At 44.3% G+C, this 144,179-nt stretch overlaps 3 protein-coding genes and 1 pseudogene across 5 annotated transcripts in view; 2 read left to right on the top strand and 2 right to left on the bottom strand.

The window, feature by feature from the left end:
• Positions 1 to 2,600: 2,600 nt before the first annotated feature.
• Positions 2,601 to 40,435, bottom strand: tcaim (T cell activation inhibitor, mitochondrial). The gene is made up of 10 exons (XM_084336309.1): positions 40,355 to 40,435; positions 34,603 to 34,735; positions 32,130 to 32,268; positions 31,502 to 31,757; positions 28,946 to 29,068; positions 21,629 to 21,726; positions 16,816 to 16,907; positions 9,096 to 9,328; positions 5,706 to 5,837; positions 2,601 to 2,909 (listed from the first exon to the last, which is right to left on the bottom strand). Exons 1-10 carry the CDS (start codon positions 40,387 to 40,389, stop codon positions 2,684 to 2,686), a joined length of 1,467 nt encoding a protein of 488 aa, XP_084192435.1. The 5' UTR covers positions 40,390 to 40,435; the 3' UTR covers positions 2,601 to 2,683.
• An 814-nt stretch (positions 40,436 to 41,249) lies between these two features.
• LOC311246799 (beta-Ala-His dipeptidase-like) lies at positions 41,250 to 80,473 on the top strand. 2 transcript variants are annotated; one of them, XM_084337049.1, is made up of 12 exons: positions 41,250 to 41,493; positions 41,899 to 42,030; positions 46,603 to 46,746; positions 52,505 to 52,667; positions 62,604 to 62,692; positions 64,853 to 65,050; positions 65,308 to 65,392; positions 68,537 to 68,697; positions 71,521 to 71,685; positions 73,320 to 73,461; positions 74,863 to 75,010; positions 80,336 to 80,473. In XM_084337049.1, exons 1-12 carry the CDS (start codon positions 41,479 to 41,481, stop codon positions 80,400 to 80,402), a joined length of 1,509 nt encoding a protein of 502 aa, XP_084193175.1. In that variant the 5' UTR covers positions 41,250 to 41,478; the 3' UTR covers positions 80,403 to 80,473. The 2 variants fall into 2 exon arrangements, with proteins under 2 accessions (XP_084193175.1, XP_084193176.1); XM_084337050.1 differs by lacking the exon at positions 46,603 to 46,746.
• An 11,071-nt stretch (positions 80,474 to 91,544) lies between these two features.
• Positions 91,545 to 142,106, top strand: LOC311246422 (zinc finger protein 407-like; the record flags this gene model as incomplete). The annotated part of the gene is made up of 5 exons (XM_084336579.1): positions 91,545 to 92,184; positions 95,331 to 97,459; positions 97,577 to 98,288; positions 131,597 to 131,711; positions 142,073 to 142,106. The coding sequence occupies 5 exons, from the start codon at positions 91,545 to 91,547 to the stop codon at positions 142,104 to 142,106; spliced, it is 3,630 nt and encodes a 1,209-aa protein (XP_084192705.1).
• Positions 142,107 to 143,669: 1,563 nt separating this feature from the next.
• The window catches only part of LOC311246423 (zinc finger protein 516-like), a 91,468-nt pseudogene continuing 90,958 nt past the window's right edge, over positions 143,670 to 144,179 (bottom strand). The window contains exon 5 of the transcript in view: positions 143,670 to 144,179. This exon is cut by the window's right edge and continues 446 nt beyond it. The product of the transcript in view is annotated as a zinc finger protein 516-like (transcript).

Consider the following 144,179-nt stretch of genomic DNA (forward strand, 5'->3'; position numbering starts at 1 on the left):
ATGATAAATTAATTATAATATTAATAAAAGGCAATACTTTTATTCCGTACCTTTCTAAAAGCTCTCTGGATGCATTATAATATTTATTTTTTTAAATACTTTTCTTTTAAATCTATATCTATAGGACCTTTAATACTGGTATGAAAACATAACTTTCAACCATCTCAGACGATGTAATATGATAGTATCACCACACAACATTTTCCTTAGTTTGAGAGGTCATAATTCAAAACAATGAAAAGAAAACCATAGTAAATAAACAATTAAAAAACAATTATTGATGAATTAATTTATCATTTAAAATATTTTTGCAGGTCCAAAATGTATGTTGTTGTTTACATGTTACAGGTATGTATCCCCTCCCTACTCTAAATCTCCCCACGTGGAATGCACCTGAAATTAAAATGCCGGTGCTCTAGTGCGACATCTAGTGGCCGAATGTAATCTATAGCGCCTTTAAGTTCTAGACTCACCTAAATAACAACATTAAAATACCACTTCGGTGAAACCTTTAATAAACCTGAACAGATCTCAAAATGCTGTTAATCACTTTTGTCACCATGACGTACAAACAGAATGCATGTTGCTTTGGCGTGAACGGCACTCACTCATCGGGAAAAAAACAAGCTTTAGTGAAATCATCTTTGTAAATTGCCAAATTAGAGATTATAAAATAAATGAATAAACCTCATCTGTAAGCCTAGTCTTTTCATTTACAAGATATTCTGTTTTCATAATGATTATTATTGATTATTATTTAACCCTTTCACTGCCGCACTACCAAAACGGTTAACCCTTTCACTGCGACAATACACAGAAGGTTAACCCTTTCACTGCCACACAACGTCGATTGTGTGATAGTAAAGGGTTAACCGTCTGTCGTGTGGCAGTGAAAGGGTTAAGGTAGTTTTCTCTCCTCGGGGGTCTCCCTCAGGCAGCCTAACTGGAAATCCATTGGCACATAACCAAGACGTCCTTTTCTCACAGTAACTGTTTGGGGGACCTTGACACTTTGGACCGCTGTCCTCGGATGCTTTCCGTCTTGGAGATGGAAGGTTGAGACGAGGGCTGGGTGGGTATTGCTGGAATAATTTTTTAACCCTTTCACTGCCACACGACAGAAGGTTAACCCTTTACTATCACACAACCGACGAGTGAAAGGGTTAACCGGCTGTCGTGTGGCAGTGAAAGGGTTAACCTTCTGTGTATTGTCGCAGGGAAAGGGTTAACCGTTTTGGTAGTGCGGCAGTGAAAGGGTTAAAAAGAAATACCAATACCAGTTCTGTTACTTCAGATATGGTCCCGCCTCTAAAACTACGCCATGCCTTTCTTTGTTGAAAGACAGCACATTTCACTATAGTCATTATATATAGAATAAATTGTTTATACTTTTTGATGGCATAAAATCGGTATCGATATTATAAACCAGTACAGTATAATTTTTCAATACCCAGCCCTGTTTGAGACAACGTAATAGAAAAGACACAAACGTTGAATTGATAGAAAAGGCCATCTTCTGCAAATCTTCCATCCTGACCGGTAATTTAGCTGGTACACCTTAAGATGACCGACAGAGAACCTTTGATGACATCATGTTATGATGTCATGAATGAGCGTTGGTTCGGTACGTTAGTGTCAGAAAGCTGGTGTGTCACCAAGGCATCCTCTGACATCCTTGTGTGCAACAGTTAAGGCTCTTACAAAGACTGTTTAAACTCACTGCATCCTGTACAGCAAACAAGACATTCTTTCTACACCCCTGCCAAGTCTCTGTATATTCTATTTATTACACCCCTAATATGGTATATTCGATAGGGATGGGCACGGTTATTCGAATATTCAAATATTCGGGCAAGAAAATGCGGCAACCACACTTTTATTTTGAAGGCCAAAAAAAAACGCTCACGCATTAATTTTGAAGGCAAAAACCGCTATGCCGAAAGTGAAACCTGTGCAGTGCACAGTGCTGCTGCCCTGGTGGAGATTTGTGATTTGACAGGCCACACACTAATTTAGGGCAGGCATGTTTATTGGACTATTGATGGCGACATTTGATGAGCTCCTATAGAGGTGAAGACAGTGAAGCTAACACCTTTCTGTAGAGTACGTTAGCTTGCTTGCTAATTTTAGCCAAGGAGCTACTGGAGCTATGGAGCTTGGGGTACTTACGATATCCAGGTAACCGAATAGAATAATCTAATCTTGATATGCCTTAAAATTCCCATCCATAATTCGACTTACAATGACACTTCTCAGATTCTACTTCATTTGTACATGTCTCAGCATATACTCCACTTCTTCTATATATTTTATTCTCAAATCTATACATTTCATTTCTATATTTCCTTCCATATCATTCAATTTGTGTTGTTTTTGTCCTCTTTGTTCGAGCAAACGCCAGGACAAATTCATTGTATGTATGGCAAAAGTGTCAACAGGCAGATTCTGACGGAGCAAATTTGGTGGCGGTTGCGCTGAACATTCCTCATGTCAGACTCTCGTGCCCTTTCTACAAATCCCTGTTTCCATTATGGCGTTTGAAAGTTCTAAGGCGGTACATAAGGCTTGTACGTTTTATTCTGTACGAAAGGGGACCGACCGTAAGGAGCAGCTCTATACCCCGTTGCACCCCTGTGAGAAAAGACGTTGTGAGATTCAAACCCCTTTGGCAGCGTGTGGCTCTTTAACCCTTCCAGTCCCACGGGATGCAGAGGTCTCCGTCCTGCATGACGGAGTAGAAGTGGGAGACGCAGAGGTGGAGGCCCTGCATGAGGGGCGAGCGCTGCTCCAGCAGCCGCCTGCAGCAGTGGATCATCTGGCCCGAGGTGACGCTGGGCTCCTTGGAGAGGCTCCTCAGAGAGAGGCTCTGGAGACAGTCCTTCAGGGCCGCGGCCTCCTCCTTCTGCAGCCTGGGACCACGTGCCCAAAGGAACAGTGGAATAGTACCGTTTATCTTGGCCAAACATCATCTCCAGTTATGGTGTCATCTCAGTAATTATTCAAATAAGTTGAAAATGGTCAATAGTACTAAAACAATTAATCTATGAACTGACCGCTGGATGGGGGAAAATGTAGAATATCTTTTCCAATTTGGGCTTTTTGTAATATTTTATGAAAACAATGTCTGGGCTTACATTATCTGTGTCTTATTGCTATATTTACAATATAGATATAATTGTTTCACACAAAAAAAACACATATGAACAGAACACAGATGGTTTGATATGAGTAGAGAAATAATAACATGATTATTAGAAAACTGATATTAGGCGAGAAATAATCAGCGTTCTAATAGGCATGTTATTATGTTATTATGCCTCTATTCTCTACTGAAAGAATGCAGTGCACAGAAATATGTTTTGGCTACTGCTATTAGCATAATGATTCAAGCTCATTCTCATCGTTTAAGATTTTGAAACAAGAACCAAGCTGTGTGGCATCTGTAGTATGAATACATTTTTTTATTAATGCAAGAATCAAACAGTTAATTTAATTGTGACCAAAATCTAAATCTCAAAATCTATAATTGTATGATGTCTGAAATCGTTCCACCCCTACTAAATGTGTGTATCGTTCCACCCCTACTAAATGTGTGTATCGTTCCACCCCTCCTAAATGTGTGTATTGTTCCACCCCTACTAAATGTGTGTATCGTTCCACCCCTCCTAAATGTGTGTGTCGTTCCACCCCTACTAAATGTGTGTATTGTTCCACCCCTACTAAATGTGTGTATCGTTCCACCCCTACTAAATGTGTGTATCGTTCCACCCCTACTAAATGTGTGTATCGTTCCACCCCTCCTAAATGTGTGTGTCGTTCCACTCCTACTAAATGTGTGTGTCGTTCCACTCCTACTAAATGTGTGTATCGTTCCACCCCTACTAAATGTGTGTATCGTTCCACCCCTACTAAATGTGTGTATCGTTCCACCCCTACTAAATGTGTGTATCGTTCCACCCCTCCTAAATGTGTGTCGTTCCACCCCTACTAAATGTGTGTGTCGTTCCACTCCTACTAAATGTGTGTATCGTTCCACCCCTCCTAAATGTGTGTATCGTTCCACCCCTACTAAATGTGTGTGTCGTTCCACTCCTACTAAATGTGTGTATCGTTCCACCCCTACTAAATGTGTGTATCGTTCCACCCCTACTAAATGTGTGTATCGTTCCACCCCTCCTAAATGTGTGTATCTTTCCACCCCTACTAAATGTGTGTATCGTTCCACTCCTACTAAATGTGTGTATCGTTCCACCCCTACTAAATGTGTGTATCGTTCCACCCCTACTAAATGTGTGTCGTTCCACCCCTACTAAATGTGTGTATCGTTCCACCCCTACTAAATGTGTGTCTCGTTCCACCCCTCCTAAATGTGTGTATCATTCCACCCCTACTAAATGTGTGTATCGTTCCACCCCTACTAAATGTGTGTATCGTTCCACCCCTACTAAGTGTGTATCGTTCCACCCCTACTAAATGTGTGTATCGTTCCACACCTACAAAATGTGTGTATCATTCCACCCCTACTAAATGTGTGTGTCGTCCCACTCCTACTAAATGTGTGTATCGTTCCACCCCTACTAAATGTGTGTATCGTTCCACCCCTCCTAAATGTGTGTATCGTTCCACCCCTCCTAAATGTGTGTTGTTCCACCCCTCCTAAATGTGTGTATCGTTCCACCCCTACTAAATGTGTGTATCGTTCCACCCCTACTAAATGTGTGTATCGTTCCACCCCTCCTAAATGTGTGTATCGTTCCACCCCTACTAAATGTGTGTTGTTCCACCCCTCCTAAATGTGTGTATCGTTCCACCCCTACTAAATGCGTGTTCCACCCCTACTAAATGTGTGTGTCGTTCCACCCCTACTAAATGTGTGTGTCGTTCCACCCCTACTAAATGTTTGTGTCGTTCCACCCCTACTAGATGTGTGTATCGTTCCACCCCTACTAAATGTTTGTGTCGTTCCACCCCTACTAAATGTGTGTATCGTTCCACCCCTCCTAAATGTGTGTATCGTTCCACCCCTACTAAATGTGTGTGTCGTTCCACCCCTACTAAATGTGTGTATCGTTCCACCCCTACTAAATGTGTGTATCGTTCCACCCCTACTAAATGTGTGTATCGTTCCACCCCTACTAAATGTGTGTGTCGTTCCACCCCTACTAAATGTGTGTATCGTTCCACCCCTACTAAATGTGTGTTCCACCCCTACTAAATGTGTGTATCGTTCCACCCCTACTAAATGTGTGTTCCACCCCTACTAAATGTGTGTATCGTTCCACCCCTACTAAATGTGTGTGTCGTTCCATCCCTACTAAATGTGTGTGTCGTTCCACCCCTACTAAATGTGTGTGTCGTTCCACCCCTACTAAATGTGTGTATCGTTCCACCCCTACTAAATGTGTGTTCCACCCCTACTAAATGTGTGTATCGTTCCACCCCTACTAAATGTGTGTTCCACCCCTACTAAATGTGTGTATCGTTCCACCCCTACTAAATGTGTGTGTCGTTCCATCCCTACTAAATGTGTGTGTCGTTCCATCCCTACTAAATGTGTGTGTCGTTCCACCCCTACTAAATGTGTGTGTCGTTCCACCCCTATTTAAATGTGTGTATCGTTCCATCCCTACTAAATGTGTGTGTCGTTCCATCCCTACTAAATGTGTCTGTAAAAGGATGGACTATAAAGGCGATGTGCCACTCACTGGTTATCGCGGTTGAGGCGCTTCCTGGCTTCGCGGGCCTGGCTCTGGAGGAAGGCCTGTAGTTTAGGAGGGTCACAGTTGGTGGGGATACTGAAGTGGCCCATCTCATGGAGACGAGGGGTGTAGCAATCACTGGAATCAGCACACAACACAACACCATTTAATGCCTATAGGCAGCAGACTGAAATCTAAATCAAACAGTTAAGTCTGAATATTCTAAGGACACATGCATAATAAAATAGGGCCACTGCCAAAGGGGTTTGAATCTCACTAAAGAAATAATTAAAGGTCCCATCCACTCAAAAACTTGTTTTCTATGCTTAAATACACCTGGAGGCATAACTTTGACTCTACAGATTGTTACTCGTCGTCACCAGAGCGCCTGTTTCACATTCTACAGCTTCTCTGTACTTCCCTGAAATCTGAGTTGTATGTCAGTGATGTCATGTCAAGCCATTTTCAGTCGTTTATTGAACAATTTGGAGGACAAAAACACAATGAACAGTCAAAAGGATTTTCTGAAAAAAAAATTTAGGGAGTCTTGAGGGATGGGTTTTTAAAGAATCAATCAAGAATCAATCAAGAGGTTTATTTGTCACATACATACCAGGGCATACAGTGAAATGAGCGGGTGGTCATGCCCGCATTGATTGTGCAAAATACAATAATAAAAATAGGCATAGAAAATAAAAGAAAATAGGTAAGACACAAGATATGCATGGTAAAAAAAGACATGCTAAGTTCCTGAGAAACTGGTTCCTATATACGCTACTATACAATATACAATTGTAACTCTTAATGTATCTAAACTATACTATACAGTACCTCCTTCCTTTAAAATGACTATTTTTTTAAAGTGACATTTTGTTTAAAGTGATTGCTTTAGCGGTTGCCGCATGAGTGTTGTGTGTGTGTGTGTGTGTGTGTGTGTGTGTGTGTGTGTGTGTGTGTGTGTGTGCTCATGTGTACTTGTGAGTTGAGAGTTCAGTGTTCTGATGGCCTGGGGGAAGAAGCTGAGCCGGAGTCTGTCTGTTCTTGCAGCGTGTGACCGTAGGCGCTTGCCTGACCGCAGCATCTTGAACAGGCTGTTGTTGGGGTGGTGGGGGTCTTTCATTATTCTGCAGGTTCTGGATTTGCACCTCCTGTTATATAAGTCCTGCAGGGGTGGTAGTGCAATACCCGTAGTACGCTCTGCTGAGCGCACCACTCTCTGGAGGGCCTTCCTGTCCTGTGCCGTGCTGTTTCCAAACCAGGCAGTGATGTTTCCAGTCAGAATGCTCTCTACAGCCCCGGAATAGAAGGAGTGGAGTATCTTCCCCGATACTCTGAACTTCCTTAGCTGTCTCAGGTGATAGAGGCGCTGTTTCGCCTTTTTCACCACATAATCTATGTGTGTTGACCATGTCAGGTCCTCTGTGATGTGGACTCCCAGGTACTTGAAACTGCTCACCCTGTCCACGATAGCCCCGTTTATCCACAGTGGCGTGTGTGTCCCCTGCTGTATTCTCCTAAAATCCACGATCAGCTCTTTGGTTTGACCAATGTTCAGGAGTAGGCTGTTATCCCGAGATTCCCGGCACCAGCATGCCAGTTCATCAACCTCCTCCCGATAGGCCTTCTCGTCATCGTTAGAGATCAGCCCCACCACCACTGTGTCGTCCGCAAACTTCACTATGGAGTTGGAGCTGAACCTGGCCACACAGTCATGTGTGTACAGTGAATACAGCAGTGGGCTCAGAACGCAGCCCTGGGGGGACCCGATACTCAGGGTGATTTTGCTGGAGGTATGACCCCCCACCCTGACGCCTGGGGCCTGTCACTTAGAAAGTCCAGGATCCAGGCGCTCATGGCGGAGCTCAGACCCAGATCGATCAGCTTGTCAACCAGTCTGGTGGGGACTATGGTGTTGAAAGCTGAACTATAGTCAATGAACAGCAATCTCACATAGCCCCCCTTCTGTCTGTCAAGGTGAGATAGTGTGTTGTGTAGTACTTGGGAGACCGCATCGTCAGTAGACCGGTTTGTCCTATATGCGAACTGCAGTGGGCCCATGTTACTAGGGAGAGAGGCACAGATGTGGTCCTTGACCAGCCTCTCAAAGCATTTCATGACCACAGAAGTGAGTGCCACCGGTCTGTAGTCATTTAGGCCTGCTGGAGAGAAGTTTTTTGGCACAGGGATTATAGTGGACATTTTGAAGCAGGCAGGGACCACGGACTCAGCCAGGGATAGATTGAATATGGATGTAAATACTGGGGCCAGCTGATTTGCACAGGACTTAAGTATTCGTCCTGTTATCCCATCTGGGCCTGCAGCTTTCTGAGTATTTACTCCCATGAACGCTAATCTCACGCTGTGTTCCGTCAATGAGAGTGTGTTCCCCCCCCCGCGGATGAACCCCCCCTCCCCGCGGCAGCCGGCGCGTCAGTGGCGCCGTTAGCCGGTGAGCTAACGTCGCCACTGCTCGCCCCAAACCTGGCGTAAAAGGAGTGGAGTTCATCCGCGAGAGAGGCATCAGCACTCACTATTGAGGGGGGGCTGACTTTATAATCAGTTATCGTTCGTACTCCCCGCCATAAGCCTCTCGTGTCGTTCTGTGCCATCCGTGTCTCCATCTTGTTCGCATATCGCCGTTTTGCAGCCCGAACCTCTTTGCGTAGCATATAGGCTGCTACCTTGTACTCTTCCATACTTCCCGATGCTCAGGCCGAGTTGTAAGCAGCGTTACGAGCGAGCATTCTGGGCCACTCGGATGGAGTTGTCCACCCACGGTTTCTGGTTTGGGAAAAGCCGTACCTTCTTCGTGTGGAGAATGTTGTCAGCTAACGTTGTTATAAAACTGACTACAACATCCGCATATTCACTGACGTCACTGGAGCTCGACCGGAGCATGCCCCAGTTGACGTCATCCAGTGCGTCTTGTAGCGTGGCCTCTGAGCTCTCGGACCACTGCTTCACCTCTCACGACACAACAGCCTCTCGGGCTCTCAGTTTGTAGCCGGGCGAAAGGAAGATGGCGTCGTGGTCAGATTTACCTAGCGGTAAAACGTATTTCCCCCCCTAGTGGTGCATTTGATATGTTGGTAAAAGTTTGGCATAACTTTTTTTATATTAGCCTTATTGAAGTTGCCGACTACGATCTGGGTGTTTGTTTTGGTGCCGGTTCAAATAATCCTGTAGGTCTGCCAGAGCTCTGGCGGTATCGGCTTGCGGTGGGATGTATACTGCTGTTGTTATTAAAGGTGGAGGATATGGGGTAGATGGGTGGGATTTTAAAGGTGGAGGATATGGGGTAGAGGGATTTTAATGGTGGAGGATACGGGGTAGAGGGATGGAGCCTACGAGGTGCTATGTACGCAGGCGTGTCTGTGTGTGAGAACCACAGCTTACTTCTCCAGGGTCATGGTCAGCCCCTGCAGGCTCCTGGGGTGCAGGGGGAGGCGTCCAGGGAGCAGTCTCTTATGGAAGGTGTTGAGGGTGGTGTAGTGTTCCTCGATGGGCTGCACGGGGACCAGTCTCTCCACGTGGATCACCTGGATGCCTCCGAGAAGAACACTGATCCTCTCCTTCAGCCAGTCCGTCTGCTGCTGTAGACTACGGTAGCTAGGCAACCTCTCAAATAGCTGGCACACACACACACACAAATAAGGGTTAACAAACTACCCGTTAACTGCTACCACTGTAAAAAATAAATTATCATTAGAAGTTAGGCACAAAATCAGTGTCAGTTCACATCTGTATGTATATATTTTTTAAACACACAAAAAACAGACATCAGAAATGTAAGAAGAACATTTTAATATATATATATACACTGTTCCTTCTTGACTGCATTTATCAGTTGTTAGTGTCTTAGTCGACTAAGACTTCTTCAGTAATTTTTCATACAAAAAAAATGTATGAATGAATGAAATCGGGTCCTGCTCAATCTGAATTCTAAAGGTGTGCCCCAAGGTTCAGTGTTGGGTCCTGTTTGTTTTACTATTTATTAGGGGTGTAACGGACGGTACGTGTATTCGTCCCGCGAATTTACGGTACGGCCGTCACGGTGCGGTACGCGCGCCATACGATGAATACGCCCCACAGCGCAAACACACGAGTCGCACATGCAGGCACTCGTGAGGTCCGTGCGCGAACAGCGCGCGGCACACAAGAGTCCCCGACTTCAGTTCAGAGTGGGCGAATGTGCACGGAGAAAGGCACATTTACATTGGAACAGCTGCAGGCTCATTACAATTTTACAGTTTTCTTTCGTTTTCTTGTTCGCCCAATAACGTTAACCAAATGAAACCAATGGAAAGAAACACACACGCGTCGCCGACACACACACACACGCGCGCGCCAACAAACACATCAACATTCTGCCCCGCCGGACTCAGACACAATCAAATAAAAAAAATTAAAAAACATACTTTTCCGGACAGATCTTCTGAGCTCCACTGTGTTTAAATCCAAATAATCCTCTGCCATTGTTGTAATATGTCATCTGTTCTCTAGTATTCAGTCTCGTTGTGAAGTAAAATTCTCTCTAGAAGTGAAACTGAAACTTGTTTGTTTGTTTGTTTGTTTCTTTATTAACAAACAAACAAACAAGTTTCAGTACCAGAAACTTAGCAATGATACTGAGAGAAAATGGTGGTTTTTCAATGTATGTGATGTATAGATTGGGGAGAGATGACCACAGCTAAAAACGGTGGTAATGAAATGTGCATGGTTTGCTTTAGAAAACGGTGATAGAAGAAGAGGCAGTAGCCAGCACTGCAGAAGGTTTAGCAGCCAGCCGAATGTTTACATTCCTTGTAAGAACATAGATAAGAGAGTGTAGGCCCAGAGCAGGAGGAGAGGGGTGACCTCTTTAATGCAACAGTGGATGAAACGTTTAATGGTGTGAAAGGTTAGCAGTCGTCATGACAGCACGTCGCATGACAACCAGGAGAGGGGCGGGGGGCCGTCGTTGCTACGACGAAGACCTATAAGTCGAACGGTGTTTCCGGGTAGGGCGGACCAGAATCTGACCGAGAGCGAGTAGGACTGAGATCACACCGAGGACTCTCTCCTCTTATCACGAGAGGGGAGGGGGGGGGGGGGTTGAGGAAGAATGCCACGACATCATTAGCTTCGGCTAACACGAGGAGGGTTTCAGGCTAACGACTAGGCCTGACCACTATTGGACTGAATAACAAAGGACAATCTGAACACACCGAAAGATCATTAGAATAGACTCTCCAAGGACAATACAAGCTGTTAACATCTGAGCTGAGGTTTCTGTTTAGAGAAATAAAACCACGCTCCTCCTTGTAAGGTATTTCACGTTGTCGAAGTGTCGAATTCTTACGGATTTGAATATTTATGGTTTATGGATTGCACTAACGGGGGAGATAAGGATCTTATCTACCAGTATCGGAGACGTCAGGACCATTAAAAGTACACAACGCAGAGGAATTGGATGGAGGGCCAAACAGACGAAGACGTGATACTGGCCAGTTTGATCAGAATCTTACAGTTGATGCCGTTGGGACCCGGATTTGCAAGAGATTAAAACAACGGGAACAGTTGGTTGTTGATGACAGCCGGATTTGCAAGAGATAAGAACAACGGATAAAGACTTTTTCAATAATGGGGCGACAGTGGACAACAGTCATCAATGTGTGGGAGAATCATGATCGAAGCAAGGCCGGCCAGCCCTGGGAGAGAGCGGCGAGTCGAGCGGTCAGGAGGCGAACCAGCGCTGTAGGGGAAACAGCGCTCCGATCAAAAATGTGAGTTCACTGTGCACACGGTTGTTTTGATCTTTTAGAGCCAAATTAAAACGAACAGATAGTGAATCCGTAAACGTAAACATTTCTAGTTCGACAGAGAGAATGCCAGCTGTAATAATATGAGCAGAGAGCCATGGTGAAAATCGAGGGTGTTATCTACAGAGAATGAAAAGCAAACGGGGCAGGCTGCACGGTTTCTGGTGTTGAGAGTGTAAATGCAGGAGGAGAAAGGGGGGGGGGGGATGCTGAACCAGACTGAAATCTGTTATGGCGGGATTGTTATGACAAGACTGTCGCCTGAGACGGCCCACCTTAAACTGGTCGCTGTGGTCTCAAGACGGCCGGAATTTGTCGTAGCGGGAGGAAAGTCGATCGGGTGTTTACCTTAAACTGTGTATTATGTCCGATAAGCAAGAGTTTAGTCCGGGAGAAGCGTCCCCTGATATGGAGGAAAAACAGCAGTGTTTTTAGGCCTTGGAAGGTTTGTTTGAGAGTAGCCATTTGCACAGAGCCGCAAAGGGCCACGAGGAGGATGAGACAAGATGGCAGAGCCACGAGGAGATAACAAAGGATAAAGAACCAGGAAGTGACACGTCAACTAAACCACCATGGAGGAGGAGTAGGTCGCCACCCAGTGGCGGAGGGGGGTAGTGCTGGGGAGTTTCCATTACCCATAGGGGAATATTTAGAGTTTAATTCAATTAAGGAGTTTAATTGCGGAGGGGGGGGGGGGTAGTGCTGGGGAGTTTCCATTACCCATAGGGGAATATTTAGAGTTTAATTCAATTAAGGAGTTTAATTGCGGAGGGGGGGGGGGTAGTGCTGGGGAGTTTCCATTACCCATAGGGGAATATTTAGAGTTTAAGTTAATTAAGGAGTTTAATTTAAAAAACGTACCAACTGTTTGTGTGTATACACGGTGGTGTATGTGAGAACTTTGTAAAGGAACTCAAAGTGTGGTATAGAGCGACGGGACAGCTCCAGGGCGACGGTAGACAGCCCCGTAGGGTATATAGAGCGACGTGACAGCTCCAGGGCGACGGTAGACAGCCCCGTAGGGTATATAGAGCGACGGGACAGCTCCAGGGCGACGGTAGACAGCCCCGTAGGGTATATAGAGCGACGGGACAGCTCCAGGGCGACGGTAGACAGCCCCGTAGGGTATATAGAGCGACGTGACAGCTCCAGGGCGACGGTAGACAGCCCCGTAGGGTATAGAGCGACGGACAGCTCTGTTGTATGTTAGATGATAGTACGAGTACGTATGTGATGCGGTTTATTAAATGGGTTAATTATGGAATTAAAGAATTCCAGTGGGGCCTTCTCACACCTAATAAATAGGCAGAGTCTTGAGGGGACACGTCACCAGAAAGAACTGGCGCGCGCTGGGGGTCAACCGTGGGACAAACGTAGAGCGCCGAGTGGGTATCGTTTAGCTGCTGGTGTCACGCCGGAAGACAACAAAACAGGGAACAGCCCTGTAGGATTAGATATGGGTGTTGAGAAGGTGGGGGACTAATAGAAAACAAATAGCGCCATGGGCTGTAGGACACTCACACCGTCCAACAGTCTGAAAGGGCGTGGCCATGGCAGGGGCTTGCAGAGGAAAAAATATATAGAGAACGAGCTGCAGGCCCAAAGCCACGGTAGACTAATAGAAAACACAGGGTCGAGTGTACAGAAAGACTGCCGGTGTTGTGTTTCTGCTTTCAAGGGGGGAATGACACCGACAGCGATGGAGATGGCCAGGAGACAGACTGGAGGAGGAGGAAGCCGCAGGGGCCAGGCACGGCAGCCTGGTACACAGATCGTCCACGACGAGAGAGAGGGCCGACGGCGGTGGAGATGAGCCTCAACCAAGATGACCGACAGGGCGGAGATGACCGACGGGGCGGAGACGGCCGACGAGGCGGAGTCCAGCGGTCGCAGGCGGTGTTTGCCCAGGGGAGAACGAGGCGGACATCGGAGGGGGCTTCCCTGCGGAGACGCTGTTTAGAGAGCGTTTTGAAACAACAGAGCACGGGCGGTGAATCATGAACAAAACAGGGACTTCCTTTCAGAGTCAATCAGGAGATCGAGAGACGAGACAACAGCGAGAAGTCCTGTGTTCATTGATTAGGAGTATGAGATATAAATGGAGGATTCATATATAAGATATATGTATAGAAGGATATATATATATAGAAGGTAGATAAGAGGGAGAACAGTAAAACAACAGGATATAATTATTGGGAGCAGACAATGGTTATGAGTCGTTGGATGTTGTTGGTTTTGGTGGTCGGTTTCGGTTCCCTTTGTGCACGAAGGGGGGCGCAAACAGACATCAGGCAGCAAGATCACTGGGTTGACCGTGGGCCGTCTTCGTTTCTTGTGCACGAGAGACGAGGTTGGTTTGCTTCAACCACAGGCTATTTTTGGCATAATTAATTAAAAAACCAAATAATGATTTATGATTCTGAAGGGGTGATAAGAATCAAGGGGGGATTGAGAGAAAATGGTGGTTTTTCAATGTATGTGATGTATAGATTGGGGAGAGATGACCACAGCTAAAAACGGTGGTAATGAAATGTGCATGGTTTGCTTTAGAAAACGGTGATAGAAGAAGAGGCAGTAGCCAGCACTGCAGAAGGTTTAGCAGCCAGCCGAATGTTTACATTCCTTGTAAGAACATAGATAAGAGAGTGTAGGCCCAGAGCAGGAGGAGAGGGGTGACCTCTTTAATGCAACAGTGGATGAAACGTTTAATGGTGTGAAAGGTTAGCAGTCGTCATGACAGCACGTCGCATGACAACCAGGAGAGGGGCGGGGGGCCGTCGTTGCTACGACGAAGACCTATAAGTCGAACGGTGTTTCCGGGTAGGGCGGACCAGAATCACACCGAGGACTCTCTCCTCTTATCACGAGAGGGGAGGGGGGGGGGGTTGAGGAAGAATGCCACGACATCATTAGCTTCGGCTAACACGAGGAGGGTTTCAGGCTAACGACTAGGCCTGACCACTATTGGACTGAATAACAAAGGACAATCTGAACACACCGAAAGATCATTAGAATAGACTCTCCAAGGACAATACAATCTGTATTGTATTGTATTGTTTAGAGAAATAAAACCACGCTTCTCCTTGTAAGGTATTTCACGTTGTCGAAGTGTCGAATTCTTACGGATTTGAATATTTATGGTTTATGGATTGCACTAACGGGGGAGATAAGGATCTTATCTACCAGTATCGGAGACGTCAGGACCATTAAAAGTACACAACGCAGAGGAATTGGATGGAGGGCCAAACAGACGAAGACGTGATACTGGCCAGTTTGATCAGAATCTTACAATACGTAGGCAAGTGGATGCCTGAACACAGAATGACACCAGTATCATATATATATAGAATATATTGATGAATATATTATTCATTCATTCATATTCATTCATTTATTTGCATTTATTTAAAATGTGTTGGACCTTATGGTGTTCTTGTTTTGTTCTTGACTTATTGTTATGTTTCTTCTTGACTTGTTTAAAGAAGACGTGTCCGGCCCATGGGGACATTAACGTGTGTTGTCGGGCCTTACAAATAAATTTGATTTAATTTGATAATAATTATCATGAATATAATATATAAATAAAAATTTAATTTAATTTAGAAATTTAAATTTTTTTAAAATTATATTAATAATTATTATTATAAATATTTTTTTTCTGTTGTACCGAACTCATACCGAACCGTGACCCCAATACCGAGGTACGTACCGAACTGTGGCTTCTGTGTACCGTTACACCCCTACTATTTATATTAGTATTTGTATGCAGAGGATACTATTGTATACTGTATCCGACACTGACACTGTTCAGTTGGCCGAGAACTTGCACCTTTATTTTAATGTTCTTCAGGAAGCTTTTATCAATCTTAACCCTTTCAGTGCCACGGACGACATATCTCATTTTATCAGCCCCCCCATTGAGTGCCCACGACGACAAATAGTTTTATTTTTTTATTAGCGATCTGAATTCATATTTCATCAACCGAGTCTCCCGTTGGTACACCAGCCCCTACAGGAGCTCAGAATGGAAAAAAGCGCCCCCCTATCGTCTATCCCTGTGTAACTGCAGGTCAGTCGCTTAGACAGATCTGATCTGTAGATCTGTAGTGGCGGAGCCAACTGGCTCCTTGTGCTGGCAAGCCGTCTGATGAACATGGAAGTGATTGCGGGACGGAAAGCAGCCTGGATTATATATTCACAGCAGCCAATAATCAATCAATCAACGCGATCGATATTTGGAATGGCGATCAGGAATTGGAATAATCTTTTTGGAGAACATCTGATCTAAGGTAAGGAGTCTATGTTACCAGTCTTGGGGTAATCGGAGCTGTATTCGCTGAGATAACAGAGTGTCCCCTATGTGCCATGTGTGTGAGTGATCTTGCGGGAACGAGAGAATCGATTTTTCAGCTCGCGTCTATAGCGTGCATACGTACACATATACTATCGATAATCTAGCGTTTATTTGAAAACTATTCATAAATAGGCCGACAAATGACAACGTGTCTAGTGTATTCGAGAATATTCCAATAAATGCCGTTTATGAGGGAATCTTTCCATCTTCCCGGAAATTTTCGAGAGAACGATAGCTTTTCAAAATGCTATAAAAAGGATATGAACCGATTAAAAAACAATCCGTTTCGACAATGTTGACTGCAAAACGAGTCATTGATAAGCAAGGGGCAGATTAGACACAGCCATAATTTAAAACATAGATTAGGCGTTTTTAACGCTAACATTGAAGTGGATGGTGGCATTCAACAGGGTAAATCAACGTTAATCAAAGGCACTGAAAGTGTTAAATGAGTCCTCAATGCTAGTAAAAGAGAATTTATGCTGTTCTCCAGAGCCATAAATGTTTATTATGATGAAGTACATATATCTACTGTAAGTGGTTCTAACATTGAGAGAGTCACAGAGTATAAATATCTTGGCTTATGGCTTGATTAGCTATTTTTCATAATCACTATAATATTCACAAATATGTTTTGGTTTTTAATAACCACTGGATTTAAAGGGGTTCATTAAACAGACTCCTTGATTAGTCGACTATGAATGTCTTTAGCCGAGTACAAACACATTCACATACCTACACACAGAAAAACCCATGGGCAACATGGTCAAATATAAGAGTTTCCACCATTGTGGTGTCAGAGATAAAAATCCATTCCTTCCCTTGAAACGAATGTGATAAAGTAACAATATATACAGTTCATATGTGCATTTCAACACATTAACGTCAATCTGTCATCATATGTACACTCACATCATGACATGTACAGACATTTGCACCGCATATCTTACTGCAGTCTTACCTTTGTCCAGTGATGATGAACATCCATGGTCCCCAGCATGACGTGTCCTGAGGTGTTCATCCCTGATTGGTCGGTGAATACTATGGTGTGTCCTATAGGGAGTGAAAGAAGCGCATGGTCTTTAACTGATATTTACAGGTTTCTGTAACATTAATATTTTCCACTATCAGTTTAAGTGTTGGGGAAATTCTCAGAAACAGGTATCTCAGGTACTGTACGGATAGTGATCAAAAAACTCTTCCCAACTCTAGGCCCTGCCCTACTCAATATCTTCAACACCTCCCTGTCTACTGGCGTGGTGCCCCTGGCCTTTAAATCAGCAGTCATTAAACCACTACTTAAAAAACCGAACCTCGACCCTCTAATCTTAAAAAATTACAGACCCATCTCCAATCATCCGTTCCTATCCAAAATATTAGAACGGATTGTCGCAACGCAACTTACTGACCATCTATCAAACAATAATCTTAATGAATCTTTTCAATCTGGCTTTAGAGCCTTACACTCCACCGAAACTGCGGTTACCAAAGTCACAAATGACTTACTGCTCTCTCTTGACTCAAACCTAACTTCTGTGCTCTTATTGCTTGATCTCAGTGCAGCCTTTGATACTATCGATCATTCGATTCTTCTAGGTCGGCTTGAGAATCATGTTTTATTAATTAATTTATTAATATCAATCTTATTTAACTGATAGAACACACTGTGTGGTCTATAATGATTTAACATCCGAGACCCTCCCAGTGCAATGCGGGGTCCCACAAGGCTCTGTCCTGGGCCCTTTGCTATTTTCGATTGACATGCTACCCCTTAGCAATATTACACGCAAATTTGGCATAAACGTTCATTTTTACGCTGATGACACCCAATTATATATACCTATTAAGCCAAATGATTCCTCCCAATTACAAAATCTTGAGGCTTGCCGTAAGAAAATGGATGTCGCAAAACTTTCTACTCCTTAATGCAGATAAAATTGAGATGTTAATTGTTGGCCCCCCAAACCACAGAGGCCTGTTTCAGGACATCTCCCTCAAGAGGGCCTCAACTTTGATACTTGTCATGTATCCCAGAGCTCCACCATAAAAAACCTCAGTAATTTTTTATTCCTCCCTCTCATTTAATGCACATATAAAAAATGTCACCAAAATTGCCTTCTTCCATCTTCGTAATATCGCTAAAATTCACCCCATTTTAACTCTGGCTGATGCTGAAACCCTAATTCATGCTTTTGTCTCATCACGTCTAGACTACTGTAATGCACTTTATTCAGGCCTACCTAAGTCAAGCATCAAAAATCTTCAACTCGTGCAAAATGCGGCTGCATGAATACTAATTTTATCACATCACACCAGTTTTGTCCACCCTCCACTGGCTTCCTATTCAAGCCCGATCTGACTTTAAAGTGCTACTCCTCACCTACACAATTTTTAATGGGCTTGCACCGCTCTATCTATCCAATCTCATCTCTCGATACTCGCCCGCTCGTGCTCACAAAATGCAGGGCTTCTATCGATTCCTAGGGTTAAAAAGAAATCCGCCGGCCACAGAGCCTTTGTCTACCGCGCTCCCTACCTGTGGAACAAATTACCTGCCGTCGTCAGGGGCGCCTGCTGTCAAAGCTTTTAAATCCCTGCTTAAGACATCTTTTCTCTCTCTCCTTCAACCTACCCTGATCTCACCTGGTAGGGGCCTGACCCTTAGATTAATCCGTCTAGTTTAGTTAGGATGTCTATTTGCTCCCTTAGATTAATCCGTCTAGTTTAGTTAGGATGTCTATTTGCTCCCTTGTCTGCTTTTCTGCAGACATAGGAGAAAAAGCCCTCAGCTCGGAACTAGGCAAAATCTGCATATGGCTCGCCGACAACAAACTATCATTACACATGGGCAAAACAGAGTCCATTCTCTTCGGTTCAAATAACAAACTCAGCAAGACCGACGGCTTCTCAGTTACAGTGGGTGACAATATTGTCACAAGGAAAGATGAAATTACCTACCTGGGTTCCATCCTAGAGGCTAATCTTTCCTGTGACAAAATGGCATCCAATGTAATAAAAAAAAGTCAACCAACGAACTTGATTCTTGTACCGGATCTCCTCTCTGGTAAACAAGAATACCCTGAAGACTCTGGCAGGAGCACTCATTCAAGGGTACTACGACTATGCTTGCACCTCATGGTACCAAAGCACCTCAAAGGCACTAAAAAACTAATTACAAACATCTCAAAACAAACTAGTCAGACTACTGCTTGACCTGACTCCTAGAACCCACCTCACCCCTGCCCACTTTGACAACCTAGGATGGCTTAGAGTAGACGACAGAGTACAGCAACTTGCAATGGGCCTGGTCTACAAGATACACTACACGACCAAGGTACCCATGTACATGTCAAAATACTTCCCAAAGGTCAGTGAATACCACGATCACAACACCAGAGGGAGCTCCACAAATCATGTTAAACCCAGATTCGGCTCAAACAAGGGACTAAACACGTTTCGCAATTATGCCACATCAATGTGGAACGCCCTACCCAAAGCTGTAAAGGAATGTGAATCACTACCCACCTTCAAAAACACTCTCAAAAAACACCTACGGGAGACTGCAATTCGAAACTGGCCCCTACAAATGTCCTAACCCAGTTGTACAGTAAATTACCAAGTATGGCTTTGTCAGTATTCAAATGTACAGTGTCCCCCCCCCTACCCAACCACCCCCCCCCCCCACCTCCAATGTACAGCCCCCCACCCACCCAACCCCACCCCACCTACCCAGCCTCCTCCAATGTACAGTTTCTACGTCAAATGTATATACACTCTTTTTCTGGACACTTTTTGTATCACAAACAGTACTGTATTTGCAAATCTGGTATGTCATAAATGTATAGATGTAGCAGTACTGTCTATCTGTATGTTGTGTATGTCATATATGTTATGATGAATTGAAAATGGGGGACCCTGATGTAAACAAGACGAAAGTCTTTCTCTGGTCTGCATCCCCTTAACAATTGTATGTATTGAGCTGTACTGTACTGTACCCATTCTGCAATCTGTTAATAAACTTTTCAATCAATCAATCAATCAATCAACCTTTTAACCTCTGTCTCCGTCTTCACAATTTTCTTATATACTATGATTCTACTGTCACCATGTACATTGCATATGCTCACTACTTGTATTTATTGCTCCATCTCCGCCAACTACAAACATGGGAACTCTCTAACCCCCTCCTATTGCTAGGTATTAGTGAGTTTTTCCTTACCTTCGCATGGGGTATGTCTGGGAGTGTTGCATTTATTTTATTTTTTGCATTTATTTAAAAAAAATTGGACCTTATGTCTTATTGTGATGTTTCTTCTTGACTTGTTTAAAGAAGAAGTGTACGGCCCATGGGGACATTAACATGTGTTGTCGGGCCTTACAAATAAATTTGATTTGATTTGATGCGCTATATTGGCAGACAACCGGTATCGGTGGATATGGGCTTTAAAAAAAAACACAAATCGGTACAATTTAGTTTTTACAGATGATATTTGGCTGATTGTAGATTTGGCATTTTTGCAACATTTACACAGTTAAAGCTGCAATAGATTCTGACCACTAGAGGACAGCAAGTGCCATTTGTGAACACTCAGCCCGCTTCTCTAGCGTGCATAAGTACACATACTATCGATAATCTAGCGTTTATTTGAAAACGATTAATAAATCAGCCGAAAAATGACAACGTGTTTTGTGTATTCCACTAAAGAGCTATTATCGCGGAATTTCTCTGGAATTACTAGAACTCTCCAAAACTATACTCGGTATAAAACGGAAATGTACCAATGAAAAAACAATCCGTTTTGTACATGTTGACTGCAAGCAAGTCATTGATAAGCGAGGGGTGTTTTAGACCCATAGCCATAATTTAAGATATAGTTTAAGCCTTCGCAAATTTCCCCGACCTCCCATTGACTTCCTTATTGGCACTCTAGCCCATATATGGTCAAAGGGGCGTGGCACTGAATGTATTAAACAAGGTAGGTAAATACTACCTACAAACATAATACTGTTCTGACAACACAGGTCTTTTTTGTTTCGTCAACAAAGAAAATACATGATGAAATAACAACAGACTGGCTGCTGGTAGTGCAGGGTTGTTTGAGTAGGTCAGGACACCATGACTCAATGAGACCTTTCGATAGCAGGGTTGTTTGAGTAGGACACCATGACTCAATGAGACCTTTCGATAGCAGGGTTGTATGAGTAGGACACCATGACTCAATGAGACCTTTCGATAGCAGGGTTGTATGAGTAGGACACCATGACTCAATGAGACATTCTGATAGCAGGGTTCATTGACTACGACACCATGACTCAATGAGACCTTCTGATAGCAGGTTTGTTTGAGTAGGACACCACGACTCAATGAGACCTTCTGGCCATGTGTGTTGAAATTGAAGTGTTGAAAATGTCAGAAAATGATTATTTCAGCTTTAAAGTTTTGCTTAATGTACTTGCAGAGGGAACAACATTATTCGATTACCGGTAGTTATTATTATTATTATTATTATTATTATTATTATTATTATTATTATTATTATTATTATTATTATTATTATTATTATTATTATTATTATTATGTTCTACTCTATTATTAATCCATCTACCTGCCTGTACCTCCCCTCCCCCCACCTGAATTTCCCCAAGGGGATTAATAAAAGGAACACCTGACTTGACTCCATTCAAAGAGATATGGGTCGGGTCTCGTTAGTCCCCGTTATCAGGATGGCAGCAGAGTGAACCATCTTCTCTCTAGACAGACCTTTGGTCATTACCTCGTAGGTTGATCAAAGCCTCTGCGTTCTGCTGGGAGAGACGGCCGAGACTCTGCAGCTGACAGCAACGGTGAGCAACTCCCCAGCTACGCTGCCATCTGCAGGCCAGGAGGGGAATGGACAGGTGTCACAGGGCAGGGATCAGTCTGTGTTACCAATGTTCTAACAGAGTGAGGTTAGTGTGAGATTGTCATTATTATCAGTGAGATGGTCAGAGCAGCAATACCTGTGAAGAACTGACACGGTAAAATGCTCAGTTATTTGTGTATAACCAAAACGTGATTACGTTATAACTAGGGATGTCCGATATTATCGGCCGACCGATATTATCGGCCGATATCGGCAGTAAAATGTGATATCGGAAAATATCGGTATCGGTTTAAAAACAAACAAAACAATAACAATATTTGTTATATATATATCCATTGAAATGATTAGTTACCTGAAATTATTCAGTTTTTTGGATGGGGAAACCCTGCATATATCGGTATCGGTTGATATCGGTTGATATCGGTATCGGAAATTAAGAGTTGGACAATATCGGAATATCGGTATCGGTAAAAAAGCCAATATCGAGCATCCCTAGTTATAACACAAGGGACACTCTTCATTTCAGTTGTGTGTATTAAAAAAGGTACTATAGATAACATTCAGCCACTAATATCGCACTAGAGCACCATCATTTACATAATGTATGTGCAGTGGTAACAAAGAGAACGCTGCCAGAACGTAAAACGCTGGAAAAGCATGATGTTACGGTTCCACTATGACTCGTTTCCTAGATGCAGTAATAAGACACCACATTATTACATTTTTGTTGATACATTTCTCATATAACAACATACTGTATAGCCACTGTTGTTTCTGTTGTGTTGTTTCTTCCAACACAGAGGGGAAATGGTCATTCTAAGAGCCGATCCCAATACTGTAATGTAGGGTGTCCTGATTCTTTTGTGGTTCTAGGGGAAGTGGTCATCTAGGACTGACTGTGTTTTCAGATGCTGACTCTAAACGGAGGGGTAGAAGGGAGGTCATAAAGGACTTTCGGTTTCCCTTTGAGGAAATACGCTGAATCGTGTGTTGCTTTTTTCTATCTCACGCTGTTCCAAAGATGATTACAACTATTTCCACTGCTCCAAATCAAGAAAAAGGTATCTTTTGACAACGGACTTATGTCGTTATGTCAGTTAAACGATCAGATACGGTGAAACAGCTCAATCGGATGAACCGAGCGGTAAACATTTGTTTTCTCCGTGGCCAGTAATGTAGGAGAGACCTGTCTGGTTACAGGTGGTGTTTCGCAACTCACTGGTGTTACTGAAATATTGAGGAAAAACACAGAATTGTGTGGCTTTTTCTTTCTGGACACACATCGTTCCAAATATTTTAGTTCCACTACAGTACATTTCAGTTAACCTCTTGAGCCCTAGCCATATTTTCAGAAGATTTGCCTAAAAATACATGGAACATTGCTCCACTTCTACAAGGTTCATTTGCATGTCATTGGTATCTAGGGACCTCAGGAAATGTATTCCCAGTATCAGAAATATTGTGTCTGTTACTAGTCAAGTCAAGTCATTTATTTATAAAGCACGTTTAAAAACTCAAGAGCCAACCAAAGTGCTGTACAGTCAAAGCATAAAAATTCATAATACAAAAATACAAAAAGGCACAGCAGGACAAGACAGTACAATCAGAGAATAAGACAACAGTAAGCCAACACACGGATAGAGTAGCACAAAGTACAATATAGCACACAGGGGACAGAAGAACACAAGAACAGATATAAGGGGGAAGGGGCAAGATACAATTGCATGGGAGTGTGTGAGTTAGGGTGTGGGAAAATCAGGGTTTATTGAAGGCTAGGGAGTAAAAGTGAGTTTTTAGTCGAGACTTAAATGTCTCCAGCGAGGGAGCAGTTCTGATCTCCAGGGGTAGCTGGTTCCACAGCTTGGGGGCCACGGCCTTAAAAGAGCGATCGCCTCTTTTTGAGTCTGGTGCGGGGGGGACCAGCCGAGCCTGGTTGGAGGATCTTAGTGACCTGGGTGCTGAGTAGGGGGTTATAAGCTCTGTGATGTACACAGAGCCAGGAGGAGGATTTTGAATTATATTCTAAATGGGACTGGGAGCCAGTGTAGGGAGGCTTGAACTGGTGTAATGTGTTCTCTCTTTCTGGTAAGGAACCTAGCTGCAGAGTGATGGACCATTTGAAGGCGGGACATGTTGCTTGACTAATGCCGGTGTAATAATAATAATAATAATAATGCAGGACCTGCTCAGAGGTCTTTAATTGGCATTGGCTATTATCCACAACACACACACACCGGAACACACACGCATGCATTGTCTGTAGGATCGCTGATGCGATTCGTCTCTGCGATTAACCCATCCCGTCGTCCTTCCCCCCAAGGGCAGCCGGGAGCAGACAGGCGTCAACGTGAGCCGCGCCAGGGGACCAATCCAAGTGCTCCTGTCCGTCTTCGTCAAGGACGCCACAGCGTTAGCGATCTGTTGTTGTGCATGTTTTTCCATTGGGTTTATCTTATCGGGGGGGAAACCCTTGCGAGCACGGGGAGAACATGCAAACTCCACACAGAAAGGCCTGGGAGATACCCCACCTGGGTACCTGGCATCATGGAAACCTGGTCCCCAAGCGGGAATCGAACCCTGGACCTTCTTGCTGTGAGGCGACAGTGTTAACCACTACACCATCGTGCCGCGTAGAGGGCATTGCAGTAGTCAAGGCGTGATGTGATGAATGCATGGATTACTCTTTCCAGGTCAACGGGTGAAAGGATTGGTTTTATTTTTGTGATGTTGTAGAGTTGAAAAAAGCAGGATTTTACAACGAATTTGAGCTCTGGGTCGAAAATTATACCCAGGCTCTTGATGTGGGGCTTGAGGTGGGTGGAGAGTTGTCCTCGGCTATTGGAGAGTGTTTTGGTGGAGGAGGGGGGGGCAAACAAAATTATCTCCATTTTGTTTTCGTTGAGCTGAAGGAAGTTGTGGGCCATCCAGCTTTTTATGTCCCAGAGACTGTCTTTAAGGGAGTCTAGGTTAGCTGTGTCAGAGGGGTTGAGGGGAAGGTAGATTTGGGAGTCATCTGCATAAAACTTTTATGAAATAGTGTTTCTGGATGATTTCGGCCAGGGGGACCATGTAAATAGAAAAGAGTATGGGGGCCAGGATGGAACCTTGGTGGACCCCATACGGTAGACTAGCTGACTACCCAAACTGACCGAAAAGGAGCGGTCGCTCAAGTAGGATGTGAACCAGTTTAGGGCAGAACCACCAATACAGAGCCTGTGTTCGAGACGATCGACCAGGGTGGAATAGTCGACCGTGTCGAATGTGGCGGAGAGGTCCAGGAGGAGGAGCATGGCACAGCTACCCGAGTCGATGGTAAGAAACAGGTCATTGTATATTTTGACTAGCGCTGTCTCAGTGCTGTGGCCTGCCCTGAAACCTGACTGGAATTTTGTCTACTACAGTATGCATGAGTAAATTGTAATGAACCAAAGGAAAATATAGATGATTATTATTATAATATTTTTCATCTTTGACGGTGAATAACACCATGCTAACATTGACCAGACATGAAGACTTACCACTGAGCTCATTCAGCACCTTCTTGAGAGCAAGTGTACAAAAGATCTAAGCAAATTAATAAAGGGCAGATGATTTACAGGGGGTTTTGTAGATACAGTACTGAATTTTGCCATCCGGACACATGCAATATGAATATAGAATATAAGGCCTATAAATGATCTTATTATGGCCAAGTCATACATCTATGGATCGAGCCAAATCTCCGCTTTCCAATGGCAGAGTTAAATCTGGATTTAGTACCACCAGGCGCCAGTTACAAGCAGTGCATGCGAGAGGCGCGGCGCGTGAGCGGCGTGGGGAGCGGAGCGGGCGGTTTTGACGTGAGCGAGGAGTGGGTTTTAAAATGGGTCGGCGCGACGTCCGGAGCGAGAGTTCTCCTCCGCTCCAATCCACTCCGGGCCGCTCACAGTGGTTTAACACTGATGTAATATACATGTAGTACAATGCCAAAGCAACAGATGGCGATGTACAAACAATGAGAAGGGTGAACCGTCACTCATATCCCGTTAGAAAAAGTATATGACGCCATTGTTGTTGTCGTTGGCTTACATGCTAACGTTAATGGCAGCGACCATAGCATTGTGGCTAGGCTAGCTATCATCGCTTAGTAGAGCTAGTGAATGGATAAACAACGTTATTTAACATTGCAGAATGGGTACAATTACAATATGGCTCAATACAAACAATTGTTAAGGGGCCCAGGGGGTGTAGACTGTTGTAGTTTGAGCTCATTTACACCATGCTCCAAAAAGAAAAGAAAAAAATTTGTCGAGCGATGTGGAGCGGGGAGCGCTCTATTCAAGGTGAGCGGTGAGCGAGCGGAGAGCGACTTGGGGGCGGGGTCAACATGAACGATTAGCGGAGCGGAACAAGCCGTCTAGAGCGAAGAGCGGATTTCACGCCCGCGCCGATCCGCTCACGTGGCCTGGTTACAAGGCAGAAAAGCCTGTGAATGAAATCTACTCTAAGTATAGTACAGTTACTTTTGTATAATGTCCATAGCTCTGCCATTTTTCACCAGATTGCAATGCGTTTTTTTTTTATATAGACGTTCACAGAAAGGTAAAGAAACAATATACGTAGTATTTTATGGCAATAACGTTCAGGTTTGTTCGAGCAGTGAGATATAATCACGGAAATAACATCAATATTTTCTTTTCACGTCAGCTGGCTGCAGCTTTGACAGCGACTGCTGTGAGCTGGGTAGTGTTGTTTTATGAAATGTCTACGTCCATCGTAAGCCCTGGGTCTCCTCTTTCTTAAGACTACAACGATTTCATGACGGCGTCATTTCATGACGGTGTCATTTCATCACGTATAATCACCTGGTTTCCGATGCAATGCACAAAGATTTTTTATAAGCTCATATTTAGCTAATAACACTTAAAATCATTGGTAAACAAACATAGTGCTGAAAATATACACTTTGACTGCTGTTTTGATATAGTTAGGGTCTTTACTCTTGGCTACATTTGAAAAAGAAATGCAACAGACTGTATTTCTTTTTTTTTGTGGATCTTTTTCCCCCTCCTTTTTCCTCAGTTTTTCTCCCATCCCAATGATAGTCGTTATGCCAATTCCCAATCCCCTTCCTGGTCGCGTGAAGATTTTCCCTAAGCGGGTTGTACTTCCGCGTTCGGTTTGCGCAATCTGATTGGCCACTGACGTTTCTGGTCATGTGACATGTGCGCCAATCGTGTGACGCCTGTTTCTGCGCCTATTTCCGGGTCTAACAGCCTGCAAACTACCTAACGCCTAGTTTATCACAGGTTAAGCGAAGTTGGTTAAGGTTAGAGTAACTAAGCTTAACCGGTGGCAGAACTAGGCGTCACACGATTGGCGCACATGTCACATGACCAGAAACGTCAGTGGCCCATCAGATCGCGCAAACCGAACGCGGAAGTACAACCCGCTTAGGGAAAATATTCACGCGCCCCGACCGAACTGTAGGAGTCGCTGTTTACAACGACCAGGACCCACCCACCGGCTTTCCCACCCTCTAACACTGCCAATTGTGTTAGTACAACGGCAGGCCAAGCCGGAAGCAACGCCGAGAGCTGGGCTCGATACCAGTATCTCCTGCGTTGGTGGCGAGCATCTTGCCCACTGTGCCACCCAGCCGCCCTGCAACAGACTGTATTGATCGATTTATGAAGTGAAATAAATCTCGGCCCGGTACCGGGCTTAACCCTTTCACTGCCGCACTGCCAAACGGTTAACCCTTTTCACTGCAACAATACACAGGTTAACCCCTTCACTGCCACACGACAGCAGGTCGACCTTCGGTCGTGTGATAGTAAAGGGTTAACCTTCTGTAGTGTGGCAGTGAAAGGGTTAAAAATAGGGAAATTGGCTTTTTTACCGATATACCGATATTGTCCAACTCTTAATTTCCGATACCGATATCAACCGATACCGATATATTGGGGGTATAACGGAATAACATATCTCGTTGTGGAATTAACACAACATTCTTTTTAAAATTATTATTTTTTTATTTTTTTTATTTTTTTAAACCGATACCGATGATTTCCGATATTACATTTTAATGCCAATATCGGCCGATAATATCGGACATCCTAGTTAAAAAGAAAAAGTATTGTAGGCACACAATTAACATAATCAAAAAATACGCTGTGCTTGATGCATACAATAAATACATAGGCCTCTCATTATTATACTGTATGTAACTACGCTGTTCTAGGCCCTGCAAAAAACAAAATACGCAGATACATAGTATGTAGGTCCTTTACATTATTTTACTACTGATGACAAAACGAGGGGTGTCCCATTTCCTAGGTAAAGACTTCAACCCCTATCCCTTGTAGCTTCAGTTTGAAGGGCCACTACCCAGTCAAGGGCACTCCAAAACGAGGGGTAGGGCCAAGGGAAGGGAATTGGACCTAAACAGGCCTCCATTGCTGCTACTGAATTCTCCATGACACACACTATTCATATGCAATTAGTATGCAAGTATGGAAGGGATGGTTGCTAAGTGATAATTTCAATCCCCAAATTGTCTGTGCCAGGTCACTTGCCGTATTATTTCCAGTTCCAGGTCACTTAAAACGTCCCTAACAAATGTAAAAAAAAACATACTGGCCACTGAAGCATCATTTGTGTGTTTCTAAAAAAACATACTGGCATGAAGTAGTGGATGTATAGTCCAAGTGGGGGTCCTGAGGGGGGGGGGGGGGGGGGAGGGCGAGCAAGAGCCCATGTATTGTATTTATTATTTTTATGTCTTTTAATCTACTTTCATTCTGATTTAATTACTGGGCTGTCATTATTGTTATTATTATTTCTGTTATTGTCCTGTGATTTATCGTTGATTATTACTGTTACTGTATTGTTTGTCTCGTTTCATGTTCAAAAAAAAAATAAATAAAAATACTGGCCACTGAAACATCATTTGTGTGTTTCTTGGCAAAATGACAGCATATCCTCCTGACAGCTAGCAAGTGGAAACAGCTGTGATTGTTTTTCTTCTTCTGGTGTTACGAAACGGCCACTTCCAGCTGGGTGTGCAGGTCCTCCAAGTATGTTGTAGTTCCTGAATTTCCCCCCAAGGGCATTAATAAAGGAAACACTTGACTTGACTTGTCGCTCATACTGCAGTCCATGTACTGAACAGTGAGCTCCGACAGTATGTAATATGATACATACAGTACATACAAGGGATTGTGAAGCGGTCAGTGTCATGACTACCTGATATCTGCCAGGGCAAACTGTTGGCACAGTTCCGTCTTCAGCCTCTTCAGCTCCTCTCTCCTGGGGAGGCTGGCGCTGTGCTTCCTGGTCGCCTCCGGCTCATTGTTCCTTAACCACAAGCTGGGGAAGAGAAGAGACGAATCAGACGGAGCCAGTTTAAACACAGGAGTAACGCTACACCTCTCTGTTCAGACAGAGGAGACACGTCGGACAGAGACAGTTTAAACACAGGAGTAACGCTACACCCCTCTGTTCAGAGAGAGGAGACACGTCGGACAGAGACAGTTTAAACACAGGAGTAACGCTACACCCCTCTGTTCAGAGAGAGGAGACACGTCGGACAGAGACAGTTTAAACACAGGAGTAACGCTACACCCCTCTGTTCAGAGAGAGGAGACACGTCGGACAGAGACAGTTTAAACAGTTTAAACACAGGAGTAACGCTACACCCCTCTGTTCAGTCAGTAGGCTAAAGTATGTCAATGTATGGACAAAATATATGAAGATATTTTTGAAGGAATAACAAAATCGGATTATATTTTGCTATAGTCCTAGGGCAATGGAATGGGGGGGTGGATTAAAAAATATATATAAATAAAAATAAATGAATAACTGCTGACTGGATTTGACTGACTCAAGTCAACAGTTCAAAATCCATTTCAATAATACTCCTCATGCACGTCTCCTGAAGTGGCACTTTGCTTTCGTTTTCTTTGCTCTGCTCCAACAAAGCCAAATTGCACTGCTTTGACAGGCTCCACACCCGGGGGCATGGACTGCTGCCAGCAGCTGGAGAACCGACGGCAGCAGAACTTGAGAACTGTTAGGAATGTCTGACTCTTAACCACTAAAGCATGCATGGATTCTAGCGCAGTGTGTATTATGACTCACAACTACTAAACCCTGCAGACTCTAGAGCAGTGTGTATTATGATGACTCTTAACTACTAAACCCTGCACAGACTCTGCAGTGTGTGACATGTACATGCAGATAGTGCTGACATGCATGATCAGAAGAAGAGCCTGCACACTAAACTGTGTTTCAGCCATTTACTCAAGACAACTTTGATACGTTTTGATCAACAATTTTGATCTTTCAAGAATTGTCTGAGGTAAACCACTGAAACACTTTTCTTTGCAGAGTGACACTAACAGACTTTTCTACTCCACTCCACTCTACACTACTACAATACTTTCCTCTACTCTACAATACTCTACATTACAATACTCTACACTACAGTACTCTCCTCTACAATACACTACTCTACAATACTCTCCTCTACTCTACAATACTCTCCTCTACTCTACAATACACTACTCTACAATACTCTCCTCCTCTACTCTACAATACACTACTCTACAATACTCTCCTCCTCTACTCTACAATACTCTCCTCTACAATACTCTCCTCTACTCTAAAATACTCTACATTACAATACTCTACTCAATTGTTAAGAGCCAGAGGTGTGTCTTTGGGAGCTTAAAAGGAACACGCCAACATTATGGGTAATGTGCTTACAGTCTTCTCCTGAGTCAGACAAGAAGATGGATACCAATTTCCTCTCTGTGCGTTCAGTAGAAAGCTAGCCTAGCTTAGCACAAATGACTGGAAGAGGACACGGACCAGTAGCCTAGCTTAGGTATTTTTGACCAACAGCTAGGCTAGCTGGTCCATATCCGCTTCCATTAATTTGCTGCTAAGCTAGGCTAAAATTGTAGCCGGATACCTTTTCTACTGAACGCACAGATAGCCCTTTCACACCGGCAGGGCTCCGTCCGGCGCGCGCGCGCGCACGCACACGCACGCACGCACACACACACACACACACACACACACACACACACACACACACACACACACACACACACACACACACACACACACACACACACACACACACACACACACACACACACACACACACACACACACACACACACACACACACACACACACACACACACACACACACACACACACACACACACACACACACACACACACACACACACACACACACACACACACACACACACACACACACACACACACACACACACACACACACACACACACACACACACACACACACACACAGCTTCTTACACACACACAGCTTCTTCCCGACTGAACAATCACCCCCCCCCCCCCCTATTGCCACCACATCTACTGTACCTCACTATAATATATACTTGTATCTGCAATATGACAGATGTTGGGACATGTGCAATAATGCAATAATGGTATTCGTTAATATGCAATATTTTCCGCCGATGTGCAATGTTTTTTTTTTCTGCTGTGATGTTTTTGCAATGCTTTTTTAAAAACCTTTTTAATGTTCCTGTAAATGAGTGCATATGTAGCAGAGGGTATGAGTGGGTACATGCATGTGTGGCGTGTCAGTGAGTATGGGTACAACACATGTATGTATGGTAGTGTGTCTATCATGTACATCATGTACATCATGGATGTGTTGTGTGGTAAGTCTGTGACAATAAGTCTGTGTTGCTCCCCACTGTCAAGACCAGGTGTGCAGGTCATGAAGCTATTAACCTGAGTGTAGGTTCAACTCTCTTGGCCTGCTGCAGCTCCTGCTCGGGGTCTCTGAAGCCAGTGAACGTGTAGTAGGTCTTGTCCCATTTGATGGGTCTATAGAAGGGAATGCCAGCCTCCGGAGGACTCTTAGCCGTCTGCGAGTCGGCCTTAAGCCCTTTCATGTGCTCTAGGGGCAGGCTACAGGACGTCAGGACATTCAGCACGGTGCTCAGCACATCCTTGGTCTGGAGGGTGAAACTCACCGAACGGAACCCTGGGAAATGTAGGCAGAAGGACCGACATGTATTTGTTTTTTCTACAAACAATAATCTTTCGTTGTTGCAGACTCAAGACATTCCTACTTCACATTGTTGCCTTGCCAATGGATTTAATCACATTAACCAGCTAATAAACAAATCACCTAAAAACTAAAACTAACAGTTAATAAACTAATTGACTAAAAAATGTAACTGAAAATCTTTATCATGCTGTGATTACTTGTTTTATCTCGTTTTTATAATCTGATCTGATCTGATCTGCTAACCTCACTCATGCCACAGTGTTTCGGTTGAGTTATTTACTTTATTTTAATGCGTGGTCTCCCTCCTTTGTTGCGATCCAGAGGCAGGATGTAACCGATACGTACCAGGGGGCAGGATGTCACCGTTGTCTCGAGCCTCTCTGACGTAGAAGGTGAGCTTGGTGGGTTGAACAGAGCGAACGCCAGGCTTCTGAAGGTTCTCCAAGTAGCCATTGAGCCTCTTGAGTGAATTTTCATTCACGTCCTGTTAAAATAGCACATGTATTTGATTGGTAAGTAATAGAGGAATGTATACTATTATCACTATTATTACTGACTGATTGAATTCCGACATTCCACTATTATTACTTCTACTCTATTACTATTATTATCTTTTTTCCTGTACCTCCTCTACCCCCTCCCCCATGCTGCTATGACACTTGTGTCACTATTCAATACTACTACTGTTATCACTATCACTACCATCATTATTACTTTGCACTTTGTTCTATAATTATTACCTATCCTACCTGCCCCCTTCCCCCATGCTGCTATGACACTTGTCACTGCTGTTCACTATCAGTATTATCACTACCATCATTATTCCTTTGCACTTTGTTCTATTATTATTACCTATCCTACCAGCCCCCCTCCCCCATGCTGCTATGACACTTGTGTCACTGCTGTTCACTATCAGTATTATAAGTATCATCATTATTACTTTGCACTTTGTTCTATGCTCTATTATTATGACCTATCCTACGTGTACCTTCCCCATGCTGCTATGACACCTGAATTTCCCCAAGGGGATTAATAAAGGAACACTTGACTTTCACAGAATCTTTGGAGTCACTGATGCTATCTCTATGGACGGCCTTGATGCCCTGTTGCCTTTGCTTACCAGTTACTAATTTTCCTCATATTATGATTATTGTTTTTCTCCCCCCTTGTATTATCTTACCAATCATCACTTCCAACACATATCCTTATAGCCTGGTTATCCTTGTGAGGATCCGTCATTGAATTACCCTTCTGAGGTTTCTTCCCTTTTTTCCCTATTCAGGTTTTTGAAAATATTTCCTCATCTTCATAGAGGGTTAAAGGTCAGGATGTCATGGAGGGTTAAAGGTGCTTTTTTATGTAAAAATAAATAATAATACATCTACAGAGCTTTTAGAAAAGGTATGGAATAAAAGTATTGCTTTTCATCCCCAAACATTATTGATTTACGAATTTATCATTTAAATTGGCAGGTCCTAAATTAATGTTTACATGTTGCATGCACGTATCGCCTCCCTACTTCCTGTTTACCCGATTGAATAAACATGCTGCTAGTTGAGAGGTCCCCGTTTCTCTGATCCAGTTTTCAAAAAAAAAAATTGCGGCTTGCTCGCTCATCAACTTTCTCTTTTTCAACCTAAAGTTGAACCTAAAATATGTTAAGACAACTAGTATGAACTAGTTTGTATAAACTAGTTTGACAGTTTGAACTGACTTAATACAATAATTATAGTACCCTACGTAATCCTATGTAAGCACCCAATGTTTTAGTCTGACATGCTGGTGCTCTAGTGCAACATCTAGTAGTTGAATGTTATCTATAGCACCTTAAAGGTCAGGAGGTGTTGCTCTACTGAGACATGGATTATGGTTTATTGGCTTCTTATACAAATAAATTGGACGTGACTTGAGTTGACCAATAGTTACATGCTGCCATGTTGGAAGACTGATAAAAGAAATGAAATGCCTAATGTCTGTGCGGTGAAAGAGTGCTCAAAGTATTCTGTAACAGGTGAGAGAAGCTTGATATTACTGTGCCACTCAGACACTTGTTAATAAGATATAGTAATAATCTGTTGTTGATATATTGCTCTGTTGCCGTTAAGTGTCTCGGTGCACATAGCAACCAGTGTATCTTCCAATATGGCAACCGGTGGGAAACCGGGGATTAATAAAAGGAACACTTGACTGGATTCTAGGGCTGTCCCCGACTAAGGATTTGGATAGTCGACTTTGATTGGCCGAAATTAGCCGATAGTCGACTATTAGTCGACCAAAAAGAAAAAAAAATTGAAAAAGAAAAGTATAATTTTTTTTAACTTTTTTTTTTTTATCATTCCATTTGGGCTGTGGGGGTGCTTAATGTCTGACGGAAGGCTTCTTGTCCTCTGCAAAAGCATGCAATTGGTCCACTGATGGATACATCTTGATATTTGTCTATAGTCTAGTGTGTTCATTAGATGGGTGAAATCCTCTTTCAGTGCCTCTGTGCCTGTTTTCTTAGGCAGTTAGCCTCTGGTATGCGTGCCATTAGCGTTAGCCACGCTTCTAGGCCTCTTTTCTTTTGGAAAGAATGATAACAAATTGAAAATTATTATAATAATAATAATAATAATAATATTAAAAAAAAAAATTATAATTTTTTTTTTGTATATATTTTTTTTGTATTCGACTAAGAGGTTGGCAGTTGACTACGGCTCCTTTCGATCGATTAGTCGACTATTCGACTAATAGGGGTCAGCCCTACGGATTCCAATCATTCTACGGCCGTCCGCCTCCATGGAAGATATTCTCTGGACAGCGACAGAGATGCTCTCACCCGTTCTCTGGGATACTGGCCAAAAAAATCAGGATGGACCGCAAAGTAGAACGGTCGAAGTGCATTGATGGCTTCAGCCCCCGAGAGCGCCCTCTGCTGGATGCAATGTATGGCCACACGTTTACTCTCCACTCTGAGAACAGAGATTAGATTAGATTAGAATGTATTGTCATCATACAGCACAAATAGTACAACAAAAATTTATTTGGCATCCAACCAGAGTGCAAATGTAACAGTAAAGTGCAATAGTAATATACAGGTGATTAAACTGGATATCAAATATACAAATGGGCACTGCTGAGCAGTGATGCCACAGATTACTTGTAAAAGTAATCTGATTACTGATTACTGATTACTCCTTTAAAAAGTAATCCAAGTTACTTTACTGATTACTTGATTATCAGAGTAACTTAGTTACTTTGAAAGTAACTAGGTTACGAAGTCGTCGTCGTTCCCCCAACAGTTTTTTTTTAAACGCTTTATTGAAAGTGCATAAATTGTTTTTAACTTGTTTCTCTGCACATAACGTAAATTGTTAAACTAGTGCTTCAGCTTCTGTACCATCAAGTATGGTAAAGCAACAGTCTATGATGCTCACAGCATTAGAGCAGCCAGCCAGTGGTTTTACAAAACCAGTGTATCACATCTAACAAATGCAGGCTGAACTATTCAATTATATCAACTGTAACTATTAAATTGTTTTTATAAATGTCTCTCTATAAACATACAATCAGTCTCTCTTTAACATGTAAATTAACTGTAAATCTGGCAAATAAGAGCTTTTGCTCTGCCACCATCAAATATACATTAATCAGAAGGGAAAGAAACAATCTCTCTCTTTTGCTGTTTGGCTGGCCTCCGAGTCCTCCTGTACCTAGTCGAAGCGTCGGCTAGTGTTGTGATTCCAGATGCTTTCAATGCAATTGGATGTGCTGTTTTTAGCGGTAGACAGTATTTTGTTTCCTCCGCATATGAATGTTTTTTTCACCTGGCTTAGCTGACACAAACGTGAAGTAGTGACTGAGGCTACGTTTAGACGAGCGTTTTGGGGTGGAATTCTCCGTGCTGCAGACGAGGCTGTAACGACGGAGCCCTTCTGTCACACGATTGGCGCATATGTCACATGACGTGCTGTGAAGACCCGCCCTACTCTGCCTCTGATTCGCAGACTGTGGATGGGGAATGTGATTGGACCAAAGCAGAGTCACTCACAGACAGAGGGTCCAGTCACGCCGCGGGACACATTGTGTATTTAACCCTTTCACTGCCACACGACGTCACTCCCAAATAAGAAAAACAGCTCAAAATGTATTTTTGACTGTCGAAAACGAAATAAAATACTGCATTCCGCCTGCATTATGAATTTATGATGAGATAGTAACGAAATAGTAACGCACAGCCACTTGGACAAGTAACTGCAATCAGATTACTGGCTTTTAAAGATTAACGCGTTAGATTACTATTTTCGGGGAAAAGTAATCAGATTACAATAACGCGTTACTTAGTAACGCGTTACTGGCATCACTGCTGCTGAGTAATAGTGCTAATCAGATGTATGTACAGTGTTATAGTATTATTATGTACAGTGATACAAGAATTAAGACAGTATGGTAATTAAGTCATACTGGCCAGCGGTGTATAACTAATAAGAGTAGGTAGGGATATGTACAGATATAGATATAGCATCTACAGATATATATATATATATATATAGGGCCGCTCTAGTAGCACACCATGTATCGCACTGCATCGCGAAGCGGCCGACCCGGGTTCGATTCCCGGACCCGGCGTCCCTTGCCAAATGTCTCCCCCCCGCTCTGTCTCCCGTTCTTCCTCTCTCTCTCTCTCTCTACCGGACTGCCCGGTAGAACAAACAAACAAAAAACAAAAATCTACCAAAAACATAATAAAAATATATATATATATTCTTTTTTATTATGTTTTTGTATATGTATATATATACACACACTTATATTACACTGAGAACTTGATTGATTGATTGATTGGAAACTTTAATTAACAGATTGCAGAATGGGTACAGTACAGTACAGCTCAATACACACAATTGTTAAGGGGATGCAGACCAGGGCCCTGTTCCTCGTACCTGGCTAACCGGATAATTTTCCGGTTAACTAGACTCATGCTAGACCTTTCCGTGATTGTCTAAATCACTATGGCAACAGATCAGAAAGTTTGAACCTGGTCCAGCGAGAGTTTAGTTCAGTTAGCTCGATAAACTGGCCATGCCCTCGCAAAAAACTGCCAGCTCCCTTCCTGAAATAATCCTCACAGTCTAGATCCCATTATACCATTCTGAATTATGTTTTTGTGCTTCGTTTTTCTAGAGGGGGCGTTTGAAATGTAAAATAATATACCTAAAATGCTGATAATAAATCATATTCAGGGCGGCTAAGTGGCGCAGTGGGCAAGGCCCAGCTCTCGGCGTTGCTACCAGCTTGGCTGGTCGTTCATACTAACACAATTGGCAGTGTTAGGGGTGGGAAAGCTGGTGGGTGGGGATTGGACGTTGTGGACAGCGACTCCTACAGGTCGGTTGGTGCGCCTGTACAGCAGAATCAGGAAGTATCTGGGGCAGCGTGAGCCTCCCACGTGATGCAAGGCTTGGTCCTCACTACAGCCGACCAGTGGGAGGCATAGTCTAGCAACGTTCGAGACAGGGGAGGGGAGAATTGAAGGGAGAATTGGCGAGGCGAAATTGGGATGGGAGAAACATAGAAAAATAAGGAGAAAAAGTGGATACAAAAAAATTATATTCAGCCTATGGATTTACTTTGTCCTAAATAATGCACATCATATATACGGTGCTCGGAGTCGCGATACACACTATGTGGTTATTTTAATAACGGAGCATTGCAAATGTGAATCCCGCAGGGATGTTTTTAATGAATGAAACCTATCGGGTGTTTGGCTCTGATTACATTTACATTTAGTCATTTAGCTGATGCTTTTATCCAAAGCGACTTACAAGTTCTGTTTGACAAGTCATCAGGAACGGTACAACTCTATCAGCTGAGTAACAATGTTCATCAAAGTGTTGCGTGCTACAGTGTAGATTCGTTAATTAGGACAAGTGCATGACTGACAGTAAGGTTAGTTAGGGTTAGATTTATTTATTATAATTTTTTTCAGATAATGGTTGAAGAAGTGCGTCTTTAGTCGTGGGCGAAAGATTGGACGGGTTTCGGCTGTCCTAACTGGGGTGGGTAGTTCATTCCACCATTGTGGGGCAAGGACTGAGAATAGGCGACTTCTCTTTGATGACCCTCCAGGAGCTTGGATAGGAGTAGGTCTGAGGCGGCCAGAAGATGCAGAGCGTAGGGGTCTTGAGGGTGTGTAGTTAGAGACCATTGACCGGTTAGTTTCATATTCTCCGCTGTGGATGTATTTGCTTAACGGAGCGACCGGATTGTGTTTCATTCAAGCATAAATTTAAGCGTCTTTATGCGTGGATTGTGGATGCGATTTACAACGAATCTGAATATGTGGATTGTTGAATTGTATCACTGTCACTCACACGTTATTGTGATATTGTAACTGGGATTAAAATGTTTGAGGTGATGCGCTGTTTGACGGATTTGATGACGTGGACGTGACTTGAGAAAATCAATGAGCAATTGCAAGCCTTTGACGTTTTGATGAATGGGTTAGAAAATGCATTTATCTGTTCAAGCACTGTTAGTGTTATCTGATGATGAACAAGAAGGTGATTAACATGACTGGTGTCACTGGTATAAACCAAAGGTTTCAATTCAATGCATGTATGGATGATGTCCGAAACAGATTAAAACCTGATTAATAGTGAAACTGCAAGCCGCCAAGCCTCTCTGACACGTTATTTCGGGGGTCACGCGGCACGCCTTGCAAACTTTGGGAACCATGTATTTATATAGTACATGATACCTAAGCACATACAGTACAGATATCCTCATAAGTATCTATTAATTCGTATCAATTAGATACTCTTTGGGCTTGTTTTTATCTACTTATTCTGAAAGAGTTGAACTAATTATTTTCGCTAGCAAGATCTCATTTGATTATTCATTCCATTAAGCCTACTGCCAGCAGGCACATTTAAAGAAATATAATCTGATTAATTGGGGTAATGAGGGATTTAAAATTAGCCTATAGATTATGCATTTAACTTGTCTGCGAGGCTATTGAGCCGTACTGTATTGTACCCATTCTGCAATCTGTTAATAACGTTTTCAATCAATCAATCAATGCCGTTAGAAAATCTGGATTTCTGCTATCGACACCTGCTGTCTTTTCAGGTGAGGCGGCCGCGTGCAATTATCCTGAGTATCAAGTCTGGTTCGAATTAACGAGACTGAATCAGCGTTCGAGGAACAGGGAAAACCTGGATTCAAACATCGGGTTAATTGAATCTGGCTAATGGCCCTTTTGATCGACTTAGTTGAACCAGGTACGGGGAATATGGCCCAGAGAAAGACTTTCGTCTTGTTTACATCAGGGTCCCCCATTTTCAATTCATAATGACATTTATGACATACACATATACATATATAATAATCTAATCATCTAATCTAATCGTGACATTTATGACATACATACAGTACTGTTACATTTGTGACATACAAGATAGGATCCTAACAGTAAGTATATACATACGAGGGGGAGGGAACACATTAGGAGGGGGTGGGAGGGGGGTTCAGACATTTACGGGGGCCAGTTTCGAATGGCAGCCTCCCATAGGTGCTCTTTGAGAGCGGTTTTGAAGGTGGGTAGTGATTCACATTTTTTTACGGCTGTGGGTAGGGCATTCTACATTGATGTGGCATAATTGCGGAATGTGTTTAGTCCCTTGTTTGAGCCAAATCTGGGTTGGACATGATTTGTGGAACTCCCTCGGGTGTTGTGGTCGTGGTATTCACTGAGTATTTCACTGAGTATTTCGACATGTACATGGGTACCTTAGTGGTGTAGTGTATCTTGTAGATCAGACCCATTGCAAGTTGCTGTACTCTGTCGTCTACTCTAAGCTATCCTAGGTTGTTAATGGGCAGGGGTGAGGTGGGTTCTAGGAGTAAGGTCAAGCAGTAGTCTGACCACCAGTTTTGTTTTGTGATGTTTGTAATCTTGTTTTTAGTGCCTTTGAGGTGCTTTGGTACCATGAGGTGCAAGCATAGTCATAGTACCCTTGAACGAGTGCTCCTGCCAGAGTCTTCAGGGTATTCTTGTTTACCAGAGAGGAGATCCGGTACAAGAATCTAGTTCGTTGGTTGACTTTTTTTTATTACATTGTATGCCATCTTGTCACAGGAAAGATTTGCCTCTAGGATGGAACCCAGGTATGTAATTTCATCTTTCCTTGTGATAATATTGTCACCCACTGTAACTGAGAAGCCGTCGGTCTTGCTGAGTTTGTTATTTGAACCGAAGAGAATGGACTCTGTTTTACCCAGGTGTAATGATAGTTTGTTATCAGCGAGCCAGGTGCAGATTCTGCCGAGTTCTGAGCTGAGGGTTTGTTCAACCTGTAACTTGTTCTCGTCAGAGACCAGCAGGGCCGAGTCGTCCGCAAACAGGAACAAGTTGCAGTCACAAGCTGATGACATGTAATTTGCATAAATTAGGAACTTACACAACTATGGTATTTATTTAATATTCATTATTATTGCTGAGACAGGTAACGGCACTAGTAGTAGGGACCTGAATGTGTTGGAGGGGAAGCCACCCATATCACCACAAACACCCCAATCAGAGCTCTTACCTCATGGTGCAGCGCAGCAGGGAGGCCAGTGACATGATGTCCTGCAACAGCTGTCCACAGACCCTCAGATCATGGCGCCATTGTCCTGTGAATGTGATAACAACAAGTCACAGACTCATCTGACACAAAGAAACAGTAAACACCTGGTGGTCTCCCTGGGGTCCTCCATGCACGTCACTGTTTTGATGATTGTTATGGATAACGCCTGGATGTGGTTTCTCACATTTGCTAACTGTGAATGTCGTTTTAAAAAGGTGAATGGCCAAGGATTACGTAGCTTAATGTAGGCTAGTAATTACACGACCAGAAACACTGTGTGACAACCGTAGTATAGCGATTGCGAAGTTAGCTGGCTAACCTGAGCAACCTTTACAGTATGTAGGTCAAGTTTAGCTCAACTGGATCATTACACCGACACACACACAAACATCAGCGAGCCCGGCACGATACATTTAAATAATAGTTATGCATCACCCCTTAAGATCATTAAGCAATCTTGCTGTGTTGTAAATACAAAGTTGGCTAATAAGTAAATAGCTCAACAACAGTAATATGACTGGCTAACGTTAGACTGAAAATAAACCAAATGTGCATGAAATAAAATTAACAGTAAGAGAGAGCAAGCGGCCAAGTTAAAGAGCTAGTCACCTCTTCATCATGGTTGATCTGAACCGTTATCTAGTTAGCAGCACCGACAAGCTACAGTATACGACCCCATGTCCATTCATAAGACTATATCAGACCAAAGCAATCGCAAGCTGCTGCTGTCAAGTAATTTCCTGAACTCTGGCGACACCTAGAGGCGACCTACAAGTGAGACAGCGGTCTTTTTGTTTGATTTGTTGTTGCCAAAAAAGGCTCTGTTACAAGTACAACTAGATCTGCTTCATCACAAGCCGTGAGAAAGGATCTGTCGTTTTTGTATTTTCCTCCATACATCTGAAGTACTGATATATGTGCATCCCACATGTAAAACAGATGGTCAACAGGTCTGGGATTAATTAAGAAGCAGTTAGTGAAAATACCCACATCTGAATACCAGAGAGAACATTTGTAGAAGTACAACAGAAAAGTTGTGAGAGGAGAGGACAACGTTTTTCTTTTGGCTTTGCACAGGAACACAGATGCATTTCAAAATGGTGAGTGTTTGTTCAAGAAGCTTCTTTTGAAAACTATAAAATAAAGAATTATCAAGCTCAGGTGTTTAACCACTGTGTAGAAGCATTTCCATGTCAATGTGGTCAATACATGAAAACTAAATAACAGTTTTGAATGAAAGACTTATTTATTCCATTAGTCCATTTCTTCCTTTTTTTCTCCACACACAGAGGAACAATACAAGTTAATAAGTAAATTATCATCTTGAGGCAAATCTAAACCACTTATCATAATCTTTCCTCTCACAACAGTGATCTTTGATCTTTGAGCCTTGGGCTCCGATCCAAAAACACAAATGAGCCCCAGAATGACTTTACTAGCAGTCCGTGTGTGCGCTCCATAGCAGGCGAGCCACAACCTATAACATTCCTCTGGATTATCCTCAGGCTTCGTGTCTCGCTGCTTTGGTTGTAGTACTACTGGCCAGGCCAGCTTCCTCCTCCAGTCTCCCGGAGTCTCCAATCATGTCGGGACGTCTGTTCCAGTACATCGATGACCAGCAGGACCGCTTCGTCCAGGTGAGGAGACATTTGAAGCGGTTAGTAGAGACACTTTTATCCAGAGTCACTAATGAAGGGGCATTGCGCCTACCGTCTTCTCCTGAGTCAGACAAGAAGATTGATTCCACATGGGGAAATGGGAAGTAGGGAGGGGATACATGTAAACAACATTCATTTTGGACCGCACCTGCATTCCGCACCCGTCTAAAAGCTCTGTGGATGTATTCTTCTTCTTTTTGGAGTTTTACGGCGGACGGCCACCATAATTGGGGCATTTACCGCCACCTACCGACCCGGAAATCGGGCCAGTCTTCCATTCTCCCTTCTCTAACCCCTACTCTAACTACCTAACCTACAAAACAACTACCTACAACCACACCGTTCACCATCCCTGTCCATCTACATCATACTATATACCCCACTCTCTGAATCACGTATAATTCAACTTCTAACTAACTCCCAACCCTCACCTCCATGGAGTGCAGCTAATGCTGCTACTACCTGATTGAGCCCCCCTCTGCGAGACACTCCCTGCCCCCTTCTGGCTGACTGTGGAGTCCTTGGTCACCCTCAGCCCCCTTATTCAATTCCCTATCCACCTCCTCCCATGTCAGACCTACCATACCCAAATGTTGAACCGCTATCCTAACAATCATCCTTACTCTATCATTTCTACCCTCAATCTCTGCCGCAACATTAACCACCCCTGCCACGAAGGCCACAATACTCAATTTCTCCTCCCACACCCTCTCTCTATCCTCCTGCCCTACCTTTTCTGCCACATGCCCTTCTCCACACCCCTGCACCCTATCTTGACTTCCCTGTCCTACCCTCCTAGCCGCCTCCGCATACGATAACTTACCCTCCCTTCTAACACTCTGAACCACTACCTCCCTCTTCATCACCTCACACCCCCTAAACGCTACACTATGCTCTCCTCCACAACTACAACACCTCAGCTTCACTCCCGCCCCACACTTCCCATAGTCATGCTCCCCGCCACACCTAGCACACCTCTCTCCCTTCCTACATGAAACCGCTATATGACCAAATTCCTGGCATCTGTAACATCTCAGAGGACTCTGAACAAATTCCCTAACCCTAAACATCCTATACCCTACAAACAACACACTAGGGACAACCTCACCCTCAAACTTAACCACTACCGTATCCGTCTCTATCCTATCTGCTCCCCTCTTCATCCTTTCTGCACTCTTGACTATGCCATTACGCCCGTCCCTCCCTAATTCTTCCACCAGCTGCTCTACGCTAACCTCGACCGGTACCCCAGCTATCACCCCCTTACATCCCCCCTCCCTCTTCTCCCCTACTCTCACTACCTTACGTATACCCACTCCACCAATGCCCCTCATCTTCCTAGCCCTCTCCACCTGCTCCACACTAACACACCCTACGGCCAGATTCCCATCCCCAAAAACTCTCGCATACTTTACCTCACCTAATTGCTCAACAACAAGTTTGGGCAACTCGAACATCCCTAATTTCCGCACTCCCCCCTCCCCCTCAAACCTAACCACTATATGAATCACTTCTGCACTATCATTTCCTCTACCCTCGCCTTCTGACCCACTCGAGCTATCTCCCCTACCCTTCTTCCTCTTTATCCCCTTCCCACTGTCCCTGCTCCTCTTCTCCACCTTACTCCACCCTTCTCCCCCGCTCTCACCCCCCTCCATACTGTCACCATCTGACTCCCTTCCCCTGTCACGACCGTCCCCGTCCCTATCGACACCTCCCTCGCTCTCACTACCCGCCCCCGCTCCCGACGTCGAAAGCAGTTCATCACGGATCAGCAAGGCGGCCACATCCATCTCCTCGTCACCGTTATAGCCGTCAAACTCGACCCGGCACTTTTTACCTTCGATCAAGGAAACAACCCCCGGGTACCTCTTGCCGTCCCCCGAAAACACAGCACGACAACGGGATCCCACCCTCCACGCCGGTGCCGCCTCCACATCACCGCATAACTTTCTGTCATCAACTTCCAAACTCCGCGCCAGCACCCTCTCGTCCATCCGCCGACACACTTCCTCCCAATTCCCAGACCCTCCCCTGCCCCGCTTCGACTCCGCTTTCTCTCTCTCTCTCTCTCTCTCAGAGCGACCGGGTCCATCCCTCCTCCCGCAGCAACCTGCAATCTAGATTTCTGAAGACATGTCCAACCCTTCTGGTAACGCTGCTAGTCAACTTTTCACAACTATGTCCCATCGGATGTATTATTATTATCCTTTATAGCCTATATATAATTATTACTCTACATAAACATGTTATCTATAGCACCTTTAAGTTTATTTCTTTTTTTAAGAGCACTCATGCTCCTAAATAGTGTGTGTAAATTGACAATGAGGACTGAATAATAAAAAGTGGGCATACATGTGGGGGAGTTTCTGTTAGGGTTTGACATGGTGGTGTTGTAGGTAGGACCCAAACGCAGAACAGGGTAGTGAGGAAGCAGGCAGGACAAGGCGGGTAGTGATTCAAAGGAGATTTACTTAGACATATAACTGGGAGCACTACAAACCAAAACCTCCCAGCAAACGCTGGAAGAGGGAAAATGAAACAAGAGGTGATACAACAAAACACTAAACTCAAACACTTACTTAGTAAGACATGGCAGACCGGGTGAACAAACAAGGTATAGCAAACTGGAACAGAAACAACGACAGGAACAAATGCAGGAAACAAACAAACAGGAAACAGTACACACTAACAGCAAACAATGATCGCACACAGGGAACAGGGAAGACAGGATTAATATACACAGACTAATTGACAAACGAGACACATGAGGGCTGATTACAACGAGAGACACCTGGGATGGGAAAACAGACTGACAGACTAGAGAACCAATACAAGACAAGACTAAACACACTGGGAACATAACACTAACAAGACACCAATACTAAATATACATCAACCAGACAGTGGAACACACACAAAGGGCAACAGACAGACAGGGAGATTTAACAAGAGGGGAAGGACACATAGTAACATAGATAAGCCAATTATACATAATTGTTCAAGGAGTCCCAGAGGTGGTGAGGGGTATTGTCCAGCAGGTGGGGGAAGAAGTCCATGAATGAGTGGAGGAGGATGTGGATGAACAAGTGGAGGAAAAGGAGCAGGAACATGTGGGGGGAAGTGAAGTGGAGGGATAAAACCATGGATTGGAGGGGGGAAGTGAGGTGGAGGGATAAGACCATGCATAGGTGGGGGGAAGTGAGGTGGAGGGATAAGTCCAGGAATAGGAGGGGGGAGTGGGCAGGACCAGGTGGAACGTAACAGTTTCACATACATTCTCCAAGGGGTTGTTGATTTGTTGATGGAAAATAAGCCTTTTTGGATCTTAACCTGTTGTAAATCAGAATATATATAGGTGTGTTTTACTCCAATGCGTACGAACAATATCAATGTAAACAAACACAAAATACAGTACCCGCTCCCGGGCGCGTGCGCGCGCTCCCGCGCATGTGCATAAATGTTCCCTCGCATAAGCACAGACTAAAGACAGTGTCTAATTGCCTCTACGAATGGAATGTAACACATTTCATTCACAAGTTTTGTGTGAATGTATCTGAGAACGTATTTGAACACACCTGTCGACCGGCGCTATTGATATGCAAAGTAGCCAGGTGGGTACTTAACGAGTTGGTGCATCAGTCGAGTGCAGCGCATTCCTGTGTGCACGTGCGTGCACATCTGTGCATGTGCGTGCACGCGCTTCTGCTCACAAAAGCTGGTTGCACGTCGTGCAACCCCATCCCATGAGCAACGCATCCCTGCCCACATCCAAAAACACCACTACTAGAGTCTTGGTCTTAGAGCTCAGTCAGTTAAGTAGAGTAAAAACACCACCACTATGTGTCTTAGAGCTCAGTCAGTTAAGTAGAGTAAAAACACCACCACTATGTGTCTTAGAGCGCAGTCAGTTACGTAGAGTAAAACACCACTACTATGATTAGAGCTCAGTCAGTTACGTAGAGTAAAACACCACTACTATGAGTCTTAGTCTTAGAGCTCAATCAGTTAAGTATAGTAAAAACACCACTACTATGAGTCTTAGAGCTCAGCCAGTTAAGTAGAGTAAAAACACCACTACTATGAGTCTTAGTTTTAGAGCTCAGTCAGTTAAGTAGAGTAAAACACCACTACTATGAGTCTTAGAGCTCAGTCAGTTGAGTAGAGTAAAACACCACTACTATGAGTCTTAGAGCTCAGTCAGTTGAGTAGAGTAAAACACCACTACTATGAGTCTTAGTTTTAGAGCTCAGTCAGTTAAGTAGAGTAAAACACCACTACTACAGTATGAGTCTTAGTTTTAGAGCTCAGTCAGTTATGTAGAGTAAAAACATCACTACTATGAGTCTTAGAGCTCAGTCAGTTAAGTAGAGTAAAAACACCACTACTATGAGTCTTGGTCTTAGAGCTCAGTCAGTTAAGTAGAGAGTAAAAATACATCTCCATTACTGTTCCCCCCCCCCCTCTTTTTTTGGACCGGGGTTACGTTCTCTTTGCGTTTGATTTATGGATTGGATGTGATTCTGGATAATCCTGCCCTTCGTGGATCAGAGGCTGAGGGAGTGGGTGGCTGTTCAGAGTGACTCTGGAGATCCCGCCAAATGGGGAGAGATCGAGAAGATGATGAACATGACAGCAGAGATGATCCGTGAGCTGGGAGGCAGTGTGGAGTTTGCAGATGTCGGCACACATCAGGTACCAGAGGAGTCACAGAGTAATACACACCTAGGGGTGGATTAAACTGTGTCCCTCTTGTTTTTCAACATGACCCTGCTTAAAATGGTAATACACATGAACCATATTTGTCCATCATTTGGGGTCTAAATTCATAATTTTTGTCATTGGTCCAGTATTGAGAGAGGTTGCTTCAGCCGGCAATGTAGTGTAATCACATGGGGCAATTGTGCATGTCAAAGTATGTCCACTAAAAGAGCTAAAGACACTAAAAGTGTCAAGTTAGAGGAGACACTAAGCCCAGTTGATGGAGATGGTTCTTGGTCTCCTCTGTGTCGAGTCTTGGTTGGAGTGGATTGTGAGACTACGGTGAAATCTATTGCTCTTGGAGAAACATCACCACCGTCATGTCCCTAGAAAGTAAGTAGAAGAAGTAGGGTTTTCCCCACAGCAAAGAATGAACAACATTCCTATTCACAACTACAGCTAACATTTATTTTCCAAAACATTTATAAAACAGGTTAAGTACATATCTCCCTGTGACGGGACCCATCTTGCGGGTGATGAGGTATGGCCCTTGCCATTTCACCAAGAGCTTGCTGTTGGACGAAGGGAGGAGCAACAGGACTCATTGTCCAGCCTGTAGCTCACGGTGCCTGGCCTGTTGGTCATACCAGGCCTTCTGACCTTTCTGGGCCTCACACAGGTTGACCTCTGCCTCCCGCCGATCCCTCATCTCCAGCACAAACTGCACCACCCCTCTGTCACTCGAATGGGTGGAAGGACCCTCCCAGCCCTTTCGGAGCAGATCCAACGGACCTGTGTAACGGAGGTACCGCGAGTATATCCACAGTCACGATGGACTTCAAGTGTTGTGAAGTGACTGTGGCACGTAGCGGTACTGCAAGTAAAAAAAAAGGCATACAGACACGTTACCAAGAAGTGAATTCACCTCTTGGTATAGCGGTCTGTAATCGCGCCTGCGGTGTGGCCGACCCGGGTTCGACTCCCACTCAGGGCATGTCCAAATAAGACCTGTGACACCTGTACCTCCCAGCCATACAACAGTTCAAATGGGGAGAAACCTGTTGAGGCCTGTGAAGAACAGAAATGGGAGCCAGCGATCCCAGTCTTTGCCAGTGTCATCCACAAACTTCTGCAACATCCTCTTCAGCATCTGGTTGAACATTTCGACCAACCCATCAGTTTGCGGGTGGTCCAAATTGCTGAGATGCCCAGTTGTTTGTGGAAGAGGTGCATCAACCTAGAGATGAAGTTGGTCCCCTGGTCCGTCAAGATCTCCTCTGGTATCCCCACTCTGGAAAACAGCTGTACCAAAGCACGCAGAACCACGGGAGCGGTGATAGTGCGCAGGGGAAAGGCCTCTGGGAAACGGGTGGCGTAGTCACTCACAACCAGGATGTACTGGTGTCCACCGCTGCTTTTAACCAGAGGGCCCACAATGTCCATGGCAATTTGCGGGCAGGGCATGTTTTCTGACATGTGGGGCATGTGGTGCAATATTTCTGAATGTCTGTGTGTACATGCAGGGCCAATAAAAGCGTGCACTGACACGTAATTCTTTTGTATGGCGGCAAGATGGCCGACCCATGGGAGGGTGTGTGCTAGGTGCATGACCAGTGCTCTACAGCTAGCAGGCACCACAAGACGTCTGTGGTCATCGGTAACTTTATATAACACCTTATTGTCAACAATGAACATTCCCCCCCCCAAAAACGGTTACTATGGTAACGGTCACCATGGCAACCAAAAAAGCCGGTTGCTATGGTAACGGTCGCCATGGCAACCAAAAAACTGTTCCTATGGTAAAAAAAAATAAAATGCTATGGTAACGGTCGCCATGGCAAAAAAACATGGCAACAAAAAAAACTGTTGCTATGGTAACGGTCGCCATGGCAACAAAAAAAACAGTTGCTATGGTAACGGTTACCATGGCAACCAAAGAAACCCGGTTGCTATGGTAACGGTCGCCATGGCAACCAAAAAAAGGATGCTATGGTAATAGTCGCCATGGCAACCAAAAAACGGTTGCTATGGTAACGGTTGCTATGGTAATGGTCACGATGGCAACCAAAAAATAACTGTTGCTATGGTAACGGTTGCTATTGTAAGTAACTGTGTCCATGGTAACAGTCCAGAAGGAGATCCCCTGTGAGGTTTGGTCCGCTCCCCACCCACTCGCTCCGTTCCTTTAAGGTATTTTGTTAATTAATTGCATTCCCCCACCACACGCTCCGTTCCTGTAAGATGCCGTGTTGATTGGTGCTCTCCCCACCACACGCTTCTGGAGCAATGATCAATTTCATCCCGCAGCTGTCACAGCTTGTCATCAGTACCCTCTGGCTTTATATACCCTCATTCCCCTAATATCAATGTTGGATCGTTTTGAATATTCCCTGCATTTGCCTGTTCTTTCCCGTCGCTGTTCCCTGTCTGTTGCTCCCCACGACTTTCGTGAAGTATCCCTGTGGAGAGACCTGATTCCCCGTACGAAGCTGCGCCTCGTTTATCTGCCCGCTTTACGCGTTGCGCTCTGGTGAGTTTTTGGAAACAGTTCTTTTGGATCACCAGTTTTTTGTGTGTTAGTGAAACACCGAAGAGATCCCGTTTTTGTTATACTGTTCTCACCTATTTTTTGTTGTTGGATTTACACTTTGGATTACCGTATTGTTTTTTCTCTGGACTCTGCTAACTGTGTGTATCACACCGAAGATCAAGTCACTTGGATATTTATTTGGATCAGTCACCTCTCTGTTTCTGTGTGCGCTGGCTAACTGGGATTTCTCTCTCTCTTCCCGTTTCCACCTGGAGTGAGCTGGGAGAATCTGCAGAGCGGCTTCAGACGTCACAAGCTAATTCCCACCACCACCTACTGGGAGAATCTGCAGAGCCGCAACCCTCTTCACATGCCAGATTCCCCGTTTGTTCTGTTCTCCACCTAATTCAATCTTGTGACTCTGAGAATAAACACGCCCTTGTTTTTGGCTAACTCTGAAACAACTCTCTCTGTGCCGTTTCGCTTGTGGTCGGTTACAAACCCTAACATCCCCTTTCATTTGTCCACATTTGCCCGCCCTCTATGCTTAAGTCCCGCCCCTTTTTTGTATTTTTTGAACCGTTTGTCATAGAGACTTGCGGGTTCCACCATTGTACTCAGTAGGGAGATCCCCTTTCATTGGTCCATATTTGCCCCGCGCCCTATGCTTAAGTCCCACCTCTAAATAACGGGGCAGACCTGACGTCACAGGGGGGTTCCCCACCCAGCGGGTGGGCCACCGTGGAGCTGCTTACGAGCAGTCAGTCCCTCTAGCACCCCCTGTGGTTCACAGTCAAAGGAGCAACCCTCCTCTGGGGGTGGTTACGTCAGGGCTGGTTGTGCCGGACCGGATCAGCCTATTGGTTCCCCGTTCCAATCCAACGCCTAGTGGCTCAACCAGGGTCTATGCCCATGGTCTCAGGAGCCCTCTCTCGGCACACGGCGCAGTGTTTCAACCGCCTGGCCTAGACACCGTCTGATGGCCTGGTCGCTGGGAGGTTGAATTTGGAATAAATAGGTATTGACGTTGATACCATTAGCGGGGCGCGTGCGCTCCGCCCACGGCCGGGGTTCAAGCAGGCTGTGGTGTGTATTTTCAAGAGTGGTGGTGGGCTGAGTATTTGGACCTGAGGTCATGTCCTCTAGACTCGGTTCTATCCTTCCTTCAGTCTATCTTGGATAGGCCCTCGGCTCCGATAGTAGGGGTATATGCTGCTGCTATGTCCCCATGTCATAAGCTTCGAGGGCGCAACGTCTATTCTGCCGCCCTCTGGGAAAAGGTTTTTTGCTGGGCGCACAGCATCTCAAGCCTGTTAAAACGTGATTTGTACCCTAACCGGGACCTCCAATTAGCCCTGGTTAGGCGATTGGGTGTCTTTTAAACCTCTCGAGCGTTAGCTATTGGAGCAGCTGTCTTCCAAAGACTGCGTGTATCCTGGCCATTACCTCCGCTAGACGAGCGGGTGAGTTATACGATTGTTCGGGTCGACCAGAGTACCTGTGCCTGGAGGAGCCTCGGTGGAGGACGCGTATGCTGTGGCTTCGTGGTCCTCACCAGGTCCTTTGGGCAGGTTCTATCTCGTGGACCTGGCAGAGAGTTCTGTCTCTCATGCGGTCCTTAGGGCTGGGACCTCTTCTGCATCCTGCCTCTAGCGGGTTAGCATGCAGGGATGTGTGGTGATGTGGACAGTGGTTTGATTACACACGGTCCACTCACGTTGTGCGTTTTTAGGTAAGCTGCGCCTTATTACGCATAGTATCGGAGGCCTACCCTCCCGCTCCTCGTTAGGACGAGTGTGGGGATAGGACCCTCTCCGCTCTGATGGTCGTAAGGGACCTCAGGGGGTACATTTATCGGGGCTACGCGCTCTGCTCCGCCCATTTAGTCCAATAGGCGGTAGGAAGTATAACGGTGGTTATCCTATAACCCTAGTTATACGACTACTGACAGAGCGTCTCGCTTTTCGGCCCTGAGGACCCTTGGCTGTTTTCACGTGAAATTCAGACTCGGAAGGGTGAGCATGGCCACTACATCTGGTCTATATGTGACCGGAGGTAGCCGTGGCTATGGTAGATGTAAGGTGCATGATTGTTTTTTTCAGCAAGTGCAATAGACACACGAGTATAGTCCAAGCGAGACACTCTATAGGATAACCACCGTTTTGCGGCTGTCAGCTGATGTGTTTTTCGATCAATACTGGACTAATTACAAAAATCATTGTCCCTATTATTCATGTATAGCCCAAATGATTTAAAATATGGTCCAGTTTAAAAATACAGGAATTACCCTTAAAGGATAAGGCCAGTGCCATTTTATTTCTTTATTGTCAACATAGCCAGTGAAAAGACCAAAAGCTACAATGCATTTCTTCTCCTCTCGACACTCTTCCTGCTCTCCTGCCCTCAGGAGCTCTCAAAAAGGAAGCCACACGCTGCCATTGTATGCTATAATCATTAAATACAGCTCGCAAAAGCATATTGTTGTAAATATCATAATGTATTATCATGAAACACAGGGGCATTGTACAGTAGTTATTACAAAATGTGCTTCAAAAGGCAACAAGCTCTATGGATCTATGGATATACACTAGTGTAATCTAGTGGATTTGAACCAGGGACCATAGGATCGACAGGCGGCCACACTAACCAGCTGAGCTATAGGGTCAGACCCCTTAGCAGGTGCTGGTTGACTGTGACCGATTCGTTAGTAGTTTACAGTAGTAAACAGAACATCGTAGTCCTCAAGCATGCACACTGGTGGTATTACACTTGAGTCAGACAGAAGATGGATACCAATTTCCTCTCTGTGCTATCCGGCTGCAAGCTCACCTGGTTTAGCACCGATGAATGTAAGCAGATACAGACCACTAGCCTAGCCAAAAACAACTCGCCCCTAGTTTTAAGTTAGGCTAGTGGTTCATATCCACTTCCATTAATTTGTGCTAAGCTAGGCTAGCTTGCAGCCAGATAGCTTTCTATCTTCTTGTCTGACTCTGGAGAAAGACGGTAAGCGCATTTCCCATAATGTCGGCGTGTTCCTTTAAAACACATCACAGAGCCATACTGTTGCTTTGATCAGCATAGTGCAATGTGCATGTTGAGGACTACGGTGTTCTGTTTACTACTGTACATCCATAGATCCATAGAGCTTGTTGCCTTTTGAAGCACATTTTATAATAACTACATTTTGTAATAACGCCCTGTTGCCCTGTTGTGTTAAAGTTGCCCAGTGGGGAGACGGTTCCTGTGCCTCCGGTGTTGCTGGCTGAGTTTGCCAGAGACACAAAGAAAGCCACGCTCTGCATCTACGGCCACGTGGACGTCCAACCAGCCCGGAGACAAGATGGCTGGAGCACCGATCCTTTCAACCTGACTGAGATCAATGGTGCTGGTCCCATGTTGCCTGACGATTAGGTCCCATGTTGCATGACGATTAGGTCCCATGTTGCATGACGATTAGGTCCCATGTTGCATGACGATTAGGTCCCATGTTGCATGACGATTAGGTCCCATGTTGCATGACGATTAGGTCCCATGTTGCCTGACGATTAGGTCCCATGTTGCATGACGATTAGGTCCCATGTTGCATGACGATTAGGTCCCATGTTGCATGACGATTAGGTCCCATGTTGCCTGACGATTAGGTCCCATGTTGCATGACGATTAGGTCCCATGTTGCCTGACGATTAGGTCCCATGTTGCATGATGATTAGGTCCCATGTTGCCTGGCGATTAGGTCCCATGTTGCATGACGATTAGGTCCCATGTTGCATGACGATTAGGTCCCATGTTGCATGACGATTAGGTCCCATGTTGCATGACGATTAGGTCCCATGTTGCCTGCCTGATGATTAGGCTTTACTGTAGCTCCACCTCGACCACGTGAATGAATTAATGATATTTTATACAGCGCTTTTCTAGACACTCAAAGCGATTCACAATGTAGGGTGAAAATTGCCTCCTTCACCAATCAATCAATCAATCAGATTATTTATATAGCCCATTTAACATGACACATGTCAACCAAAGTGCTGTACAGAGGGTAGATACATAGATACATATAGACAACAATCACAACTCCGTTTTATGGGAGGGCACACAGGCAAGCACACAGGAAAACAGGGCATGAGTCAGTGAACGGGAAAAGCTAATAGGTAGAAGTGGGTTTTGAGCCTAGATTTGAAGGCATCTATCGAGGGGGCAAGCCTAATGGAGGTGGGGATGCTGTTCCACAGTTCAGGGGCTGTGACAGCAAAGGCACGGCCCCCCCCCTGAGCTTAAGGTTAGACCTCCGGACTGTCAGGAGCCTCTGATCGGCTGACCTGAGGGACCTGGTCTTGGAATAGGGGGATAGGAGGTCTGAGATGTAGGAGGGGGGCTGACCATTAAGGGCTTTAAAAACGAATAGGAGAACCTTAAAATCTATCCTGTAGCGTACTGGACGCCAATGAAGGGAGGCAAGGACAGGGGTGATGTGGTCTCTCTTACGGGTTCCGGTCAAGAGTCTGGCAGTGGCATTTTGTACTAGCTGTAGGCGGGACAGGGAAGACTGGTTGATGCCTATATAGAGGGAGTTGCAGTAGTCTAATCTAGATGAAATGAAAGCGTGGATAACCACCACTGTGTAGCACCCAACCTTGGGCTACGCAGGCTCAATGGCTGCCATACACTGGCACCAGGCACACATCACACTACACAATAGGGAGGTGTAGTCTGACGTCACATCAGTTTCCCGCGTGGTCCCCCCGTATAGGGATTTATCATTGGGAAAATGTATTATCGGCTATTGTAATAATTCTGCCTCATGATGAACATTGGCAAGCTTTCCATTTTGCACAAAATTAGTTCCCTTCTATCACCAACATTATTGTTTAAGCATTTTTGGTTGAAATAAAGTTAGATAAGGTTGTTTAATTTGTCGTTAAAAAATAACTACACTTACCAGTAGAACACCTGTCGTTCAGTGCTGTCATCTGTCAGCAGCGCCAGAGTGAAGTGTAGTTCCTCAGTGAACGAAAACATATTTGCTACCTTTACGATTAATTTTGAATTTTTTCATGTTGAGCTATAGATTGTGGGTGAATACACACAGAAAGGTACACCATGCCAATGTTCATGCTTTATTTGTTTTAAACGAGACGATTTATAAATGTGTCCATTGGAAATACATTGCGATTTCAAGAGGGGTGGACCGCGCGGGAAACAGCAATGATGTAAGCATTACACCTCCCTATGGCTGAAAGGCTCAGGAGACAAGGGATTGATACCAGCCAATTAAGGGGTGGCCTGCATAATTTAATAATATTCATTGGTTTTGAAAATGTATATACAATATTGTACCATATTGTCAGGGTCTTGTTAAAGGGGAATGCCACCCATTTGAAGAAGTCAGATGTTATTCCTGTGCCCTTCAGGTAGTTCACTCATAACTCACTCATCATAAACCTTTCAGCTAAACCATTTAGTTTATATATATATTTTTTTATCCACTTTTTCTCCTCTTTTTCAATTTTTCTCCCATCCCAATTCCGCTGTGCCAATTCTCCCCTCCCCTGTCTTGAACGTTGCTCGCATATGCCACCCACTGGCCGGTTGTAGGGAGGATAGAAGCCTTGCATCATGTGTCCCCTCCGATACACAAGGAGGCAGCCTGTCACATCTTTTCACCTGCCAGCGCGGACTCTCATTGGCGAGGTGTAACGTGTGGGAGGCTCACACTACCCCCGCCATTTCCTGTCTCTGCTGTGCAGGCGTCCTCAACCGACCTGTAGGAGTCGCTGTCCACAATGTCCAGATTACCACCCATCGACTTCCACCCGCTAACTGAGTTAGTATGACGGCACCCCTCTCGACATACTAATTGAGTTAGTATGACGGCTGGCCCAAGCCGGAGGCAACGCCGACAGCCCGAGTCAAACCCGGTGTCTCTTGCGTTGGTGACGAGCGCAATGTCCGCTGCGCCACCCAGCCGCCCTCCATTTAGTTTATCTTGATTGGGAGCGTTGCTTGTCTTTCATGCTGGCAAGGACAGAACCGACAGTTTGAAACTGGGTCGAGAACAGGTTTCAGCCTGAGAGAGGAAGCTAGCATGAATGACGCGAATGACTGCTACAGAAGCACCATTCAGCCTCTGCTTTAAAGCTGGAAAGCTGGGGCGACAGTGGCTCAGGAGGTAGAGCGGTCGTCTGGTAATCAGAAGGTTCCGGGTTCAATTCCCACTCCTCCCGGGTAGCATGTTGAAGTGTCCTTGAGCAAGACACTTAACCCCTAATTGCTCCAGATGAGCAAGTTGGCTCCTTGCATGGTTGCCTCCACCGTCGGGTGTGTGAGTGAATGGGTGAATGTGAGGCACAAAAAGTTGTAAAGCGCTTTGGATAAAATCGCTATATAAATGCACCACTTACCATTAACGTACGGTTATGTATATAACCATAGTTACATGAATGTAGTGACGCTCAGCGCCATATTGCACATACTTCACTCCAGTACTTGTGCACTGAATAAAAACTCACAAATGTACCTTTACCTACCAACATCCGTCTGGCCACACCCCTATCCGCCACCTATATAAGCAGGGGTGTGGCCATACACTCACCTCCTTCTCAATCTTTCACCACAAGGCAAGATCAGGGGCCGCAGTGGCGTCTTGGCGCTGAGCGTCACTACATTCATGTAACTATGGTTATATACATAACCGTACGTTACATGTCATGTAGCTCTGCTCAGCGCCATATTGCACCACAGGAGCTGAGCAGAGCTTACGCCAGACAAATGTACCCCACTGAGGCCCCCCACAATCATCAGAACCGGGGAGGACCTGAGCCCCCACGACCCTCCGTATTGGAGGACGGGAGGGAGACGGATCCGACCGTGTGAAGAGGAACTCGAGCAACTTAACGCACAGGGTGAGCAGATCGTGGGGCGCACCCACGACTACGCACACGCACAACCCGCATGCCACCAGGGAACGAACGGAAGGAACAAACGTTGTTACCACCCCCAAAATCACGGGGTCAAGAGCAAAGCACAACCCCGTGGCAAGGCCGTAGCAGCGGAGCGCGAAGGAGGACCCAGTCCCAGAAGGGACTGGATCCCCCCGGAAAAAAGGGGGCCCGGAGAGGCCAATGACGCCACAGCATCGAGACCTCACATTGCCAGCGTATTCGGACAGGGCCCATCCAAGAGCAGGCCCTTCCCCCCAACAGCACGCCGCCTGGCTCACTGCCCCTGGCATATCCAGGCAGTCACCAACCAAGCACAACCCAGGCCTGAACCTACACCGCCTCCGAAATCGAACAAAATCGGACGCGTTCAGGGCGGCATGGCTGTAACTCAAAGCACTCAAGAGGCTACACTACAGCGGGAGCAGGCAGCGCACCGGGGAGACGACCTCCAGAAGAGGCCGATTCCTCAATCCAGGCAGCAGGCACTTGACAGGCGCCAAAGGGGTCAACTGAAAACAGCACCCCGGCGGAAGCGGCGTATGCTGGCATTGTTGAGCACCATGTCAAAGCTTCCACAAAAAAAACCCTGACGCTCTAGAGGGGCCGAGGCAGAGAAGGCTGACACGATTGGCAGACGTCATGAACGTGCAGGGGCACACTCAAACGGGTAACCCGGGAGTTGACTCCGCTCCAACACACCAGGGAATCAACCACCCTTTTGGTTCAACATGAGGTGGTTGCTCCTATAACCCCTCAGGAAAAAACTCCAAAACACACCTGCGGGTATACACTGGCTATACCGCAGTACAAGTGTTTCAGTTTTCAAAAAGGGGTTATCCCAGGCCTACGGATCGACGAAACAACTTCAGACCGGGCCCGGCGGACCGGGACGTACACAGGGATGCCAGAGGAATTCCAAAGAATCACCTCAACAGCCCCCTCCCAGCCATGCTGAACAGGAGAAAAGAGGGGCGAAAAGAATGGAGAGAGACCAGGCCCCCTTAGCCTTAACAGTGAGGGGTAACACGCAGTAACACAACCACGAACATCTCCATAACGTCAAAACCCTGTGACACCCGGGCCGACCTGGCATTTTTTCCCCTGAAAAAAGCACAAGTCCCTCAGGGTACCAGAACAGCAGATCTGCCTCCCCGGCGGACAACGGGTTAACTGATCTGGACCGGCGTGACCAGAACGTCCCCTATGTACCGCGCTCAGTGGCCCACCCCAAGGGCGTGAGACCCCTCTACCTATGTTTTGATCTATTCCGTTAACATCCCCCAGATATGAACGAGAATTCGTCGAGACAACAGTGGTACTCGGAAGAGACAGACTCCATCCCAGTTGCCCTATAAAAATGCAGTTTTAATGATGAGCAACCAGGGCGCGCAGGCCCATGCGTGATTCCCATGAGAAGCACCCAGGGCCAGCACTATGTACACGTCGAGACCCAAACACATCAATGGATAGTCACAAGACACCAGACATTGTTCCTCCAAGCCGCCTGGGAGAACGACAAGAAACCATCGCGCTTTATTTCCTCTTTTTTATAAAAAAGAAAAAGCAGACTGACATGGATCCCATGTGACGCGGCTGAGGGAAAAAATCTTTTTATTTTTACACCCCGTCAACCTCTCCACAAGGGGGAGATGGGAATCCTCAGAGAGACTTCCCACGTGAGCCACAAATTGAAAAGTCAACGTAACATTGAGCCATGTGACCAAAAGGCTCAAGTTACACATATATCGAGCGTAGCAGAACACCAAGTTCCTACGCTCTGCCACGACAACTTGACAATAACAGAGAACCACACATGGGGCCTGTAAAGAACTCACGGAAGTCATCGTCCAATAGAAACGCGCCCAGTGACGTATTCTATGACCGGGGGAATCCCATGACTCAACTGCCCGTGATAGGTGCGGAGTCAGAGAAACCCTTCCCCCCCCCCCCCCCCCCCCGTGCCGAGCTGACCTATCAGCGTGGCCGGACCGAATGAAAAGCGGGGCAAACCCCCCGACCAATCAGAAGAGGGAAGGAGGGGTTTATTCGGTTACACCCTCACAAACCCAACCCTTGTATACGATAACAACAATAGCCATATGATACCTTAAGTAGCCAGCATGCTAACGAACAGCGTATATCCAAAGGATAAGCTAACCCAACGCACGCTAGCCACAGACGAAAGTCTGTGAACAGGGTTTATAACAAAGCCAAGGTTTATATGTGAACACGACACCCGTGTTTTATGTTACAAGAACACAGAAGTTAGAGAGAGAGCGGTCTAAAAGACTGTGGTACCATTACACACACGAGCACTTCTGCAGACCAACACTACAGTGTTGTGGCTCAATATCACCGTTTTAAGCAACAGAACACACAACTAACCTCTACCTTTATATGAAGAACATAAGTCTTCAGGCCGAGGAAGAAAAAACCCTTTCGACAGAGTGTTAGCCACAGGCCTTGCTAAGCACACATAGTGACCAAACAGACTAAAAGTCTAGCCCTCCTATCAAACCCACACTAGCGAAGGTTTACACATCGTATCCCCATCATATGTAGTGAATAAACACACAGTTTGTAACAAAATACAGTCCCTCCTAGGAGGGACTTTTTATTTGGACAAAATCATATGTGGGCCGGGTAAGGGAAACAGGGGAAACAATAGGGGAAAAAGTCACTGTTAGCGACGCCTGCCACGAGCCGCTCGTGGCTTGCCACCCCGGGGAGCCCCGGAGGGACGGTAAAGGGTTGCCTGGTCTCGACGATCCCTACCGTCACCTCCGAGTGTGGATGGGCCGGCTGTAGTGGACGAGGCGCCCTCTCTCCTCCTGGCCTTCTTTGCCGAAGGGCCAGCAGTGGCGGTGGTAGTGGCGGCGGCATCGGACGCGGATCCCCGACGACGAGCCTTCCGCCTGACTCCACCGGCGACATCGGGCGGGGGGAAGTGAGGCTGGAGCACGGACCGCTCCTCCTGCATATCCCTGCAGGTTGCAGTCATGAGCTGCAACGCCGACCCGAAGAGCCCAGCATCGGAGAGGGGTGCCGTCAGCAGGGGAAGCCTCTTCCTGTCCGGCACTCGCGCCTGCTCCAGCCAAAGATGGCGCTGAGCTAGAGTGGCCAGGGCGCGTACTTTCCCGGCGGCGATGGCCTGCAGCTGGCTCAGATGCAGGATGGCTCCGGCCGCCTGGGCGTGCTAAACATGTTGTTCCTCCGTCAGCACCGTACCGCCCGTCATCATCCCGGACATAAACCTCGCTAGCTGCGCGATGTTAGACGTAGCAGCCAGGGTTTGAGTACCGGCGATGAACGACTGGTCGCTCCAGTTGGCCAACCGCCTCGCCGATTTCCCGTGGGGAACCGGCTTCCGCAAAGGCTCCCACACCACCTCAGGACAAAGGAGAGACGCCATTGGCCTATCAAGCCAAGGCACCCCCTCCTTCATACCCTCGACCAGACCCACCACCCTCGTGACTTGCACGTAGGCGGGGGTGAGGCCCGTGATGTGGGAGACCACCTGTCCCTGACGGACGTAAGCCTCCATTGAGGGGAAAAATGGGCAGACAACGCCCGTCTCCCTCACAGGAAGACGTTGCCATAAGTGACCTATGAGATCATCAGGGACAGGAGCAGGCAGTGGCTGCGGCAGCGGCACGCCGTTTGCGACTGCCGCCGCCGCCATGAGCTCGGGGAACAAGGCACGTAGTTCCCCATGCGTACCTCCCCCCATCGAGCTTGCGTCCCTCACATACGACAGACTACTGCCCATTGCAGAGCCACTTTCCGATGTGGCTGATAGCAGGGCATCTCGTCGCTGAGTCGGAGGTTCTAACCCGACACCAGAATACGAGGGACCCCAAGGAGACATATCACCCCCTGCCATTTCATCCTGAACGGGAGGGGGACATGTCTCCACCGGAGCGTCGAACAAGAGTACATCTGCTTCTACCATGTAATCCTCCGTTTCCATCGGGCACGGAGAAACAGACGCACCGTCATCCGGCTCCAGCAACTCCCCGAAACCAGGCCGTTCGCGCCTGCAAGCCTCCATCCTACGACGGGAGCGAGCAGACGCAAAAAGCTTGCGTCTCAAATCCTCCGCCATGAGAAGAGCCGGCCGCCCATCGGCAGACGACTCCCCGGTGGCGGAGGAACCAGAGCAGGAACCAGGCCATCTCACAGGAGACGGCGCTGGTGCACCAGCTCCTCGGAGAGGCAAGCTACCCACCGGACGCCTACCGGGCGCGGATGACGTCCACGACAGTGGCGTCAAACCCGCCCCAAGACGCACGGCAGAGGAGGCAACGGAGAACAGCTGGTGAAGGGCGAGGTTGCTAGCGCGACCCCCCGAGGTAAACATTATAGCGTAGCTCTTTTCTTTTGAAGTTATGAGAGAAAGAAAAGAGCAAGAAATAATGTGAACGCTTTACTCAACTTCCTTCAGCTAATAAACCTCGTCAAAGTGATTGGTAGACAGGCACTTTCTTGTGGTGAAAGCAAAGAAGGAGGTGAGTGTATGGCCACAGCCCTGCTTATATATGACCTCCTAGACCCTAATCAGTCAGGCTTCAGGACTGGTCACTCCACAGAGACAGCCCTCATTGCGGTCACAGAGGCACTTCACTTAGCAAAAGCGAAAGGCCTCTCCTCTGTCCTGATTCTCCTAGATCTATCTGCAGCCTTCGACACAGTCAACCACCAGATCCTCCTCGCGGCCCTCGCAGGAATGGGAGTGGCTGGCTCTGCGCTGACATGGTTGTCATCATACCTCAATGACCGCTCCTACCAAGTGTCATGGAGAGGGACCCTGTCGGCCACCCGCCCCCTGCGGACGGGTGTCCCCCAGGGCTCGGTTTTAGGACCCCTTCTCTTCTCCCTCTACACTAAATCACTGGGTAACATTATCACGTCTCATGGCTTCTCCTACCACTGTTATGCCGACGATACTCAACTCTTCCTCTCCTTCCCTCCCTCAGATATCCACGTCTCTGAGCGGATCTCGGCCTGTCTGTCCGACATCTCCGCCTGGATGACGACCAACCACCTCAAACTGAACCTAAGCAAAACAGAATTGCTCCACCTGCCGGCCAAATCCTCCCCCCTGACCGACCTTTCCATCACAGTCGAGAATGCAGCTGTGACCGCGTCCCCGACCGCCAAGAACCTTGGTGTTGTCCTCGACGACCAGTTGAACTTCTCTGCTCACATCGCAGCGACAACCAGAACCTGCCGATTCCTCCTGAGCAACGTCAGAAGGATACGCCCCTTCCTGACAAAAGAAGCCACCCAACTCCTCGTCCAATCAACAGTCATCTCCCGCCTCGACTACTGCAACGCACTGCTCGCTGGCCTCCCGGCCACTGCCACTAAGCCTCTTCAACTCATTCAGAACGCAGCGGCCCGCCTGATCTCAAACCTACCGAAGTCGGCCCATGTCACCCCACTTCTTAGGGACCTGCACTGGCTCCCCATTGCTGCACGAATCCGCTTCAAGGCCCTTGACCTAGCATACCGTGCGGCAAAGGGAACTGCTCCCGCCTACCTCCGGTCAATGGTCTCTAACTACACACCCTCAAGACCCCTACGCTCTGCATCTTCTGGCCGCCTCAGACCTACTCCTATCCAAGCTCCGGGAGGGTCATCAAAGAGAAGTCGCCTATTCTCAGTCCTTGCCCCACAATGGTGGAATGAACTACCCACCCCAGTTAGGACAGCCGAAACACGTCCAATCTTTCGCCGTCGACTAAAGACTCACTTCTTCAACCATTATCTGAATTAAAAAAAAAAAAAAAGAAAAAAAAAATCTAACCCTAACTAACCATACTGTCATGCACTTGTCCTAATAAACTAACCTACACTGTAGCACTCAACACTTTGATGAACATTGTTACTCAGCTGATAGAGTTGTGCTCTTCCTGATGGCTTGTCGTACAGAACTTGTAAGTCGCTTTGGATAAAAGCGTCAGCTAAATGACTAAATGTAAATGTAAATGTATATAGGTGGCGGATAGGGGTGTGGCCAGACGGATGTTGGTAGGTAAAGGTACATTTGTGAGTTTTTATTCAGTGCACAAGTACTGGAGTGAAGTATGTGCAATATGGCGCTGAGCAGAGCTACATGACATGTAACATTTAAATCTGAAAGAGAACTCTGATGTCACCTGGATGTGACATCAGAGTCAAGGCAAAGTCAAGGCAACTGCAGATTCTTACATCCAGGTGACATCATAAATGTGAGGGTCCCCTTTCTGCTTTCTACGGTAGCTTCAGTAGTAGCAGTGCATGTCGTGTGGAACAGTAATGTAACATGTGAATTATTGAAAATGGGTGGCATTCCCCTTTAAACAACCTAATAGCTGAAACGTTCTCTTCTCCAGGGAATCTGTACGGACGTGGTGCCACGGATAACAAAGGTCCAGTTCTGGCCTGGCTTCACGCCCTGGAAACATATAGAGCCACGGAGAAGGTGATATGGATCTGATATCAACACGTTATTTAGATACTGTACAGTTCTACACCCACACTGCTGTCCCCTACACCCACACTGCTGTCCCCTACACACACACTGCTGTCCCCTACACCCACACTGTTGTCCCCTACACCCACACTGCTGCCTCCTACACCCACACTGATGTCCCCCTACACCCACACTGCTGTCACCTACACCCACACTGCTGTCCCCTACACCCACACTGCTGTCCCCTACACCCACACTGCTGTCCCCTACACCCACACTGCTGTCCCCCTACACCCACACTGCTGTCCCCTACACCCATACTGCTGTCCCCTACACCCACACTGCTGTCCCCTACACCCACACTGCTGTCCCCTACACCCACACTGCTGTCCCCTACACCCACACTGCTGTCCCCTACACCCACACTGCTGTCTCCCTACACCCACACTGCTGTCCCCTACACCCACACTGCTGTCCCCCTACACCCACACTGCTGTCCCCTACACCCACACTGCTGACCCCTGCCACACTGCTGTCCCCTACACCCACACTGCTGTCCCCTACACCCACACTGCTGTCCCCTACACCCACACTGCTGTCCCCTACACCCACACTGCTGTCCCCTACACCCACACTGCTGTCCCCTACACCCACACTGCTGACCCCTACACCCACACTGCTGTCCCCTACACCCACACTGCTGTCCCCTACACCCACACTGCTGTCCCCTACACACACACTGCTGTCACCTACACCAACACTGCTGTCCCCTACACCCACACTGCTGTCCCCTACACCCACACTGCTGTCCCCTACACCCACACTGCTGTCCCCTACACCCACACTGCTGTCCCCTACACACACACTGCTGTCCCCTACACACACACTGCTGTCCCCTACACCCACACTGCTGTTCCCTACACCCACACTGCTGTCTCCTACACCCACACTGCTGTCCCCTACACCCACACTGCTGTCCCCTACACCCACACTGCTGTCCCCTACACCCACACTGCTGACCCCTACACCCACACTGCTGTCCCCTACACCCACACTGCTGTCCCCTACACCCACACTGCTGTCCCCTACACCCACACTGCTGTCCCCTACACACACACTGCTGTCACCTACACCAACACTGCTGTCCCCTACACCCACACTGCTGTCCCCTACACCCACACTGCTGTCCCCTACACCCACACTGCTGTCCCCTACACACACACTGCTGTCCCCTACACCCACACTGCTGTCCCCTACACCCACACTGCTGTCTCCTACACCCACACTGCTGTCCCCTACACACACACTGCTGTCCCCTACACCCACACTGCTGTCCCCTACACCCACACTGCTGACCCCTACACCCACACTGCTGTCCCCTACACCCACACTGCTGTCCCCTACACCCACACTGCTGTCCCCTACTACACCCACACTGCTGTCCCCTACACCAACACTGCTGTCCCCTACACCCAGACTGCTGTCCCCTACCTCAATATTGATTTCAATGGACAATTGGTGGAAATTAATTCAAATAAAACACTTGTTGTTGACTGATTTGAAATATATTTGAGAATGGCCCGCTGTCAATCTATGTGCAAATCAGAACAGACAGTATTATGGACGTACAGTATAAATAGAGTATTATGGACATACAGTATAAATAAGGTATTATGGATGTACAGTATAAATAGGGTATTATGGACATACAGTATAAATAAGGTATTATGGATGTACAGTATAAATAGGGTATTATGGACATACAGTATAAATAAGGTATTATGGATGTACAGTATAAATAGGGTATTATGGACATACAGTATAAATAAGGTATTATGGATGTACAGTATAAATAGGGTATTATGGACATACAGTATAAATAAGGTATTATGGACATACAGTATAAATAGGGTATTATGGACATACAGTATAAATAAGGTATTATGGATGTACAGTATAAATAGGGTATTATGGACATACAGTATAAATAAGGTATTATGGACGTACAGTATAAATAGGGTATTATGGACATACAGTATAAATAAGGTATTATGGATGTACAGTATAAATAGGGTATTATGGACATACAGTATAAATAAGGTATTATGGATGTACAGTATAAATAAGGTATTATGGACGTACAGTATACATAAGGTATTATTCCTCCAGGAAGTACCTGTGAATGTGAAGTTCATCATAGAGGGGACGGAGGAGACAGGCTCGTACGGTCTGCTGGAGCTCACCAGGGCGAGGAAGGACGGCTTCTTTGCAGACGTGGACTATTTTGTCATCTCTGATAACGTCTGGGTGACCACTAACCCTGCCCTCACCTACGGAACCAGGGGGAGCTCCTATTTCTTTGTGGAGGTAAAAGCTCACTGGGTTGATTGAGAGAAAAGACGGTGATCGTTCAGGAGAAAATATATCTGCTGTTCAAAGATCCGGAGATTAAGGATAATCTGTTTATGAACAATATAATTATTTAGCATTCATTCAGTGCTGTTTCCTGCTGTCAGAGTTATCCCAATAGCTGTCTGTACAAATAGCTAGCCTAACTAAGAATTTCATTTAAATAAAGAGACTTAGACTCTGACTGTTTCTAAGCCTGTGTTGTGTGTTTTAAGGTGGATGGCCCCAGGCAGGACTTGCATTCGGGGGTGTATGGGGGTTCCATCAACGAGCCTATGACTGATCTGATAGCCTTACTAGGTGAGAAGAAGCTTCTACATACTGTTCACAGAGTACATTTAAGCTGTCAGCCTGACACATGTAAACACTGATATATTCCAAAGGGCATCCCCCCACATCATCTTGATCTTCACCAAAAAAAAACGACTTATTTTTAACATAATCTCACACACATCCAAAAACTCTAAACAGTTTTGCTCACATTCATTGAATGTTATTGAGAGTAAATTTGTTTGAATGTGGCCTCCAGTGATGTCATCGGAGACATTGTTTCAAGTTTTGTTTTATTTGTCACGTATAAAGAACATTACAGGTAAATGCTTGGTTCTGTATGAGCCCCTGAGAATATGCTTCATACAGTAAAAAAAAGTAAAAAGAAGAATAAAGTCTAAAAACACTATACAAATATACATTAAACAAGATACAAACTAAAGTACAACCTAAAGTACAATGAAGTAAAATGCAGACAATGAGGTACAAAATACAAACCAAAAAAAATAAGCAAAATGTTAAAGAAAATGTATGTATGTACAGTAGTGCAATTCTTTTGTAATAAATAGATACAATATGGTGTAGTGTTTAAAGTGTCTAAAGTGAGTGTTAAGGGTGAGTGTTTGTTTAAAGTAGGTGGTAGGCAGCACAGTGGTGTAGTGGTTAACACTGTTGCCTCACAGCTAGAAGGTCCAATATTTCGCCGTCGACTAAAGACTCACTTCTTCAACCATTATCTGAAATGATAAAAAAAAAAGAAAAAAAAAAAAAAAATCTAACCCCGACTAACCTTACTGTCATGCACTTGTCCTAATAAACTAACCTACACTGTAACACGCAACACTTTGATGAACATTGTTACTCAGCTGATAGAGTTATACCCTTCTTGCTGTCTTGTCGCACAGAACTTGTAAGTCGCTTTGGATAAAAGCGTCAGCTAAATGACTAAATGTAAATGTAAGGTCCTGGTTTCGATTCCCTCTTGGGGATCAGGTTTCCGCGTTGCCAGGTACTCAGGTGGGGGATCTCCCGGGCTTTTCTGTGTGGAGTTAGCATGTTCTCCCCGTGCTTGCAAGGGTTACCCCTCCCGATAAGATAAACCCAATGGAAAAGCATGCACAACAGATCGCTAACGCTGTCGCGTCCCTGACGAAGATGGACAGGAGCAGCGCATGCTGCAGCCCTTGTCTGCTCCCAGCTGTTCTTGGGGGGGAAGGATGGGAAGTGCAGAGAACATTTCATCAGCGACTCAGTGCATGTGTGTGTGTGTGTGTTCCTGTGGGTCGCCCATCGCATGTGTGTGTGTGTGTGTTAAATCTGCATGACAAATAAAGATTTCTTCTTCTTCTTAAAGTGAGTGTGTGCATGTTTAAAGTGAGTGTTTGCATGTGGATGTGTGTGCAATGAATGTAGATGGATAGAGGATAATGTTGCATAGAGTCATTGAGAGTCATTGAGCGTTCGGCTATCGTCACGTAACCCGGATCATCAACAGATTAATCTTAATTTGATTCATAGGATTTACCCAACTCCTATTCGATTGAACCGTATGGGGCTTAAACAAGACTCTCGATGTTCCAATATGTACAAACGGTGATAGTGGTACATTTATGCATATGTATTGGGAATGTCCGCCTGTTAAGATATTTTGGGAAGAAATAACCACACTATTATCAGGATGTTTGTCTTTGACAATACCTGTAATGCCTTCTGTATTGTTGCTGAATGATGTCTCTCAGTTATCACACTCTGTACATATAAAGAGGCTAATCTTGTCCGGTCTTACGGCTGCCAAAAAGCTAATAGCATCACGCTGGATTCAACCTGATAAAATGTGCCGGAGGGTATGGATTCTTACCTATCTTGATGTGATTTACCTAGAGATATCTACCGCACGAATTCTAGGTGTTAATGAAGCCAGCATAGCAATCTGGTCAGAAGTGGTGGAGAGGATAAAGCATTATATGAACTATTAATCCTTGGTATCAAACGGAATAATGGATGTATTCAAGGGGGGTCCGGTGGGGGGGGGGGGACGAGTAAGAGCATTTATGTGTTTTATAGTGGATTTCTACTGTAAATGTCATGTCAAAAATAAAAAACACACATTTGTTCAAAAAAAAGAGAGTCATTGAGCATCCTGATGGCCTGGGGCCTTTTGAGTCTCTCTGTACTGGCCATGAGACTGCGGTAGGTGCGCCTGACTGCAGCAGTGCAAAGAGGCAGTTGTTTGGGTGGCTAGAGTCTTTGACTATTCTCTTAGCCGTGGCCCTGCAACGCTTGGTGTAAATGTCCTGGAGCGTGGGAAGCCCACCTCCAATAGTGCGTTCGGCTGATCGAGCCACTCTCTGCAGTCTGCTGCGGTCGTGTGCGGTGCTATTCCCAAACCAGGAGGTGATGATGTTACCAGTCAGGATGCTCTCTATTGTGCATGAGTAGAAGTTCTTTAGGACCTTCTGACTCACTTTGAACTTTCTTAGGCGCCTAAGGAAGTAGAGGCGCTGCCGTGCCTTCTTCACAACACTGTCTAAATGTGTGGTCCATGTCAAGTCCTCGGATATGTGGACTCTGAGGTACTTGAAACTGTTCACTCTCTCGAAATCCTTGTGTTGTGTTAATTACAGCTCCATGAAATGATGTAGATGAAAAAATGTAATTCCAAATTATCTTACAAAGTATGGGCGGCTGGGTGGCGTAGCCTCCCATGCGTTACACCTCGCCAATGAGAGTGTGACAGGTTGCCTCCTTGTATGCCGGAGGGAACACGTGATGCAAGGCTTATATCCTCTCTACAACCGACCAGTGGGGGGCACCATGCATTTACCACTGCACTTGATAATCTCTGATTACCACCCATTATGCACTTTATTATTTAAAATATTCTGTTATGTACAGTGTTATATGTGTTATGTGTTCATGTATGTATATATGTACTACGGCCTGTGGGAGCTCCCCTGAAATTTTGTTGTATACTGTGCAATGACAATTAAAAGTCTATTCTATTCTATAGTCGAGCAACGTTTAAGACAGGGGAGGGGAGAATTGGATACACGAAATTGGGATGGGAGAAAAATAGAAAATAAGGAGAAAAAGTGGATAAAAAAAATTATCTTACAAAGTGCACCCTTTCAGAGGTGATTTGGTTAATGACGCTCTCTGTCTATGCACCAATAGGAAGCCTGGTGGACCACACCGGAAAGATCCTGGTTCCTGGTGTCACAGATGATGTCGCGCCCCTCACTGATGATGAGAGGAGGGGCTACGACAACATCAGCCTCAACATAGACGACCTGAAGACGACAGCAGGAGTCACACACTTCCTGCAGGACACCAAGGTAGTAGTGTTCCATTAAAAACAAAGTATACTAAAGTATATCTTCTGAAAGTATACTTTGTATGTATTCAGAAAGTATACTAAAGTTGTGTTAAATTTAAGCCACTTAAGTTAGACTTAGTGTGTTAATAGTTGTACTTAGGATGTACTTAAATATATTGTAATTATACTTTTGATGTATTTGTAAAAAACTAAAAACTAAAATATTTTCAATTTTCATTTGACAACAATAACAACAACAATAATAATAATAATAATAATAATAATAATGACAAGATAATAAGAAATAGTAAATACAGACCAAGTAAAACACTTTTTTATGTGTACTTCGATCACACTTTCAATATATTAATGACTATCATACTAAACATGTACTTTGAATTCGTTTATGAAAGCACAAAAGAAAACATTGCATATATACTCTCAAGTGCATATGCATACAAATATACTTTTAAACACTTAACTCATTGACTGCCACGCTGTTTTCCCATCTTTACTCCCTGGCGCCAGCGTTATTGACCATTTTCACGATGTTTGCGGACCCATCGTATATTCTATATTATAGCTATGGAGACAATAGTAGGGCTCATTGACAGGCACTATTTATAGTACAATAGGGACGAAACAGTTAATTTCTACATCCCTTCGTTTGTGCGCTATACCATGGTAAACATCGCCCTGTTTCAAAATAATGGTGGATCTATTTGAGGCATGGGGGTGGTGCAGAGAGGGTCGCATCCTCCCGGTCATCACCACGAGACAGCCACTCACAGGGATGACGGGACAGGCGTTAGACAGTTTGCGTGATTGTGATGGGCGGACATAGCAATAGATACATGTGGTAAGCATTAGGGGTGTAACGGTACGTGTATTCGTCCCGCGAATTTATGGTATGGGCTTGATGGTGCGGTACTCAATATCTTTACTTTACTTTACACTGGCTTACATTGATCTTTAACGTTGAATATTAAGCTTGTATTGCCAAATTTAGATGATGAATAAAACGTTGAAGCTTGTAAACACACGCACGATGACAAGCGGACACCATAACAGCGCGCATTGCAGGCTGTTTCTCCCCGTGAGTTTCCCCTCCCCCCCGCCTTACTACAGGTGTCGGGTGTCCCTAAAACAAAACCTTGAATGAATTATATCATGTTTGTAACACAGCAGGGTCATTACAATTTTACAGTTTTCTTTCGTTTTCTTGTTCGCCCAATGGAAAGACACACACACAGACACACACCAAGTAAAGTTGGTGTGTCACCAACACACACGCCAACTATGGACATTCTCTCACAGCTGATTGAGAAAAAAAAAGCAATAGCCTACATACTTTTCCGGATTGATCATCTGAGCTCCTCTCCAGTTGAACTGCTACTGTGTATCCAAAATATTGATAAATCCGCTGCCATTGTGTAACATGTCATCTGTTCTCAAATCTTCAGTCTCGGCTTCACATGCAGTGAAACTGAAACTTAACAAGCCTAAAGCCCTTCCCATAGTCGAGCGGACCGTACACGGAGCAGACTCCCGCGGGCTCAAAGCTGACCCAAAGGGTACTCAAAGCGGACCCAAAGCAGAGTCCAAGTGCGAAGCTCCTATTTTCTGACGCGCGGACGTCCGCGGCGCCCACTTGGTGTCACACAAACTGGCGCGAGGTGTAAACTGGTGTAAACTGGCGCGAGACATGTAGGAAATTGGTCCGCGGAGATCTGCTCGACTATGAAAGCTCAAAGAGTCCAGTGGACCTCCGCAGAGTCCAGTCCGTGTACAGTCCGCTCGACTATGGGAGCAGCTTAAGTTGTTAAAGGGGCAGTAGGCAATTAATTTACTCAGTGGATGCCTGAACACAGAATGACACCAGTATCACTGACTACCACGGCAATCCTATATAAAATTATTCTATTTAATAATAATAATTATAATAATTATTATGAATATATAATAATAATTATAATATGTTTTTCCTGTTGTACCGAACTCGTACCGAACCGTGACCGCAATACCGAGGTACGTACCGAACCGTGGCTTCTGTGTACCGTTACCGTAGTAAGCATATATGTGAATAGAATAGAAGTACATAACCCAGCAATGAACTCAACGTCTAAACCACGTTGACAGACCACGGACAGAAGACGGTAAGAAGCTGATCCATGGCCTCGGTGGTGCACATAGAACAGTCACTGCAATCTTGGCCAAGACCCAGAGACATCCACCACCTTGGTCAACACTACGAGACAACCACTCAGAGAGATGGGGAGATGAGGGGGGGGGTTAGAGAGTTCCCATATTTGTAGTGGGCGGAGATGGAGCAACAAATACATGCAGTGAGCATATGCATACATGGCGACAGCAGAATCAAAGTATATAAGAAAATTGTGAAATTTAGTAATAGATAGAACTAAGAACTACTGCAAGCGTATGTATACAGGATGAGATACAAGACAATGGCTCAGGGCCATATGCCCCGTTATACTACAACTCTGTACATACATCTGATTAGCACTACACTATTATTATTATTATTATTATTATTATTATTATTATTATTATTATTATTATTATTATTATTATTATTATTATTATTATTATTATTATTATTATTATTATTATTATTATTATTATTATTATTATTATTATTATTATTATTATTATTATTATTATTATTATTATTATTATTATTATTATTATTATTATTATTATTGTTATTATTATTATTATTATTATTGTTATTATTACTCCCCGCCACTGTGTAATTTTAATTCAAGGAGGGTAATGCTGAATTATGAAAGTGTTTGACTCAAGCTAATCTCTCTGACTCCAGGAGGAGATCCTAATGGCTCGGTGGCGTTACCCGTCCCTCTCCATCCACGGCATCGAGGGGGCGTTCGCAGAGTCAGGCACCAAAACTGTTATCCCCCGCCGGGTGGTCGGGAAGTTCTCCCTCCGCCAGGTCCCCAACATGAACCCTGCTGACGTGGAGAGAAAGGTGCCGCTGAAAACCCCTTCTTCTGTAACCCGACTTTATGTGTCCATTATAAAACTTTAGTGTTCTCTCAACAAACACAAAAATGTAATTACTTTGCAATAGTAAGAACTGGGCCGCCGAACTGTATGTGACTTTAACCCAAGTCAGAAATGTGTATGTCTTTAATTGTATAGCACTTTTCATACAGGAATTGCAGCCCAAAGTGCTTCACAGCAGTAAAATAGACATACAGTGAGCATAAAATAGACAGAATAAAAATTACTTTCATTAGTCATAATTAATATGCTGTAAGTGTAATCTAAGTACACTTAAATAAAACTGAGATGTATACTAACTAACTTGTACTTTAGTAAACCTATTAAAAGTGTGCTATTTTGGTAAGCAAAAGTAACCAAGATATATAGAAAGTATAATTTCAATATATTTAACCCTCCAGTCACCCTTGTCTCAATTCTCGGCGAATAGCCTTTTTTTCACATGTGTGTGTGGATAGCGTTGGCTATATTTTATGTATATGCCAGGAAAGTAGCTCAGTCTCACATCTGAGACACAAATTCCAATAATCCATGTTTTTATTTATAAATTTGTATCACTATTAAGCGCACTGCATACATGTGTCACACCTTCCACCCTAGTCGCAGAAATGAACAGGTTAGGGTTAGGGTATTAGGGTTAGGGTAACCCTAACCCCCTAACCCTAACCTTAACCCTAACCCTAATAAAAAAAATTGTTAAAATAAAGATTTAAAATTAAAATAAAAATGTATGGTGAGGACTGAAGTTAATAATGATATTCATGAAAGAAAATTGGAACAATACGTGAAAAATACATGTTTTACTGAAATCGCAGTTTTCGGTAAAGAGCTAAAGGTGTGATTAAAAAAAAATAAAAAATGTATTTCCTTTAAACGTTATTTCCCAAGGGAAGATTTTCGGAGCATGTGTCTATACTCTTTGTTAGCAATGCCCTGCTTCACACGGTTCCACACAAGCACACTCAGGAGCTGCCCAGTCAATGCCCTGCTTCACACACGTTCCACACAAGCACACTCAGGAGCTGCCCAGTCAATGCCCTGCTTCACACACGTTCCACACAAGCACACTCAGGAGCTGCCCAGTCAATGCCCTGCTTCACACGCATTCCACACAAGCTTCCCTGCTTCACACGGTTCCACACAAGCACAGTCAGGAGCTGCCCTGTTCCTGTAAGAACCTTCTTTTGGTTGTAGTGACAATTATCTGTAATAATCGCTCATTGACATTTACATTTTTTTTCCACTGCACTCACATAATAGCTTTCAGCCCAAAGACTTCATACAGGTGTGAACCATTGTGCTAATGGGGAGGCTCCTCCCACTTGTCAATGCTGCTGTCGGGGTAAAACCCATCACTTCCTGTGCGCCTGATGACTTTCCTGGGAATGTCCTACCAGACACCAGTGTTTTAGACAAGCAATTGTAAAAACATTCATGAACTATAATGGTAGGTGGAGTCACTATTGTCTTTGGCAGTAAAGAGGTAGCAAAACAGACATTTATTCATATGAAAATGGCAGGAGAGAGTCATTCATTCAAGCCCTCTTCACTGCTGACCCCCAAATGATGACCCTCTGTAATGACCATTATCTCCACTAGGTGAAGGAGCACCTGAAGCTGGTCTTCAGCATAAGGAACAGCCCCAACAGTCTGAAGGTCACTGCCACGGTGAGTGCCAAACCCTGGATGGCAAACCTCAGTGACCCACAGTACGTTGCCGGAAAGAGGGCCATCAAGAAAGGTATAGATTTGGTTTTAACGTAGGCTCCTGTAGTGACTATCCTAACCAGCAATTAGCCACTCAGCTGGTCAGTAGGGCTGTGTGATATGACAATATGTATTGTGGGAGGATAGCACAACTTCCTCTATTGTCGGGAAAAAGCCACATAACTGCTTTACGGTAATATTTTAAGACATTCAGATCCTGCTTTATGGCAGTATTTTACGTCATTCAGGCCCTGCTTCACGGCAGTATTTTACGTCATTCAGACACTGCTTTATGGCAGTATTTTACGCCATCAGACCCTGCTTTACGGCAGTATTTTACATCATCAGACCCTGCTTTACGGCAGTATTTTACATCATTCAGACCCTGCTTTATGGCAGTATTTTACGTCATCAGAGCCTGCTTTACGGCATTATTTTACATCATTCAGACACTGCTTTACGGCAGTATTTTACATCATTCAGACACTGCTTTATGGCAGTATTTTACGTCATCACACCCTGCTTTACGGCAGTATTTTACATCATTCAGACCCTGCTTTACGGCAGTATTCTATGTCATGAGACCCTGCTTTTCGTTCTCTACACATGGGCTTGAATAACAAACATTTCAAATAAAAGGAGAAAAGAGAAAGTGTCTTTCATTTGTATTAGTTCACAGGATCATCAAAAATCAGTAATGAGGCATGTGGTTATTAAAATTGTTTCATCAAATTTACAGAAAAGGTACTATATCATGATCTATATCGTCATGGAGATATCAAATTACCTATATAGTGATAAAAGATTTTGTCCATATCGCACAGCCCTACCAGGCGGTATTCACTGTTGGGTGAGGTTCCCATTTAATGAAGATAAACAGCTTACAGCGAAGTTACTTGGTTGAATAATACTGTTCAACTTATATTGCAAACAAAACTGGCTTCCTCGTGTGCAAGCTGTAAAAACCATGAGACCTCCCCATCACCCATACCTCATTAGACCTGTTGCACCTGTGTCCATATAGATTTCACAGATTAATCTACACCATCACCCAGTGGTAAACTTGATATAAGATACTAATTATATGCAGACATAATACACATACATAATTAATGGTTCTTCCTACAGTTCCATTTTTGTAATAGAACATCCTACCTAAAGGATTAAATAGAATTTAAAGACATCTTCAGCAGGTTTGTTATCTTTGTGTTTGTGTAGTATTTGAGAACTTATTTTAAATGACTTACAGGAACACGCCAACATTATGGGAAATGCGCTTGCCGTCTTCTCCAGAGTCAGACAAGTGGATGCACAGAGAGGAAATTGGTATAGATCTTCTTGTCGGACTCTGGAGAAAACGGTAAACGCATTTCCCATAATTTTTTTATATGTTCCTTTAAACCAAAGTAAAAATAATGTGTTTTCTGTGTGCCAGTATTTGGAGTGGATCCTGAGCTGATTCGAGAGGGATCCACCATCCCTATAGCGCAGGGCTTTCAGGAGGTGACTGGGAAGAGTGTGATGATGCTGCCGATTGGCGGCCATGACGATGGAGAACACTCTGAGAATGAAAAGATCAGCAGGTGAGAATACGAATGAGGAAACGAGATACAGTGGCTTCAACCACCGGTGGAGGAAGTTGGCAAAACAATGGGTCTCATTCACCAACGTATTTTGGACAAAAGATTTGACAAATCTTGGTCTAAGCGTTACTTAAGACATTTTCGGGCCGATTTTGGGATTCACCAACCGTCCCTTGTCTTGGATTCGGCCCTAACTAAGAGCAGGATTTAGGATCCCTGAATAGCAGTCGTAAGTTGACAGACTGGTGTGCGCCGTGTTCTTAAGGGCTTTATTTGGGAAGAATCATAGTGATTCCTTCATGTCAGCTCTAATTAATGTATCATAATTTAAATAAATGACAATATTTGTACGATAAAAAATTACGTTTTAAGTCATGCCTCAACGGCGCATTTGATGTCCGAAAATAAATAATAGCACTACACAAACACTGCAAATTACTTTGAATAAATAAATAAATCAGATAAATAAAGTTATTATTTATTGTTGTTCTTATTTATATTTTTGGACATTGCTTATTGTATACATTGTAAGAGCCAGTGGATAAACATTCCACTGCTCATCTTACCGGTATGATGTTGCGTGTGACAAATAAAACCTTGACCTTGCAGGTGGACTTGAACAGCAATCATGTACATTGAACCCTGCCATCCAACAGTGAGCAATCGCGCTATTTAAATGGTCAACTCTGCACCCTAGGCTTACACAATCCGGGTGAAGACGGCATTCTATGGCATTGAAATGACAGTGGATAAATAAATAAGAACTAAAGCTAATCGCGTGGATATATCTATAGTGGAATAGACTGTATTAATATTCCATATTTATACCGTCTTGTTCCCTCCTGCCTGGCCACCTGTTCAGCGCACGCACGCACACACACAAACACACGCACGTGTACTGTATAGTCTACCTGCGTAATGAATGAACAGTAGGCTTATATTATTCGAATGACTTGTTTTATTAGGAGATCACAGATACTGCGCTGCCCTATAGTAGTACAGTACGTACAGTAGGCCTACACACATCTTAGCGTGACATCTCCACAGAGTCTGGCGTGAGCGGACCGGACTCTGTGCGGCATGTCCGCAATCGTTTGAGGATTCAGTCAGGCTTACCACTGCGTAAAAATGTCCTACATTTCTCATGGCAGTTTACTACATTTTTTTTTTTATCCACTTTTTCTCCCATTTTCTATATTTTTCTCCCATCCCAATTTCGTATCATCCAATTCAACCCTCCCCTGTCACGGACGCTGTTTCTTGCCTCCCACAAGCCGGCTGCAATGTGGACTAAGTCATACATAGCACAAGTCCCCTCCGGTACTTGAGGTAACAGCAGTCGCATCTTTTCACCTGCGCAGCTCGATCTCTCAGTGTCGAGGAGTAACGCGTGGGAGGCTCACGCTGCCCCCGACACTTCCTGATTCTACTGCGCAGGCGCACCAACCGACCTGTAGGAGTCGCTGTCCACAACGCCCGATCCCCACCCATCAGTTTCCCACCCCCTAATACGGCCAATGTGTATTAGTACGGACGACCAGCTAAACTGAAAGCAAATGTGAAGCGCTGGGCTCGAACTGACGAGCCCAGCGTCTCCAGCATTTCGTGGCGAGTGCCTTGCCCAATACGCCACGTAGCCGCCCTGGCAGTTTACTACATTTAATGCAGGTCGATGTCAACCAACATGCCAACTAAGCACCCTTTTGTGGGACACCGGTGCACGACGACTCTGTGGAGTCTGTTCCGCTCACGGCCAACTGTGGAGATGTCACGCTAAGATGTGTACTGTACTGTAGGGCAGCGCAGTATCTGTGATCTCGTAATAAAACAAGTCATTAGAATATTAATATAAGCCTACTGCGTCCATTAATTACGCAGTAGACTATACAGTACGAGCGTGCGTGTGTGTGTGTGCTGATGTGACGAATCATACTGGTCTGCGTTGTGTTTGATGTTAAATGAGAATGTCCCGAGGGGGAGTCGAACAGGGGGCTCCCGCGTCCGTGGGCGACGACACAGGCCGCTGCACTAAGAAGTGAATTAACTCCTAACTACCGTACCTATGCGTCTGTTAACCCTGTTATGGGGAAGTGAGTTTAATTTACCAGCCCGCACTGCCACAGTCACTCGTCAACACACCTGTTTCCGTGACTGTGGACATACCCACGGGCTTCCCCGTTACACTGACGCAGTGACGCTACTAAATAATATAACTTTCCTCCTTTCCACTCCCAGCACTGTAGGTGCGCCTCCAACTCTCTTCGCTCTCATTGGGATTTAATTTGCACACGGCTCTGTTGGCTGGCTTTATAAGGAGCTGCCGGAGGCGTGTCTGTATGCAAATGAAGTAAGCGGGACCGCGCGTTCAAGTTTGTCAAATCTCATTGTGGCCATCGCAGCTGTGATAATTTTGGCCACTTAAGACAGCCTCTCCACGTGTTGGTGAATCTGGGTGTAATTATCGTCGAGTTTCTCGTATGACCAGGCGTGTGTTCCTGATATCAACTGGGGTTGCACGCACCTAATGGCGCCACGTGCACGCGCGCGCTCCCGCGCATGCGCATAAATGTCCCCTCGCTTGAGCACAGACTACAGACAGTGCCTAATTGCCTCTACGAATGGAATGTAACACATATCATTCACAACAAGTTAGGTGTGAATGTATCTGAGAACGTATTTAACACTTTAACTGCCAGAAGACGAGTTCAGGTGTCCTTCCCCGCCATGCTCAAGTTGCCGAAGACGCCGTAACTCGTCTTTGATATCAATATTTCAAAAATCTGTGATCGGATTCATATTTCCCATCCGCTGGCCTGAGACCCACCAAAAAGCCCCACTGAACCCTCTAGCGGTTCAAGAGCTCCATCTGGTGGCCGATCGGCGCAATCGCCAAACAGGAAGTTACTTGGACGATATTACTTCCGGGCACTCGGTATAGGTTCCGGCACTCTAGCTCGTCACAATACATAGCGATCCGTTGCCAATAACTCGATAAACAACATGATTTGGACGTATATACTATTATACAAGCTGGAAATGGACCGGATATTTTTACATCCCATAATGGGAAACTGTCTACCCCACGCTGATCGCCCAACGGCCCGCGGAGACTGGGGTGAGTTTTAGCGTGTAATATTTCCGTGTTCGACACTAACTGCTATGATGAACATTTGACCCACATTAGATGAATGGTATAACGCTGCCCACGGAATTATAAACGCCCCCTCGCCCATCCGGTCAACATCAGATGACGTGTAGTAACTTCCAGAAGTCCGTCCAGTTGGATTTTTTTATATCGCGCCGATTGCTATCAAACTGTATTTGATCATCAATATAATGCATTTGGGGCTATAAATCACGTTCTGGAGAAAGCTGCAGAAAGAGATGAAAACATACTTATACTTTAGATCATATTTTAGTATGAATATGTGAATGAAAAAGTTTAACATTCATACACCCTGAACAATACATATAGGACATTGAATGGGCCCTAATAATGGCAATTTAGCAATAGAATTTAAAAAGTTATAGCCCTGCAAAGAAGGGGAACTTCTCCATAGACAAATAGAGCTGGCAACCTATGGTATATCATGAATTTAGCCTTAGGCAATCAAAGTGTTAACATACCTGACGACCAGCGCTATTGATATGCAAAGTAGCCCAGGTGGGTACTTATAGCCAGTTGGCGAGTGCAGCGCATTCCTGTGTGCGTGCACGCGCTTTGGCTCAAATCTTACCCTGCACGGAGTGCAACCCCGTCCCAAGAGCAACGCATGCCTGCGTATGACCTTCCAAGGTGGTTGTCATAAGAGAACTCTTATGGCAATGTTGGTGAATGAGACCCAATGCCTTTACTTATAGTTAGAATCTGTAATGCTGTCTAACAGCGACTTCTACTGAAAAGAGCCCTGTTTGGTGTTGCACTTTATTTAAATTATATTGTTTTGGTCTGATGTGGTGGTTAGATTTTAGTAATTTATTATAAAGTACATTTCTCCAGACCTCTCTTGGCAGAGTCTGAGGTGTGACCAGCAATAGCAACCCCTCCCCCTATCCCCACTCAACTCCACACATCAGACCAAAACAAAAATATTTTAATTTAACAAAGTGTAGTACCAAGCGGGGGGGGGGGGGGGGCTCTTTTGCTTAGGCGTGGCTGTTACAGATTACAGAATCTGTAACAGCATTACAGATTCTACCTTCAAAAGTAACACTTCGATTTAGTGGAATGTGTTTAGCTTTCAGCAGTATAGCGTATCCTTAAGTAAGCTAGCAACCACCATTGTCCCTGTTGACACCACTGTCAAAATTGTTGACAAATTGAATTTTCCCTGAAATGGAAATATTCAAGTAATGTAAAGTTTCCACTCCTGGTTTCAACCATTGTAAAATACTTCATATTAAACAATATATATATATATTGTAGGCTACTTTTTTCTGTCCTCTGTTGGCAGGGCCAGACTGGGGAAATCATTCAGGTTGCAAAGTATAGCGTGAAATAAACCCCCAGTCAAGCCACCTGGGGGTCCTCCTAGTTACACTAGTTACAAAGACTGCATTCTGGTGAATTCTAGTGCATGTGAATCACAAACTAATGAGCCAACAACTGCTTAGTACAATATATTGTTATAAACCTCAAATAAAACCAAAGAAGACAACACAAGCACTGCAGTCTTCTGTCAGGTACCCATGTACATGTCAAAATACTTCCCAAAGGTCAGTGAATACCACGATCACAACACCAGAGGGAGCTCCACAAATCATGTTAAACCCAGATTCGGCTCAAACAAGGGACTAAACACGTTTCGCAATTATGCCACATCAATGTGGAACGCCCTACCCAAAGCTGTAAAGGAATGTGAATCACTACCCACTTTCAAAAACACTCTCAAAGAACACCTACGGGAGACTGCAATTCGAAACTGGCCCCTACAAATGTCCTAACCCAGTTGTACAGTAAATGACCAAGTATGGCTTTGTCAGTATTCCAATGTACAGTGTGTCCCCCCCCACCCCCTACTCAACCCCCCCCCCCCCCACCTCCAATGTACAGTCCCCCCCCCCCCCCTACCCCCACCCACCTTCAGCCTCTGGCAGTGCAGTGTTGCTTTCAAGGCACTTAAAAAAAATCTGGGTCTGCTGAGAGGTCTGCTAACTCATCTAGAAACACTGGCCTGACTGAGGAAAACATTTTATGAAATAAAAATATATATTTTTGGGTGGGGGCATGCAGACACCACTTAGCAGGCCAGGCCACCAGGACAACTCCAGATGCTCCCAATGTCCAGTCCGGGCCTGCCTGTTGATGTATTGTGTTGATTACAGGTATAACTTCATCCAGGGGACCAAGCTGTTTGTGGCATACCTTGAAGAGCTTTCCAGACTTCAGTAGATTCATACTTTAAGCCTTCCCTTCTTCTAACCACTTCCTGTGTCATTCCATTAAAGCACTATAGAAATGCAGTATTTCATTCATTTTTGTATGCATTTATTTATTTATTGCACAAGATCACAATAAACATACAAAAATAATGTTTACTTTTAAGAAAAACAAAACAATATGCACCAACACAAAGAGCATGCTGGAGGATGTGTGGGAAGGAGGGGGCAAATCACACGCACATATTCTGGGGATGTCAGAAGCTGAAGGGGTATTGGGAGGAGATAGGGGAGGCAATGATCAGAATATTAGGATACGGGTTACCACAAACAGGACTGGTGCTTTACTTAGGAGACCTGACACACGAGGGAATACAAGGGGGGGACAAATATTTAATAAAGATAATGTTGATAGCGGCCAGAAAAGCAATAACGAGACTGTGGTACAAGGAAGATCCACCAACAATAGCACAATGGGTAGGAATAGTAGAGGAGATACAGGATATGGAGAGGATTTCAAGTTTCAAGTTTCTTTAATAGTTGTCATACAGAAGTACAGAATACTTTTATACAAAATGCTTCTTACTGTTACGCTCCAGAGACTGTGCTAGACAAGATAAGTATCAATAACATAGTATAGCATGTAAATTAGAAGTAGAAAATGAGGTCACAGTGTTCAGTATAGACATATGTACAATGTTCGATGCAGAATAGACGTAACTGAGTTACCATATAATATACAATACTATGCAGTGTACTAATATACAATACTATATAGTGCAAAGCAGAAATGGGATGAGGTACAATTTAGGTACAATTTACAGTAAGGTGTACGAGTTGTAGTGCAATCTTTTATCAATAAATATAAAGTGTGGGGAGTGGGTGCTACAGTGTGTTTGTTTAAAGTGAGTGTGTGCTATAAAGTGTGGGGAGTGGGTGCTACAGTGTGTTTGTTTAAAGTGAGTGTGTGAGTGTGGATGTGTGTGCTATGTGCGTTTGATGGTTGTTGTGTAGTGTTCATTGTTCGTTGAGCAGCCTGATGGCCTGGGGATAGAAGCTTCTTCTGAGTCTTTCTGTGCTCGCCTTGAGACTCCGGTATCGCTTGCCTGACCGCAGCAGTTCAAAGAGGCAGTTGTTCGGGTGACTGGAGTCCTTAATGATTCTCTTAGCCTTGCCCCTGCACCGCTTGTTGTAAATGTTCTGGAGGGTGGGGAGCCCCCCTCCAATGGACCTGTCTCAAAACCCTGCCCTCTTTTCTTGATCCTCCAATCACAGCTGTCGCTTACCTCTGACTTCCTCGTACAAACAAAGTTTGTACGAGGAAGTCCGAGGTAAGCGACAGCTGTGATTGGAGGATCAAGAAAAGGGGCAGGGTTTGAGATAGGTCTATTGTGCGTTTGGCTGAACGCGTCACTCTTTGTAGTCTGCTTCGGTCTTGTGCAGTGCTATTCTCAAACCAGGAGGTGATGTTGCCAGTCAGGATGCTCTCTATTGTACATGAGTAGAAGTTCTTAAGGATCTTCTGACTGACTTGGAACTTCCTTAGGCGCCTGAGGAAGTAGAGGCGTTGTCGTGCCTTCTTCACAACACTGTCAATGTGTGTGGTCCATGTCAAGTCCTCGGATTTGTAGGCTCCGAGGTACTTAAAACTGTTCACTCTCTCAACCGGTGCCCGTCGATGCTGAGGGGGCTGTAGTCCTTGACCCCCGACCTTCTGAAGTCCACAATCATCTCCTTTGTTAACACACATGCTGAGGCTACAGGAGGAGAAATTTGAGGAAAGATGGGGAAAGTGGGAGGATTATAAGGGGAACGAGAACGACATCACAGAGGAAGAAACAAATGCAACACAAGAGGGCGAAGGGTAAAGGAGGAAAGAGGTTCAAGGAGGGTCTCTGAGCCCATGGCACACACTTCACCTTAGTCAGTACTTTTTTATTTTTTTGATGGTATTATGATTTTTCTTTATGGTCTATGAAAAGAAATTGAAATGTAAATAAACAATGTAGGGACCGATGTTTACTTTTATTTATTATTTACGTCTTTTTTCACTTGATTTAGGGGTTATTTTCGTATAATTTTGTCTGTCAATTGTAATGTTGTAATGTTGTTGATGTTGATGTTTGTAAGTCAAAAAAAAATTTAAGTTAAAAAAAAAAAAAAATGTATGATAAAGATTTACATCATAGAAAAAAGAAAAGAAAAAAAACTGCAGTCATTCATTTTTAAATGCTTAATCTCATCACAATATTGCAGGGTAGATGTATTTGTAGATGGGAGTGATTGCAGTTAGGGTTAAAGATAAGGGATACATAAACCTGAGGCTTTGCCGTTTGGCCAAAAGGTTATGACCCCCAATGAAATGCTGATGACCCACTGTGATTCATTCAAGATGGGGTTCCTGATTTATTAGGAAAACACACACGTGTGGAAAATAGAACTCAATAGAACTAAGTAACTTCACCATCTCTTCTTTGACATCATTATGTCATTCAACCTGTCTGTTTTTTATTTTGAATATTTTTGTAATTTTGCAATGTACCTGTTATGCTAATGCTATACAGCTGGAGTTGGTCCCTGGGCACTGTGCCCACTGCTCCTCAATAGCTAGGATCGGTCAGATCATATGCAGAGGATGAATTTCCTCAAGGGGATTAATAAAGGTATAACTCAACTCAACTCAACTTGTGATTGTCACTGATAAAATGTCAAATAAAGCAAGAATGAACGCATCACTGAACCACCACAGTGCCTCTGCATACAGTAAACTATTATTTATTTAATCACTCGACAATCAATGACAAATGATATTAGCTATGCTTTTGCAAACCTCAACATTATAATGTAGAATATCCACTGCACAGATGACAATAAACTGAGCTAAGGAGGCAAAACCTCCTTAGTTTTCTAATAGAAGAAAAGAAAAACTTCTTTTTAACAAGTTTTCAGTCAAGTGAAATGAGAGGAATCCACACATGTCTATGCAGCTAAATGTTTTAAACATGTGTTCCCATCTGAAGGTCTGTGAATGAGAATGTAACGGCGACATGGCGGTAAACAAGAGAGCCCTAGAGAGACAGGAGTTTCGGTGACCACCAAATCCAACCTCTCTTTAAGACAGCTAGTGAGGAAAAATGAATAATGAACCCTAATGAAAAATGGGAGCTGGTGGGGGTCTGCGTTTCCAGCCATCCATGTCATATAATTTTGACTGTGATGAATTAAAGAAAATTACTGGGAAAGTAAACAGTGTACTCAATGCAGGGGTATAATTTATCACCTCCTGACCTGTCAGGCTACTGTATCAATTAAAGCCCAAGCATTAATCCATCTTCAGTCCGTGGCAAAGCACACATTGGATGTCACATGGAAGTGGTAATTAATCATTGGCTGACCAATTGAGAGTAAATGATACAGAAGTATCTGTGTGTCTCTCAGTGTACGCCTCTGAAGCTGTACTTTTGAAAAACAGCTGGACTGAGGAATCCTCCCTGTTGAGGCTTTAGTTTCCCACAGGTTCTTTGGTTATCTTGGTAAAGAATACCTGAACAACAGAAAGGACTGAGTGCATGAAACACAAGTAATGTTATTGTGTCAGTTTGGGGGAGGTATTGAAATCAGTTTGTGTTGGACCTGTTTGATAGCCTGTTGTAGTGACCTTCCATGAATAATGAATCAGCAGTTTTACCTCTATAAAAAGTCTACAAGTAAACTAGTGACCATGGCTGTTCCTGTAATCGGTCAACACCACCATTCCTCCCAGGTGCCAAGCTCCTCATTCACTTCCATTCATTTTGGGGACAGAATCTAAATATCATACTTCTGGAGTATAAACTAACTAAGTTACTGCTGTGCAGATTTCAATAAAGCAGACAATTCTTTAGAAAGATCTATAAAAACAAAACAAATAAATAACACACTTCTGTTTTGGCATTTGATGTGTGTATTTTACAAATGTATTACCTTTGAAAATTAAAAGCAGATCTGTTGTAGGTTTGAGTGTGCTGTGTATCTTTACCCTACCCTATAATCCTTGTATACACCTGCATATAACCCATAACTATGTATGATAGCATGTACAATAATGCTGTATATACTGTATAGATATATATTTATTGTACCATATACATATATTTATCCACATTTGTCTGTACATATCTGCATATACTCCTTTTTACATATCTGCAGATGCTATATATCTATATGTGTACATATCCCTTAACTACTATTACTACCAAAGTGTCTTTATATCTGTATCACTGTACATATTAATACTACAACTCTGGACATGCATTTGATTAGCTGTATTACTCAGTAGTACTCATTTATATGTCTAGGTTTAATCACCTGTAGGCTACATTGTTACTATTGCACTTACTGTCTCGAAGACACTCTGATGTCACGAGACCGCCGCCATCTTGGTATGGGGGAAAGAAACGGATTTCTACTGATCAAATGTATGCATGGAGCTCCGTTTTTATTACATGTTTTTAGCACACTCTTGTTAATTTCATACATGGCTCGAGGCAGAGCGAATAGTATTTATTGAGTACACCTACACAATACAGTACGTTACTGGAAAGCTAAACAGAATGCGCTTAAATAAGAATGTTCGATGTTCTAGAAGGTGCTACTATGACATCATCACCAACGTTCCAGAATGGACTACTATGACATCATCACCAACGTTCCCGAATGGGCTACTATGACATCATCACAAACGTTCCAGAATGTTCGGGCAGCACTAAGGTTCTAGAATGTTCTACTATGATATCATCACAAACGTTCCAGAATGTTCGGGCAGAACTAAAGTTCTAGAAGGTTCCTAACAATAGTTCCGTGGGTGAATTATGTACCATTACAATCACTACAAAGGCGAGATATGAGTCAAAGCTTGCCCTGATTGACTTACAATCTTGTCCATACAAGACACCTGCAGACCACTGGGAGAACAATCCAAAGACTTGGCCATCTCTCGAATACCCAAATGTGTACCACTACCTGATCAAACATCCACGTAAGATTCGATAAGATAAGCTGATATCGGTACTGTAGTACTACTACATTGTTGGACAAGCTATATATGCTAGCTGTCATGAACTAGAGCTAGCAAACTTTATTAACAGATTGCAGAATGGGTACAATACAGTACAGCTCAATACACACAATTGTTAAGGGGATGCAGACCAGAGAAAGACTTTCGTCTTGTTTACATCAGGGTCCCCCATTTTCAATTCATAATGACAACAGGATAGGAGATAAGATAAGATAAAAAAACTGAAGAATATTGATCAGGCCAGAGTTACATTATGGCTTATGTTATTTCAGGTGTATTCTCATCAGAAGCCATGGAGAACTATAAGTCTTTAGAGGCATACCGCTTCTTTGTCTCTGGTTGGGTAGAAACAGTGTTCCACAGGGAACGGACACGGTGCACCTTGTTGCGGGCAGATGTCAGACCATTCTACAGAGTGAATGATGATCCACATCATCCTTGGGTGGCCTTAGATGGCACGGCAAAGGTGGTTGCAGGTCACTGTGACTGTATGGCGGTGTGAGTTATACAAAATAATATTTTTTAAATAAAAAATAATAATAAAAAAAATGTTGCCACAAATTTTGTGAATTATCGATACATGTTATATAGCTGCACCAATACTAGTGTCCTTGTCTCGAGTGACTGTTAACTTAATGAGATTTGCGCGTAGAGCTTACATGGTTTCATATTATTTATTCAGCTTAGGCGAGACATGCAGCCATGTAGCAGCCTTGCTCTTCAAGGTGGAGGCCGCCGGCCGCCTCGGCTACACCAGGACCGTGGGCACAGATGAATCCTGCCAATGGAATTGTTACTCAGCTGATAGAGGTGTACCCTTCTTGCAGTCTTGTTTTGTACCATAGAAGAGATGGATGTTGACAATAAATGTATTTTAGTTACACTTAATTTTTTTTTTTTTTTAACAAATGTTTTTATTTTTCCTTTTTTTAACATGAAACAAGACAAACAATACAGTAACAGTAATAATCAATGATAAATCACAGGACAATAACAGAAATAATAATAACAATAATGACAGTCCAGTAATTAAATCAGAATGAAAGTAGATTAAGACATAAAAATTATAAATACAATACATGGGCTCTTGCTCGCTCCCCCCCCCCCCTCAGTCCTTAGAGCAAGGACAACAACACTGAATGTGATTGATAAATAGTATACTAGTAGTAACATTACATATAAAAATGAAAAAGGCATGTAGGCTACACTGAGAATGGACTATATGGCGAAGTAGCTAGCAGTCAATCAATCAGCTAGCAGAATGAATGAATGAATGAAAACTTTATTTAACAGATTGCAGAATGGGTACAATACAGTACGGCTCAATACACACAATTGTTAAGGGGATGCAGACCTGAAAAAGACGTTTGTCTTGTTTCCATCAGGGTCCCCCATTTTTTATTCATATAGGCTAACATGTATCTGCTGTTTACAGCCTCACAGCCAATACAACTTAATTTACTATATAAATATTTGTTCCTTATTCTCACCTGTTATGAAATGGGTAGAGCAGACATATGTAGACACCTGCAGACCACTGGGAGAACAATCCAAAGACTTGGCCATCTCTCGAATACCCAAATGTGTACCACTACCTGATCAAACATCCACGTAAGATTCGATAAGATAAGCTGATATCGGTACTGTAGTACTACTACATTGTTGGACAAGCTATATATGCTAGCTGTCATGAACTAGAGCTAGCAAACAGCTCATTTTCAATTCATATAGGCTAACATGTATCTGCTGTTTACAGCCTCACAGCCAATACAACTTAATTTACTATATAAATATTTGTTCCTTATTCTCACCTGTTATGAAATGGGTAGAGCAGACATATGTAGAATTTGACTTGGGGGACCAGGGTCTGCTTTGGTCGACTCTCCCGTCTGCATTTCTCCACTAAATGAAGCGTACACATGTACCAGGCAGGACAGTTTCCCCCACGCTGCAGTTGCCTAGCAACAACAGACAGGAAGTTGACTTCGATTGGAATTTGGATGCCAAACTTATTTTCGTTGTACTGTACTTGTGCTGCATAATGACAATACATGTTAATCGAATCTAATATACACAAAGGAACCCTCCGCAATTAGACAACCGGGACACATGGTAAAATCAACACAAGTCAGCTCAACAACAAGTTCCACTGAAAGAACGCAAAGCTACGGATCAGCTGATGAGCGAGAGAGAACAGCGGGCAGCGTTTGGGCCCCGCCCCCTGGTGACGCATGGTTCATGCTACGGTACGCCATTAGTGACCAGGAGCCAAAAACGCGGACATTGCAATTACTGGTATAATCACAGGTAAGACATTTTAAATCAACATTATATAGAACAATTAAACATCGTATCGTGTTTCAGAAAGCACGAGGGGGCTCTTTGATTCATTTACGGCAGTTGTTTTGCCTGTATTTATCAGCACGTCAAAGGTCGATGTTAGCCTCCTTTTTGGGCCTCTGCGCTGCCGTCGTTTTCCAGGGCTTGGAAAGGCGCAAGCCCCGCCTTCGCCTAGCCCCGATTGGGCAGCAGAGGTAATACTGTAATTCTATTGGATACGCTAAACGCCACTCGAAACGGCACAGCACTTGGAACATGTTGGCTAGCTGGTTAGCTCCCTTGCAACGAGCGGAACAACTTAGTTCCTGCGACATGGGTCGTTCTTCCACTGTGAAATGTTTTCTCACACTCTTGTCAACACTGGGGACAAGTGGTAATGTGGATACACTGCCGTAGAGGTGGAGATATGCAGTCGAAAGTCCTTTAGGTTGTACTTGTGGAAGCTTGATAAGCCAGTTGCTAGCTGGTCGGCTAGGTCGCTAGCTCGTTGGATGGTTGACAGACAGTTGGCGGGCAGAGCCGCTGTAGCCTGTAGGGGAACAGTGTTTGATTGATTGATTGAAAACTTTATTAACAGATTGCAGAATGGGTACAGTACAGTACAGCTCAATGCATACAATTGTTAAGGGGATGCAGACCAGAGAAATACTTTAGTCTTGTTTACATCAGGGTCCCCCATTTTCAATTCATCATAATAACATGACAGTACTGCTACATCTATACATTTATGACATACCAGATTTGCAAATACAGTTTGATTGATTGATTGAAAACTTTATTAACAGATTGCAGAATGGGTACAGTACAGTACAGCTCAATACATACAATTGTTAAGGGGATGCAGACCAGAGAAAGACTTTCGTCTTGTTTACATCAGGGTCCCCCATTTTCAATTAATCGTAACATAATGACATACAGATAGACAGTACTGCTACATCTATACATTTATGACATACCAGATTGGCAAATACATTGGAGGAGGTTGGGTAGGGGGGGGGGGGGGGGGGGGGTACTGTATCACTGTTTGTGATACAAAAAGTTTCCAGAAAAGAGTGTATATACATTTGACGTAGAAACTGTACAGAGACGGGCTCACAGGGACTCTGACTGTTGCTAGGGAACCGTTTGGACCCAAATGTATTTCCCGTCAACTATTGCATTAGCAAACATTGCAACAGGAAATAAACGTAGGTCAGTCTAGAATTGTTGTATTGTTGTCAATTTGAAACAATCTATAGTTATAATGACACTTGAATTAAATGAATAGCCCAGGCTTGTACCATGTATGACATTTCATGTACACATTAAAGTAAAACGAATAAAGAACGGGCTATTCATCTACTAATCCTGTGGATTATTAGCTTTGATAACAAGATTGATGGTGACCTGCTAAATGAATGTGAAGCCACATAACATGTACATTAGAAGTACCATAGTTTTGCAGTGTCAATGGCAACCGGATAAACCAGGCTTCTAATTGAGACCTGCCTTGTATTTGTCAAAACGCATACAAACACCCCTCCTTTATTTGCAACAGGTGTCTATTTGGGACTGGTTGTATTTTGAAGTTTTACGGTATATTATAAAAAGGTGACTGAGAACTCTCACTGATTAGCAGTGGTAGCTCAGCCTGACCTGACAACCTCCCAGAGGTAACGCATATTGGACCCCAAGACACATCCACAAGCAGTAGCAGTCCTCAGCCCAGAGCAACTGAAGTAAAGGAAAGTTAAATTGGCCTTAATTCACTAGAAATTAGACCAACGAGAGAATATGAGTGGCTAATTATCATAGGTTTCATTGTCACCACTTAGCCTATCTCTTCAACGAGACAGTTATGGAGTTCTGGACAAAAAATGGGGCATTTACATTTGTAAAATGTTTTATTAATGTACGCTGTCCCCCTTGATCAAATAAAGTAAACCTAACCTAAACAGGGTTGTCTCTTGGTCAGTTGTGTTATTCTGCAATGAAGGCAGAAATCTATTTGTGAATGAAAAATGTTTTTTTATTGCCCCATTAGATCAAGGATGTAGTAATAACAATAGAACAAAGTGCAAGTAGTAATGACAGGATTCAATCAGACAGTGGTAAATCTGGTACTAGTTTATTAACTTGTCTGTGCTTTGTGTTTATTAACTGGGTGTATTATTATGTCATAATGAAATCCACTCAGCTTTACCTGCTCTACTCCCTTTGTTGGCAGGTAGTCAGAGCTCAGGTAGTCAGAGGTAGGTCGTTTGTTTGTTTGTTTTCTAGTTATAGCAAGCTATTGGGGCTGTTTTAATTTGGAACGTGTCTAACTGCATACTGTACATCATACCTGCAGGCAGCCTCGAGGCAACTTCGGTCCATAGGATTTGCTACACACATGCACACTTTGTAGTTCTAGTAAGTTAATCCTATGAGCTTCACCAGAGCCCATAGACCGGTCTAGTTGTTTGCCCACCAGGCTGCCAAACTCAATAGGCTACTTAGCAGATTTTCAATAGCTTTGGAGCATATTATAACATTTTGGTTATGTTTAGACCCCGTTTCCCCCAGAGGGATGTTTATAAATGTGTTTTCAATTTGTAGGTAGTAGGATAGGTAGAGATAAACTCCCAATTCAACTATTTGGGTGAAAATGATGATTAGTTACAAATGACGACCCCTCTCCAGGTCACAGCAAATGTCCTTCTGGGTGCTTGGATCTAGACACTACTACAGCATTTTGGGGGGTGGAGGTGGGTATTATTAGAGGTAAATCACTTTTTAAAGTTTTAGCCAGTTGGCGGTGCTCATAAGAGGGGGCAGAAGCAGGTTGAGGGTAGACTAATTGAGAAGCTGGTAGTAAATCTTGATTCTCTACTTGGCTCCACACTTAAGCCTGTAATTTGACCTCAGAACCTAGGAGGTAGGAGGGAAGGGGTGAAATATATCCTGGTAACGTGAGAGGTAGAGTGAAGTCCCATGAATCAGGGAATTAAAGTTTTGGCATATGTCTGGAAGAAGATTAGAGCGGCTGTGGACGTTGATCTTTGACCTGAGTGCTGTGAGTTGTTCACAGGTGACTTTACATTACGGATACTCAGGCATGAGTCTTAACGTTTGAACAAGCCATGTCAGCACATTATGCAAAAACCTTTTCAGTGACACTTTCCAGGGCCAGAACTTTTTTGTCAACCGGCCACAGTGGCTACACAATTTCTAGTCTAGCCTAGTAGTCAGAGTGGCTGGAGGGAATGACAGAACACAAGATAAAGACATTTTTTTCTCAGTATTTGGCTGGTAGCTGGTGTTAATTTCAAGCATGTATTCCCATATTACTGTAATTGACTTGCCCAATGTTTCAGCAATTTTATTTGAGGCATTTAGTGAAATACATGACTTTACTGTCTGTCTGTATGCAACTAAGTTAAAAAGCAAGTCATAGATAATGTTCATTTATGTGAGGAAGACTTATAAACCTGCTGCTGGGTTTATCTAGTTTCATTTTCCACAGTTTTAATGCTGACAGAACTTTAAAAATATTGCAGTTCACTTACAAAAGCACTAGATGGCGACAAATAACTGTTTGGTCTTCCCGTCCAAGTGAAAGATTTGATAACTTTATTTTTAGACCAGATTAGATTTATGTGGGCCTATCCAAGGCTTACTTGCTTTTCTTTTTCTTTTATCTTCTTTCGTTTGTTTATAAACATACATGAAAGTGTAAAACTAATATTCTGTGTCTATTTTTCAGCAGTTTGATCATATTTGATTGTATCAGGATATGATATGGATCGAGTGCTGAGGACGGAGAAAGACGTGGTCATTGAGGACAAGGAGACAGAAGGAGACGGAGAGAGAGACGCCAGGGGTGAAGCAGGCGAGACGCGGGCGGGTGGAGCGGCGCTGCTGGGCCCAGTGGCGGACGACGGCTGCACCTGCCCCACCTGCCACTTTGTGGCCAAAACCCCCACGGCCCTGAAGATCCATTCAGCGAGGAAACACTCGGGCCGAGGAGCCAGTCATGGCAGAAGGAACACCAGACCAGAGGCCGAGCGGGACACCAGACCACCAGAGCGTCCGTCTGACGCGGCTCCGTCTGACGCGCAGGAGCCCGGCTCGGAGGGGGAGAGCGGCAGTGAGCTGGAAACAGGAGCTGTTGTGGATGATGAGAGAGCACTAGATAACGACTGTAATACAGGGGATGGTGGGACAGATACAAAGGTTTCTGTCGAGGAGGAGACGACTACAGCCAGGAAGCAGACGGGCCAGGCGGAGGAGACTCCCACCCAGCAGAGGAGAGTGAGCAAACGAACCCCGAAACCCAAGATCATTTACTCCTGCAACTACTGTGGGCAGGAGTTCAGGGACAAGCCTCTTCTAGATGTGCACGTCAAGCGGGTCCACACCAAAGACACGGAATGCGTTTGTGAGTATTGTTCTGCAGTCTTTTTGACACGTGGGTTCCAACATGTTTAAATTTTTTTGTATGTACTTTATAAAAAATGAAAAGTTTAAATATATACACCCACAACATTCCCATCCTACCACTCCCCTACTGCCCCAGTTCAACCGCCCTCCCCACCCAAGCCCCCCCCCCTCCATCCCAGAACACCTACTTCCCTCACACCTTCAAAACATGAGTAAATAATATTAAGCACAAAATAATTATAAATGAATAAATAATACTGTAGTACAAACAAAGTAAAAATAAATTAATAAGTAAATGATTAAAAAAAGATAAATAATCAAAAATATAATTAAATCTAAATTATTTATTTGAGCTCAGGGCAGGCCCACATCACTCCTCTGCCAGTATCGGGGTCTGTGTGTCCAAAGTCATTCTTGATGCAAAAATCAAGGTGCCCTTCTTTTTTCATAATTATTTTACTGTTACTGAAAAAAAAATTCTGCTGATTCTCCATTCATGCAATTGGCTTCTGGTGTATCTGGAAATGTATCGCCACATAAACTGAAGAAAATGTGTCACCTGTTCTCTGAAAAGTTTCACAATTGTGATGTAATACAGTATCTGTCTTGTTAGACAGTATGTTAAATAAAACAGTATCTGTCTTGTTAGACATATATTCGACCTGTGAGATATATAATCACGAAAATAATGTAAAAAAAATATTCATGTCATTCCCTCCAGCTTAGACAGGGGCTGGTGTGCGCTGGGTAGTATAGTTTTATAAAATTTCGACGTACATCGAAAGCCCCGGGTGTCCTCTCTCTTAGGACTACAACGGTTTCATGACAGCTTCCTTTATTTGCGTCTAACTATTTATGATGTGAAATAAGGGGCTTAACCTATTAGGCATTGGGGGAAATGGGGCTAGTTTTTCTTTTTGACGATCGCATACCCAAAGTAATTTGCGATTTATCATACTTTATACTTATAGCACATGCATGCCTCAGGTCTCTTTTGAAAGGTAAAATTCTTTCTTACACAATAAAGAAAAATCCTTGAGTGTTAACACATTCGGCGCCAAACCCGAGATAAGTCGTGTTAACTCGCCATGCGTTGGACGCCAGACCCGAGATATCTCGGGTTTTGGTAGTTTTTTCTTTTATTCAATATCTTTATTCATTATTCATCCACTGACCTCTGTGTTGCCATAGGAAAGGATTTTGAGATTGCCAAAGTGCAATGCCGGCCGCATCCTGCCAGATGGCAGTGTCGCCCACCCTTTAAAACCTTATATCTAATTCTGTTACACTCAAATGTCTCCGGGCACTATATTTAGACGGAGCATAATTATACTATATTCTATTGTGCTCAACTTAATTCATATTTAATTTGATTTTACTCCACCTCTTTATTGTATTATCTGTCTGTTAACACTTTGAGTGCCACGGACGCGTTTTGTCGTTAGTTCATGCCGCCAGTTGAGTGCCACCAACGCTATATAGCATTTGTTTGTCGTATTTTTTTTTATTCACGATTTGAATTCATATTTCATCAATCGAGCCTCACGCTAGTGTTGCAGACTCTCTCTGAGCTCAATTGTGAAAATACCGCCCCCTATCGTCTCTCCCTGTGTAACTGCACCCCATTGGTTTAGACTGATGGGGGGGGGGGGGGGGGGGTCCAGCCTCCTCATGTTACTTCTCCGGCGAGGCATCTGAAGAGACCCAAGTTGATCGCCGAGCCGGAAAACGCGTGGAATACATATTTACAGTACCCAACGCTGAATCAATAAACGCGATCGATATTTGGAATGGCGATCAGGAATTGGAATAATCTTTTTAGATAACATCTGTTCTGAGGTAAGCAATTTATTTGACCAGTCTTGGGGTAATCGGATCTGTTTTGACCTATATTTTGACCTATATATCATACTATTGGTTTGTTTTGGCAAAATTCTTCTGCTCTGTGTGGCAATAAATAAATGAATGATGATATGCAATTTAAAACCAAAACTAAGGCCTCAGTATGAGTTTAAGACGTGAACATGGTCATGTTTGTTGAATAAAAAAGAATAAAAAAAAATAAAACTCCTGATATATATATATATATATATATATCTTTTTGCCGATCACGATCTTCGGAAAATCACGTGATCCCTATCCCTATCCCTATTAATAACATGTCATGCAGCCTAAATAACACATAGATTCTGTTGGAGGTTGGATGTACATTTAGGATTATGAATAACAAAAAAACATGTGTTAGTTAGTAACCAAGATCAATATTTAAGTTTTTTACCACATGTATCGAGTACAATGGAATGCTTGCTCCCCGCTAAAGAATATGAAAAGCTATAACTACTAACACAATACAGATAGTTACACCATAATATATACTATATACACATAAAAGTGATAATATAGGCTGCCGGTATGCAAAAAAAACTGTAATACTATGAATAATAGTAGCACGTATACAGCAGTACAGTATACGGTAGGGGTATAGCAATACACACATTTTCATACATAGAATATATTTTCTTTATTTTGTTACTTAATAATTATGCCCAACGACGGATCTCCAGAGTAATTGTACATTTATGAATAAAATATAGAAATTAAATGCAGATAATGAGAGATCCTGGCCCCCAGAGAAGGACTGACCCCCTCTCCTCTTTGTAATGTGGTAAAATATATTCATACTACAGAGCTTGGTGCTTGGAGTTTGGAGCTTAGATTATACATGTGTATATAATATATATATATTAGGGCTACAACTAACGATTATGTTGTTATCGATTAATATGTTGATTATTTTATTGATTAGTCGATTAATCTAAACAAGTAATTTACCAGAAAAACAACAACAATTGATTCAATTTGCAATTGAACATTTCAAAATGTATCGACATGTTTTTCACGTTGGTACTACTATCCTTGGGTCACATGGGTAGTTGACTCTCTGACACCACCTAATGAATACCCTGAGTAGGGGATGAGCCATGACGTTTAGTTATGCCTGTAAATGCTGTGTAGTGTGTGTGGATGCCTACTCTATGTGTGTATATATACACACTACACAGCCTGCTTTGGCTTAGAAAAAATAAAATGTAATTATGAAGTAAACGATGAAAGTGAGCCTTAAACATGTGTACTTTGTTCCAGTTAATAGTGACAATGAAGTGGACAAAGAGGAGGCGTCTGTGGCTGCTCCTCCAGACACCCTGAAGACCCCCCCGGTACGGACGGCACCCAAACGCACCCTCAGCTCCAGGTTCCAGCTCAAATGTGGGAACTGCGAGTTCCGGGTGAGCACCCCCGCGCTGCTCGAAAGCCACGTGCGAGTCAAACACCCCGGTCCGGACTGGTACCACTGCAAACTGTGCCACTACTATTCCGCCACGGGGGAGTGGATGGAGACCCACCTGAGCTCGGAGAGCCACCTGCAGCGGCAGCCCGGGGAGAACACCTCCTCCCTGTTCGCAGACTACATCGAGAAGGTGAGCAGAGACACCGCGGAGGACGGCGGTCTGACGGAGGACCCGGCTCAGGGAGCCGGAGGAGGAGGAGAGGCGGTGGTGCTCTCGCTGTCCGAGGTGGACCCCGAGGCGGAGGAGGCGGTGGAGGCCGCCACGGCCGTGCTGGCCGAGGGGGAGAAACTGGAGGAGTTCCAGCCTCCCAAGAAGAAGCGGGGTCGGCCCAAGCAGGCGGCCACCACCACGTGCGGCTACTGCGGCCTGGTGGTGTCCAACGCCACCAACCTGAACGTTCACGTGCGCCGCAAGCACAGCAAGGAGTACGGCTACAACTGCACCCTCTGCAACTACAGCTGTGTGACGAAGGGAGACATGGACCGCCACTGTGTCACCAAGAAACATGTCAAACGTGCGCACGACTCCTCCAACAAGGACCCGATCGACACGGACGCAGATGCCACGACCCCGATGGCAGAGCAGCTCCCCCAGGACCAGCATGCAGAGGCTGCGTCTGAGAATACAGACCCCAAAGAGACCAGCGGAGATGACCAAGCACAAGTCGTGACGACGCCCAAAAAGAGTAAATATGACTCCGTCAACGCCTGCGGTCATTGTGACTTTGTCGCCCACTCCGTCCCGTCTCTCCACATGCACGTGAAGAGGAAGCACACCAGGGACTTTGAGTATGTGTGTCTGGCGTGCAGCTACTATGCCCTGACGAGCCGGGAGATGTCTCGCCACGCCGCCACGGAGAAGCACAAGCAGAAGAGCCAGAAGTACCTGGAGCCGCTGGGGGGCGTCGGGCATGAAGCGCCACAGCCTCCGGTGGAGGCGGAGGCCATGGAGCTGGGGGACGAGGCAGGGGCCGGCCCCGACCCTGAACCTCGACCCGACGACCCCGACGTGACTCACACGGAAGAGGCCACTCCTTGCTCCAACAACAGCCTGGTTGTAGAGGCGGTGGGTGTAGCTACGAGCACAGTAAATATATGCACCGTCCCCTCGGACGCTGCTGATGCAGTGGTCAGTGAAGACGCAGATGACATCGTGGAGGCGGTGACCTGCTATGCCGAGGAGGGCACCGAGGTTCAGACAATGACCGTCGCATCTGATGCTGGTGGTGGCGAGGTTGACCCAGCCCAGCAGGACACCCTGTCTGAGGACACCCTGTCTGAGACCTGTCCTGAGGGCACCCTGTCTGAGACCTGTCCCCAGGGCACCCTGTCTGAGACCTGCCTGTCTGAGACCTGTCCCCAGGGCACCCTGTCTGAGACCTGTCCCCAGGGCACCCTGTCTGAGACCTGCCTGTCTGAGACCTGTCCCCAGGGCACCCTGTCTGAGACCTGTCCCCAGGGCACCCTGTCTGAGACCTGCCTGTCTGAGACCTGTCCCCAGGGCACCCTGTCTGAGACCTGTCCCCAGGGCACCCTGTCTGAGACCTGTCCCCAGGGCACCCTGTCTGAGACCTGTCCTGAGGACACCCTGTCTGAGACCTGTCCTGAGGACACCCTGTCTGAGACCTGTCCTGAGGACACCCTGTCTGAGACCTGTCCTGAGGACACCCTGTCTGAGACCTGTCCTGAGGACACCCTGTCTGAGACCTGTCCTGAGGACACCCTGTCTGAGACCTGTCCTCAGGACACCCTGTCTGAGACCTGTCCCCAGGGCACCCTGTCTGAGACCTGTCCCCAGGGCACCCTGTCTGAGACCTGTCCTGAGGACACCCTGTCTGAGACCTGTCCTCAGGAGACCTCCATGGAACCAGTCGTTGAAGCCTCTGAGGTGCAGGACCAAGAGGAAGAAGAGATGGAGGTGGAGGTGGAGGAGGAGGTGGAGGAGGTGGAGGAGGAGGAGGAGGGCGAGGGCGAGGGTGAGGGTGAGGGCGAAGACGCAGAGACCTACGACTTAGAAGAAGACGTGGAGATGGTTGAGGAGAAAGGCGGCCCCTGTCTCACAGACACTCAGATGATCAAAGCCCTTCCTTTTGACGCCTGCATTGTGTCGATCAAGTCCCTCACCGAGGACGAGCAGGCCGCGCACGAGCGCCTGGCTCTGGAGGGGGAAGGCGCTGTTATCTGTCTGACCGGAGGGTCGCCGGTCCCCGCCAGATTCCCCACCCCTTTCCGCCCCAACCCGCACGTCAGGAGGATGAACAAGCATTTGAAGGAGGAGAGTAGGGCCAGCGGGCCCACTGTCCGTGTTCGGTGCGACGACTGCGGATTCCTGGCCGACAGCCTCAGCGGCCTCAACGTCCACATCTCCATGAAGCACCCGACCAAGGAGAAGCACTTCCACTGCATGCTGTGCGGCAAGTCCTTCTATGCGGAGAGCAACCTGCACCAGCACCTGACCAGCGCCTCCCACCTGCGCAACGAGCAGAACAGCGTGGAGGAGCTGCCAGAAGGGGGCGCCAGCTTCAAGTGCGTCAAGTGCACGGAGCGGTTTGAATCGGAGCAGGATCTGTTCGTCCACATCAAGGAGAAACACGAGGAGCTCCTGAGGGAGGTGAACAAGTACGTGCTGGAGGACACTGAGCAGATCAACCGCGAGAGGGAGGAGCACCAAGGCAGCGTGTGTAAATACTGTGGCAAGGTCTGCAAGAGCAGCAACTCCATGGCCTTCCTGGCGCACATACGGACGCACACCGGTAGGTACCCTGCTCCCACACCCACATACAGTCTCTCTCACTGCGTCATGCACACACACACACACACACACACACACACACACACACACACACACACACACACACACACACACACACACACACACACACACACACACACACACACACACACACACACACACACACACACACACACACACACACACACACACACACACACACACACACACACACACACACAACACTGGTATGTACCCTGTTGTTTGTTTGTGTAGCCGCTCAGCTGTTGGGTCATTCTTTTGAATAATTATAATAGTGAGTGGATGGAGGCAGCAGTCTCTAGGCTGATATATCTAGTCTCTAACCTGATATCTAGTCTCTAAGATGATGTCTAGTCTCTAAAATGATGTCTAGTCTCTAACCTGATATCTAGTCTCTAGGCTGATGTCTAGTCTCTAAGATGATGTCTAGTCTCTAACCTGATATCTAGTCTCTAGGCTGATGTCTAGTCTCTAAGATGATGTCTAGTCTCTAACCTGATATCTAGTCTCTAGGCCAGGGGTGGGCAATTATTTTTCCCAGGGGGCCAAATGAGCAACTGAAAATATTTTGGAGGGCCGGGCCAAAATGCCGAACTCAATTATGCATAATATATTTTATTTCTATATGAAAAGCAGTAAATGGCATTGTTTTGACCGCTGGTAAGAGTGTATGTTATTATTTGGCAATTAAAATGTGAGGTTAGCTTTCAAAAATATAATTTATTCAAATAGAATTTCCAAAATGATAAATAATAATAATGATAAACAAAATGTGAAACATTTAACAAATTTTCAGTCACATTAATAACAATATAATAAGGGCATTTTGAGTTTCATATACTATTGAAACAAGTTTTGTAGCCTTTTTGACTTTACATTTAATGTTTTCAGAACTGTGCAAAAAAAAAGATCATGTGTCCCATTTCACTTGTTATATTTCCACATTTTAGTGTTCTTCAGTTCTTTTTTTTCATTCAGTGTGAGAAATCCAGTCTCTTTTGAGCTTGAACAAGTCCATAAAAGTCAGGTTGAATGTCTGAGGTGGAGATGCGAAGCACAGCTGACATGTTCATCAGTGAGAGAGGATCTGTACCTGGATTTGGTAAACGTCATGACTGAGAATGTCTGTTCACATATGTAGGTGGATCCAAAGAGAACCAACATCTTCTGAGCATGTCTCCTCATGTTTGGAAAGTTATCCTCCTTGAGAGCAGAGTAGAACTCTAGCAGTGATGCTGACTTAAAGTGCTCTTTCAGTAGTGAATCAGACTGCAGGTCAATGAGTTCAAGCTGAACATCAGTGGGTGCACTATCAACACTGCAGGTAAAGGGAGAGGAAACCAGCTGCATTTCATCCTCAACCTTTTTAAAATCTTGAAAACGCCTTGAAAATTCATCATCCAGTTCTCCTCTCCTAACATGGATGAGTACCTGTGCCGGTGATCATCTGATGGTTTGACTTCTTTCAGGGTTTTCATGTGTTCGAGATTGTTGCTGCCTAGTTGCCTTGAAATTAATTGCAACTTTGTCATGAAGGCTTTCACATGGCTATGCATTTCATGATAAAAAATGACCTTGCCCTGCAGTTGTGTGCTCAGTAGGGATGGGTACCGTTCACATTTGAACCGATACGGTACCGGTACCTGTGAATCGATACCGGTACCCAACGGTACCTTTTTTCTGTACTTTAGTCTCTAAAAATGTAATCTACCTACCTCGGTTGTGGAAAAAAAATCCAAACTTCAAATAACCACACTTTTGACCGTTTTTGGCTTGCCATTGCCCCGACTGCTTTGTTGTTGAATCAAGTCAAATCCTAGGTAAGCGTATATTGTGCGTTGACATGAAGAAATAAAAGTTAAAAAAAAAAAATTATTATGATGTAATCTTTTGCGGGCTGGTCAGAATCATAGACATCAGCCTAGAGACTAGACATCAGCCTAGAGCAGACCTGAGCATTGTACGGCCCGCGGGCCAAATACTAAACGTTTTTTTTTTTTTTTTTACTTTTTTTTTTCCATGTCAACGTTTACATGCACAATATACGCTTACCTAGGATTTTACTTGATTTTTTTTATCCACTTTTTCTCCCATTTTCTATATTTTTTCTCCCATCCCAATTTCGTATCATCCAATTCAACCCTCCCCTGTCACGGACGCTGTTTCTTGCCTCCCACAAGCCGGCTGCAATGTGGACTAAGTCATACATAGCACAAGTCCCCTCCGGTACTTGAGGTAACAGCAGTCGCATCTTTTCACCTGCGCAGCTCGATCTCTCAGTGGCGAGGAGTAACGCGTGGGAGGCTCACGCTGCCCCCGACACTTCCTGATTCTACTGCGCAGGCGCACCAACCGACCTGTAGGAGTCGCTGTCCACAACGCCCGATCCCCACCCATCAGTTTCCCACCCCCTAATACGGCCAATGTGTATTAGTACGGACGACCAGCTAAACTGAAAGCAAATGTGGAGCGCTGGGCTCGAACTGATGAGCCCAGCGTCTCCAGCATTTCGTGGCGAGTGCCTTGCCCACTACGCCACGTAGCCGCCCCTGGATTTTACTTGATTTAACAACAAAGCAGTCAGGGCAATGGCAAGCCGAAAACTGTCGAAAGTGTGGTTATTTTTGTATTTTATTTTTTTATATTATTTTTTAAACAAACATATAAACAAACATGACAACACACGATAAGATATACAAGCATTAATTGTCGGCACATCCAATGAGATCACCTTTTAGTTAGTTGTCTTATATAAGATATACCCATAATACCTGTTATCTAAAAAAAAAAACCTACACACATATGCTCAGCTCGAACCCCCCCCTCCCGGACCCCACCTTGAGAAGTACCTCCACTATCCCTCGCACCCAACCAGACACTACCATTATAAGCTAGCTTTTATTCTCTCCACCACTTCTAACCACATTGACATTTTGGATTCATTGAGACCCAGAATTCTTGCTGTAGATATTTCATGGTAAATTACATCGAGATATGTAAGAAACCAAACTTTACGGCACATTTTTTCCGGTTGAAACCAGCGTGATGCGATCAGCTTTTTGGCTACTGTGATACCCGATAAAACCAATCTCTTTAGCTGTGGATTCACTGCAAACTCAAAAACATCATTCAATAATAATACCGAGGGGTGTACAGGTATATTCCAAGATACAAGTTTTGATATTTGTTGGGTCACATCTTTCCAGAATGCCTTAACTGGTGAGCAGTCCCAATACATGTGCATAAATGTCCCTTCGTCCCCATTTGTACATTGGGTGCATTTGGAATCTTGTTTAAGCCCCATTCGGCACAGTCTTATAGGAGTCAAGTATGACCTGTGAATATCGTTAAGATTGATTTGTTGATGATCCGGGTTCCTTGATGTAAGTCGGACATTTGCCCAGGCTCCTTGCCAATCAAAGTCATTTTCCAGGTCTGGTATATCCCTCCTCCAGACAGAGTCAAGTTGGAGGGTTTCATACGAGGACGTTAGTAATTGATGATAAAATTCTGAAACAAAACCTCTCGATGTCTCTCTTGCGTAGAAGAATTTGTGGTATCTGTGGTGTTCAATTGGTCTGTCTAATGGAACACCGTGAGACTTCAAACATAGCTTTAACTGTTTGTGAAAAAGCCATGTGGACTTGGTGAGATAAATTTTTTTGCGTATTTCTTTATCACTACAAAAACCCTGTTTGTTAAAAACATCCCCTAATGAGTGTATGCCTTGCTCTTCCCATATAGGGAATCTTATAGGTCGTTTTCCAATTAAGAGAGCATTGTTATTGAATAAGGGAGTATGATTGTGCCATTTCTGTGGGTTAGGATTTTTTTTTTGTGATTCACGCCATATCCGGATCGCATGAGTAATTATGGGGCCAAATTTCCGTTCACAGTGCTTGATTGGTAGTTTAAAAAGTGTGGTTATTTGAAGTTTGGATATTTTTTTTCACAACTGAGGTAGGTAGATTACATTTTTAGAGACTAAAGTACAGAAAAAGGTACCGTTGGGTACCGGTATCGATTCACAGGTACCGGTACCGTATCGGTTCAAATGTGAACGGTACCCATCCCTACTGAACACAAAACTGCAGGGCAAGGGCATTTTTGCTCATGACATGCATAGCCATGTGAAAGCCTTCTTGACAAAGTTGCAATACATTTCAAGGTAACTAGGCAGCAACAATCTCGAACACATGAAAACCCTGAAAGAAGTCAAACCATCAGCTGATCACCGGCACAGGTACTCATCCATGTTGGGAGCACTGCATGATGAATTTTCAAGGCGTTTTTAAGATTTCAAAAAGGTGAGGATGAAATGCAACTGGTTTCCTCTCCCTTTACCTGCAGTGTTGATAGTGTACCCACTGATGTTCAGCTTGAACTCATTGACCTGCAGTCTGATTCACTACTGAAAGAGCACTTTAAGTCAGCATCACTGCTAGAGTTCTACTCTGCTCTCAAGGAGGAGAACTTTCCAAACATGAGGAGACATGCTCAGAAGATGTTGGTTCTCTTTGGATCCACCTACATATGTGAACAGACATTCTCAGTCATGACGTTTACCAAATCCAGGTACAGGTCCTCTCTCACTGATGAACATCTGTCAGCTGTGCTTCGCATCTCCACTTCAGACATTCAGCCTGACTTTGATGGACTTGTTAAAGCTCAAAAGAGACTGGATTTCTCACACTGAATGAAAAAAAAAAAAGGAACTGAAGAACACTAAAATGTGGGAATTAGGGATGCTCGATATTGGCTTTTTTACCGATACCGATATTCCGATATTGTCCAACTCTTAATTTCCGATACCGATATCAACCTATACCGGTATATGCAGGGTTTCCCCGTCCAAAAAACTGAATAATTTCAGGTAACTAATAATTTCACTGGATATATATATAACAAATATTGTTATTGTTTTTTTTTGTTTTTAAACCGATACCGATATTTTCCGATATCACATTTTACTGCCGATATCGGCCGATAATATCGGACATCCCTAGTGGGAATATAACAAGTGAAATGGGACACTTGATCCTTTTCTTTTTTTCTGCACAGTAAAAAAAAAAAGAACTGAAGAACACTAAAATGTGGAAATATAACAAGTGAAATGGGACACATGATATATATATATTTTTTTTTGCACAGTTCTGCAAAACATTAAATGTTTAATATAGGCATGTAAAGTCAAAAAGGCTACAAAACTGGGACACTTTTCTTTACACAGTTACACAGTTCAGTCACATGTCTTGTTTATTTTGGCTACAAAGATGATGTGATGTCTTTAGAAAGCTAAGAAATGCCCTTTGTTATTAATGTGACTGAAAACGAGTTAAATGTTTCACATTTTGTTTATCATTTTGGAAATTCTATTTGAATAAATGATATTTTTGAAAGCTAACCTCACCTTTTAATTGCCAAATAATAACATACACTCTTACCTTACCAGCGGTCAAAACAATGCCATTTACTGCTTTTTATATAGAAATTAAATGTATATTATGCATAATTGAGTTCGGAATTTTGGCCCGGCCCTCCAAAATATTTTCAGTTGCTCATTTGGCCCCCTGGGGAAAATAATTGCCCACCCCTGCTCTAGGCTGATGTCTCTAGGCTGATGTCTAGTCTCTAGGCTGATGTCTAGTCTCTAGGCTGATGTCTAGTCTCTAGGCTGATGTCTAGTCTCTAGGCTGATGTCTAGTCTCTAGGCTGATGTCTAGTCTCTAGTCCGAAGTTTTAGGCTGAAGTCTAGTCTCTAGTCTCAAGGCTGATGTCTAGTCTCAAGGCTGATATCCAGTCTCTAGGCTGATGTCTAGGCTGCTATCTGCTTCAGCCAGGTACTAATGGTTTTAGGAGAGAGGAAGGTAAAGACTGATTGAGCTGCAGGCCAGGAGGAGAGATTCTAACGGAGCTCAGAGATTGGGATTCCCTGGGCAGCGCCTGGTCAGAGACACGTGCGACTCATAATTGATGTGTCCATTACCAAGACTCAGTTGTAATTATAGTCAATAAGTCTCTGTAAATGTGTTAAAGCTCAGGCTAAAAGCAGTGGAGGCCCAACGAGAGGTGGGCTAATAATTTAAAATAATCAATGCAGACGTATTCAAAGCCCTTAATTTCCCTTGTGTGTGCACGTCCGTGCTTGTGTATATGTGTATGTGTTTGTGTGTGTGTAGTAGTGGATGTGTGTATCTGTCAGCCTTCATGGCCAGCTGATTATCCTCAATCCATTAAGATTTATCTTGTCATTTATAATGCAGAGCAGGGCTGTGTTGGTCAGAGCTGTGGCTGGGGAGCGTCCAGCAGGTTAAAACAGAGGCTGCTCCATTACTCTTCTCTGACCACGGCTATTAATTGCTTTTAAAATCAACTTAATGCAGGAACGAGATGTGAGGGCGCCATCAATATATGCCCTTCTCTACTTCTCCTGGCCCATCCCCCTTTCAGCCCAAACTTTAATGGGACTTTAATTGAAGTCCATAGCTCTGTGTGTGTGCGTGTGCGTGTGTGTCTCTGTGTGTGTGTGTGTGTGTGTGTGTGTCTCTGTGTGTGTGTGTGTGTGTGTGTGTGTGTAGGGACTGAATAATGGCGGTATGCACTGATTGTTGCTCTCAGAGAGAGGACACAGAAAGCGTGTTCGCCACATAGTCAGTAGGGGTGTAACGGTACACAAAAACCACGGTTCGGTACATACCTCGGGTTTTCGGTACAGTGGGCGAAAGTTTGGCTTTCCATGTTCCACTCAGGACATGTGTGCAGTAACTAATTGTACAAGTATGGCTGTCAATGGCGTTTCCACTTCTCCCGGTCAGCTGCCATTGTTCTTGCTTCAAGCTCATGGCCTGAAGCAAGAACAATGGCAGCTGACCGGGAGAAATGGAAACGCTCTGTGAAGGCCTTATGTGCCACTACTAGGCACAAAGTGGATAGGTAACAGGTAACATGGCTGTCAATGAATATTCTATATTGAAATTAATAATTGAGTTTTGAATTCAATTCTGCACGCAAAAAATATTTCTGCACGTACGTTCATTAGTGGTTAACGTACTGTTGGATTTGTTCAGTACACAGCCATACTGAACCTTAGGTCCTGAAACGGTTCGGTCCGGATACGTGTACCTTTACACCCCTAATATTCAATGATGGTGCATATTAGATATGTAATGTAGACTATGTGAGAACACTCAGATATGTAGTGTAGACTGTTAGAACACTGAGATATGTAGTATAGACTATGTTAGAATACTCAGATATGTAGTGTAGACTATGTTAGAATACTCAGATATGTAGTGTAGACTATGTTAGAATACTCAGATATGTAATGTAGACTATGTTAGAATACTCAGATATGTAGTATAGACTATGTTAGAATACTCAGATATGTAGTATAGACTATGTTAGAATACTCAGATATGTAGTGTAGACTATGTTAGAATACTCAGATATGTAGTATAGACTATGTTAGAATACTCAGATATGTAGTGTAGACTATGTTCGAACACTCAGATATGTAATGTAGACTATGTTAGAATACTCAGATATGTAGTGTAGACTATGTTAGAATACTCAGATATGTAGTGTAGACTATGTTAGAATACTCAGATATGTAGTGTAGACTATGTTAGAATACTCAGATATGTAGTATAGACTATGTTAGAACACTCGGATATGTAGTATAGACTATGTTCGAACACTCAGATATGTAATGTAGACTATGTTAGAATACTCAGATATGTAGTGTAGACTATGTTAGAATACTCAGATATGTAGTATAGACTATGTTAGACTTAGAACACTCAGATATGTAGTATAGACTATGTTAGAACACTCAGATATGTAATGTAGACTATGTTAGAATACTCAGATATGTAGTGTAGACTATGTTAGAACACTCATATGTAATGTAGACCAGTGTTTCCTCAACTGGTGGGTCGCGACCCAAGAGTGGGTCGCGGGGCCATTTTGAGTGGGTCGCGGATGTGTGAAAAAAATAATAATAATAAAAAAATGAAAAGTAATTTTTCTTTTTCTTTTAATTATTTTATTTTTTTTACTACCCATCTTTGTGAAAGTGGCTTCTCAGCTCTGGGCCCTATTCCCCGTACCTGGTTCAACTAAGTCGATCAAGAGTCCCATTATCCAGATTCAATTAACCCGATGTTTGAAGCCGGGATTTTCCTGTTCCTCGAAGGTGGATTAAGTCTCGTTAACTCGAACCAGACTTGAGACCCAGGATAAGTGCGCACGGCCGCTTCAGTTGAAAAGCCAGCACGTATCGATAGCAGAGATCCTGATTTTCTAACGGCATTGATTGATTAATTGATTTAAAACTTTATTAACAGATTGCAGTACGGCTCAATAGCCTCGCCGACAAGTTAAATGCATAATCTATAGGCTAATTTTAAGTCCCTCATTACCCCAATCAATCAGATTATATTTCTTTAAACTTGCCTGCTGGCAGTAGGTTTATGGATTGAATAATCAAATGAGATCTTGCTAGCGAAAATAATTAGTTCAACTGTTATACAGAATAAGGATACGGCTCTCTTACCCATTGATTGATGTATGGTGGATCTTTTACTTATCTGCACTGTGGTGTGACGGTTTGTGGTTTTGACTTTCACGCAGACGGCCCGGGTTCGAATCCCACTTCTCCTAGTCTTTTCCTTCTTTTTGCAATGTAGGAATAATTCAATTTGGTGCACGTTGAGCGCTATATAAAGAATGACATCCTCAATGCATGTAGATTTATAATATTTTAACTTAAAACTAGGCTACTTTTGCGTATAATCATTAATATTATATTTTAAAAAGATTATATTGGAAACGCGGGGTTTTGAACTCCGGTCGCCCGGTTGCCAGGATTGTGCACTAGCCGCTGCGCCACTGTGCCAGACGGGATATATTCATTGTTTATCCATTAATGGACGAGAGACCCGTGTTTAGAATATTTTTCTTTTGAATGAAGTTTTATCTCTTTATTCTCAAATGCATTAATGTGACGTCAACGGCTCATTCAATTTCTCAAATCCGTCAAACAGCGCATCTCATCAGACATTTTAATCCCAGTTACAATATCACACAAAAACCACAATCCACGCATAGACACTTCAATTCTATGCTTGAATGAAACACAATCCGGGCGCTCCGTTAAGCAAATCTACAGCGGAGAATATATGAAACTAATCAGAGCCAAACGGCCGTTTCATTCATTGAAAATATCCCCGCGGGATTCACATTTGCAATGCGCCGTTATTAAAATAACCACATGCAGCGTGTATCGCGACTCCGAGCGCCGTATATGACGTGCATTATTTTATTTAGGACAAAGTAAATCTATAGGCTTAATATGATTTATTATCAGCATTTAGTTCTATTATTATACATTTCAAAAGCCCCCTCTAGGAAAACGAAGCACAGAAACATAATTCAGAATGGTATAAATGGGATCTCTAGACTGTGAGAATCATTTCAGGAAGCGAGCTGTCATTTATTTGCGGGGGCGTGGCCATGGTTCATCCGGCTAACTGAAGTTAACCCTGCTCTTGACCAGGCTCAAACTTTTTGATCTGTTGTCATGGTGATTTGGACAATCGAGCGTCGGGGAACAGAAAGGTCCGGCTTAAGTCAGGCTAGACTGGAAATTATCCGGCTAACTCAGTTATCCAGGTACGGGGAACGGGGCCCTGGTCCAGCTGAAGACAAAGCAGAGGAAAATATTGGACATTGAGCATGACCTCAGAGTTGCTTTGTCTATCAACACCCCAGACTTTGAGACTCAGGAGCAAACAACATCCCCATTAGTTCCCTGTGATGTTAAGCTAAGAAGTCTGCTAAGAAGCATATTATTTATTATTATTATTATTATTTGATTTCATTGTGTTTTAGCTAGGGATGGGTACCGAATTCGGTACTTTTGAGGTACCGAACCGAAACACGTCGGTACTACCGAGTATCGAATCAAGTGAGAAACCGGAAAAAAAATAATTTTTTTTTTTTTTTTTTTATTAAATTGTTTTTTTTACCTTTTTTTTACCTTTTTTTTCATGTCAACGTTCACACGCACAATATATGCTTACCTAGGATTTGACTTGATTCAACAACAAAGCAGTCGGAGCAATGACAAGCCGAAAACTGTCGAAATTGTAGTTATTTGAAGTTTGGATTTATTTTTTTTAGTTTAAATTTCTTGAAACTAAAGTACCGAAAAAAGGTACCGTTGGGTACCGGTATCGATTCACAGGTACCGGTACCGGTATCGGTTCAAATGTGAAAGGTACCCATCCCTAGTTTTAGCCCTAGTTGCACTTTAGTTGCAACCCCAGTTATCCCATTAGTTCCCCCAAACTTACTGTAGGTCTGTTATGTTAAGCTAAGAAGTCTGCTAAGAAGCATATATTATTTATTATAATTATTTTATTTTATTGGGTTTTTAGCCCTAGTTGCACTTTTGTCGCACTTTTTGTGTTTATTTCATGTTTTTAACAGTGCATGAAAGATTGTGTATTACTGCAAAAAAAATCATAGTGGTTACATTTTTTTGGTCGCGTCTTAATGACTAAGGAAAATGTTGGGTCCCGAGGCTAGACCAGTTGAGAACCACTGATGTAGACCAGGGGTTCCCAAACCTTTCAGGCCGCGACCCAAAAACAACGGTGTCAGAGAGCCGCGACCCCCACTATTATAGGAGGTAAAAAATAAAAAGTATAAACAAAAATATTATTATTATTTTAATTTTTTTTGTATTTTATAAATGGAAATGTATGGTTAAAACATGCACACGTTCAAACACACACACACTAATAAGCATTGGAGGCTTTTAACCAGGGCTGGGGAAATCATTCAGGCCAGGAAATATAGTGCAAAATATAGCCCCAGTCAGGCCACTTTTTAAGCAGGGGGTCTGGGGGTCCCCCACCAGGACATTTCTTGTTACAAAGACTTCATTTCCTGCATTCTGGTGCAGGCATTTTTTTTATTTGTACCCTTTAAATGCCAGTGTTTGTGATGGCATCACAAATTATTGTTAAAAAACAGGCTAGCATATGTATGATTAGCAACAACACTGGATTTTTGTTTTTTTTGTAATGTCAGATTGAAAATAATACAATCTTTTATTCAACTTCAGCCCTGATCATAACACCACATATTCATTTTATAATACTAACCCTTTAAATTCCAGTGTGTGTGATGGCATATATTTGCAATATATCAAATGCAAAGTAGATTTTTCTGGGAGGGATTAGCAACAATAGTTTTTTGTAAGGGTCCCGCCTCCACCAATCACATGCGGCTCCTTTTGTGTGTGTGTGAGAGCAAGAGAGAGAGAGAGAGAGATAGTTCTCCAACTTGTGTGAGTTGCAGTGATCTCCTGGTTGTTCCCCACCTAGGTTATTCTAACTATTGCGCTGCTGCAACTAGAAACACTGTCCTGGCCTGCTTCTAAGTTCAGTGGCCTGACTGCAAAAAAATATATATATTTTATTATTATTTTTTTTAAATCATCATTTAAATTAGTCTGTGTATATATTATTATGTTTTTGTGTTGTTGGGTAGTGTTTTCATATTCTTTTATGCTGTGGGAGTCAGCGGAGAGTAACATTGTACTTGTTCTTGATCTTGCAAAATGGCCACCAAGGGACAAGAGCTTCAGCAGTTAATATTAGCTGTAAAATATCTTTGAAAGAAATAACTTCCATCAGTCGATTGTTTTATTTCTATTGAATGAAGGCTGGTTTCCACATACCTTTCAGAATAGCGTATTATTGGTCAAGCGGCTGAGATGAATTTATTTTGTCTAGTCCAAGCGCTCTGGCTGAAGTCATCCCGTCTGACATGACGGACACTGAGAGGAGGACCACGGCCGCAGCTACTTTAATGATAATCTCTGTGATTCATGCCGAGCCCTGGGTTTGTCATTATGAACCGCTGGCCCACATGTAGTCATGATTGCTCACCAGACCATTAAGTGCGAGTTCAAGAGAAGTGTTACTTAAGCAAATGAAAACATTGACACTGGGGTCTAAAGGAGATGGTCTTTAAATCAAAGTCAAGGACACGTTCAAAGGTTTGGAGTGAATTAAGTCCTGTTTTTGACTTTTCCCTTTTTTGTTTACCCTGTTGAATTATGTCGTTGTTTATGCGATTACTTTACCACTTTCACTTATGCCCCTCTTTATTTGTGGAATGCACCTATTCCTCCTGGTTCTGACAGCCCTGTGCCAGTTATTATTAGAGCTAAGTCCTCTCATTACATTGAATTATTCACCTTTTACGTCGTGGTCATTTATCCGGGGGGGGTAGGTTGGTTGTTTGTGGGGAGCCGGACTGTGCAGCGGCGTCTTGCCAGTGTCTGGTCTGGGATTACATCCAGATCCTTTTAATTAAGACCCACTTTTAATTCACTTGATTAATCAGTGAAATCAGCAGACGGTAGTGGGTGGCTGCACACAGATTTGTCAATTTGTCCCTTTAAGGGAAGTAAAAAAAAAAAACATACACACACATGCGTATTGCCAATGAGGGTACAGCTAGAATTAGCATTTTGAGGTAAATTGGTCACTTTTTCATTGGAGTGAGCTGGCTGACCTCAGAGCTGGGGGCGGGGTAGACTAGAGTAATGGACACATACTTGCCACGGTTACAGGCGCTCATGCTCAGAATACGACACGTGTTTGAAGGAATTGGAGAACATTAAAGTTACACAGCATGCTGTGAATTATGAGTTGTCGAATTTTCAACATGAAACAAAGTATTTTGTGTTGTTGTACTGTGTAATTAGGCTAATAGCCATATACATGTAGCCCTAAGCCTACATACGTATATCAGTCAACATGATTCATTTCATTGAGCACCCCTCCCCCTTCCAAATATTTGGGTCTACTAGGCCTGTTAGAGACCAACGTAGGCCTGTTAGAGACTAATGTAGACCTGTTAGAGACTAATGTAGGCCTGTTAGAGACCAACGTAGGCCTGTTAGAGACTAATGTAGGCCTGTTAGAGACTAATGTAGGCCTGTTAGAGACTAATGTAGGCCTGTTAGAGACCAACGTAGGCCTGTTAGAGACCAATGTAGGCCTGCTAGAGACTAATGTAGGCCTGTTAGAGACTAATGTAGGCCTGTTAGAGACCAATGTAGGCCTGTTAGAGACCAATGTAGGCCTGCTAGAGACTAATGTAGGCCTGCTAGAGACTAATGTAGGCCTGTTAGAGACTAATGTAGGCCTGTTAGAGACCAACGTAGGCCTGTTAGAGACTAATGTAGGCCTGTTAGAGACCAATGTAGGCCTGTTAGAGACTAATGTAGGCCTGCTAGAGACTAATGTAGGCCTGCTAGAGACTAATGTAGGCCTGTTAGAGACTAATGTAGGCCTGTTAGAGACCAATGTAGGCCTGTTAGAGACCAATGTAGGCCTGCTAGAGACTAATGTAGGCCTGCTAGAGACTAATGTAGGCCTGTTAGAGACTAATGTAGGCCTGTTAGAGACCAACGTAGGCCTGTTAGAGACTAATGTAGGCCTGTTAGAGACCAATGTAGGCCTGTTAGAGACTAATGTAGGCCTGCTAGAGACTAATGTAGGCCTGCTAGAGACTAATGTAGGCCTGTTAGAGACCAACGTAGGCCTGTTAGAGACTAATGTAGGCCTGTTAGAGACCAATGTAGGCCTGTTAGAGACTAATGTAGGCCTGTTAGAGACTAATGTAGGCCTGTTAGAGACCAATGTAGGCCTGTTAGAGACTAATGTAGACCTGTTAGAGACTAATGTAGGCCTGTTAGAGACCAACGTAGGCCTGTTAGAGACTAATGTAGACCTGTTAGAGACTAATGTAGGCCTGTTAGAGACCAACGTAGGCCTGTTAGAGACTAATGTAGGCCTGTTAGAGACTAATGTAGGCCTGTTAGAGACCAACGTAGGCCTGTTAGAGACTAATGTAGGCCTGTTAGAGACTAATGTAGGCCTGTTAGAGACTAATGTAGGCCTGTTAGAGACTACCGTAGGCCTGTTAGAGACTAATGTAGGCCTGTTAGAGACTAATGTAGGCCTGTTAGAGACTAATGTAGGCCTGTTAGAGACTAATGTAGGCCTGTTAGATACTAATGTAGGCCTGTTAGAGACCAACGTAGGCCTGTTAGAGACTAATGTAGGCCTGCTAGAGACCAATGTAGGCCTGTTAGAGACTAATGTAGGCCTGTTACAGACTAATGTAGGCCTGTTAGAGACTAATGTAGGCCTGTTAGAGACTAATGTAGGCCTGTTAGAGACTAATGTAGGCCTGTTAGAGACTAATGTAGGCCTGTTAGAGACTAATGTAGGCCTGTTAGAGACTAATGTAGGCCTGTTAGAGACTAATGTAGGCCTGCTAGAGACCAACGTAGGCCTGTTAGAGACTAATGTAGGCCTGTTAGAGACTAATGTAGGCCTGTTAGAGACTAATGTAGGCCTGTTAGAGACCAATGTAGGCCTGTTAGAGACTAATGTAGGCCTGTTAGAGACTAATGTAGGCCTGTTAGAGACCAACGTAGGCCTGTTAGAGACCAATGTAGGCCTGTTAGAGACCAATGTAGGCCTGTTGGAGACCAATGTAGGCCTGTTAGAGACTAATGTAGGCCTGTTAGAGACTAATGTAGGCCTGTTAGAGACCAATGTAGGCCTGTTAGAGACCAATGTAGGCCTGTTAGAGACCAACATAGGCCTGTTAGAGACTAATGTAGGCCTGTTTGAGACTAATGTAGGCCTGTTAGAGACTAATGTAGGCCTGTTAGAGACTAATGTAGGCCTGTTAGAGACCAATGTAGGCCTGTTGGAGACCAATGTAGGCCTGTTAGAGACCAATGTAGGCCTGTTAGAGACTAATGTAGGCCTGTTAGAGACCAATGTAGGCCTGTTAGAGACTAATGTAGGCCTGTTAGAGACTAATGTAGGCCTGTTAGAGACTAATGTAGGCCTGTTAGAGACTAATGTAGGCCTGTTAGAGACTAATGTAGACCTGTTAGAGACTAATGTAGGCCTGTTAGAGACCAATGTAGGCCTGTTAGAGACTAATGTAGGCCTGTTAGAGACCAATGTAGGCCTGTTAGAGACTAATGTAGGCCTGTTAGAGACTAATGTAGGCCTGTTAGAGACTAATGTAGGCCTGTTAGAGACCAATGTAGGCCTGTTAGAGACCAATGTAGGCCTGTTAGAGACTAATGTAGGCCTGTTAGAGACTAATGTAGGCCTGTTGGAGACCAATGTAGGCCTGTTAGAGACTAATGTAGGCCTGTTAGAGACCAATGTAGGCCTGTTAGAGACTAATGTAGGCCTGTTAGAGACCAATGTAGGCCTGTTAGAGACTAATGTAGGCCTGTTGGAGACTAATGTAGACCTGTTAGAGACCAATGTAGACCTGTTAGAGACTAATGTAGGCCTGTTAGAGACCAATGTAGGCCTGTTAGAGACTAATGTAGGCCTGTTAGAGACCAATGTAGACCTGTTAGAGACTAATGTAGGCCTGTTAGAGACTAATGTAGGCCTGTTAGAGACCAATGTAGGCCTGTTAGAGACCAATGTAGGCCTGTTAGAGACTAATGTAGGCCTGTTAGAGACTAATGTAGGCCTGTTAGAGACCAATGTAGGCCTGTTAGAGACTAATGTAGGCCTGTTAGAGACTAATGTAGGCCTGTTAGAGACTAATGTAGGCCTGTTAGAGACCAATGTAGGCCTGTTAGAGACTAATGTAGGCCTGTTAGAGACTAATGTAGGCCTGCTAGAGACTAATGTAGGCCTGTTAGAGACTAATGTAGGCCTGTTAGAGACCAATGTAGGCCTGTTAGAGACTAATGTAGGCCTGTTAGAGACCAATGTAGGCCTGTTAGAGACTAATGTAGGCCTGTTAGAGACTAATGTAGGCCTGTTAGAGACTAATGTAGGCCTGTTAGAGACCAATGTAGGCCTGTTAGAGACTAATGTAGGCCTGTTAGAGACTAATGTAGGCCTGTTAGAGACTAATGTAGGCCTGTTAGAGACTAATGTAGGCCTGTTAGAGACCAATGTAGGCCTGTTAGAGACTAATGTAGGCCTGTTAGAGACCAACGTAGGCCTGTTAGAGACTAATGTAGGCCTGTTAGAGACTAATGTAGGCCTGTTAGAGACTAATGTAGGCCTGTTAGAGACTAATGTAGGCCTGTTAGAGACTAATGTAGGCCTGTTGGATACCAATGTAGACCTGTTAGAGACTAATGTAGACCTGTTAGAGACTAATGTAGGCCTGTTAGAGACCAATGTAGGCCTGTTGGAGACCAATGTAGGCCTGTTAGAGACTAATGTAGGCCTGTTAGAGACCAATGTAGGCCTGTTGGAGACCAATGTAGGCCTGTTAGAGACTAATGTAGGCCTGTTAGAGACTAATGTAGGCCTGTTAGAGACTAATGTAGGCCTGTTAGAGACTAATGTAGGCCTGTTAGAGACTAATGTAGACCTGTTAGAGACTAATGTAGGCCTGTTAGAGACCAATGTAGGCCTGTTAGAGACTAATGTAGGCCTGTTAGAGACTAATGTAGGCCTGTTAGAGACTAATGTAGGCCTGTTAGAGACTAATGTAGGCCTGTTAGAGACTAATGTAGGCCTGTTAGAGACTAATGTAGGCCTGTTAGAGACTAATGTAGGCCTGTTAGAGACCAACGTAGGCCTGTTAGAGACTAATGTAGGCCTGTTAGAGACTAATGTAGGCCTGTTAGAGACTAATGTAGAGGCCTGTTAGAGACTAATGTAGGCCTGTTAGAGACCAATGTAGGCCTGTTAGAGACCAATGTAGGCCTGTTAGAGACTAATGTAGGCCTGTTAGAGACCAATGTAGGCCTGTTAGAGACTAATGTAGGCCTGTTAGAGGCCAATGTAGGCCTGTTAGAGACTAATGTAGGCCTGTTGGAGACTAATGTAGGCCTGTTAGAGACCAATGTAGGCCTGTTAGAGACCAATATAGGCCTGTTAGAGACTAATGTAGGCCTGTTAGAGACCAATGTAGGCCTGTTAGAGACCAATGTAGGCCTGTTAGAGACCAATGTAGACCTGTTAGAGACCAATGTAGGCCTGTTAGAGACTAATGTAGGCCTGTTGGAGACCAATGTAGGCCTGTTAGAGACTAATGTAGGCCTGTTAGAGACTAATGTAGGCCTGTTAGAGACTAATGTAGGCCTGTTAGAGACTAATGTAGGCCTGTTAGAGACTAATGTAGGCCTGTTAGAGACTAATGTAGGCCTGTTAGAGACTAATGTAGGCCTGTTAGAGACTAATGTAGGCCTGTTAGAGACTAATGTAGGCCTGTTAGAGACTAATGTAGGCCTGTTAGAGACCAATGTAGGCCTGTTAGAGACTAATGTAGGCCTGTTAGAGACCAATGTAGACCTGTTAGAGACCAATGTAGGCCTGTTAGAGACTAATGTAGGCCTGTTGGAGACCAATGTAGGCCTGTTAGAGACTAATGTAGGCCTGTTAGAGACTAATGTAGGCCTGTTAGAGACTAATGTAGGCCTGTTAGAGACTAATGTAGGCCTGTTAGAGACTAATGTAGGCCTGTTAGAGACTAATGTAGGCCTGTTAGAGACTAATGTAGGCCTGTTAGAGACTAATGTAGGCCTGTTAGAGGCCAATGTAGGCCTGTTAGAGACTAATGTAGGCCTGTTAGAGACTAATGTAGGCCTTTTAGAGACTAACGTAGGCCTGTTAGAGACTAACGTAGGCCTTTTAGAGACTAATGTAGGCCTGTTAGAGACCAATGTAGGCCTGTTAGAGACTAATGTAGGCCTGTTAGAGACTAATGTAGGCCTGTTAGAGACTAATGTAGGCCTGTTAGAGACCAATGTAGGCCTGTTAGAGACTAATGTAGGCCTGTTAGAGACTAATGTAGGCCTGTTAGAGACTAATGTAGGCCTGTTAGAGACCAATGTAGGCCTGTTAGAGACTAATGTAGAGGCCTGTTAGAGACTAATGTAGGCCTGTTAGAGACCAATGTAGGCCTGTTAGAGACTAATGTAGGCCTGTTAGAGACTAATGTAGACCTGTTAGAGACTAATGTAGGCCTGTTAGAGACTAATGTAGGCCTGTTAGAGACTAATGTAGGCCTGTTAGAGACTAATGTAGGCCTGTTAGAGACCAATGTAGGCCTGTTAGAGACCAATGTAGGCCTGTTAGAGACTAATGTAGGCCTGTTAGAGACCAATGTAGGCCTGTTAGAGACTAATGTAGGCCTGTTAGAGACCAATGTAGGCCTGTTAGAGACCAATGTAGGCCTGTTAGAGACTAATGTAGGCCTGTTAGAGACCAATGTAGGCCTGTTAGAGACTAATGTAGGCCTGTTAGAGACTAATGTAGGCCTGTTAGAGACTAATGTAGGCCTGTTAGAGACTAATGTAGGCCTGTTGGAGACTAATGTAGGCCTGTTAGAGACTAATGTAGGCCTGTTAGAGACTAATGTAGACCTGTTAGAGACCAATGTAGGCCTTTTAGAGACTAATGTAGGCCTGTTAGAGACTAATGTAGGCCTGTTAGAGACTAATGTAGGCCTGTTGGAGACTAATGTAGGCCTGTTAGAGACTAATGTAGGCCTGTTAGAGACTAATGTAGGCCTGTTAGAGACTAATGTAGGCCTGTTAGAGACCAATGTAGGCCTGTTAGAGACTAATGTAGGCCTGTTAGAGACCAATGTAGGCCTGTTAGAGACTAATGTAGAGGCCTGTTAGAGACTAATGTAGGCCTGTTAGAGACTAATGTAGGCCTGTTAGAGACTAATGTAGGCCTGTTAGAGACTAATGTAGGCCTGTTAGAGACCAATGTAGGCCTGTTAGAGACCAATGTAGGCCTGTTAGAGACTAATGTAGGCCTGTTAGAGACTAATGTAGGCCTGTTAGAGACTAATGTAGGCCTGTTGGAGACTAATGTAGGCCTGTTAGAGACTAATGTAGGCCTGTTAGAGACTAATGTAGACCTGTTAGAGACCAATGTAGGCCTTTTAGAGACCAATGTAGGCCTGTTAGAGACCAATGTAGGCCTGTTAGAGACTAATGTAGGCCTGTTAGAGACCAATGTAGGCCTGTTAGAGACTAATGTAGGCCTGTTAGAGACCAATGTAGGCCTGTTAGAGACCAATGTAGGCCTGTTAGAGACCAATGTAGGCCTGTTAGAGACCAATGTAGGCCTGTTAGAGACCAATGTAGGCCTGTTAGAGACCAATGTAGGCCTGTTAGAGACTAATGTAGGCCTGTTAGACACCAATGTAGGCCTGTTAGAGACTAATGTAGGCCTGTTAGAGACTAATGTAGACCTGTTAGAGACCAATGTAGGCCTTTTAGAGACTAATGTAGGCCTGTTAGAGACTAATGTAGGCCTGTTAGAGACTAATGTAGGCCTGTTAGAGACCAATGTAGGCCTGCTAGAGACTAATGTAGGCCTGTTAGAGACTAATGTAGGCCTGTTAGAGACTAATGTAGGCCTGTTAGAGACTAATGTAGGCCTGTTAGAGACTAATGTAGGCCTGTTAGAGACTAATGTAGGCCTGTTAGAGACCAATGTAGGCCTGTTAGAGACTAATGTAGAGGCCTGTTAGAGACTAATGTAGGCCTGTTAGAGACTAATGTAGGCCTGTTAGAGACTAATGTAGGCCTGTTAGAGACTAATGTAGGCCTGTTAGAGACCAATGTAGGCCTGTTAGAGACTAATGTAGAGGCCTGTTAGAGACTAATGTAGGCCTGTTAGAGACTAATGTAGGCCTGTTAGAGACTAATGTAGGCCTGTTAGAGACTAATGTAGGCCTGTTAGAGACTAATGTAGGCCTGTTAGAGACCAATGTAGGCCTGTTAGAGACTAATGTAGAGGCCTGTTAGAGACTAATGTAGGCCTGTTAGAGACTAATGTAGGCCTGTTAGAGACTAATGTAGGCCTTTTGGAGACTAATGTAGGCCTTTTAGAGACTAATGTAGGCCTGTTAGAGACTAATGTAGGCCTGTTAGAGACTAATGTAGGCCTTTTGGAGACTAATGTAGGCCTGTTAGAGACCAATGTAGGCCTGTTGGAGACTAATGTAGGCCTGTTAGAGACTAATGTAGGTCTGTTAGAGACCAATGTAGGCCTGTTAGAGACCAATGTAGGCCTGTTAGAGACTAATGTAGGCCTGTTAGAGACTAATGTAGGCCTGTTAGAGACCAATGTAGGCCTGTTAGAGACTAATGTAGGCCTGTTAGAGACTAATGTAGGTCTGTTAGAGACTAATGTAGGCCTGTTAGAGACTAATGTAGGCCTGTTAGAGACTAATGTAGGCCTGTTAGAGACTAATGTAGGCCTGTTAGAGACTAATGTAGGCCTGTTAGAGACTAATGTAGGCCTGTTAGAGACTAATGTAGGCCTGTTAGAGACTAATGTAGACCTGTTAGAGACTAATGTAGACCTGTTAGAGACTAATGTAGGCCTGTTAGAGACTAATGTAGGCCTGTTAGAGACTAATGTAGGCCTGTTAGAGACTAATGTAGACCTGTTAGAGACTAATGTAGACCTGTTAGAGACTAATGTAGACCTGTTAGAGACTAATGTAGGCCTGTTAGAGACTAATGTAGGCCTGTTAGAGACTAATGTAGGCCTGTTAGAGACTAATGTAGGCCTGTTAGAGACTAATGTAGGCCTGTTAGAGACTAATGTAGGCCTGTTAGAGACTAATGTAGGCCTGTTAGAGACTAATGTAGGCCTGTTAGAGACTAATGTAGGCCTGTTAGAGACTAATGTAGGCCTGTTGGAGACTAATGTAGGCCTGTTAGAGACTAATGTAGGCCTGTTAGAGACTAATGTAGGCCTGTTAGAGACTAATGTAGGCCTGTTAGAGACTAATGTAGGCCTGTTAGAGACTAATGTAGGCCTGTTAGAGACCAATGTAGGCCTTTTAGAGACCAATGTAGGCCTGTTAGAGACCAATGTAGGCCTGTTAGAGACCAATGTAGGCCTTTTAGAGACTAATGTAGGCCTGTTAGAGACTAATGTAGGCCTGTTAGAGACCAATGTAGGCCTGTTAGAGACTAATGTAGGCCTGTTAGAGACTAATGTAGGCCTGTTAGAGACCAATGTAGGCCTGTTAGAGACCAATGTAGGCCTGTTAGAGACTAATGTAGGCCTGTTAGAGACTAATGTAGGCCTGTTAGAGACTAATGTAGGCCTGTTAGAGACTAATGTAGGCCTGTTAGAGACCAATGTAGGCCTGTTAGAGACTAATGTAGGCCTGTTAGAGACTAATGTAGGCCTGTTAGAGACCAATGTAGGCCTGTTAGAGACTAATGTAGGCCTGTTAGAGACTAATGTAGGCCTGTTAGAGACTAATGTAGGCCTGTTAGAGACCAATGTAGGCCTGTTAGAGACTAATGTAGGCCTGTTAGAGACCAATGTAGGCCTGTTAGAGACTAATGTAGGCCTGTTAGAGACTAATGTAGGCCTGTTAGAGACCAATGTAGGCCTGTTAGAGACTAATGTAGGCCTGTTAGAGACTAATGTAGGCCTGTTAGAGACTAATGTAGGCCTGTTAGAGACCAATGTAGGCCTGTTAGAGACTAATGTAGGCCTGTTAGAGACTAATGTAGGCCTGTTAGAGACTAATGTAGGCCTGTTAGAGACCAATGTAGGCCTGTTAGAGACTAATGTAGGCCTGTTAGAGACTAATGTAGGCCTGTTGGAGACCAATGTAGGCCTGTTAGAGACTAATGTAGGCCTGTTAGAGACCAATGTAGGCCTGTTAGAGACTAATGTAGGCCTGTTAGAGACCAATGTAGGCCTGTTAGAGACTAATGTAGGCCTGTTAGAGACTAATGTAGGCCTGTTAGAGACCAATGTAGGCCTGTTAGAGACTAATGTAGGCCTGTTAGAGACTAATGTAGGCCTGTTAGAGACTAATGTAGGCCTGTTAGAGACCAATGTAGGCCTGTTAGAGACTAATGTAGGCCTGTTAGAGGACTAATGTAGGCCTGTTAGAGACTAATGTAGGCCTGTTAGAGACTAATGTAGGCCTGTTAGAGACTAATGTAGGCCTGTTAGAGACTAATGTAGGCCTGTTGGATACCAATGTAGACCTGTTAGAGACTAATGTAGACCTGTTAGAGACTAATGTAGGCCTGTTAGAGACCAATGTAGGCCTGTTGGAGACCAATGTAGGCCTGTTAGAGACTAATTTAGGCCTGTTAGAGACCAACGTAGGCCTGTTAGAGACTAATGTAGGCCTGTTAGAGACTAATGTAGGCCTGTTAGAGACTAATGTAGAGGCCTGTTAGAGACTAATGTAGGCCTGTTAGAGACCAATGTAGGCCTGTTAGAGACCAATGTAGGCCTGTTAGAGACTAATGTAGGCCTGTTAGAGACTAATGTAGAGGCCTGTTAGAGACTAATGTAGGCCTGTTAGAGACTAATGTAGAGGCCTGTTAGAGACTAATGTAGGCCTGTTAGAGACTAATGTAGAGGCCTGTTAGAGACTAATGTAGGCCTGTTAGAGACCAATGTAGGCCTGTTAGAGACCAATGTAGGCCTGTTAGAGACTAATGTAGGCCTGTTAGAGACCAATGTAGGCCTGTTAGAGGCCAATGTAGGCCTGTTAGAGACTAATGTAGGCCTGTTGGAGACTAATGTAGGCCTGTTAGAGACCAATGTAGGCCTGTTAGAGACCAATGTAGGCCTGTTAGAGACTAATGTAGGCCTGTTGGAGACTAATGTAGGCCTGTTAGAGACCAATGTAGGCCTGTTAGAGACCAATGTAGGCCTGTTAGAGACCAATGTAGGCCTGTTAGAGACTAATGTAGGCCTGTTAGAGACTAATGTAGGCCTGTTAGAGACTAATGTAGGCCTGTTAGAGACTAATGTAGGCCTGTTAGAGACTAATGTAGGCCTGTTAGAGACTAATGTAGGCCTGTTAGAGACTAATGTAGGCCTGTTAGAGACTAATGTAGGCCTGTTAGAGACTAATGTAGGCCTGTTAGAGACTAATGTAGGCCTGTTAGAGACTAATGTAGGCCTGTTAGAGACCAATGTAGGCCTGTTAGAGACTAATGTAGGCCTGTTAGAGACCAATGTAGACCTGTTAGAGACCAATGTAGGCCTGTTAGAGACTAATGTAGGCCTGTTAGAGACTAATGTAGGCCTGTTAGAGACTAATGTAGGCCTGTTGGAGACCAATGTAGGCCTGTTAGAGACTAATGTAGGCCTGTTAGAGACTAATGTAGGCCTGTTAGAGACTAATGTAGGCCTGTTAGAGACTAATGTAGGCCTGTTAGAGACTAATGTAGGCCTGTTAGAGACTAATGTAGGCCTGTTAGAGACTAATGTAGGCCTGTTAGAGGCCAATGTAGGCCTGTTAGAGACTAATGTAGGCCTGTTAGAGACTAATGTAGGCCTTTTAGAGACTAACGTAGGCCTGTTAGAGACTAATGTAGGCCTTTTAGAGACTAATGTAGGCCTGTTAGAGACCAATGTAGGCCTGTTAGAGACTAATGTAGGCCTGTTAGAGACTAATGTAGGCCTGTTAGAGACTAATGTAGGCCTGTTAGAGACCAATGTAGGCCTGTTAGAGACTAATGTAGGCCTGTTAGAGACTAATGTAGGCCTGTTAGAGACCAATGTAGGCCTGTTAGAGACTAATGTAGGCCTGTTAGAGACCAATGTAGGCCTGTTAGAGACTAATGTAGAGGCCTGTTAGAGACTAATGTAGGCCTGTTAGAGACCAATGTAGGCCTGTTAGAGACTAATGTAGGCCTGTTAGAGACTAATGTAGACCTGTTAGAGACTAATGTAGGCCTGTTAGAGACTAATGTAGGCCTGTTAGAGACTAATGTAGGCCTGTTAGAGACTAATGTAGGCCTGTTAGAGACCAATGTAGGCCTGTTAGAGACCAATGTAGGCCTGTTAGAGACTAATGTAGGCCTGTTAGAGACTAATGTAGGCCTGTTAGAGACTAATGTAGGCCTGTTGGAGACTAATGTAGGCCTGTTAGAGACTAATGTAGGCCTGTTAGAGACTAATGTAGACCTGTTAGAGACCAATGTAGGCCTTTTAGAGACTAATGTAGGCCTGTTAGAGACCAATGTAGGCCTGTTAGAGACTAATGTAGGCCTGTTAGAGACCAATGTAGGCCTGTTAGAGACTAATGTAGAGGCCTGTTAGAGACTAATGTAGGCCTGTTAGAGACCAATGTAGGCCTGTTAGAGACTAATGTAGGCCTGTTAGAGACTAATGTAGGCCTGTTAGAGACTAATGTAGGCCTGTTAGAGACCAATGTAGGCCTGTTAGAGACCAATGTAGGCCTGTTAGAGACTAATGTAGGCCTGTTAGAGACTAATGTAGGCCTGTTAGAGACTAATGTAGGCCTGTTAGAGACTAATGTAGGCCTGTTGGAGACTAATGTAGGCCTGTTAGAGACTAATGTAGGCCTGTTAGAGACTAATGTAGGCCTGTTAGAGACTAATGTAGGCCTGTTAGAGACTAATGTAGGCCTGTTAGAGACTAATGTAGGCCTGTTAGAGACCAATGTAGGCCTGTTAGAGACTAATGTAGGCCTGTTAGAGACTAATGTAGGCCTGTTAGAGACCAATGTAGGCCTGTTAGAGACTAATGTAGGCCTGTTAGAGACTAATGTAGGCCTGTTAGAGACTAATGTAGGCCTGTTGGAGACCAATGTAGGCCTGTTAGAGACTAATGTAGAGGCCTGTTAGAGACCAATGTAGGCCTTTTAGAGACCAATGTAGGCCTGTTAGAGACCAATGTAGGCCTTTTAGAGACCAATGTAGGCCTGTTAGAGACCAATGTAGGCCTGTTAGAGACTAATGTAGGCCTGTTAGAGACCAATGTAGGCCTGTTAGAGACTAATGTAGGCCTGTTAGAGACCAATGTAGGCCTGTTAGAGACCAATGTAGGCCTGTTAGAGACCAATGTAGGCCTGTTAGAGACCAATGTAGGCCTGTTAGAGACCAATGTAGGCCTGTTAGAGACCAATGTAGGCCTGTTAGAGACCAATGTAGGCCTGTTAGAGACTAATGTAGGCCTGTTAGAGACTAATGTAGACCTGTTAGAGACCAATGTAGGCCTTTTAGAGACTAATGTAGGCCTGTTAGAGACTAATGTAGGCCTGTTAGAGACTAATGTAGGCCTGTTAGAGACCAATGTAGGCCTGTTAGAGACTAATGTAGGCCTGTTAGAGACTAATGTAGGCCTGTTAGAGACTAATGTAGGCCTGTTGGAGACCAATGTAGGCCTGTTAGAGACTAATGTAGAGGCCTGTTAGAGACTAATGTAGGCCTGTTAGAGACCAATGTAGGCCTGTTAGAGACTAATGTAGAGGCCTGTTAGAGACTAATGTAGGCCTGTTAGAGACTAATGTAGGCCTGTTAGAGACTAATGTAGGCCTGTTAGAGACTAATGTAGGCCTGTTAGAGACCAATGTAGGCCTTTTAGAGACTAATGTAGGCCTGTTAGAGACTAATGTAGGCCTGTTAGAGACTAATGTAGGCCTGTTAGAGACTAATGTAGGCCTGTTAGAGACTAATGTAGGCCTGTTAGAGACCAATGTAGGCCTGTTAGAGACTAATGTAGGCCTGTTAGAGACTAATGTAGGCCTGTTAGAGACCAATGTAGGCCTGTTAGAGACTAATGTAGAGGCCTGTTAGAGACTAATGTAGGCCTGTTAGAGACTAATGTAGGCCTGTTAGAGACTAATGTAGGCCTTTTGGAGACTAATGTAGGCCTTTTAGAGACTAATGTAGGCCTGTTAGAGACTAATGTAGGCCTGTTAGAGACTAATGTAGGCCTGTTAGAGACTAATGTAGGCCTGTTAGAGACTAATGTAGGCCTGTTAGAGACTAATGTAGGCCTTTTGGAGACTAATGTAGGCCTGTTAGAGACCAATGTAGGCCTGTTAGAGACTAATGTAGGCCTTTTGGAGACTAATGTAGGCCTGTTAGAGACCAATGTAGGCCTGTTAGAGACTAATGTAGGTCTGTTAGAGACCAATGTAGGCCTGTTAGAGACTAATGTAGGCCTGTTAGAGACTAATGTAGGCCTGTTAGAGACCAATGTAGGCCTGTTAGAGACTAATGTAGGCCTGTTAGAGACTAATGTAGGCCTGTTAGAGACCAATGTAGGCCTGTTAGAGACTAATGTAGGCCTGTTAGAGACTAATGTAGGTCTGTTAGAGACTAATGTAGGCCTGTTAGAGACTAATGTAGGCCTGTTAGAGACTAATGTAGGCCTGTTAGAGACTAATGTAGGCCTGTTAGAGACTAATGTAGGTCTGTTAGAGACTAATGTAGGCCTGTTAGAGACTAATGTAGGCCTGTTAGAGACTAATGTAGGCCTGTTAGAGACTAATGTAGGCCTGTTAGAGACTAATGTAGGCCTGTTAGAGACTAATGTAGGCCTGTTAGAGACTAATGTAGGCCTGTTAGAGACTAATGTAGACCTGTTAGAGACTAATGTAGACCTGTTAGAGACTAATGTAGACCTGTTAGAGACTAATGTAGGCCTGTTAGAGACTAATGTAGGCCTGTTAGAGACTAATGTAGGCCTGTTAGAGACTAATGTAGGCCTGTTAGAGACTAATGTAGGCCTGTTAGAGACTAATGTAGGCCTGTTAGAGACTAATGTAGGCCTTTTAGAGACTAATGTAGGCCTGTTAGAGACTAATGTAGGCCTGTTAGAGACTAATGTAGGCCTGTTGGAGACTAATGTAGGCCTGTTGGAGACTAATGTAGGCCTGTTAGAGACTAATGTAGGCCTGTTAGAGACTAATGTAGGCCTGTTAGAGACTAATGTAGGCCTGTTAGAGACTAATGTAGACCTGTTAGAGACTAATGTAGGCCTGTTGGAGACTAATGTAGGCCTGTTAGAGACTAATGTAGACCTGTTAGAGACTAATGTAGGCCTGTTAGAGACTAATGTAGGCCTGTTGGAGACTAATGTAGGCCTGTTGGAGACTAATGTAGGCCTGTTAGAGACTAATGTAGGCCTGTTAGAGACTAATGTAGGCCTGTTAGAGACTAATGTAGGCCTGTTAGAGACTAATGTAGACCTGTTAGAGACTAATGTAGGCCTGTTGGAGACCAATGTAGGCCTGTTAGAGACTAATGTAGGCCTGTTGGAGACCAATGTAGGCCTGTTGGAGACCAATGTAGGCCTGTTAGAGACTAATGTAGGCCTGTTAGAGACTAATGTAGGCCTGTTAGAGACAAATGTAGGCCTGTTAGAGACTAATGTAGGCCTGTTAGAGACTAATTTAGGCCTGTTAGAGACTAATGTAGGCCTGTTAGAGACTAATGTAGGCCTGTTGGAGACTAATGTAGGCCTGTTCGAGACTAATGTAGGCCTGTTAGAGACTAATGTAGGCCTGTTAGAGACTAATGTAGGCCTGTTAGAGACTAATGTAGGCCTGTTAGAGACTAATGTAGGCCTGTTAGAGACTAATGTAGGCCTGTTAGAGACTAATGTAGGCCTGTTAGAGACTAATGTAGGCCTGTTAGAGACTAATGTAGGCCTGTTAGAGACTAATGTAGGCCTGTTAGAGACCAATGTAGGCCTGTTAGAGACTAATGTAGGCCTGTTAGAGACTAATGTAGGCCTGTTAGAGACTAATGTAGACCTGTTAGAGACTAATGTAGGCCTGTTAGAGACTAATGTAGGCCTGTTAGAGACTAATGTAGGCCTGTTGGAGACCAATGTAGGCCTGTTAGAGACTAATGTAGACCTGTTAGAGACTAATGTAGGCCTGTTAGAGACTAATGTAGGCCTGTTAGAGACCAATGTAGGCCTGTTAGAGACCAATGTAGGCCTGTTAGAGACCAATGTAGGCCTGTTAGAGACTAATGTAGGCCTGTTAGAGACCAATGTAGGCCTGTTAGAGACTAATGTAGGCCTGTTAGAGACCAATGTAGGCCTGTTAGAGACTAATGTAGGCCTGTTAGAGACTAATGTAGGCCTGTTAGAGACTAATGTAGGCCTGTTAGAGACTAATGTAGGCCTGTTAGAGACCAATGTAGGCCTGTTAGAGACTAATGTAGGCCTGTTGGAGACCAATGTAGGCCTGTTAGAGACCAATGTAGGCCTGTTAGAGACTAATGTAGGCCTGTTAGAGACTAATGTAGGCCTGTTAGAGACCAATGTAGGCCTGTTGGAGACCAATGTAGGCCTGTTGGAGACTAATGTAGGCCTGTTGGAGACCAATGTAGGCCTGTTAGAGACTAATGTAGGCCTGTTGGAGACCAATGTAGGCCTGTTAGAGACTAATGTAGGCCTGTTAGAGACTAATGTAGGCCTGTTGGAGACCAATGTAGGCCTGTTAGAGACTAATGTAGGCCTGTTGGAGACTAATGTAGGCCTGTTGGAGACTAATGTAGGCCTGTTAGAGACTAATGTAGGCCTGTTAGAGACTAATGTAGGCCTGTTAGAGACTAATGTAGGCCTGTTAGAGACTAATGTAGGCCTGTTAGAGACTAATGTAGGCCTGTTGGAGACTAATGTAGGCCTGTTAGAGACTAATGTAGGCCTGTTGGAGACCAATGTAGGCCTGTTGGAGACCAATGTAGGCCTGTTGGAGACTAATGTAGGCCTGTTGGAGACTAATGTAGGCCTGTTAGAGACTAATGTAGGCCTGTTGGAGACCAATGTAGGCCTGTTAGAGACTAATGTAGGCCTGTTAGAGACTAATGTAGGCCTGTTAGAGACTAATGTAGGCCTGTTAGAGACTAATGTAGGCCTGTTAGAGACTAATGTAGGCCTGTTAGAGACTAATGTAGGCCTGTTAGAGACTAATGTAGGCCTGGGCTATAGACTGTCAAACTTCACAACATTAAATATTGGAAATGGGCCAGAGTGTATTTCCTGTTGCAGTGTTTGATAATATCAACACATATAGATATAGGCTCCCCATATATCAGTGTGTAGCCTATGTAAGTATCTGTGCCAAGTCCAGCATCATGAACACAGCTTCTCTCCACAGAAGGTCAGGATCATGAACTATGACCCCCCCCCCCCCCTCAACATAATGACAACTGGAAAATGTCTCAAAATGCACTTTCTCACCAACACACTTTAATTAACAGACTTTTAGCTATTTTAGATTCAATCTTTTTATATGCAGACACATTTTAGTTACTATTTTAACCTTTATTGTTGCACTGCTCTGGGCTGGGAGGAACAGTATTTAGTTTTTTTTATGTACACAAGAAATGACTAAATCCTGAATCTTGAAGCCTTCAGATATCAAGCTGGTGTGTATGTATGTATGTGTGTGTGTATGTATGTGTGTGCGAGTGAGTGAGTGTTAGTGAGCGAGAGTGAGTGAGTGAGAGTGAGTGAGTGAGTGAATGAGTGAGTGAGTGTTAGTGAGTGAGTGTTAGTGAGCGAGAGTGAGTGAGTGAATGAGTGAGTGAGTGTTAGTGAGTGAGTGTTAGTGAGCGAGAGTGAGTGAGTGTTAGGAGTGAGTGAGTGAGTGAGTGAGTGAGTGAGTGAGTGAGTGAGTGAGTGAGTGAGCGTGGAGTGAAACATTGCAGAGGGGTTTCTCTCCTCTCAGGGAAATGAATTAGTCATCCCCTCCCTGTCTCCTGCAGGCCTGCTAGGAGCCACGGGCCCCTGTGTGTGGATGGCAGTATTAATTTAACATGACACTGCATTGATGGTCAATTTCAGTTTCACGGAGGCTTTTTAAGTGGAGCGGTGGAGTATTAATACGATGAGATGTGAGAACTGAGGGATGCTACATCTCCCCTCCGCTACGCCCCGTCGTCCGGGCAAATCAGGTCCCCGCGCACCTGTCTCTCACCTCCCCTCGGCGTGTGTCTGTGTGTGTGTGTGTGTGTGTGCGTGCGTGCGCGTGTGACGCCGTGGCTAGACTAGAGGTATCTGTATGAGGAGGTATTGAGTGTGTATGATGGTGTCGTGTGTGTGTGTCTCTTGTCTGTCTGTCCGTGTGTGCGTTGGTGATTTTGTCTTGTGTGATGCTGATTTATATGTGTGTGTGTGTTTGCATGTGTGTCTTTCATTGCATGTACAGTATGTGTGTAGACTATAGGTATCTGTAATGTATGTATGAGGAGGTATTGAGTGTGTGTGTATGATGGTGGTGTGTGTGTGTCTGTCTGTCTGTCCACATGTGCGTTCTTGATTTTGTCTTGTGATGCTGATTTATATGCGTGTGTGTTTGCATGTGTGTCTTTCATTGCATGTGTGTGTGTCGGACGTGCAGCATACTGTAGGTGTGTGTGGGGTTTGCCTCTGCTCATGTGTGACTCCCCCTCCTCCTCTGTGTTTATGGGTCTTGTTAGCACAGGCCTGCCTTTCAGTCTTCGTTACTAGTTTAAAATTCAATGTGTCGTACTTCCAGCTCGCAGCAAGTGAACCGTGCATGAAGGAATTAGTAATCTACACAAAGTGCTTAATCAAATCAACGGCTGCCCCTGGAATAAATATTGCAGTATGTCTTGGGATATTCACCGGGAGGAGAGGCTTCGCTAAAAGATGCATACATGTATATCACGGCAGCTTCCTCTGTCACACTGTGTGGCTGACTGTGGCCTGGTCTGCTGAAGGCTGAACACATGCAACCGTTCACTTTCAGCTTGGAATACAATTCTCGCCGAGTGAGGTGTAGATCCCATGAAATAAAAAAATTGTTTTTCCTCCAGTTTACAGTTTTTTTTTTTTACCTTTCGTCACCTCTTTTATTTTTGGAAAATGTAAATCCATTGTTTTCTCTTCCTGGAAAAGTATGTAGTTTGTGAGTTGCCTCACCTGCACTTGAGGGAAAACACCAAAACATTTGTCTAATAATTTTTTTTTTTTAATATTTTCTAATATATAATTAGAAAATTGTCCAATATATAATTTGTTATAAATTGTAAATCAAATCTGTGGGTAACATCACTTTAAGATGTCAATCAGACGTCAATCAAATCGACCCACCAACCACAAAGGTATGTTGCATTCAGATGGTCAAACTGCAGAAGGTTGCGAAATGCCATTTTCCTGGATTTTCAAAACTCGCATTGTAGAAAACTCCAAATTTGGTCTGAATGCAGAGGTTGAGCGAAGTTTATAATTGTTCGCTCCTGTCATACACTATTAGCTAACGGAGGTAGCTAGTAGCTAACGGAGGGATTCCACCCTGCACCTCAAGACAGGCAGCCTGGTCTATAGTACGTTATATTCAATTGCCATTCTGACCCATATGGTCACCAATGTGAGGCATAAGTTGTAAAGCGCTTTGGATAAAAGCGCTATATAAATGCAGTCCATTTACCATTTACTGTACCATGAAAACACAGACCATGTTTGAACCGTTCTTTACTCTGATGAAAACACAGACCATGTTTAAACCGTTCTTTACTCTGATGAAAACACAGACGTGTTGAAACCTTATTCTGATGAAAACGGAGACCATGTTGAAACCTTACTCTGATGGTAAAAATAAATGGAATATTGTGCATTTATATAGCGCTTTTATCCAAAGCGCTTTACAATTTGTTCCTCACATTTGACCCATTCACTCACACATTCACACACCGACGGCGGAGGCAACCATGCAAGGAGCCAACCTGCTTATCGGGAGCAATTAGGGGTTAAGTGTCTTGCTCAAGGACACTTCGTCACGCTGCCCGGGAGGAGCGGGAATCGAACCGAGAACCTCCGGATTACCAGATGACCTTGTTTGACCATGTTTAAACCTTTCTTTACTCTGATGAAAAACACAGACCATGTTTAAACTTTACTCTGATGAAAACACAGACCATGTTTAAACTGTGCTCTGATGAAAACACAGGCCATGTTTAAACTTTACTCTGATGAAAACACAGGCCATGTTTAAACTTTACTCTGATGAAAACACAGACCATGTTTAAACTTTACTCTGATGAAAACACAGGCCATGTTTAAACTGTGCTCTGATGAAAACACAGGCCATGTTTTTTACTCTGATGAAAACACAGGCCATGTTTAAACTTTACTCTGATGAAAACACAGGCCATGTTTAAACTGTGCTCTGATGAAAATACAGGCCATGTTTAAACTTTACTCTGATGAAAACACAGGCCATGTTTAAACTTTACTCCGATGAAAACACAGGCCATGTTTAAACTTTACTCTGATGAAAACACAGGCCATGTTTAAACTGTGCTCTGATGAAAACACAGGCCATGTTTAAACTGTACTCTGATGAAAACACAGGCCATGTTTAAACTGTGCTCTGATGAAAACACAGGCCATGTTTAAACTTTACTCTGATGAAAACACAGGCCATGTTTAAACTGTGCTCTGATGAAAACACAGGCCATGTTTAAACTTTACTCTGATGAAAACACAGGCCATGTTTAAACTTTACTCTGATGAAAACACAGGCCATGTTTAAACTGTGCTCTGATGAAAACACAGACCATGTTTATAAACTTTACTCTGATGAAAACACAGGCCACGTTTAAACTTTACTCTGATGAAAACACAGACCACGTTTATAAACTGTGCTCTGATGAAAACACAGACCATGTTTAAACCTATTTGCATTGGAAATAAAGACATACTGTCTGCGTGCTCTAATAATCTTTCTATAAGCTAGTATGTAATGGTGCTCTACTCTTCCACGCGGGCCAGAATACTCTTCTAGTCAACAAGAGATGAGCAGAGTGCTCTCCCCCGCTCTGGTCTTAAATGACGGATGGCAGGCAGAGACTGAACCACTCTCTCAAACACCACCCCATCCTCTGGATTTATTAATGACAATAATTAGTAAGGACCCTCCCTGCAAAGCCCGCCAGAGTGATTAGCGCTTTAATGATGGAACGGGGGTAGTGAGCACACGCAGAATTGATTTACGTATTCTGCCTGACCTTTGGAATCCAATTTACCCATCCACAGGCAAAGGAAGAGTAGGTAAGAGAGAGATGGAGGAGAATGACAAGGATAGATAGAGAGAGAGAGCGAGTGAGAGGCTGAGAGAGAAACCTGACACTTGGAGTATGACTGTAGTTTTTATGGAGAGCAGACTAAGGGCATCTGTTTTTTCTTTGGCCTGTGAAGTGGGCCGACATTAAAGACTGAAGCTGGCAAGAGACTGACGGAATGATCACCGTCTGCCTCTCGTACCGGGAACAGTTCTCTGTATAGCTGAATAGAAATAAAATGAAATACAAACTCTCTGCCCGATTGTTAAACGGTGATATTTTATTAAATATGTTTCCATTTCATTTGTACCTTTTTGATATTTCAAACTGTATATCATATATAATAAATCATTGATTCTCCTGACTTTGTCCTGCAGGGTCCAAGCCGTTCAAGTGCAAGATCTGCAACTTTGCCACGGCCCAGCTGGGAGACGCCCGCAACCACGTCAAGAGACACCTGGGCATGAGAGAGTACAAGTGTCACGTCTGTGGGTGAGTAGTGAGGACGTACAGTAACTAGAGTACAAGTGTCACGTCTGTGGGTGAGTAGTGAGGACACACAGTAACTAGAGTACAAGTGTCACGTCTGTGGGTGAGTAGTGAGGACACACAGTAACTAGAGTACAAGTGTCACGTCTGTGGGTGAGTAGTGAGGACACACAGTAACTAGAGTACAAGTGTCACGTCTGTGGGTGAGTAGTGAGGAGGACACACAGTAACTAGAGTACAAGTGTCACGTCTGTGGGTGAGTAGTGAGGACACACAGTAACTAGAGTACAAGTGTCACGTCTGTGGGTGAGTAGTGAGGACACACAGTAACTAGAGTACAAGTGTCACGTCTGTGGGTGAGTAGTGAGGACACACAGTAACTAGAGTACAAGTGTCACGTCTGTGGGTGAGTAGTGAGGACATACAGTAACTAGAGTACAAGTGTCACGTCTGTGGGTGAGTAGTGAGGACACACAGTAACTAGAGTACAAGTGTCACGTCTGTGGGTGAGTAGTGAGGACATACAGTAACTAGAGTACAAGTGTCACGTCTGTGGGTGAGTAGTGAGGACACACAGTAACTAGAGTACAAGTGTCACGTCTGTGGGTGAGTAGCGAGGACACACAGTAACTAGAGTACAAGTGTCACGTCTGTGGGTGAGTAGTGAGGACACACAGTAACTAGAGTACAAGTGTCACGTCTGTGGGTGAGTAGCGAGGACGTACAGTAACTAGAGTACAAGTGTCACGTCTGTGGGTGAGTAGTGAGGACACACAGTAACTAGAGTACAAGTGTCACGTCTGTGGGTGAGTAGTGAGGACACACAGTAACTAGAGTACAAGTGTCACGTCTGTGGGTGAGTAGTGAGGACACACAGTAACTAGAGTACAAGTGTCACGTCTGTGGGTGAGTAGTGAGGACATAACTAGACTAGTATAAATATAACCTCTGTGGGGTTAGTAGCAACAACATAACTAGACTAGTATAAATATAACCTCTGTGGGGTGAGTAGCAACAACATAACTAGACTAGTATAAATATAACCTCTGTGGGGTGAGTAGCAACAACATAACTAGACTAGTATAAATATAACCTCTGTGGGGTGAGTAGCAACAACATAACTAGACTAGTATAAATATAACCTCTGTGGGGTTAGTAGCAACAACATAACTAGACTAGTATAAATATAACCTCTGTGGGGGTGAGTAGCAACAACATAACTAGACTAGTATAAATATAACCTCTGTGGGGTGAGTAGCAACAACATAACTAGACTAGTATAAATATAACCTCTGTGGGGTTAGTAGCAACAGCATAACTAGACATAACTCAAGAAGTATGGTGGTTTCCAACGGCTCCGGGCAGCAAGGTGTGAGCGAGACACTTAACCACCAACTGTTCCCATGTGTGTGAGGTGAACGTCTGAGTGAACGGGTGAACGTGAGGCACACGAGTTGTAAAGCGATTTGGATAAAAGCGCTATGTAAATGCCGTCCATTTTCCATTTAATAAAAGTCATTATGATTATGGTGATTGTTCCCCTATGGCCCGGCAGCCCTGACGGTAAGTATAAATACCCTCGGCAGTAGTGCGGCTCGTACCGTACCGCCCCCTGCATGTACACCATATGTTGTGCCGAGCGGGTCTCTGTCCCACAGTGGACCTGCCTACCGGCTCTCCTTGTTCAGACAGACTGCTTTACACGCAGTCGGGGAATACAGTAAGCGCCGGTGGGCTTCCCGGCGTTGAGCCACAGCACGCAATGTGTGTGTGTGCAGTGATTTGGTTTCTCTCTCTCTCCCGGTGTAATTCTGTGTAAAACTGTAGCGTTTAGTTCAGATTGTTTTTTGGGGTTTTTTGGTTTGTCTAAAGCCGAGCAGCGCCGATGTGTTTATTAAACATATCACAGCAGGGCAAACAGGCCTGGTTCAACACAGCTTTACTCCTAATGAGAGAGAGGGCTCACGTTTCACACGCACACACACAGTCACACATACACACACATACTACACATACACACACACACACGCCAGTGCTGAAACGGTATGGATTTCTTTCTCACTGTGGTGAAAAAGCTATGTACAATGTATCCCCGCGGTTTGGCGGTTTACCGCTCCTAAAGAAACAAGTACACATGTTGTACAGTGAGGTCAGTGGTTAGAGAGCCACTGGCTGTTATGAAAGACACATTTACTCATAATAAATAACTACAGTTCTACCTCCAATACAGCTTCTACTCAAACCGAGCTCTGATGACGAGGAACAGCAACATTTAATCAATAAATCAATCAATCAAATCCTTTATTTGACCAGATAAGCATCATTGAGATTAAAATATCTTTTTCAAGAGTGATCTGGCCGAGCAAGGCAGCAGAAAGTTTCAACATAAAAAAGAACATCACAAATAAAATACAGATAAAACATTCACAGCAAGCTCCAATTTCAGGCAAGTTATCAAACAGGCAAATGATCAAACACAGTTGCACTGTCCGAGGGAACTGAGTTCGTAGGATTTTAAAATGGCTTTGAATTCTCCGAGGGTGACCAGACCTGGTCATTTTAGGTCGTCCTGTATCTTGTTCCAGGATGAAGGAGCAGCATATTTAAAAGCCCTTTTTCCCAATTCAGTTCTCATATGGGGAACTTCCAGTGTTAGAACAGCTTGAGAATGAAGGGCATACTTATATTGCTTCGTGCACAGAAGCACACTTAGGTACGAGGGAACTACCGGTAGTTTAAGCAGAGCTTTGTGCACAAGAGAGAGCCATCGAGAAAATCGTCGTATTTGAAGAGATGGGTAACTTGCAATGGCATATAGGGTGCAATGGTGCACTCGATTTCCACATCCCGTGACAAAGCGTAAGGCAGAATGGTACACAGTATCCAGCTTTCTAAGGTACTGATCAGGTGCATGCATCAGGGTTTCCGTTGTCCGGTAATTACCGTTTTTTTACCGGGGAAATCTGTTGAAGTCCGACATATTTAAATATCTCCGGTCATAATGTCCTGTGAAAATAATTCCCGCTCTAAGCACAATTTGAATTGTATTAAAATAGTTACATTTGTTTCATTGTTGCTTCACCAAGCAGGTCTAATAATGACAACGATGTGTGTTCCTATATCATATCACGCGCGGCGCACAGCAAGTTTCAATTTCAGTTCCTGGCATTTTTAACCAGTGGAGAAAGGTAAGAGAGATTTCCCTATCGTTTTTCTTATATGAATTATTCAACCTACATTAATAAAACATACCTGGTGATCAACTACAGTTTGCTGTGAACATTATGATATGTGTGTAGTGTTCTGATAACGACTATTGGTGAAGCGATGTCGAAATTAATTTGGGTTAGGCAGCGGGAGCTTGATGCTGGATTAGCGAGAAGCATGCAACTGCAGAGCTGCAGAGCTCACAGTTGTGCCCGCACAGTGCAATACTCCAATTTAGCCATTGGCAATTCAGCCATTGGGTGGGTGGCACTGCTGAGCGGTCCCCAGACCGGACCTGATAGCGCCGCTGGCTCTGCGGCTCTGCAGTTGCATACTATTGGGATTAGTTTATCGCTGCGTTGGGAGGCGGAGATAGTCATCACGCAACGTTTAGATTCCAGTGAACCCCACGATAATGTTGCTGTCTCTCTCTGCCAAATTTCTCAGTTCTTCGCTTGATATAATTAATACAAATGTCCAATATAACGGAATTCGTTAGCTCATAAAAATGTGATTATAACAGACTGCTGTTTAATGTCGGGCCGACTGCCCACATACACCTATTTGATTTCAAGTCAGCAGCAGCACGGAGTCACGAGGGACTTATTTTATTTGGAATATAATGACTGTATACGCAAAAGTAGCCTAGTTTTAAGTTAAAATATTATAAATCTACATGCCTTGAGGATGTCATTCTTTATATAGCCTGCCTATCAATTGTTTTTAAGCTCAATAAACTCTGACCGGAATTTCTCCCATTTGTCCGGGAGATTGAAATCTTGCAGGACACTGAGACCGGCACCAATATTTTGTAACGGAAACCCTGGCATACATGTAAGTCACCATAATCGAGTAGTGGTAAGAAGGTGGTCGAGATCAGGTGACTTTTCACTTTAAGTGAAAAACAGGACCTGTTTCTAAAAAAGAAGCAGAGTTTAAGCTTCAGCTTTGACACAACTTTGTCTATGTGAGATTTAAACGTAAGGTTCTCGTCCACTGTAATGAGATTTAAACGTACAGTAAGGTTCTTGTCCTCTGTAATGAGATTTAAACGTACAGTAAGGTTCTCGCCCACTGTAATGCCTAGATATTTGTAGGAAGCAACCCTTTCGATGTCAGTCCCTCCAGCAGTAACACGTGTGGGAAGATCAGCTGGGAGTCTCTTTCCATTTGAGAAGAGCATAAACTTTGATTTGCCATCATTTAACACTAGCTTAAGCTGGGTAAGATGTGACTGAACAATGTCAAAGGCAGATTGCAAGAACTCCATCGTTTGCACAACACTGGAAGATGAGCAATAAATGACCGTGTCATCTGCATAGAAATGGTAAGCAGCATTAGACAGGTTGATACAAAGATCATTTACATATATGGAGAACAGTAGAGGTCCCAGTACGGAACCTTGTGGTACACCCTTAAGTACAGGGAGGAAAGATGATGATAAACCAGCAGACTGTACACACTGTGATCTACCTGTCAGGTCATTTGAAAACCACTCTACAGCCTGTCTAGATAAACCATTTTTATGTAGACACTTCGATAAAATGGCATGGTCAACCGTATCAAAGGCTTTGGATAACATTAGCTACACCCACCTGCACAACAACACCCAGCTACAGCTACACCCACGTGCGCCTGCAATAACAATCACTTCACCACAGATTAATTTACCTCAAACCCCAACATAATTTCAGTAACATGAAAAAAAATAAAGCACGCTTCAGTCATTAATTACATTAGGAAGAATACCACGGGTCTGATGATACCAGGTGATACATAGACCAGCTACGTTTTGCACACTAGGTACAAAACCATACAAGATCTTTGTGATACGGCTTGTCCCCTGTGGAGCCAGTCAGCCCTAGCGACATTAGTATCCTGCACATCATTAATTATCAGCTATAAGCAAAGATGCTCTCGGTGATAAAGGGTCTTCAAGTGTTCTCAAATTTGGCTAAAGATCCTTGTTTCTGGGCGGCTAGGTGGTGTAGTGGTCTAAGGCACTCGCCACCAGTGTGGAGACGCTAGGATTCGCGTGTTCGAATCCAGCTCTCCACATTGTTTTTCAGTTTGGCTGGTCGTCCGCAGTAATACACATTGGCCGTATTACGGGGAGGGAAAAACTGAAGGGTGGGGATCGAACGTTGTGAACAAGCGACTCCTACAAGTCGGTTGGTGCGCCTGCGCAGTAGAATCAGGAAGTGTCGGGGGCAGCGTGAGCCTCCCACGCGTTACTCCTCGACACTGAGAGGTCGAGCTGCGCAGGTGAAAAGATGCGACTGCTGTTACCTCAAGTACCGGAGGGGACTTGTGCTATGTATGACTTAGTCCACATTGCAGCCGGCTTGTGGGAGGCAAGAAACAGCGTTCGTGACAGGGGAGGGTTGAATTGGATGATACGAAATTGGGATGGGAGAAAAATATAGAAAAATGGGAGAAAAAGTGGATCACAAAAAAAAAAGATCCTTGTTTCTTTCCCGTTTTAGAGCCTGTAGGATCCCCTTCATCCAACTGCTGTGTGTAGGTGGGGAGAATACAAACACTTTTTAGGTGAAAATTATAGCAAGTTCCAGCTCAGATTAGCCAGAGTGATGACGACCAACTCTCTTTCTACCACTGCGGTCACATGACACACGCCGAACCAGACAGTGATTACCATAATTCTCTGACCAAATGGGCAATTATAAACTGTGAATGGACGAACAATGACAATGTATTAAATAGATACGGAGCAGGAATTATACGATGGTAACTAATCTAAACTGTGTTTATATGTAAGGTGGCACAGTGGTTCAAACCCTGGCAGGGGGCTTTTCTGTGTGGAGTTTGCATGATCTCCCCACGTTTGTGTGGGTTTCCTCCGGGTGCTCAGGTGTCCTCCCACACCATACAAAGACATGTTAGGTACAGATCCTGCCACTGCCCTTGACCAGGGTACTGGCATTACAACTGGAGCTGGTCCCTGGGTGCCGTACTGTCTGTGGCTGCCTCACTGCTCCTAAATAGCTAGGATGGGTCAAATGCAGAGGACGAATTTCCCCGTTGGACTACGGTAGACATCACATGGCCACGGTAGACATCACATGACCACGGTAGACATCACATGGCCACGGTAGACATCACATGACCACGGTAGACATCACATGACCACGGTAGACATCACATGACCACGGTAGACATCACATGACCACGGTAGACATCACATGACCACGGTAAACATCACATGACCACGGTAGACATCACATGACCACGGTAGACATCACATGACCACGGTAGACATCACATGACCACGGTAGACATCACATGACCACGTAGACATCACATGACCACATTTACCCTTACCTTTATCCTTATTCTTATCCTAACCTTAACATCACCATTATTATAACCCTGACCATAAATCCTACAATGGTCTATTTTAAAGGCAGGACTGGCCAAAATGTCCTCACTTTAACAATTTTTATTTCACCTGTCTATTCTTGTAGGGACATTTGGTCCTCACAAGGACAGAAGTACAGGAACGCCCACTCCCGCCCCCCACCCACCCCTGCACACACACACACGCACACGCACACACGCACACACCCACACGCACGCACAAACAGAGCAGTTCTCCGATATGCCTTTAAATGGGGCTACTAAATACAAGCCCTAGTTTCACAAATCATGTGAATGGAGGAGCTCTATGCTGCCAGTGCCGAGCCATTGGTGACAAATGGGCCCCTGTGTGTGTGTTCAGTCCTGACTGATCACCCGGCCATCTCCCCCTCTGACTAAAGAGTAGCAAACAAAGAACACACCAGAAAAACCCTCATTAAGGCCACGGCCACATACATGCACGCACGCACACACACACACGCACACATGCACACACACACACACACGCACACACGCACACACACACACACACACACACATACACACGCACACACACACACACACTTTCCAGATAAGGTGATATACATACATGGGTTTGTTTTAATGTGAATGTAAAAGCAGGTGGTAATGGGTGGTAATGCTTCAGGTATAATGTGGTTCCCTTTTAGTTTTAGTTGTGAGATATAACCTAGAAAGCGGGGGCGATTCCAGTGTTCTTCAGAGCCTCCTCCAACCACCGCACCACGTTTTGCTTAACAAAATAACCCCCGCTTCGTCTAACGGAGGGGAGGGGGGTGGGGTCGCTTTCCCGGTATTGCCGTTCATCATCCCAATTAAGGTGAAAACATCAGTTTGCTCGGGGCCACGTTTTGGCACAAAAAAAAAGTGTAATTCCGCAATTTGTTTGCAATCATGGCGTGGATGAAGGTGAAGCGGCCGGAGCACTCGGTGCAGAGCAGACGTTTGTTCCGTCTACTGGTTCCCATTCTAATCAGAGCTCCAGGTCGGCCGCACTGTTGTTCACATGTCGAGGAGCAGCGTTTCTTCTTCTTTTAATCCAATCTAAACACGCGTGTGTGTGTGTGTGTGTGTGTGTGTGTCTCTTCCCACCATCGATCGCTGCTCTGCTCACTGAACTCGCGGGCTGGGAGATTACCTGGCTCTGACACTCTGTGCTAACGATGGAGACGGCCCCCCGAGCGGACGTGCCGCGTCTCTCCGCTGTCCACCTCACTTCACCGGCACGCCGCCGCCTCTGCCTCCGCCCGGGGTCGGGGGTCGGGGGAAGTTGTTGATACTTAGAGATCATATTGTTGTGGCATTTAATTAACAAATGCAAATCAAGGCCAGGACAGATTGGAACCCCTTTGACCCCCGACGCCAATCACACCTGAGAGAGCTGCTCTGTGGCCCGACGCCCATCACCACCACCCACTCTGTAGTCTGTCTCTCTCGTTCTCTGTCTGTCTATCTGTTTATCTGTCTGTCTGTCTGTCTGTCTGTCTGTCTGTCTGTCTGTCTGTCTGTCTGTCTGTCTGTCTGTCTGTCTGTACGTCTGTCTGTATGTCTGTCTGTCTGTCTGTCTGTCTGTCTGTCTGTCTGTCTTGCTGTCTGTCTGTCTGTCTGTCTGTCTGTCTGTCTGTCTGTCTGTCTGTCTGTCTGTCTGTTTGTCTGCCTGTCTGTCTGTCTGTCTGTCTGTCTGTCTGTCTGTACGTCTGTCTGTCTGTTTATCTGTCTGTCTGAGTCTGTCTGTCTGTCTGTCTGTCTGTCTGTCTGTCTGTCTGTACGTCTGTCTGTCTGTTTATCTGTCTGTCTGAGTCTGTCTGTCTGTCTGTCTGTCTGTCTGTCTGTCTGTCTGTCTGTCTGTCTGTCTGTCTGTCTGTCTGTCTGTACGTCTGTCTGTCTGTCTGTCTGTCTGTCTGTCTGTCTGTCTGTCTGTCTGTCTGTCTGTCTGTCTGTCTGTCTGTCTGTACGTCTGTCTGTCTGTTTATCTGTCTGTCTGAGTCTGTCTGTCTGTCTGTCTGTCTGTCTGTCTGTCTGTCTGTCTGTCTGTCTGAGTCTGTCTGTCTGTCTGTCTGTCTGTCTGTCTGTCTGTCTGTCTGTCTGTCTGTCTATCTGTCCGTCTGTCTGTCTGTCTGTCTGTCTGTCTGTCTGTCTGTCTGTCTGTGTCTGTCTGTCTGTCTGTCTGTCTGTCTGTACATACATTGATTTATAATTTATATTTCCCCAAGGGGATCAATAAGGGACTATCTTGTCTGTCTGTTTTGTCTGTGAGTGAGTCTCCCTGATCTCAGTGTGAGTCATTGTGGACTGGCTGAAATGGAGCTATTATTTAGTTAGCAATTCATTGTTGTTCCTTTTTCAAAACATTTCTTTTCACACACAAATTCATCATTGGAAAGAAAAAAAAACCCTGTTGACTTGTCTATTTAATCTCGCAGCTCTGACATCTCGCGAATATGAAACGGATTGATCTGCCCTAATTTGTCTGTAAAAAAAATAAAAAATAAAAAACTACCCTAAACTGCAAAAACAGCAGAAAAACACAAATTGCCAGCTAGCGTACGCGATAAGATTTCTCATATTTAATTGGTAAAGGAAAAGCAGCCTTGCAGCTTGTGGGACGGGCAGTTTGTTGTCTTTTTCCCCGGCGTGTTTTGTCCACAGTGGGGCTGCGCCACTTAATGAGGCTCCTCTTCCTCCCCTCCATCATCTCCCAGAAAGGCCCTGGATTCAGCAGTTCCTCCCCCCCCGTAACCCCAGCGCTCCCCTCCTCCTCGTCCCAGAAGATGCCACGGACAGCCAGCGCTGTTTGTAGGTGTTCAATTATGCATCAGGAGTCTAAATGCTGTGAGGCATTGGTTTAATATCTCAGTCCAGGCCTTCGTGGTGTCAAGGCACCCGGATGGTGCTCTGGTGCACCAGGCTTTATGATTATGGCTCATAAGACGGCAGACCTAGTGTCACTTCAGGAATTTGGGCAAAACTTAAAGGTCTCCAGTAGAGTTGATATATAGTCTACTAGCTGAATAAATCTCCTACCTCATATAACCTGTTGTTGTTCTATAGTCTACAAGCTGAATAGATATCTTATCTCATATAACTTATTGTTCTATAGTCTACAAGCTGAATTCATCTCTTATCTCATATAACTTATTGTTCTATAGTCTACAAGCTGAATACATCTCCTACCTCATATCACTTATTGTTCTATAGTCTACAAGCTGAATACATCTCTTATCTCATATAACTTATTGTTCCTTAGTCTACAAGCTGAATACATCTCCTACCTCATATAACTTATTGTTCTATAGTCTACAAGCTGAATACATCTCTTATCTCATATAACTTATTGTTCTATAGTCTACAAGCTGAATACATCTCCTACCTCATATAACTTATTGTTCTATAGTCTACAAGCTGAATACATCTCCTACCTCATATAACTTATTGTTCTATAGTCTACAAGCTGAATACATCTCTTATCTCATATAACTTATTGTTCTATAGTCTACAAGCTGAATACATCTCTTATCTCATATAACTTATTGTTATATAGTCTACAAGCTGAATAGATCTCTTATCTCATATAACTTATTGTTCTATAGTCTACAAGCTGAATACATCTCCTACCTCATATAACTTATTGTTCTATAGTCTACAAGCTGAATACATCTCCTACCTCATATCACTTATTGTTCTATAGTCTACAAGCTGAATACATCTCCTACCTCATATAACTTATTGCTCTCAATGTTTACGTCCCTGTCCGTGTTTAGTTTCACTTTCAGTTCGGTGACCTCCTTCACTTGACAGTTTGTTAGATTATGAGGGAAATCACGTAGACAGAACTATTTGAAGCACAAGGGCAGGTTTACACGCCTCGAGTGCACTACATGTTATACGCCCCCCCCCCCCCCCTCCCCGTGGCGGTGGCGTGCGTGTGCATCCTCGTGTCAGAAGAACACAAGATGGACAATATTTTGGGAACCACTTTACTTTTCTCCTACTGTGTGCCATATAGTGACAACGTAATCGACTAGTGATCTCCACTGGACACCTTTTTAAAAACCGTCGCTCTCTAAGCTCAAAGTTTGCAGTTAGCAAAGTCTTGTCTTCTGTGAAATCGCCATTGTGTCCCCTCCTCCCCCCCTCCTCTCACTTGTCTCGACTTAGCGTCAGAGAGTGAGTATATATATAGTCATTATTTCACGTCGGGCATTGTGTGTGTGTGATGTGGCTGTTAACAGGATAGGGCTGGCTCATGTCAGGCCTTTGTGTCCCTCCCGTGTCTTGCGCGGACGTCCGGGCCGCTCCCGGAATAGCCCGTCGGCTCCGCCCCTCGCGTGGCTCATCCTCTGTAATGTGCCTCTAATGCCCGGGGCCCCGTACGGGCGGAGCACGGCCCCTGGGCTCTTGACAGCGGAGCAGCATCTTAGCTTCCTGCTTATCCAGAGAAAGACGTCACTTAACTCAGCCTCCCCATTGTCCTCCTCCCAGCACCCCTCTCCTCCCTGACGGAATCCTCTGTAATCCTCCAACACAATCTGGTTACAGCTCCTCCACAACTATTTTTATGTGCCCCCCCCCCCCCCCCCTCCATTTAAACATGAATGGCTGCAGATGAAGAGAGGGATCCCTATGAGGATGATTATGATGTCACTCCCCTGATCTTCCGCCGCCCTCCAAATAATTGCACATCATGGCTTCATAGCGTGTCAGAGGGACGTCGCGCGGCGTGCAATTAAAACCAGCGGATATAATGCACCCAAATTACGGCCTGTCAGCCCCGCTGAACAACACACTCCGTGTTTGAGTTACACTTAATCATCACGTGCATTAGCTACTTCGCTAAGACCCCCCCCCCCCCCTCCACACTCTCACAGCGAGGGCGTGAAACACACTGCACCCCCCCAACAACCCCCCCCCCCCCCCTTTCTGTGTCAGCCACGCAACAGCTATAGGGGGGGCGCTTATGTATTTATATTACAGTTAGACCTTTTGAAAGCCTGTGATGTCGCGAGTGATTTAGCCCGCGCGAGGCCCGTAAACGCGCGCCATGTGTCGACGGGGGAATTCTGAATTCGTTAGAATCAGACAACAGATGTAAACATTGAATATTTACTCCCCGACAAGTCGGTTACCATGAGCCTTTTGTGTTTGCATATTTCATTAACATTTTTAACAACCTCCTCAACTTTTTTATTTTTTTCTTCTCTCATTTTCTTTTTATTAAGATGCATTGAATTAGGCAACGCTGCATTTAGAAGGAATGGGAGACGGAGAGAAACGTCGCGTTCTATCCAAGTCTGTCCTTCTTTTGTCCCTCGTGATCGTGTGTCTGACATATTATTTTCTCCCCCTCTCTCCTTTAAATCATCCGTGGCTTTTACTCCCATCAGTGAGACGTAGCAGTGAGACGTGAGACGTAGCAGTGAGACGTAGCAGTGAGACGTGAGATGTAGCAGTGAGACGCAGCAGTGAGACGTAGCAGTGAGACGTGAGACGCAGCAGTGAGACGTAGCAGTGAGACGTGAGACGCAGCAGTGAGACGTGAGACGTAGCAGTGAGACGTGAGACGCAGCAGTGAGACGTAGCAGTGAGACGTGAGACGCAGCAGTGAGACGCAGCAGTGAGACGTGAGACGTAGCAGTGAGACGCAGCAGTGAGACGTAGCAGTGAGACGTGAGACGCAGCAGTGAGACGTAGCAGTGAGACGCAGCAGTGAGACGTAGCAGTGAGACGCAGCAGTGAGACGTAGCAGTGAGACGTGAGACGTAGCAGTGAGACGCAGCAGTGAGACGTGAGACGCAGCAGTGAGACGTGAGACGCAGCAGTGAGACGTGAGACGCAGCAGTGAGACGTGAGACGTAGCAGTGAGACGTG

Source organism: Notolepis coatsorum (genome assembly GCF_963971535.1).
Source record: "Notolepis coatsorum genome assembly, chromosome: 19".
In the NCBI taxonomy this organism is placed as follows: Eukaryota; Metazoa; Chordata; class Actinopteri; order Aulopiformes; family Paralepididae; genus Notolepis; species Notolepis coatsorum.

What these genes read in the sequence shown, in the direction of transcription:
- tcaim (XM_084336309.1), bottom strand. Translation starts at nt 40,389, where the DNA reads ATGTCACTGGCCTCCCTGCTGCGCTGCACCATGAG. An exon ending in TTCATCATCACTGGACAAAG is followed by an intron (nt 9,329 to 16,815) that starts GTAAGACTGCAG and finishes TGTGTGTGCCAG; the next exon opens with CTATTTGAGAGGTTGCCTAG. An exon ending in CTGACCATGACCCTGGAGAA is followed by an intron (nt 5,838 to 9,095) that starts GTAAGCTGTGGT and finishes TGCTGATTCCAG; the next exon opens with TGATTGCTACACCCCTCGTC.
- LOC311246799 (XM_084337049.1), top strand. An exon ending in AGCAGGACCGCTTCGTCCAG is followed by an intron (nt 42,031 to 46,602) that starts GTGAGGAGACAT and finishes TTCGTGGATCAG; the next exon opens with AGGCTGAGGGAGTGGGTGGC. An exon ending in ACTTCCTGCAGGACACCAAG is followed by an intron (nt 68,698 to 71,520) that starts GTAGTAGTGTTC and finishes CTCTGACTCCAG; the next exon opens with GAGGAGATCCTAATGGCTCG.